The sequence below is a fragment of the Alligator mississippiensis genome, chromosome 4 (assembly GCF_030867095.1).
Source record: "Alligator mississippiensis isolate rAllMis1 chromosome 4, rAllMis1, whole genome shotgun sequence".
Taxonomy (NCBI): domain Eukaryota; kingdom Metazoa; phylum Chordata; order Crocodylia; family Alligatoridae; genus Alligator; species Alligator mississippiensis.
The window spans coordinates 100,971,225-101,110,827 of NC_081827.1; the positions used below are offsets into that span (position 1 = coordinate 100,971,225).

Below are 139,603 nucleotides of genomic sequence, written 5' to 3' on the forward strand. Positions count from 1 at the left end.
ACGTTTGACCTCAGTTGAATTGCACAAGGCAGAACATATTTAAATGTTTAAAATCCTTGTGAAGATGCTGTCTTAGTTTCTGTTTCTAGTCCCTCTTTCACCTTGCCTTGGCCTGAGCCCCTGGTTATGATGCAGGCTAAAGCATTTCCCTAAACCTCTCCATTCTATAACCAGCAGAAGTAGAGGAGAGATGATCACAGTCCATACTGCAGGCAGCTGTTGGGCTCCTGCCAGATCTTAGAAGTTGGATAACACTAGGTCTGGACAACTTTAAGTGGTGCTAGTGACTCAGTGTGGGGTTTCCTTCCTTCTGAGTCTGTAATGCCTTGCCATGGTACTGGTGAGTTGTGTTGCTGAAGATATTTTTGGTTGCAATTTAAAACAGGGTTTTTGGCCACTTACGATTGCTAAAAATCCCCTAGCCTTTTTTGAAGGAGCAGAGGTTTTATTTCTGGTGTTCTGCTTACATTTCAGGTTGAGCATTTGTGTCCTACTTCCTCAAATTCCCCTTGAACTTTCAGCTCTTTCCTGTATAAACCCTTGTAGGTAAAAACCATTCTCCAGCATATGCAGGAAAAACAGGAGAGCAATGTCATGTGTTCCTACAATAGTTAATTTTCAGGCCTTGCTGTTGATGGAAAACAGGAAAAAACAGGCTTCAACAGCATGACTTGCATTGTGTGTTTTAGAGTCGGTACAAATCAACCATTTCATTATTTCCTTCCAAGGAAAAGGTCTTCAGGTTTGTGTGGCACCAGTATCAAAGCACACTGAGGAGCTGCTAGCACATTTTAAGTTGGATTTTGTGGAAGTTAAAGTTGCTTCTCTTGACATGACTGTTGGATACCCCTGTATTTAATATACCCAGAGAATTCCCTCCATAGGCATCACTCAGAAAGGGCAGTTCCAGCAGATGGGTGAGGGTAATGTTTTCCAAGCATTTATTTCCTTTTTAAGTTCCAAGATACCTTGATCAGGGCTTTGAATGGAATAGAGAAATACTATAGCAAAAAGTGTAAAGGCAGGCAAAGCTGTTTTATATAGCAGGACCTTCTTAATCCCCTTTTCTTGTCTTTGCCGAGGGAGGTAGCTGCTGCTAATAACATCAGAGGCACACCTAACCCCTTTTTGGTGTCATCATTACATAGGCAGGACTGCAAGGGAGTCTGGTTGAGGGCTTTATACAGCAGCTTGCATGGGCTCTGAAAGTAGTGGATTATTTTGAGAGGGTAAGGCAGCAGGCTGCTTTCTCTAGCTAAGTCATTGAAATGGTCTGTCTCCATTCTGGTAGGTGTGCTGTGTTTTTAACTTCCTCTTTCAAACTGTATAGTGCTTTTGCTCTATTAAGCATTTTCTTTACTTTGCTGTCCCCCATTTCTCTCTGCTCCTGGAGGTAGCTGCCCTTCCATGTTGTACACCTGTGCTGTAGAAATTGGTTGACTTGCTGATAGTTTTGAATCTGCTTTGCTATCTCCTGTTTCCTGGAAATAAATGTTCCAAATACGCTGCTTTGCCCATTGCACTTGGGGCTGAATATTCAAGCTACTGGGTGTTCACCTTCATGATCACTCTTCTCTTAAGGGCTAAGATTCAAAGGCTAATTCAGTTTGGACAGACTCCTTAATGGGTTGGATCTAGTCCTAAACTAGCTTCTGTTTCTCCCACTCCTCAAATACTTTCCCCAGCTGATTGTGCCCTCCTGGGAGCTCTGTGGAAGGCTACAGAGCTAAGATTAAAAGGGGATGTTTATCCCCTCTGCAGTCCTGCTGCCTACTAAAAACTCTGCACCTGATCAGAGAGGTGGCTAGCTATGTTAACCATCTCTGTACTTGATGTTGCTAAAGTATAGCCCAAGCCTTCCTGTATGGCAGATAAACAACCATTAACCCCTGTGTTACAGACAGGGAAAATAGCTGTCAGTAATCCTGATTTGGGCAGGACCGCGAGGTTTTTCAGTAACAAATTCTCAGTAGCTTTTTATCTTCAAGCTACCTTAGCTCTTAAGTGTAGTTCTGGGGTTGCACCACTAGGAGATGATCTGAGCGCTTTTTATTCCTCACCTGATTCCCTGTCTCTGCTGCTCTGACTGCAAGCTCACAGGTGACCTGGAGTAGTTGCCTCTTGCTGCTCGGTGCAGCATCAGCAGTTGGGCTCTTTTGGGGTGGGGATGCTGTGGGATCCTAGGGTAAAAAAAAAAAGACGGGTAGAATAGAGGTGCTAACAGGGAAGCTCCCAAATCTGTTCAATATCCAGAAAAAACATGGGTGGTGTCTTGCAGTCTGCAGAGAGATGAGACAGACTGATTTTCCCTCCCTGTCATGGAAACCAGGAGTACTGGGGGGAGTGCCTCTATAGCCCTCTCTGCTGTATCATTCCCCTTAAGATGCTACAGAGTGGGACCCACCTGCTGTTCTCATCTAGAGATGCCTGACCAGGGGGTGATGGGTCCTTGGGCTGCTGCTTTCCACCCAAAGGGAGGATGGTATTGGGCTGTGGTGCTGCTACAGCTTCCCACGGCATCTAAATTCCTAGCTGGTGACTTGAACCTCAAACTTGCTTCTGTCCCCGATTATTATGATTACTCATATTAAAAAAGCATGGCAGTACATCAGACTCTGTCTACAACCCTCTGAGCCTCTGCCTTCACAAAAAGGACTCCTGGAAATAAAAGTATCGGTAACTAGGGTCTCCAGGGCTCTCAGCTATTTCCATTAGATGGCAGAGGATGGAGCAGCAGCACCAGGTAGGAAAGTGGGGAAGTGACCCAGCCTTGTCCTTGTGAAAAGATCTGTGTCTGGCCAGCATCTCTTCCGCAGAAGTCTCTGCTGCTTTCCTCAAATCAGAATCGGTTCCATCTTCTCCCACCCCAGACAAAATTTTTCATAGGAACTGATTTTTTTTTTTTTAATCAACTTTCTTGTCCAAAAGGCAAGAAACACTCCAGAGACTTCAGAGAAAGTGACCCTGGCCTTACTCTTCCTGTTTGTTTCACATCAACATAGATCCTCTGTTCTTGCTAGGCAGAGAGGAGAGAACGCAACGGCTCTGTACACAGATGTCCCATAGATTTATGGTCCTCCTTAGGGACAGGAACTCTTCTTGGAGGCGTTTCTTCTCTATCCCCTGCTGCACAGCAAAGCAATGCTAATTTGCCTCTTAACCCTGGAGCCCAGGGCAGTGGCCACTGTAACTGGCCAGCCTCTGGCTCTTCCCTTCATCTGCTTTTACCCCAGGCTCAGGATGCTTTTCAGCACACAGGAGGGGCTCTGCAGGCCTGGATAGTGTGGCAGCTGAGATGGTAATGGAGAGCTCTGCTGCACATAAGCCCATGCTAGGACATGCCTCCCACTGTTCAGATAATGTTGTATTTTTAATCTGACATTTAAACAAACTGCCAAAGCCCATTCTGGTCACTAGGGACCTCTTTTTTTTTTTTTGTTTTTGCTGCAGGTTTCATCTTTCAAAGTGTAGCTGGTTTCAAGTGATGCTAAAAAAGAAATAAGCAATGGCAACAGCTTTTTGTTAGTTGATAGTTGTGCAAAAGAGGCTGCTTTTTTTTTCACCCTGGCATAACACAGATGTGACTGATTCTGGCTCAAAGTTTCCAAAGATCCTAACTACCAAGTACGGAACATTTCAGGCTAAAAGATGAATGCTTTGGAAACTTATGACCTCATGCAGACAGGGGGCTATCATGCAAGCTATGTTGCCCCCTTAACTATTGCAGGTGTGATTTGTGAGGTGCTTTGGGTCCCTTTGAGATGAATGGGGCTAAAGAAATCAAGCATTTACTACCTAGGCAACTGGTTCTGCAGAAATGTGGTAACTTGAGCCTATGGGGAGAGCACTACCGGTTTATGCAAAGCAATGACAAACATGGGTGAAATTCTCTGCCAGAGGCTAGAAGTGACTTGGGATTCATGCAGAAAAGCCCCTCCTGCTGCTAGCAGAAACTTCCCTGAAAGATGAGACTATTGCAGAAGACATTGGCCTGAGTAACCACATCCTCCTTTCCAAGGGCCAGACACTGCTCCCTGGGGGAGGCTACAGATTAACCCACATGCAGCTTAGAAATTCCAGGAAAATGTGTGTCCTCTTTGTCCTTCAAGTCTCTGATTTGTAGGAAGCAGCTCAGGTGACTGGTTTAGCAGCTGCAGAGATGGGAGGGGTGGTGGCTTTGTGTTTATGATTCTACAGTCTTGCCAGTGGCAGGAAACAATCAAAGATGTCTGCTTAGTTCTTAGTAGGAGTTTCAGCTACAGGTCTCAGGCTGCAGCTGGCTTTGCACCCTAGCTCTTATGCTCCACGCTGCTCAGACTACCGAAGCTTGCTTGCCAGTTTTGTGGTCTCCTCTGTCCCAGGGCCAGCAAGGGTTTGGGATGCTGCAGAGGCCAGGTCTGATCGCATGGCTGTGCGGAAGGCCTCTGGTCCATCCCCAGCTCAGCTCTTAGTAACTGGAGCAGGGAACACTGCACAGGGTGGATATGCAGTGGCGCTTCCCAGACTGGTTGCAGAATAGTGTTGACTGGTTCCTGGCCCAGAGGATGGAGACCCCCTGGAGACTCAGAAAGGGAGGTAAACTGATGGAGCTCCAGTACCATGAATGCTGAATCCCTTCCATGCTGATGAATGAAGTCTGCGTTGGGTTCCAGGTGCATCTCCCATTACTAGCCTGGCTTTTACTTTTCTCACTGGTGGCCCCAGTGGAAGGCTCTGCCTGCTGCTTCAGGTTTGTGTCTAGCAGTGACAGTAATATAGTCAGCCCCAAAGTGTCCTCTTCCTCCTCTTACAGCAAGTGTGTGCACACTAGAAAGTGGCTTAGCCAAAAACAAAATCACCCCTGTGCCCCTAGCAGTTTTCATTCCTGAACCTGTTTCTGTGCCCACCCTCCCTCTTCCTCTTCTCTGGCCTTTTTCTTTTTCTTCCTTTTTTCTTTTCCTTCCTTTGGGGAGGAGGCAGAGGGTTTATGCCAAGGACACATGCATAGGTCACATCCTCTCTAAGGAATTACCAGGCTTCCTGTGATAGAGGCAGTGCTGGAGTCTGCCTTCATTAATGTGCTCGGTTTCCTTCTGCTGGAATCCCAGTTCTCTTTGTACCTTCCAGCATGTGCAAGATTGCATGGGTAGGCATTGGTAAGCATGTTGACCAGATCTGGGGTTGTGTGGCTGGCTTGGGCTGGATACACAGCAGGGCACAGGATGTTGTAACCTTCCCCGGCTGGAATTCAGCCTCCAGGGGCTGACTGCTCCATGCTCACCTTAGTCTGTGAGCTCACTGGATTTTGCAAGCGAAAGCTGGGCCTAGCCACTGTTTGGAGAAAGATCTGCAAGGACAGCAAAGGTGCTGTAGGGGAATGTGGGTGATTCAGTCAGGGTGTCTCCCCCCTCCTGAGTCAGCCCTGATTTCAAGTATGCCAGTCTGGTGTTAACAGTGTGTGCCGAGATGCAAGGGTGCTGTTTTGAGCAAACCACGTAACCGAGGCTGTGCCCCTTCAGGGTTGCTCCGTCTCCCTTGGCCAGAGCACTTATCCAGCTTGGTGCCCCAGCTAACGTGGAGTGTGGTCACTTGTATCCAGCCTGCTTAAATGTAATAATAAGCAGAAAGGATGCTGGGGGCTTCCTGTTTTGTGGCGTGGCTGTCCACAGTTAAATAGCTGCATCATTCCACCCCAGTGGTGGCTGCACCATGCTGATAAATGAAGTAATTCCCCTATGTGTGTTTCCACAGCTGCCAATATATGTTGACATGGAGGCCAATGCAGAAATGTCAAACATAGTCTCTGAAGGGACAGGAAGGAGTGGGTGACAAACCTGCCTCTTGACAGTGCTGGCCTCAGATGGCATGTGTGAGAGAGGCTGCTTTTCCACCCTCGCTCCCCACCCAGCAGGGCTCCATTGCACAGTGAGTTTCCTTAGCTATTGCCAAAACCATGTTTTGGGGTGGGGTTTTTTCCCCCTTTCTTTGGTACCGATCCTGAGGCCAGGGGCGATTTCATATGTTACGTGTGTGTATGGAGGGAGGAGTGAGGAATGAGTGTGGAGCCTGAAAGAGCTTTTCTTTCCCTAAAAAACTTCAACCCATTCTCCACAACAGGTGAGAGTGCTAAATGTTTTGCCCTTGCCAGTGCATGCAAGGCTTACCTAACATCCTCTTCCTCCCACCCCCATTCCTTTGAAGGAGGATAAGGCAGAGGAGTTGGGCTAAATATCTAGCAACCTGAGGAAGAATATTTTTCATTCAAAAGTTTCCATCCAAACTGCATAGTCGGGCCAATAAAATATATCACTCTAAGAAATCCTTGCCTTTCACTAAATATATCCATTCACTTAGGTTGTTCAGCTTGAGACCCATAGGCCGAAACATTGAAAACTGACCACTGATTGTTGCCCACGTGAAAGCACTGTGGCTCTGATTCCCAGAGGTGCTGCACATCTGCAACTCCCACCAAAGCAGTGGGTGGGTGCTCCACTCTCCTGAAAACAAATCTAAAGTGCTGAGGAAACCTGATGATGCATGCCTCCTGTAAATAAGCCAACCTAATGAGGTAGATTTAAAAACTGATTCAGCCTTTATTTGAGCCTTTGCCAGTTTAATTTATGAATTAGCTTGTACTAAATGGATAAGGCATTCATGAATCAGAATAACAGCAGCCACTTACATGGATTGTACTGTCTTGGGCAACTCATTTTCTAAATTGGCTTTTTTTTTTTAAACCACAATTCCTAGTCTGAATGCTAGCTGAGATCAGCTGCAGTTACCCCACAACAATGAAAATCAAGCCTGGGAAAAACATGTCTGAACCAGAAATGGTGTGTCCACACTTACAATAGCAGTAGTAGGGGAAAGCTCTGGGTATTTCTATCACTGTCACAAAAAGCTGCTCAGATTTGTGTTATAATTGCAAAATTGCCTTCTCCTTGCCTGGTGCTAGTTCAGACAGGTATGCCACTGCTGGAATAGTTGTATAACTATCCTCAATTCATAAAAAAACTAAGGCCAGAGCTTTCAAGAGGGCTCGCCTCCCCCCAAAAAGTGGCCAGCTGTTCAGAGATCAGCATGTTGAGAGCTGAGCTCCCTCCAATCTGGACCTTTTGTCCTTTTGGGCACCAAAATAAAGCTTCCTTAAGAGCACGATCCCAGTTGTGGATGCTGCTGAATTCTTAAAGATGACACTCTTGGGGCCAAAAGCTGGGTACCCAAATACAGTGGAGGCTTCTGAACAATTAAACCTAATTGTTGCAGGTTATCTCTTGCAGAGGCAGAACTCAAATTTGGGAGCCTTTAGCTTCCGGTCCCTGTCTGAATGTGTATTTAAACAACCCAAACTTGCAGTGGGAGGCTGGTCTCACCCAGGTGGTGGGAAACCAGAGGCCCTGTGATAGGGCTGTTCCTTTTTTTTAAGATACATTTTCATATTCCAGGTCGAATTAGCCAAATCAGTTCCAAATCTTTTCAGTTGAGCAAAACTCAATCATTCAAGCACCATATGTGTCACTACAACCAGCAAGTATCCTCCACCCCAGACTCTTCAGCCTGGGGCTTCAGATACTCCCAGATCTATTGGCGGACATCGTATGTGCTGGCCCAAGCCCAGCGGCATGGGGTTCGGATGTCCATGAGTCTCCCTTGCCCTTACCCAAAGGCCACAGGAGCAAGCTAGGGAGGAGTCCCCCTTTTCCATAAGGTAGGTGTATAGCTGAGATCCTCCTGCTGGAACCTGGCCAGTGAGAAGCTAATTACAAGACTCGTAGGGCATCCCATCCACAGTGCATTAGACAGGGGTGCATCCTCCACTGCACAATGCCATTTAAATCCATCTCAGTTCAGGTAACAGGTTAATGCAGTGACTACACTTGATCTTAGCCCACAGGCACTGACTGAAAGCACTGCGCATGAGTGAAGAAGTGTCCGGTTCCCTCTGCCCTCCTTTAAGATGGCGGTGCCCTCTCCTATTTAGGATTGGGAAGAGACACAGAAAGGCCCTCTTTGCTCACAGCCTACTAATTAGACAGGAATGTTATCTCCAGCACAGATGTGGACTCTGACCTTCTTTTAACCTCCATGTGGAAATCAAAACACGCAACACTGTTTGTTTTAAAATACTAATAAAAGGCATTTGGGAGATGAGGGGAAGCTGGCTGTTCAAGCAGGGGGGTTGTAGGGGGAGCACACTGTTTCAGCCTCTGTTCCTGTGTGACTAGCAGAATAGGAAAGCATCAGGTCCCCATCCCTGCATCAGGAAGGAGCACCATAAGAGTGCTCTGAGAATAGCCTTTAAGGCTTGGCACCAAAGTGCTGGATGTGTGGTCCCTGAATTCCTCCCCCTCAAACTGTCATCCCAGTCCCATCACCATCTGCAAGAGAGTCCTGCGATGGAGGTTTGTTGTACAAATACTTTGGGGACCTGCTATCCCACAGAAGTAGCCCATGTGGCTCACTGGGCCTGGGGCACTGAATGACACTGCTTTCCACCAGCAGCTGCAGATATGGCTGCTTTGAGATGTGGGAGTTTGAAGCTAGTCCCCAACCCCCGCATTGCGGATGGCTGAATGGGCCCTTGGTGTGAGCCATGCTGGCCTTGTTTGGAGGTTGATCTGGCACCTGACTTCTTGTTTCTCCATCCCTCTATTCAGCTGCCCCAAATGGAGTGAAATGGTTCTGGGATCTGACTAAATGGCACTGCTTGTTTGCGCTAGGAAGCACTGCCCATGGAGCGAGAGTGGGGATTTGCAACAGCAGAAAAACATCACTTGGTTTATTGCACTCATTTCTTCTACAAAAGCTTCCTGTTGGTTAGGAGGAACCCTTGTCCTGATGTGAATTGACCAGGAGCTGATCAGACCTCTCCTTTTGCTCCTCCCCACTTCCTTGCAGAAGGTTCCTTTCCTTGGCTTTCTCTTTGGGAACGGCTTCTAGCTTTTGCTTAGCTCTAAGATCCAGAAAACCATTAGATTTCAAGGCCCTCCACTCCCATGACCCCCTGCTAGCTTTCAGATTCCCCATTGCTCAAACTCCAAATCTTCTGAGATCCTGTAGGTCTCTACCCTGCAGTTTCCTTGCCTCTTCTCCCTCCTGGAGACAAAGTCTGTCTAGTTCTATACTATGTTCAGCACCGTGGCACTGCGCACTTCTCAGCCTTCCTAATTACCCACCTTGGAAACAGCTTTAAATTGTTGGCTTTCCAGGAAGTTTATTGGGACCAAGTTGAAGTAAGGGGCACCACTGTTGTGGTGCTATATCAAACAACCTTTAAGTTAACAACAGTAAAAATTAGGTCTTTGGAAAATGTTGTCATTGAAATCATGTTACCCAGTGAACCACCTGTGTTTCTTAATGCCCCAAGAGTCCTGGTTCACAAGCTATGACACATCACCCTCTAAGTGACACCATGCAGTGAAAGTCTGCTTATTTCCCCCTCCAGCTGTCATGCTGGTGAGCTTTGTCTCTCCAAGCTTCAAAGTTGCTGGAGCATAATTACAACAGACAGACAGCTGAGTAATTGAGAAGCTACCTGGCCAGATCTAAGCCTCAATGTAAACAGCTTTGCAGGCAACAAAAAGAAAGTGGATCTGTGTCTGTTCAGATGCAGAACAACCTGAGAAGATAGTGCACACAGACTTTAATGTACGCAACTACAGAGTCCATATGTACACACGTAGCATAAATAGGGGACGGATCCTTAGTTGATGTAGATCAGCCCAGCTCCATTGACTTCAATGAGATGGGGTGACCATGGGTGTCAGCTGAAAGTCTGGGTCAACATTTACAGTATACCCAGGTGGACTTGTACGATGTTGATATTAGGTTGGGTATTAGGAAAAACTTTCTCACTAGGAGGATGGTGAAGCACTGGAACAGCTTACCCAGATAGGTGGTAGAATCACCATCCTTGGAGGTTTTTAAGGCCTAGCTCAACAAAGCTCTGGCTGGGATGATCTAGTTGGGGCGGTCCTGCTTTGAGCAGGAGGTTGGACTAGATGACCTCCTGAGGTCCCTTCCAGCCCTCATTTTCGATGATTCTATGATATGGATATAAGTATAGTGTATGTGCCCATGCACAGACAAGACACATTTACAAAGACACTATCTGAAGGATTTCATTAATAGCATATCTTCCAGAAACACTATCAGATGCCTCTTAGCCTTGCAATGCAGCTCCATTCTTTTAGATTTAGATTTAGCTTGAAGCTAATCCAAATTATCTGCATTTCTATGGTGTACATCTGAGCGTCTGTTAAATGTACTGGGCTATATGATCAGAGTAAATCCTGGAAAGACATAGGGTTGAGGTAACTAGAAGAGAGATCTGTGACATCCCTTTCCCATTTGTAAAATGGGGATACCTACTTCATGGGGTGTTGAGGGTTGATGAGTTTTGTAAGGAGCTTTGAGATATTTGTACCAAATCAGTTGCCCTCCTAGGGATGTCCCCCTTTTCTGTGCCCTCTCAACCAGATTCTCTCTGCACTAAATCTCTTTTCCCCCAGCTGTCCTTTGCATGCCCCATTCAGTACACTCCTCCCAAAACAGTATGTTGTAGATGTTTGGTGTAATAGTATGTTATGCTGCAAGAGGCTAGTGTGCCACGGGATGTGATGTGGGGGCTGAGTTAAGGTCGCAGTGTGTAGTCTGTGCATAGAGCCGTCATAGTAGTGGTGTGGTGTGTGTCTGTGGGTGCAGGTATTACCGCTATTATTATTTCAAGCCTATTTTTCCTAAAGCCTTTCATCAGTTGATCTCCCCCTTTAAAAAAAAAGTTAGTATTATAATCTGCATGATACAGGTGGGGAAACGAAGGGACAGAGAGGGAAAATGACTTTCTTGAGGTTGTTTAATAGCTTGGTAACAGAGCTAGGAATGGAACCCAAGTCTCTAGAGTCCCAGCCCTGCATCCGCATTGTCTCCATGCAATGTGCGGTTTTGATGGGTTAACTTCTCATATCTTTACTTTTATGATGTTATGACAGGAAGGGTGTGTTTAGCAACCCTGTCTGTTTCTCAACTACATTTTCTGTGTGTTGGTTTTTATTTGTAACCAGTTTCTAGCACAGTTCTGCTGGCCAGTGTGGGCAGGGTCAAGGTGTGTTGGAACTAGGCTCCACCCTGGTGGCTGTAGGTACAGTGATGAATGGATCAAGTAGCCTGAGTGGGTGAGTGCACATGCACACGTATACAGGCTGTCAGCTGCTGGCCCTTCGCATAGTGGCTGGTGCGTAACAAAGTTTTATGGCTAATTGTTAACCCACTATCGCAACCAGATGAAAATGAGATTTGGTGTGGCTTTCCAACTGACTTCCCCAGATACCTGCCAGGTTACAAATGAACTCATTTTGCTGCATCATGGCTATAGCTTGCAGGGGCAGTGGAGTGAAGAGGAGCACGTGGATTTATTTTTTTGTCATTTGGAGGCTTGAGCAGCTGGATTTAGTCAGGATTCCCAGGGCTTTTCCCAAGAAAGAGGTCAGAGGGTTTCTCAGGCAGATAGTATGAGAGCATGTCAGAGCCCCTTGAGGCTCCTCCCCTGCTGAGCTCTCAGCAAAACTGTGTAGCCTTATATAGGCACAAGATATCACGGAGCACCATAAATAGCTGTGTTGTCATTACCTGCCTGCGTGCTGCCTTCCTGAGTATGTGTAGGGCACCTTTCCAAATCAGGTCCTCTTGTCTTAAGTTACCCCTTCTCCCTACCCAGGCTCAATGAACATTTCCCCCTAGAAGCACGCCCCCATGCACACAAGCAGCACCAAATCAGAACATGCTTCAGATGCAAGAGGCAGGCTAACTGAGAATTGGACCCACTCACTCTCAAGCTTCTGCTTTTGTTTTCTCTCAGCAGCTATACCTATTGCTGTTTCCCTCCACTTGCAAGGCTGCATTTTTTGTTCTTTAAGTGAGCAGTTTCCTTAGGCAGGAAAAGAAAGGAAAAAGGCACACGAAGGGCAAAATGGAACAGCAGAGCAGGGAAAAAGTCACTCAGTCCTAAAGAGGAATGTGGGCTCCCCAGTGCCATGTCACTGTTTCTAAGAAGTAACATATGCCCATCAGGGTAGGGAAGGAAACCTCCTCTGTGCAAGGAGAATGACAAGCTGGCTTATATTAGAAAGGCAGAATGGTCCAAGGAGCAGCACATTCGAGTAGGCTAAGATTTGGATAGGAGTTGGGATGCCTCATGTAGCAGCAGCACTTCAGTCTATTTTTTCAGGATTGTCTTTATGCATCAATTCACTGTTCATTCATCTCATAGCAAATCTTTCCAGGACTTTAGTCTTCCGTGAAACCTAAGGCCCTCCCTTCCTTCCTCCCTGGCTCCAAGCCTCACCTTCTTTGACTCTTCTTCTTTATCCCCCTCTCCAAGCTGGTTCCATTCCACAGGAGGTCTGGCTTCAGTGCTGTCTTGTGACCCTGGCTGACCTGACTCATCTGATGAAGTGAGCTTGGGCTTACAAAAGCTTATGCATCTCTGATTTAGTTTATAAGGTATATCTCTACCCGGCCTTCTGCCTGAGCAGACTCAGCCAGTCAGAGCCTTGAGACAGGGCAATGGGCTGCATGACTGCTCAGTGTCACACCTGACTTGTCCTCCCTGTCCATCCTACCTGCTCCTGGTGTGAGCTAGGCCAAGTTGTTTTGCAGCTCTATGCCTCCATTTCCCCTCCTAGTTTCACGATTCATAGATTTCATAGACATTAGGTCTGAAAGGGACCTTGGAAGATCATCGAGTCCAGCCCCCTGCCTGAAGGGCAGGAAGTCAGCTGGGGTCATAGGATCCCAGCAAGATAAGCATACAATTTACCCTTGAAGGTGTTCAATGTAGGTGCTTGAACCACCTCTGATGGCAGGCTGTTCCAGACCTTGGGGGCTTGGATGGCCGTGTCTGTTTAGACCAGTGCTTCTCAACCTTTGTAGACTTGAGGCATTCCTTATTAGACAAAGCCCCCCCTTGGGAAAATGCCAACTCCTAGGTGTCATTCTTTTTTTTTTTTTTACTATAGATAAAATAACAGAATAATTGTTCTGTTGCCAAGAACTTAGGAAGACCCCCAACAGGTCAGTATGTTTTTGATGCTACGGATTCCTGTTTGAAATCTCTGGGTCATCTTGTGAGTGCTGCAGCACCCTGGTTGAGAATCACTGCTTTAGACTGGAAGCATTGGGTGAGGGAGGAGCCATCCCACTCTGCTTGCACAATGGAGTCTCTTGCATGATGGATCCCCACTCTTGGCTGGAGGGTTTCTAGCTGCTACTGCAGTAGTAGTGGTAATGGGGCTATAAATGGAGCAAACCATCCTGCTCTCTCATAAGATTGTGCTCCTGCATGTGATAAGAATTACCTCTTGTGAGGGAGCAGGCCGGTTTTTGCTTTTCCTTGCCAACCATGTTTTATACATGCCATGAACCTAGAGCAGCAGTAGGGATAGAGGAGCTCAGGTGATGGGTGCTCTCAGACCAGGGTTTGAATTATGGGGGAGCGCAGGGGGGGGGCTCTCCATAAGAGACAAAAGCTCCCAGTAAGATTTGAAAATCATAACCTGGGGTTCTCCAATTTTATTAAGGCATTGTGATGGGCAGCCCAATTTTTTTGTGCAGACTGCCCCTCCCCCCCACCCTTTTCCCCTCCAGGAGTTAAAGTGTAATTCAAAACCTTCCTCAGACCTGGAGGAATGGAAAGGCTGCTGATGGGAGATGCCTCTACATAACACCTACACCATCTGTGAAGAGCAAAACGGATGTTTTTCTTCAGGAGACAGCACACACGTGGAAGAGAGCAGGTATTCTTGGGAGTGCTGATGTTGTGCATGAGGGGTTTATCCCTCCGTTCAAGATTCTCCTACAGCCCAGGGTCACCAGACCCTGGTCTTTCAAAAGCACCCACAAGAGGACCAATTGGGTTGCAGATTTTGTATGCATGTACTTACACATATGTGCATGCACACACATGTGTACATACCCACATGGAGTCATCATTCCCTGACTGGCAGCTGCTTGGTAATGAAAGGAACTTTTCCAAAGTGCCCGCTACTTATGGGAGGCCAAAAAACTCTGAGGTGGGCACGTAGCATGTACTTGTCCTGCTTTGGGCACCCCCAGTGGGAGGCTTTTGAGAGCACATCCCCAGAAGAGTGAGGAAGCAGGGTGTAGTATGCCACGTCCTCTTCCCAACTGAAACTGAATCACGAAGGCCCTCCCTTGTTACTCTGGGTCAAAGTGCATGAGTCTACCATTCCCCACACCCCAGAGAGCACGATTAGGCACCATGGAGGAGCCGATGGCAATCCAGGGCTTAGGCTGCTTCTACATCAGGGCTTTGGGTGCTTTCATCAGGTTTCTGGGGTGCAAGTTGTGGCCGTGTTGATCTAAGGACATAGGCAGACAAGGTTCTTTGGGTAAATCCAATATCTTTTATTAGGCCAGGTCAAATAGTTGGAAAAATTCTCCTTTGCAAGCTAGTTGGAAAATTTCTCCTTTGCAAGCTTTTGGGTACAAATACCCTTTGTCAGGCTGAGGTTTCCAGAACACTGGAGTTGCTGCAACAGTGCTGTGTTCAGGTGAGGGGAAGAAGGATTCCCTTTGAGGCCCCAGGCAGCCCCACCCTGGGCACTGCTGGGAGCCTGGGTTCCTCACCCAGAGGGAGGCGGGTGTATTGTGTGTGTGCCTGGCACTCCTCTAGTTGGAGGACTTGGTGCCAAGCAGTGAGGTCATTCCAGTAGGATTAAGTGTTAGTTCAGCGTGCAGGGGAAGGGCGCAGAGGCCTCTCCCTTCCCGGCTGGAGTTCCTCTGTGCTACCTTGCCTGACGGCATGCTGAGCAGCCAGTCAGGGCACTAGGGAGATTAAAGGACTGCTTTCAAAGCCCAGCAGGGGCCTTTGTGGCAATGCTGTGCCTTACAAGCCCAACTAATGGAGAGGGGCAAGAAGAGCTACAGCTCTATTACGCTTATCTCTCTCCTCCCAAGGGGCTGCAGCCAGAGTCTAGTCCAAGGAGCAAATCTGGATTCTAAAGAAGATTTTAAAATTACTCTCTTAGCCTCTAAGGTGCCACCCTGCCCTGCTTTCTGTCTAGAGAAATTGTGTGTGTGTGTGTATACATATACATATATACATAGACAGACAAGGTTCTTTGGATTCACTCAAAGAACCTTGTCTGCCTATGTCCTTAGACCAAAACGGCTACAACCTACACCCCTGTTGCATATACATATACACATATACACACAAGTTGTTTTTTTTGCTTTAGAAATTCAGGTCTTATCTACCTTGGAAGACTCGGGCAACTGGATAACTAATAAAATCATGAGGAGAGAGTGAAAGTAAACCTACTGAGAGGGAAAGGTTACTGTACAAAACTCTGGAGGTTTAGAGCATTTTTTTTAAACTCCTATACCTAATTAACATGCCACAAGGAAGTCTTTGTTAAAGGTTCCTCCCCCTGCCCTTCCAATTAAGGTATAAGAGAGCTCACCATGAACTTTCTCTGAGGCAGCCAGGAGGTCCTCCAGCAAAATCAGACCTGACTTGACATTCCTAGGAGAAAAAAAAGAAGCAGGCGTCTCCCACTCCCACACACCTCAACTCTGCCCCTCCAGGGGACGCAGATCTCTTTCAGACCTTACTTGTGAGTCCTTATTAGGCACAAAGGAGCACAAACCCTTGCGGGTCCCCTTTAACAATTGTACTCTTCCCTGATACATAAGAACCCACAGGAGGGGAAAAAAAGCTGGGGTTGGTTCTCTTGGTTGCGGTATTTAGAAGAATCTTTTGCAGGGATGCTGAATCATTGAGTAGGCATCATGCTGTCATCTTTCTGTGTCTCCCTCCCCTCCCACATCTAAGGGATGGTTTATGGAAATTTGGAAGAATGCAGTAAGATAAAAGGTCTTTATATAGACATGTTCATTTACAGAGTCAACCAGACACAGACCTTTTGTGTTTTTATATAAATAAACATGAGCCTATAGACAGGTATTTAGCGTTCATAGTTAAACTGCAGTTGAAGGACAGTGGAAGGGTAGAATAAAGAGTGGTTTTAGGATGTTTTCATTTATTTTATGTACAGACAGAAAATGGAGAAAGTAGACAAGATTTACTTGCTTAATTTTATTGATCCACTGGGTGGAGAGGAGACAGCAGGCTTTTCATGTAATATTTTGGGTCTACACAACACTTTTGATCTAACTTGAAAAAATGTATTCCCCCACCCCCAATCTTTTCTTCAAAACCAGAGTAAAAAGTAACATCCTTGATCCAGGAGGAAATCCTTTCACTTCAGTGTGATGTTCACTGCTACTTCACATTGGGAGATGCAGTCAGGGATCTTTTCTGGTTTCTTGTGGCATCTGTTCTGCAGTCTAGGTTTATATCTAACACTTTTGTATTTCCTTTTATCTGAGAAATACATGTGGAACAAATGCCAGCCTGAGGCTTGGCCAGCCCACGGACCTGGAGATGCATCACTGATAACATGTGCTTGTCAAAACACTTGGGAAGTGCTACGAGTTGTTTTGTTTTTATTTTAGGCCTATTTTAGGACACACAACCTATGGGAGCTCTGATAAATGGCATGAAAGGTCATGTGGGTTAAAACAAGCTTCTGTTAGCACCTCTGCTGAAAGGCAACCTCCTTCTGCAATGCACCTCAGTTCATCTCAGTAATATCACTCTGCCTCCTAAGGTGATAACTCTTCTGTGAATCCCCAAAGCCTGCTTTTGACTCTCTCTGTACCTCACACAGAGATAACACCTCTGCCTCCCACAGCAATAAGTGTCAGTTCAGTCATCTCTCCTCCCCACTGCTTTTGCACATCTGATCCAAACTGAGAGCAAGTCAGGGCAGTACACACATTAAAGAGAATGAGGAACGGTTCTTTCCTCTGCTCACACTGGCCATATGTTTTGGAAGAAAAGGAACAGGCTGGCACAGCAATACAGAACAGGCCAAGCTGATAGTGGGAGGCAGGAGAAGCTAGAAGTCTGGTGGGAGATGAGAGAAGGCTGGCTAGGAAGCAGGAGCAAACTCGCAAGTGTGGGAGGGAATCTTGGCAAAGAGGCAGGTGGGATACTTGAACAAAGCGTGCAGTGACTGCAGATGCACAAAGCTTGCAATGTCACACCAAGAAGGGACGGGGGTGTTCAGAAGACCTGCAGCATCTGCAGTTAAACCATCATATGCACAAAGGAGATAGCATCCTCCTGTCAGAGAAATGTGGCTTATCCTGCAGGCAGTGGTGAATATTGCTGGGGCAGCGAGCGGTCTCTTTCCACGCATTCTACTGGGAATAGCATGAATGGCATCCCTGCTTTGGTCCCAAACCCAGAAAGAATGTATGAGTTTGGGTTGCTGGCAGGCAGGGGCAGTTTTTTTCATTGTGAATAACTATACACTAGTCAGGTTGTGATATCCAGCAGTTTCCAGGATGAGGTTTTTAGATGACTCCTACAATGTTGGAAAAAGACCTTGCTCTCTGCTCCTTTGGGACATGGAACATTTAAGCTAGTCTCATTTTGTCCTCAGCCAATAGAGTGGAATGGGAATGAGAGAGTCACTTAATTTGAGTAAATATTTGGCCTTAATGACTGCAGTAGGTTAGGCACAAGACAAACAATATAAAGTGGGAGGGCAGTATCAACACCAGACCGTAGGGCAACCTCTGAAAAGAGATACCACTCTTAATCATCAAAGGCACTTTCTTTCTGCTGTTTGAACCACGGAGTCTACTTTCTTCCTTTTCCCACTGGTTGAACCTTATAGGAAGAAAGAAAATGTCAAAAGAGCCAATGTCCAATTGGATTCCTTACTTAGCCTTTCATTTAGCAGCCTACTGAAAATTACTTGGTGAGGCCGCAGCTGGAGTACTGCGTCCAGTTTTGGGCTCCACAATTCAAAAAGGATGTGGAAAAGCTTGAGAGAGTCCAGAGAAGAGCCACGCGCATGATCAGAGGTCAGGGAAGCAGACCCTACGATGACAGGCTGAGAGCCCTGGGGCTCTTTAGCCTGGAAAAGCGCAGGCTCAGGGGTGATCTGATGGCCACCTATAAGTTTATCAGGGGTGACCATCAGTATCTGAGGGAACGTTTGTTCACCAGAGCGCTCCAAGGGATGACGACTAGGTCAAACGGTCATAAACTATTATAAGACTGTTTCAGGCTGAACATAAGGAAGAATTTCTTTACTGTCCAAGCCCCCAAGGTCTGGAACAGCCTGCCACCGGAGGTGGTTCAAGCGCCTACATTGAACACCTTCAAGAGCAAACTGGATGCTTAACTTGCGGGGATCCTATGGCCCCAGCTGACTTCCTGCCCTTTGGGCAGGGGGCTGGACTCGATGATCTTCCGAGGTCCCTTCCAGCCCTAATGTCTATGAAATCTATGACTGAGCTTTTAAAACACCAAAACAATGTACAAAATAGTTAAACACCACTTCTGCTGTCTTCTTGGACTAGAGAGAACTCAGTGATCTCTTCCAATTGGTATAATTCCTCAGTCTGTTACTGCATTCATTGGACTGCATTTTATCATAACCAAGGCTCAACCTGCGTCTCCAACAAGGAAGGCAGTAGTTCCGCTAATGGAAACTTCTGGCCAGGGAAAGGAAAGCAAAGTTTAGGTGGACTTAACAATCATGCTAGTGTCACTTTTTTTCTTCTCCCCATCAATATCCTGTCTTGGGCCTAGCAAGGTTTTTTTGCCACTCCAGTATTACAAGTGTGGTGATTACTTGGGGGGGGGGGGGAGGGGGAGATTATGGGAAGGGGGTAAAGGTAAAGGGGTGAGAGGACTGGGGTATATTATTCTGCTCCTCTCAGCTGTATGCCTCGGCTGAGTATGAAGAATGCCCCCAAGCCCTTCTGAACTCAGGAATCTGAAGCATTTCTTATCCCCATCAAGAAGGGGGAGGAGGGAGAGAGGGTGTTTGAAATTCTAATAAAGAACCTAAAGCAACTGCTAAGCTACAAAACTGAGAGAGTTGTGTGGAGATGAGGATGGGAGCCACAAGGTTCAGATAAATATTTTTCACTGGGCCATTTGCTGTTAAGATTAAAAAATAAAAAAGAAGCGCAATAGATTTTGCTTGGAGAGTGCAGGTTGCTCTTTCCAGAAAAGAGCAGTTCTCTTGTCTATAGGCCAAAGGACATGTTCTAGGGATGTTTTGGGTGCACAAAACAAAGACAGATACCTTAGGGCCCAGATCTAGTCTTTCAGTCACAGTCACTATCATTGCTAGCATGTTTCCTTAAACAGCATGGGATGGCAAGTTTGCAGTTAGCCATGCCAGGTAGAAATTGAAAACCAGGTAGAAATTGATGAGCCGGAAGAAAAACGGGGCAAGAGGAGCTGGGAAAGTGTTGTGGGGTTGAGGGAGGGGGTCACAAACTGCTGTAAAACAAAGCATTGATTCCCATTGCTTTTGCAGTTAGAGATTACAATGATGGATATATTCAAAACCTATATGGCAGATGAGATTGTGACAGTGCCCTTAGACATTCTTGCTAGCATTTTGGACCAGTGATTTCCACAACTGTACGTTATGCAGCCATAATCTCATCACAGAGTTGAGGGTATCATAAATGCCAAGAACAGAGTTCACGTTGCCAGACAGACCAGTCCTCTGCTTGAAGTAAAAATGTAGCCTTCCTCAAGATGCTTTATTTTTTTTCCTTAAGAAAACAATTCCATGTTTTGTCAGGGTACTTGGTCCTCCAAAGTAGCAGTTTTTACAATGTAAGTACTTGTATCATTCTGCTAAGGAACATTATGGTGCTCCTGGCACTTCAGACAAGCTGGGTAAGAACAGAGCTTTTAGTCCGAGGGATCCCTTCAATTCCATCCCTTGGACTAAAAGAAGAGATGTTAGATGCCTTTTTTTTTCCTCCTGCAGATCATCACCAAGTTGTTGAGATAGGTAGCACCCAGTGCCCTTATGTCCTTTGTTAAAGCAGAAGCTGAAAGCACAGTGATGGTATAGGAGTTGAGAACAGAGCAGGTGGACAGCAGCATGTTTGATAGTGGTTTTGGTTTTTTCTATGTATATACTGTGTATATCATAGACTGGCTTGGGGTAGGTGTCTTTTTACAGTAAATATTCCTGATTCAAGCAATAACATACTAGGTATATTCCCATCAGCCCCAGGAGAGTGACACCAAGGCAAGCTATAACTTTCAAATAACATAGACTATTTCTGACCTCCCTCTCCAGATTCAAGTGACAAGAAGTCAAGCCTGCGGCACCTACAGCTCTAAACTCTCAACTATGAAAATAGCACTGACCTATTTTTAATTTCCCTGGCTTTTAATGTTGTAGTTCTCCTTGCCCAATTATGACAATGTTTGGATTGTAATCACTTTTTGAAATGTTGTGTCTTGGGCCAATCGGCCAGATCGGTCCCAAATTCTATCGACTGTGCACAGCTCAATCATTCAAGTCTGTGTGGTGCTACTACCAGCAAGTATCCTACCTCCAGAACTCCTCAGTCTGGGGCTTCAGATACTCCCAAATCCATGGCAGGCATCCTATGTGCTAAGCCCAGAGGCCTTGGAGTTCTGATGACCCCTATTCTTGCTTGCCCCTAGCCAAAAGGCTGAAGGAGAAAGCTAGAGGGAAAGTCTGAGAGCAATCACGGGTTGTAATCTTGTTTCTGCAGAGGGGTAGAAAGGTATGTGTACACAAGGGAAAGGGGAGTTATTTGCTTCTAACAGTGGTGGCTACTTCACAATTAGTCTTGGTACCAAACAGCTATTATTTGGAGGGAGAGAGTAAATGCAGACATACATCATGCATATTGTTTCATTTTCCCATGTGTCTCCTCATAATGCTGTCATCTTTTGGCATGATTTATGAACTTAAACTCTACCCCATCTTAACAGTTACCAGCACTTATATATTTATAAATTCTCTTTATGAATTAGAGCTAGGAGAGAGCTGCATTCTTAGAAGTTCAGTGCAACTCTTCCATGTTTCCAGCTCCAGTCCTTTGTTCAGCCCATTTCAGAAACAGAGTTAAGGTTTCTTACCACTACTGTGTTGTGACAGTCAGCAGATCTTTTGCACATGTGGTTTCTGAACAGTCACTGTGTGGTTAGTTTGGCAATATACCTTCCCCTGTGAGGTAAACATCTTGCAACCTTCCTCTTTTCATTCTATAATTTCTTTGCTAGAAATACAAATGTATTTTGCAAAATGTACAACAAAAATCCCATTTGCAAAGTACTAGGAAAGAAGTTTTATGATTTCAAATAATTGTAGTTGTTGGAGACAGGCTTGGAAATTAAATCCTCCTGCTTCTTCCCAGGGTTCTTAAAACATGGGCAACAGAAATTGAGTTAATTCAGCATATGGAGGCTTGGGGAGGAAGATATGTTTAACTTATCTGAGCCAGCAAATTACATGCCTGGCCCTGCACATTAAATCAATCAAGATATCTTGCCTACTACAATATATGTACAGAGCATGCTTGATTCATTATATATACTAGTGTTTTTTCAGCTAGGATGCCACAGCAACTTGGGGTGCCTAAAGATCTTTTCAAGGATATTGCAGGGTGCCATGCAATGTTAGCGATATTTGGTTTATAAATATGATTCACACAATAAATCCAGGGATTTCACATAGAAATTCATAGTTGTGGTTTTTCTGAGTTCTTTGCAACAGAAAACTGCTGTATTATTTTTCTGTAGTCAAAAAAAAAGAAGTGAAAACTAAGAGCTGGCATCTTCCAAGGGGTGCCTCAAGTCTAAAAAGATTGAAAATCTCTGATATATGAGTACTGACTGATCCAGAGCACAGTCATAGACTTCCACAGATCCAGTGGAACTGCTTGGTAACTGCATAGAACACTTTTCCAGAACACTGCATCTCTAGAGCCAGACCTGTCAGCAAGTAAATGTAAATCAAAATTAATCTTGCAAAGTGTAACTTTTTTTTCTCTGAGTTGGCACTTCATTTTGGATGAAGGTGGAAGAGTATTTCTATTTTCTCTACAAAGCAATACTCCAATAGAATAAGAAGTAAGCCTATAATGTCTCCTGACAGTTCATAGTATGGAAGATTAGATTATGTTCACTATATTAGGCAGGAAATCTTGTATATATGATATGACTGCATTTCAAAATGTACAGCATGCACTTTGCGAGACCTGGATATGGACATGGGTGGGAGGAGATTGCTTTTTGGCAATCATCCCGGTGCAGGTGTCTTAGAAGCCAAGTAATTGGACAGGAAATGTTATAAAATTCTGGATGCTCATCTGAAGGGAAGTTTTCCTGGAGAATTCCACAATCATGGATGGTGACTATCTGGAGAAAAGGGTGCTTTTGGGTGCCAGCTAATGGAAGAGGTAATGACTTGGAATGCAAATAAAGACAAGTGCAAATTAATTGTTTCAAATGGGGCATACATACTGTGTCCAGCATGTACAAGGTGACTGGAATTGGTTGGAGGGATTGAATAGAAATGTTATGATCTTTTGAAACAGGGCCTCAGGGAAACAATTTGATCATACCCACTTTCTTAGGTATGCCTCCTCCATCCTGGGAATTATTTTCTGGTCCAAACCAAGAAAAGCCTCTGTACAGTAGTACAACAATCAGAAATCTTACCGGCTTTCATCATAGGGTGCTATCAATCAGCCAAGCAAAGAAAACAACCATTTCAAATTTAAATAGCTTCTTTTAGCTCACACATAGAAACATTTAGTTTTAGAGACCAGTTAAGAAGAGAGGAGACATTTTTCCAGGAGGGAAGAGAGCACAATTACAGCAATGATGGTTTCTAGTTGAGTTCTGATACTTCCCCACTGAAGTCAATGAAGAGATTTTGTTTCATGTAATGGAAAGAGAATCAAGTTCTCAGATTCCTAAATAAACAATTACCTAAGAAAAATAATGACATAACCTGATTCCTAGGAAGTGCAGTTCAGCACATGAAAATATAAGATTGGTAGAAGACTTTGAGGGATGCTGTTAGTAGCATTATCCAGTCCCTAAAGCACTACCTTTTGTCATCCTTTAATTTCTTACTGTTTGATAATAGTAACAACACACCTCTGCTGACTACATGGCTACCATTGTGAATAACTTTGTCTGCCTTCTCCAGTTCTCTAAAATCTGCTACTTTCCAACTCTGCAAAAACTTTGTTTTAATCTTGATTAACTACTTCTCTCTCTCTAATCTCTATTTGCTCAGTCAAGATGGAGGCAGTCTATTTGAGAAGAAGCTGTCCTGCATCTGTAACCTTTCTCCTTCTTGAAACATCACTGCCATTGGTTATGCAGATGTGCCTGGTTCTTTCTTGTCATGATTCCACTCCAACCTCCTTGGCAATTCTTTATCTCTGGAAGTAACCATTTTTCCACATCAAGATATGTCCTGTATGGAGCACTTCCCCTCTTCTCTCCCTTCCTCCCCCCCAAAATTTTATTTCTCAGCACTCTTAGAATTACTATTTACATTCTTTTCATTCATCTCTATCTTTTACAATACCAGTAATATACCCCTGATACTAAGCGGTGCATATCTGTCACTGCCTTTCAGGACTTCTCTCGCACCACCCTTCATGTCTTGACCGTGTAAACTTGCAGCTTGGTTTACAAATTCCTCCAAAGCAATCTTTCTGGGATGGAAGTTGGGCAAGAGATGCTTGCTCAAATGTATCTTCTTCATCTCTCTTAATTCCTTTTTCAGTTGAAGACTTTCTTCTTTGTCTTTTCTGTTGGTACCTTTGACATTGCCTCCAGCTCTGGACTCTTTTCGTTGTCTGTTCCTACAAATCTGCCGACTTAACATTTGAGTTACTTACTAAGTGAAAGGGACCTCTTTATTTTTGCATCTGTTATGTCACGTCACACGTGCCAGACACTTACACATTATACTAACCCGAAAAATTAAATCTTAAGTACCTAGGCTTCTGTAGTACCCTCTTCAGGAATGCTTCACCATCCTTTCTTGGTTCTCATCTTAGTTACCATATCACGTTTCCTCTCCTCTCTCCCATATCCCAGCCCTCCAAGCACAGGCAAGTCAAGATGGTTGTTGCTTGTGTTTTGTGCATGGACGCAGGAGATGCTGACTGCTTCGTTTCACTTTCATCCATCTACATGCCTGGTGTCTTGTGTTTGCTGCCTTTGCCGTTTTCAAACATTGTTGCTTCGGAAAAGAAAGTTGCAAAGCCAAGAAAACATGCCCTTTCCTGCTTGTTCATTGTGCAGAAAGATGGCTCTTGTGAGACATATCAGGTGCTGCTTTCCCTCCCTTTTTTTGGATGCATGATTTGGCAAGCTCCACACAGGACTGGGAATGGACCCAGTGCTGCAAAATGCACGGGAGGCTGCAAATGTGGACAAATTGGAGAGAGGCCAATGGAGGGCAACAAAAATGGTGAGTGGCTTGGGGGACATGAGTTATGAGGAAAGACTGAGGGAACTGGATTTATTTAAGTCTAGAGAAGAGAAGACAGAGAGGACTTAATAACAGCCTTCAACTACCTGAAGCGGGGTTCAATGTTTTCAGTGGTGGCAGGTGACAGACCAAGGAGCAATGGTCTCAAGTTGCAGCAAAGGAAATTTAGGTTAGATATTGGGAAGAATTTTATCATTAGGAAGGAAGTAAAACCCCCATTAACCAGAGAGGTTGTAGATTCTCTCCATCCTTGGAGGTTTTCAAGACCCAGCTAGACAAAGCCTTGGCTGGGATGATCTAGTTGGGGCTGGTCCTGCTTGGAGCAGGGGGTTGGACTAGATGCCCCCAGAGGTCCCTGCTAACCCTCATTTTCTATGACTATGAAACCTCCCAGCTGAGATGGACAGAGCTGGTGAATTAGATGCTGCCTAACCAAGGCTTGTGGACAGAGGTGATATCTTTTATTAGACCAACAAGATTTTTGCAAAAAAAATTCTTTAATTGCAAGCTTTCGGGCACAAACACCCTTCATCAGGCATGGGAGGAAAGAGTGTAAAAGTTCTCCTGGGTAGAAATGAAAGTTCGTATTTCATAGGACTCGGGGTACTTGCAAGGCGCTGGGCGTGGGGCTGCCCAAGGCGAAGCGCCAGGGCAGGAGCCTGCACCCCGTCCTGGCCCCTGGGGCTGGGGGAGGAGCCCCCGCGCAGCGCAGGGAACTGTGGCAGACTAGGGCCCGCGCGGGGCATTGTGGGGCAGGGCGCACTTGCTGCCTCTTCCCCCCCGCCCGGAACTGCCCCTGCTAGGTTCTCCGCTCCCCATTGGCTGCTCTGCCTGTTAATCTGCGAGGGGAAAGGGGCGGGGCCAGGCCAAACCGGGGTTGGGCGGGTTACAAAAAGCGAGTGCCTCGCCCTGCCTGGCCTGATTGGCTGCGGAAGGGGACAGCGGGCGCTCTCATTGGCTGTCGCGGGAGCAATGGGCGGGGCGTGTTCCTCGGGCCGCGGCGGCTCCACCCGGCTTGAAACCTCGCAGTGCCGGTGTGTGCGAGGCAGGCAGGCGGACGCCGAGAACGAGTCCCTTCCTGGCCAGAAGCAGCCGCCGCCGCCGCGGCTTTCCCCTGCCGATCGCCGGACTCAGGTGACCCCCGGGCGGCGCGGCGCGGCGCGGGCGGGCCCCGGAAACACGCGAATCCTTTTATTGATTTTTATGGTTGGCGCCAGCAGTGCCGGGCTGCGGTTGAGGCGGGCGGGAGCCCATTGATTTCCCCCAGGGCCATGCTGGTGCTGCCTGGTGCCCTCTGCCCTCCTCTGTGTGCAGGGCCCAGAGCAGGCTTCCTTGGGGGTGCATCCCTAGGCGCTGTGATCCCTCCTTGTGATCTCCTTTTTTTTTCCACTTGAAGTGCATCCAGGGGCTGCTCCTCCTTGTGTCCTCCATAGCCAAGCAGGCTGCAGCTGGACTGGGCTCCCAGGACCAGGGGAGGAGGGAGAGGGCAGCTGCCCATGTGATGGAGCCCCCTTGCTTTGAAGGCGTCCAGCTATTGGTGCAAAGGAGCTGCTGGTCCCTTCCCCCTGCCCCATCCTTGCCTGTTGCCCCTCTTCTTGGAAGTAATTGGGGGGGGGGTTAAGGGAGAGAGGGGGTGAAAAAAAGGCCCGTTTGGCAGCTGTCAGGGTTCCAGCCTGAGTCACAGGCCAACAATTCTGCAGCAGACATTGCTATGGGCTTGGCTTCCGCCCTCAGATCTTGACTTCCTCATTCGGTTTGTTCTGTACAGTCGAGCCAGGAAAGAGGTAGAGCGAGCCGGGAGGAGGGAAGGGAGTGACGGGGCAAGATGAAGCTTGCAGTACAAAATCTGGCAGATCCCTGGGCTTTCATCCACCTCTGCTGCTCCAGCAGATGCAAGAGGAGTCTAGCTTCTCACAGCCTTGTTACCAGCCTGTCCTCCGGGAGGAGAAAAAAGTTGGGGAACTTCCCAGCCCCAGTGGGTGGTGGATTTGTACCCAGCATGTCGTTAATGGGGGGTTCTCCTCATCTGCCTGGACACGTCTTGAATGAGAGTGTAAGAGGGATGTTGTAGCCGTGATGGTCCAGTATTTAGGCAAGAGGTGAAGGTTTCATTGGGTGATTTTTATTTTATTTTATTTTATTTTATTTTTTAATTGGACCAACTTATGTAGCTGAGATAGAGATATTCAAGCTTTTGAATGCAAGACATTTTTCATCAGGTCATTTGTTAGATGGGAGTTAGATGAGTCACCTGTTAGCCAAGAGTTAGATAAGCTTTTGAATGCAAGACACTTTTCCTTGGGTCACCCGAGGAAGAAAGTCTTGCGTTTGAAAGCTTGTCTATAACTGTATCCCAGCGACATTAGTTAGTCCAGTAAAAGATACCACGCTTAAAGCAGTGCCACATTCTGTATAACGCACTGCAGTTTTGATATGTTGGTCCAGAGGCAGCTGTCCCGGTGGCTGCTGAGCTCTGCTTTTCTTGGTATGTCTTCCCTTGCCGAATGAACTTTGTGCTTTATCTGCACGGCTTTCCTTCTCCTCGAGCTTTTCTTCCCCTTGTCCTAACTTCCTGAGCTGTGCCTCATCAGAGGTAGTGGGGGGCAGAGCCTAGGCTCTTTCCAGAGCAGCCCTGTACCCGAACAGCTTGTTGAAGTCATTGCATGCAGTAACGCATGATTTGTGCTGGAAAGCTGAACCTCTTATCACTGAAAAGGGCCAAGCCCACAGGTCATGATGCCCCTGCCCTTCTGTGGCAAAACATACAGGCTCATTTGCTTAAAGGTGTGGGGCTTAGTGAGCTGTAATTGTTAACTTGAAACATGCCTCGTGAGCACTATTTGTCTCTTTAAATACATTTTCTCCTAAGTATAGGTAGTGACAAAGGGAACAGCAAGGTAAACAGTTGCTGGCTCTATAAAGATGCTTTCTGACTTAGTCACAAGCTACCTGGTGACTAAGTTCACTTATCTGGATCGTGCTAGTGAAAGCTGTAACCCTTGGTGCAGACCTGTATTGACTTACCCTCCCTGTCTGGAGCAGTAGCACTTGAATCTAGTATATGGATAACATGAGATAAATGCTTCTGCCAAGTGGGGTGCTTAAAGGCACCTTTGGGTGGAGGAGAAGGAGCTAATGAGTACAGGTGAATGGGGCTCTTTTAGTATTTAAGAGCTTTGAATTTCAGGATAACTGAGAGCCCTAGTAGGCATAGGGTACTGTCTGTTGTTCTGCCACATGAAACTGTCTATAAATTGTTTTGGAGGTGGCAGTACAATTTGCTTGTCATTCTATCAAGTTCCTCATCTCCTGAAGCTGTCTGTAATTGTATGTCTGTCCCTGATGCCTGCTTGAAGTCATCCATCAAGTAATGCTGTGCATAGTCGAAGGTTGGCACTACACACAGAAAACTTTCTTCTGTCGTAGGATGGACTTGGTTAAAACTTTCAGTACTTCTGTGAAGGCAGGTGTAGATTAGCAAATCTCTACTGAGTAGAGATGCCAAATTAACATCTATGAAATGTCTGTACCCTTCAGACTGGGCATGGCCAGTACAAAGTTCTGTTTTTTGTGTAGCATATTATCTTCCTTGATATCTTGCGAGGAGATGATGATATTGAAGTTTTCTAGAGAAGAGGAGTCATGCTTAAATTTGCCTGGCCACACAACACACACCTATTCATTATAAATAGGATGACTGATGATTTTTTTCTCTTGCTTCAGAGGATCTGACTGCTGCTTATTACAGCAGTGTTGTATAGCTTGTCAGTAGGAGTAATCTTTTGCTCACTTCCTGTCTCGAGTCAATCCTCTAAAAAAGCCTAGATCCTTTCCAGTTTAACACTTTTATTCCTTAGGACAAGAGGGAGGAACAGTCAGAAATTGCACTGATTGCCTATCCTCAAATGAGTGGAAGAGAATGCAGTGTTGTACCTAAACTTAAATTATAAAGCAGCATTATTTAACTAATGAAAAGGCCAAGAAATTATTTGTCCACAGTGTTGTTTTGGGGAGGGCTCCATATTTCAGACAGTAGAGTCATCTATGTGCCATCTTAAGAGTTAGTTTGGCTGGTGTTATTTATTTAAAAAAAAAAAAAAAAAAAGCCAGTGGCTGACTGTTTAGTGCTCAAACTCTGAGACAGGTGGCAGCTCTAGTATTTGTCTGGGGTTGAAAGTGTGTCTAATGTGCTCAGCGTAGTCGGAAGCTGCAGGTGTTCAAATCTGTTCAGAGCAGTCAGGCGTAGTGGATAATGCAAATACTTGGCATCTGACTGCTGGGGCCTACTATGAACGCTGCAACGAGCAGCCTAAATGCATGAAGCACTCACCTTATTGGTTTGGCTGGAAACACTTCACGCTAGCAGCTCACGGGCTAGTTCTCTTCTGAGCTGTACCCACAAAGCACATCTACGTTTTGTGGTTGGAAAAAAATTGAGATTTGAAGCTGCCATAGGGTCTACAGTAGACTGAAATGTAAGCTAGAGGAGGTGTCTGCTTCATGACTGGAAGTACCAAAAATAGCTAGAAGAGAAAGAAGTGAGGGTACTTTCTCTTGATCCTTCTGCATCTAATCTGTGCGCTTCTGACTCCAACAAATTATGTTGGACTTTTGGGTACTGGGAGCCTAGTTAATCCCTTCCCCCTCTTCATCTTGTTCAGGGTTATGTCACCGAGGAATCTCTGCCCTTAACAGGGTGAGATCAGACAATGGACCCGTTGGAGGTACAGGCACTCTTATGGTTAATCTAGGATTTATTAGAATGAAGAAGTAACATTTATGCAAGGCAGCTTCAGGTTATCAGAAAACAGACAAGCTCACGAACAGTTTAAGTTAATTTCAAGGGCTTCAACCTCCTCAAAAGTGGCTCGCTTATTGTGACTGACCGTAGGACTGCACATGTTATTCGTTGTATGTGCAGTTCTTAATCAGAAAAGATGCTACATGACATCTGAGGACTATCTCTGGCTTCTAGGAACAAGATATTTAGGCTCTGTTTACTTGATATTTGTTTCTGGTGTAAAAATGTATGTACAGACTGTTGCAGTGCATGCTAAGTTTTAGGGAAATTTTTCATGCCTCATGTGCCATCTTGGTAACTTCTTGTGGTTTAGGACAAAACTATAAGAGCGTGGGATTGCCTGCGGCAACGTTGTTTTTGCTAGCAATCAATTTAGCTGCGTGGTGATTTTTGAGGTGACTTTGCATCGCAAGTATTTTTCAGTCTTAGCACACCAGCCAGTGGGACTGATTCAGTTTTCTGGTGCAAAAGCACGTGGAAACAACTAACTTGGTTCAAATAGTGTGCCCTGAGACAGCAATGCAAATGCAGCCCCTGAAAGTTATTAAAGCCGGGTTTGTCCTAGCAAGTGGAGTACATTAACCCCAGGCTTGTGTTAATTTCTGTGTCCACGTTTAATTATGGTTTCTTCCTTTCATGCAAACTTTCTTTTAGTGTCTGTGGGAAATTGCGCTGAGTTCCCAAAACAGTAATCTTTTCAACATTGTTTCATGTAGCTTTCCTAGAATACTGGCGGCCTCTCCATGCCCGAGTTGATGCCCACCCAGATTCCTTCTGCGCACCCAAGGTCCCTGCTTTCAGTCCCTGCCTTGTTAATCTGTTACTATTGCCTGCAGCATGCTGCTTTCCTGAGCATCCTTACAAAGCCTGCTGTTTCTCTTTAACTTTTCATTAATGACATGAGGATTAATGTAATTATCAATTATATCAGGAGATGGTTATTTATGCTTCATACCCTGTCATCTTTATTGTCTAAGTACAAAAAGTTGGAAACCATATTTTGGATTAGTATGTTCAGGTTAGTTTGAATTTGCAGTGCGGACAGGCATGTACATGCATTAATGTTGGATGAGGAGAGGTAATATATAACATGGCCTTGCGTACTCTGCCCGTTACTCCATGAATTCCCATGAGATTTGTGTTCCTCCAGCTCTGCACATAGGATGAAAGATTCATCTTTCTTTTAAAAGCACTGTAAGGTGGAGTGTGTCGTTCCCCCCCCCCCCCTTTATAATGTACATAGCTGTTCTTCTAAAGGAGAGTTGAGAGCTGCTTAGAGTGCCTTTTAATAAACTGAAATTAATGAACAATGTGTCGTGAGAACTTAAGAGCATGGTGAGATCTTTATAATTCTGAATACTGCTGCTTATTGAGAGCTACCATTTTACTGAGCAGCTCGGTAGGAAATGTGTTCTGATGTATGTTGAGACACAGGAACTGCAGGTCTCATTTGAATGCGTGCAAAACAGATATTCGGTGTGCTGAGGAAAGAGCATTCTTTAGTTTAGACGCAATTTAGCGTTGCCAATTTCGGGCATTCTGACACACACGATGCCACTGTGGTCTATCGGGCAATTTCCTGTTCAATCTAAGATTAACGTACACTCTTGGCGTGTCTTGCTTCATTGGGACTTAATAGCCTTATTACTCCAGCCCATCTTTAAATTGTACTGTACCTATCTTTGGGTAAAGACCCAAGGCACATCAGAAGATAGGTGCAGGAGACTTAAGTGGTTTGATTTCTTGAGCGCAGGCCACGTATGCCTGAACAAGGGCTACTTTCTTTAGCCAGTCTGACTGGTTTTAGTGGTATGCTGGGTGCTGCTTTGTGAGAGTAGTTTGGAGTTGCTGAACTGACTTTCTACAGCAGCACTTGAAGCATGATTGCGGAGTTTTAGTTTTGCCCTATGAAATGTAATTTAAAGTTATTTGTTAAACTCTCACAAATATGCAGTTACACCAGTTTATAGACAATTACTTATTTCCCAGATGTTTAGGACGAGACAGATGAGGCTGTTAATCCTCATATCTGCATAACGCCTTTTGCATATGGGTCTTAATAGGCTTGTGTCTGGGTTGGATTAAAATTCAGTAACTTTTGAAAATTAAATTTTATTTAATAACTAGGCTTTTTCCAAATTTAAATTGGACACATGATTCTTCTTATTTTTTTTTTTTAAATCTATGCTGGCAACATATATTAAATCTTAAACTTGTTTGTTTAATATAAATGATTGCTACCAAACTTACTTTTTTTAGAGTCTAACCGCTGAATTGAAGGCAGTTGCTAGCCAAATGTCCGGAACTAGTTTTGTTAAACTGCTAAAAGTGCTTTGGACAACATATTTTTCAGATGCAGAAAATATTTTCTTTCTTTCAGTTCTGGTTAGGTCATTCAAGGTTGAGAAAACAGTTGGCAGTTAAAATCAGGAAAGCTTGTTTAGGTCTCCAAAATGTCAATGAAGATGAAGTCCGAGAGGATGAGATCCAGGAGTTCTTAAAGGCTTGAACAATTGGTTCAGTTCACTAACATTTATTCAAACTGTTTCAATAAATGTTTTGTGATTGTGTTGGGTATAGTTTAATGAATTCCAGGTCCATCTGAATACAGCTTAACACAAATCACAAGTAAATGCTTTAGTAATGAGAAAAGGCATTGTTCATCATTTTTCTAAAATAATAGAAAGAAAATCTGGATAAATGAATATTAAGATGTATAACATTAAAGTAAATGTGCCTAGATGCATTGGCACTTCTGCTAACCAGGAATTTGCAAAATTAATGTAAAAGTTTTATATTTAGTAGGAAATCATTATGAAAATCAACTTTTGCCTTTAAGAAAATAACTTAAGCGTAAATGGAAAGTTAAAATTTCATATTGATTTGCATTTGATTTTTTGTTTGTTTTTTTTATTTTTTTAATCAATGTTCTGTTTAGCAGGTTATATTACATTATGTACATTTAATAGAGGATTATAAAAGCTTGAACTGGTTTTGCAAACAGTGAAATATTTATATACCTCCATGACCTAGAGATTTTTTGTGCAGGTATACCTGAGCTTGCAGTTGGCATACATAGTTAGTGTACAACAAGCATCATAATGTTATTTAAACAGAGTAACAAATATTGCTCATCTTACTCCAGCACTATGAGGCCGTCAGTGGTTCATGCAGAATACTGCTTATGAGCAGCTAGAACACAGGTGAGTTAGACTAAATCAGCGGTGCTGAACTTATTTGGCCCCGTAATTCATGCGTGCTGTTGGTCCGCGTGCTGGGTCTAGTGTAGGATGCGTCTGCGGTTGTGATCTGGCACATTGACTCAGCCTCTCACCTGTGTCTAGTACGATCTAGCACACCAGACTATGTCATCTGGCATGTAGGGCTTCCCTGGGGGTCCAGGAATTTGGAATTGGGAGAGCAGCATTTAATGCTGCTGTTGCTTACCTACTGTGAAGTTTCCAGACCTGTGAAGAGACCCATGGCCCAGATGACATGGCTCTGCAAGCTGCAGCTGGCCCACAGGCCAGAGGTTGAGCGTGCCTGGACTAGTGTCAAGTCTTTGCTTCAAGGAGCTCATCAGCTGAAGGAGGCAGAGCAGTGCAAAAATGCTTTTCTCCATGTAAATTGTTCTCTAGCATTGAGGAATGCTAGAGAATATCCTCCTTCAAGTGGAAGGTATTAGACTAGGGGTGCACCGATTTAAAAATTATATTGGCTGATCCCAGTAGCCAATTATTAACCAGTCATATCAGCCAATACATGTCCGATAGCTGTTTTACAGGAGTGCATCCTGGTAGCTTGGGAAGCAGCCTCCTGCCATTAAGTCTTTGGGGTGGGGGGAAGGGGCATGGGGGGGCAGATAGAGGCCCCCATGGTGAGGGAGAGAGTGGGGCAGGGACTGGGGCAGCTGCTGCCCAGCCAGGGCAGTGAATGAGACCCCAGTGTGCAGGGCAGAGCTGTAGGCAGCTCATATGGCGGTGTTGGTGGGGAGGGGGGGTGGCTCCCTGCTGCTGCGTGCACCCCTGGGAGAGGAGTGGGGGGCATGTGCCTCCCCAGTTTTGTGTGTGGGGTGAGGGCAGGCTGCCTGCTCTGGGCTTGGGGCCAGGGACTGTGCTGGCCTCTTCCCGGTGATGCGGCTGCACTTGGGAGGGTGGGTGGGGGGCAGGTGACAGAGGCGGGGGTGGGGGTTGTGGGGTTATGGCAACCCCCACCTCCCCGTAGCCACTTCTCCCAGTGCCGCCACTGCTGCAGGCCACTCACCCTGTGCACAAATCGGGGGTGGGGGTACATGTCCCCCTTGTTTCCCCTGGGGGTGCATGCAGCTGCGGGGAGATGCCCCCTGGACAAGCTGCCTGCGGCTCTGCCCTGCACCCTGCCTCGGGGTCACATTCACCGCCCTGGCTGACTAGTGCCTGCCCCACTCCCTCCCTCACCATGGAGGCCTTGATCTGCCCCCCACAGACTTACCAGCTGGACGCTGCTCTTCAAGCTGCTGGGTGGCATTCCTGGCCACGTGCGTGCCGCAGCTGTGCATATGCACACAGCATTTATCAATGACATTATCGGCCAAAAAAGCCAATTGCTAATAATGTTAATTTTCCTGTTATTGGTGTCGATCTGATATGTACCAGTGCACTTTTATATATTAGACAATTTCTGCAATTCTAAAAGATCGAGCAATGCTTATTATATGCATAGTTTTATCCTTTTTTAGAGAGAAAGTATTTGACACTGAGAGGGTATGTAGCAAGAGATGAGGTGGGGAGAGAGGAAATTTCACTAGAAATATGAAGTAGGCAGGGAAGGGTGCAGTGAGCAATGAAAGTCTTAATGTAGAAAACTGAAATAAAAATGATCAAGTGTACCCATACCTGTGGGGAGATGGATAAGTAAGTATGCAGGGAGGCATGTAAGGCCTTGGTGTTGGATTATTGTGAGGTGGTATTACAGTAAATATATTTAAAAGTCTTGACCTCCATCATGAACTTGGTATTGATAGATGATGAGGTGGTTTTCACCATAGCCTTATTGGACGCTACTGTGGCTGTTTCCTTTGGTGTTTACTTCTGCTTTCAAAAGGTAGTCTCCCACTGACTGTCTGCATACAAACTGGTTGTTGGAAATCAAAACTGAAGCCCCTAACCAGGCCTTATCTTCACTGTGATTTTTGTCACACTCCGCAGATGCTATCAATGATCCATCTGAGCTACTCGGGAAAAGGATCTTTTAAATGTGCTCGCTTTCTTTCCTCTATGGACAGAAAATACAAATATATAAGTTATTGATTTTAGAGGCAAGTTCTCTAATGTGACTGTCCCATCCAATTGCTTGATGTGAAAACAAGAATGACTGTTTATGGCTGTAATCTCGCTTTTTCTGGTAAGATGTTGTACGTTAGTCGGAAGCAAGAACTAAAACTCAACTCCCACTCCGTCCTGTAACATAAGGAAACAATATACCTTATAGATAACTGCAAGCCCTAAGAGAATTTCTTTTATTCTTTTAAAGCACCCCGAAAATCCCGATTTGGATTAGGGCTAAGACTGTTTTATTAACCTTAAGGCAGTGTGTTAGGGAAGAGATGGGAAGTGACCTTGAGATAAGGAGTATGGACTAAAACACTGAAAAAACCCTTCCTCCCTCTCATGGAGTGTCCCTGAGGAATTCTGCATATCTGATCAAAACTCTTGAAGCTCACTGTCTCCTGGGGTAAGTCTTCCAGCAAAACAGTTTGAGCGGCAGGGATGGGCTGCAGCTTTCTAAACTGCTGCTGTCTCCTTAAGTGGGATTACTCCAGTGAGTGGTCACGAAGAATGTGCTCTCCCCCTGGAATGTTTTCCTTGTGGGCACGCTGTCTCCGGGAGAGGAATTCTCTCCTCTGCTGAGAAGGCATGTACTGTACATGCATTAATAAGAAACAACAGTTGCAGAAAGGATATTATGCAGGATTGTAAACTTGGAATACATATTCCAAGCGAACGGCGTTGGGAGGTGGCCAGGCGAGATTTGCTGTTCTAAAAATTGAACTTGAATTCAACACAAGGGTGCACCTCCCCTGGGAGCAGCAGTTGGTTTTTCCAAACACCAGTGCATGTGCCCGTAAAGCCTAGTTAGGCTTGATACCCAGAGACACAATGCAGTTCACAGGGTTTATCTTCACTGCAGGCAGGAGGTGTGATTTTGCTGCATTGGTTGGCCTGGCCTCATTAGCTGTAATCTAGCTAGCTCTGGTAGCTTTAGCAGTGAAGCCACTGGAGCATGTATGTGCATGTGTTTTACAGCCCATGTTGATGCCGGTGCCACTGCATTGTTTCCTGAGTGATCTAAACCAGTAGCGCTCCATGTTTTGGCCCCCGCAGGGCCAGGTGAGTGGCATGGGGCCAGGTGGGCCTGATCTAGTGCACAGGGCCATAGCCTGCAGAGTTCCTCAGACTTGTGGGAGTCCAGTGTTGAGGGCCTGATCTGGCTCTCAGACCAAGGGTTGAGCCGCCCCTGTAACGCTAGTTTAGGTATGTTTGCTGCCTCCACATCACCTGATTTGGGCATGGAGAGAGCTTTCGTTCCAATAGCATTTAGTTTCTGATGGCAGGAAAGGCAACTGTTGCAAGCACCCATTTTAATTTGTAATCGTAGTCTTACCATTGTACTTTGTGGTTCCTCGCGGCTCTTAGGATTTGCCATTGAAAGCTCCAGTATCGTAAAACAAGAGTGTCAGACTCTATGCTAGAGTATGGGAGTTCTGCTTCCTGGAGTTACCAGACTTTGGGATTAGACTAAGAGACTTGTCTGGGTGGTCATGTAGAAGCAAATATTTACCTTGTATTCACCCCAACCTGGAGACCTAGGAGGTTTTATCCTTATAAGGCACAAAGTCCCTTTCAGCTTGCTCTTTCTTTCTTTTTCTTTCTTTCTCTCCCATTTGTGTTTAGCTTAGTCATAGACCAGTTCACATGTGTGTATTAAGTGTTAACTGTGTACCATGTTGAATACACATATTCCTTGTTGCGTTCTTTCTGAGGGACCTCTGTAGTAGGAGGGCACTCCGATGCTGAACGTGCCTAATTCAGAGGTTCCCAAACTTTTTCATATTGCGTACTCCCTTCCAGATTTACCAGCTGTCCAGGTACCCCTACCAGCATGCATTTTATATGCTTAACCTATGAAATGCCAGTTGTTGTTATAATGCAAATTAAATCCACTATTAAACAATTTCTCCTGTGTGTACCCCCCCTCCCGAGATGTCTTGCCTACCCCCAGGGGTATGTGTCCCACAGTTTGGGTACCCCTGCCTTAATTTACAGTCGATAAATGTGGCAGCTTGCAAGTCTGGGCAATAATACAATCGAACTGAATTTGCAACAATAACTGCCAGCCGTCTGCATTCCAGTTGTGAAATTGCTCTGTCTTCTGTATGAGTCAGGATGTAGCTAGAAAGGAAAGGAACAATAGTAATGACTACTGTGAATCTTAAGTAAAAGCTCAGATGGGAAGAACAGGACAACTCCCTCAATGCGAAGATGAGCATAGTTCAATATCATTCAAAGTCTGAGGGGTATCAGGATGGAACGCCTGCCTCGACCCCCGCTGTGGTGGTCAGCATTATGTAATGGGGGCAGTGAATTAAGATTTTTGGCTTTGTCTCCAGTATCAGGCATAGGATTACAGGGCTGGAAGGGGCCTAGAGAGGCCGTCTTGTCCACCACTCCCCCCGCACTCCTCCCCACACTGAGGTAGGATCAACTACATCTCAACTACTCCAGTGCCTTGTTATCATTACAGTTAGAAAGCTTTCTCCTAGAAACCTAACCCAGTGGTAACTAGCCTGCTGCATGTGTGCTACTAGTGGTACGGGAGGCCAGTATGTCTGGCACATGAGCTCTAGGCGCTGAGTTAAAGGGGCGTTGGTGATGGGAGTTGGAGTGGCACTTGGGGGAGGGGTTGGGAGGTTGGGTTTGGTGCTGGCTTGAGAGTTTGGGCCCAAGGGAAGTGCAGGAATAAGTGCTGCCAAATTTGGTGTTGCCACATCACGTTGGTGATGGGATTCAGAGGCACTGGGCAGCAGTGGTGGCTGATTTATTAGAGTAGCACTGTATCATACATTGGACTTAAATGTGACATGCTGGCTAAAAAAGGCTGACCCGTGCTGTCCCTTGGTATACTTTAAGCCCATTACTAATTGGCCTTTCTCCATTGGGTGTGGGGAACAACTTTTCTTCCTTTTCATAGCATCCTTTTACATGTTTGGAGACTGTTATCATGTAGTCTTTTTTTTTTAACCCAGTTCTTTCCAGCTTTGCTCACAGATCATGATGTCTAGACTTCTGATCACTTTTTTGTTCATTTTCTCTGGGCTCTCCAGTTGGTCTACATCAGGGCTCAGCAAGGTTTTTGGGCACGGTGCCAAAAATACTGGCATCCTCAACTTGTAAGATGTTGATGTGCTGGAGCGAATGATGGAGGAGCCGCGAGGGGCTTGATCCTTGTTGTGGCAGTGCAGTCCCAGCCTCTTCCCCACTGTCCACCCTGAGGTGCATGTGCCTTGCTCTGGCACCTGTGCCAGGGGTTGCCTACCCCTGGTCTACATCTTTCTTCAGGCTTGGCATCTAAAACTGGATACTGCTGAGGCTTTGTCAGTGCAAATCATAGTGGAAGGATTACTTTGCACGTCTTACATTTGACATGTTGTATACTGTGCCTTCTAGTAGTTTGTCTCCCTGCCTGCCCCCCAGTCCCCAGTATGACATTGACTTGTATTTAGGTTGTGGTTCACTATAGTCCCTAGGTCCTCTCCTGCATAGCAGTTGCCTAGCCTGTCATTCCCTAGTTTGTATCTGTAGAATTGATTATTCCTACCAAAGTGTAGTACTTTGCACTTTCTCTTTATTGAATTGCATTTTATTTATTTATTATTCTTTCTCTGGTTTGCCTTGGTCATGTTGAATTCCAATCAGGGTGGATAAAAATCGATTTTTTTTTTTTATTTTTTTTTTAAAGCAAAAAGATGGGATTTTTTTTTAATATAAATTAATTTAAAAATATATTTTTATTTAAATTATAATTATTTCCCTGTTTTCAAAGTAAAACAGTTTAAAATTAAACTTTAATTTAGCGTTAATTTAATTAAACTATAATACAGCATAGGCTAAAGTATACATTTATTATGATCTGTTAAAATCATTTAAATAAAATATGTTGAGTCGATGAGTCTCTACTAAACATTCTGGAGTGAAAGACTGCTTTTTGTATATACGAATGGGGGTAAAACATCTGAGGTCAAGCTTTAAAATTTTGCCACAATTTTATGTATTAGTCCAGTGGTCTCCAACTTTTTAAAATAGGAGATCACCTTTGGCATTTAAAAGCAACCCAAGATCTACTGTGCACTGACGCCACTCTTCACCCCCAGCTCACGGTCCAGCAGGTAAGTCGGGGGGGGGGCAGATCAAGGCAGAGGGAGAAAAAATTATTCGGGGGGGGTTCACCTCCCCAGCAGGTAAGTCCCATCCAGCTGGGGCCTCACTCAACTTACCCCTGCTCCTGCCTCTGCCGCACTGCCCCTCACTGCAGGGGCCTCGATCGAGCCCACACCTCTTCCCTCCCCCATGGACTGGCCTACTGGGCTGAGGCATGCACATGCCTGCACGTGGGCACTCAGACCCCAACCCCAGCCTCAGATAGACTCCAAGAGGTTCCAAGATCTACTGCAAGAGGCTCCAGGATCTTACCGGTGGATTGAGATCCATTGGTTAGTGACCACTGTATTAGAGGCTTGATCCTGCAAGGGATGCAGGGACTCATAGATGACGTGTCCTCCCCACCCCCTCCTTCCATCAACACTTACAACTCTGTACTGCTGGCAGGTCCCGGCTCCTTCTGGACTGCAGCCTTGTACCCCATGCCCCACCATCAGCACAGAAATCTGTGAGGGCATATGCCCTCGTCCCCCTTCCTTCCCCCATGCGTCGCCTATCCAGGGACTATACTACTGGATGCAAAGAATTAGTTAAGTCATCATGGATGTTGGAACCTGGCCTCTTGACTCCAGCGGATACTCAGATACTATCACGTGTACTCCTTGATTAGGAATATCCACTGAACCCAGCTGGATGTTATCAGAATCCTGTTTTATTTTCTCTACCTAAGCTCTGTTTACTTTAGCTCTTAGACTATGGATATTTGTGATTCTGCACCTGTTAGGTAGGTTTATTGTCTAGCTCATGGAAAACCATCTGCTCAGTAACTACCACCCCTTTGCTTCTGAATGGTTCTGGCTATTTCAGTTAAATGGCCTTCCTCAGTCCATTTGCATACATACAGAAATGTAAACATTAACTTTTCAAGTGCTCAATCCATGTCTTTAAACTACAGTACTGCAGCATTCAAGGCCAGTGATTACAATAGCAGAAATCACGGATTGTTATACACCTAGTTTGTAGACCTAGGAAATGCATGTACCAAATCTACTGTAAAACTATTTAATTGTAAATCAACATATTTTAGTTGTTATATCAATCAACGAAATAGACCTTTCTTTTAAAAACCAAAAAAATATACAGTGGGAAAGTTGATTTAAAAAATACACGAGGCTTATGACTTGCTGATTTAAATCAGTGATTTAAATTGACTCAATTGAATTCTGATTCTAATCCTGTCTTCCTAAGTGCTTGGAACTTTTCCTAGTTTGGTGTAGTTTGTAAACTTTTAAGTGTAGTTACTATTAGTCATCCAAGTAATTCTCAAACATTCAAAGCAGGGAACAAAACATCCATGAAACAGGTCATGGTGCAGTCTGGTCTATGATGGCGTTACAATATAGGATAGACAAATTGGAGGAATGGACCAAAAGAAATCTCCTGAGGTTCAGCAAGGACAAATGAGTGCAAATTCCTGCACTTAGGACAGAACAATCCCATGCAGTGCTACAGGCTGGAGATCAAATGGCTAAGGAGCAGCTCTGCGGAAAAGGACCTGGTGGTTACAGTGGACAATAAGCTGAGTATGAGCCAACAGTGTGCCCTTGTGAAGAAAGCTAACAGCATACTGGGCTGCATTGGAAGGTGTGTTGCCAGCAGGTCAAGGAAAGTGATTAATACTCTTTATTCAGCACTGGTGAGGTCACATCTGGAGTACTGTTAGTTTTGGGGCCCCCACTACAGAAAGGATGTGGACAAATTTGGAGAAGCCAGTGGAGAGCAACAAAAATGGTTCAGGGGCTGGGGCACATGTCTTATGAGGAGAGGCTGAGGGAGCTGGGCAGAAGAGAAGACCGAGGGGGGGAATTCAATAGCAGCCTTCAGCTACCTGAATGGTGCTTCCAAAGAGGACAGAGCTGGACTCTCTTCAGTGGTGGCAGATGACAGAACAAGGAGCAGCTGTCTCAAGTTGCATCAAGAGAGGTTAAGGTTAAATATTAGTGAGATTATTTATCACTAGGGGGGTAGTGAAGCACTGGAACAGGTTACCTAGAGAAGTTGTGGACTCTCCATCCTTGAAGGTTTTTAAGACCTGGGTAGACAGATCCTTGGCTAGGATGATATAGTTTGGGCTGGTCCTGCTTTGAGCAAGGGGTTGGACTAGATGACCTCCTGAGGCCCCTTCCAACCCTCATTTTCTATTCTAATTTATAAAAATATTGAAAAATGCCAGAGCCAGGAGAATATCCTATGGAACCTCTCCTTAATACATCCATCTAGCTTCAGTGATAACTACTGCTCTTTAAATCTGGCTTTTCAGCTATGTGTACATCCACTTTTCCCCATTGTTTCATCTCTATCACTCAGTTGGCTATGAACATTATATGAGATGTTCAGCATCCTACCTCTGATTACTATAGTAGTTCTCACCCTTTTCAGATTCAAGGCAGCTCTTGGAACATGCCAGCTCTTATTTTTGACTTGTTTTTTGATTACAGAAAGAAAAATAGAACAAATCTGTTGCAAAGAACTTGGAAAAGCCACAACAGGTCAAAATGTTTTAAATATTGTGGGTTCCTATTTGAAATCTCGGAGTATATCTTGTGAATTATATTTGCACACCTAGTAGTGCTAACATTGTGTGCACCTTTGAAAGGATCTTAAGGTACCCTGAGGTGTCATGGCACCCTAGCTGAGAATTACTGCATTTTATCATAGGAAATTTTGATATTTCATGTTTTGCTGCAACAAACTGGTTCTCCAGTGGCAACCAGAACTTTATTGTCTCTCGTGGTCAGGGGTAACTCTTTGTGTATTGTTCCCTCTCTAGACATCTTGATGTATCCAATCCTGAGGCCTCTGTCTGAACTAATCAGTCATAAGGAGCTGAGGCGTTTCAATAACCTTGGGAAGGTGCATGCTGGGAATAAGCTGCCATTGCTGGTTGATAGTCGCAAGTTATTCTTAAAGAGTTTTGCTACCTCAAACCCGCCTACCGTACATTTTGTTATTGCAAATAAGAAAAGAAATAATTCAGTTAGCAAAATTAAGCCAAAAAAATTAGACTGCTCAGATCAGAGGCTGGAATAGGGCTTCTTGCCTGCATGCACTGTTGGTGTATGTTATTTCAGATCAGCCAGACTCTCTTCAAGGTCAGATTGTTTAAACATTCCAAATAAGCAAATAATTCAAGTTTTCCATTGAGGAGTAGATTTTTAGCAGTGATCAGAGTTGTACTTTGGTTGACCAGTTACACTCCAGTTCTGCAGTGCAGAACCTTGTCTTGTCAACAAAACTTGGATTTTGTTCTTCTCCTCGGACAGTCCTGAGCCAATGCACTTAGAAGGCTGTTACAGCAGGATAGTTTGCAGGCTCATTCAACAAAGAACAGGTGAGTCACTCCTCTTCAAATATTTGAACAGCTCTAATTGATGCCGTTCATGTTTTTAAAGGGAGGCTGTGGATTTACACAGCTTGCTGCTTACCTTAAAAAAAATTTGAGAGAGAGAGAAGAACTAACACTCATTCTCCTTATCTCCTTGATCCTTTTTCTGCAACACTAGCACAAAAGCCTCTAGACGCATCTTGTGTCAAGGGTCATTTCCCATGAAATTAAAGATGAGCCTTTTTTATCCAAGCAGCAAGACACTATTAAATTTAATAAAGGTAAGCTTCCAGAAAAATAACCTCTACGTTTTCCTTTCCTCATGCAGACTCCAAGCCTGAGCCCATACATCTAAGTTCCGTCACAGTGAGCTGTTTCAGAGGGTACATTGTGTTTCTGTCCAAGTATTTTATATCCCCTATTACCCCAGGACCTCACAAGCAGAGGATCCTGTCAAGATAAAAATCATTGATAAGGACATACTGTTCTGTGTCCTTACGGTAATTTCTTTCCCCCAGAAATTGTCCTAGAACCTGTGGGACTGGCCTGTGATCCTCGGTTAGTGACAGCCTGCAAAGTTCAAACCAGCAAATCTCTTGGCTTAATACTATGTATTTATATTTGTTTTACATGCTTCCCTTTCCAAGAAAGACTCAAGGAAGAGAACAGAATAACTTTTAAAATGGGAGAACAAACGAGAGAACAAACCAACTTAAAAGGCAGCTAGAGTATACAGATAAAATGGAGAGTCCCCAAAATAATATCCCAGCCTAGCTCTGTCGACTAAATGCCTGCCCAAATAGGAAGGTCTTACAGCACTTTGGAAAGATGTCCAGGTTATTAATGGTCTAATCAGCATTCATTTGAGCCTTACGGTAAATCGGATGGCAAAACTCCTGCTAGTGTTAGCCCTTCTTGAGTATTTTCACTTGGTTTCAGCATTTGTCTCTACCTAGACGGTTGCTGTTGATCATTGTAGTTCAAGGCCATCCCATTGAGCAGTGGCTCAATCCCAGAAATAACAGTTTTGTGGCTGCTGACAGAGTAAACATGGGGCTGAAGGGGAGGAGGGGGATATGGAAATAATACAAATTGTTCTGGAAAATTAAATTGCAAACAGGATTGCTTCTATTCTTTTAAGAGTCTCAAAACAGTCCCTAATACTGAAAGCTAAAGGAAACATTTTCAGCAAAGGGGTACATATTAGATTTTTTTTTTTTCAGGTTGCCAAAGGTGCTTTGAACAATCTTATGGGCACTTAGCAGCCACTCTGGAGGAAAGAGATGTGGGAAGGAGAACCTTTTAATGCTTGAGCCACAGTCCTGTATATGTGCAGCAAGACTAAAGCCAACTAAATGCTGTTGTGTTTTTTGTTTTTTTGTTTTTTTTTTTCTTTCGGGCAATTTGAGGCACATATGCAGATGCTCCCTCTTAGCTCTGTAGGGGATAGCTAATGTCTTAACTGAAAACCAATGTTTAGTTCACTCATCACAGAAGAATCTGGAGGGAAAGATGGACATCAGGGGTTCTCAAACTTTTTTTTTTTTTTGGGGGGGGTAAAGTTTGGACTACATATTAATAAATATCTTGTGGGCACCTCCCTTCTAATCTGTGACTCTGCAGACCACTTCCCTTCCCTTTGCAACAGCATGACATCCTTGTGGTAACTACAATTACTTATATGGGAAAGGCATGTGTTCAGCTTTTTTTTTTTCTCAATGGAATTTGCCACCTGGGTAAGAGAAAGGAAGCAACATTTGACCAGTCAGCTCTCCAGACTACTGTGGACTGCAGTCTGGGAACAACTGGGTTAAGAGATGCATAACATTCCATTTCCTTGTGCATCATTTGTGAAAACAATACTAGGAAGGAGACTTTTAAATACCGAAAAGAGGATGATCTTGACACATTTTACCTTTCCTATAAGATGATATTGCAGCAAGAAGAACAATGTCAATTATCACAGGACTCGCATAAAGATAAATGTCCCTGTCTCGCGTCATCTTTTACACTCAAAACGTAAACCATTGAGCAAACAAACTACTTCCAAATTTGTTCCAACTTCCAGTTGGGGCATTTCCCACAACCTGGGGTTACCTGCTCAGCACACTTCATTAATTTTTTTTCTCATGGTTTCTAAACATGATGTAAATTCTGTATGCACTTATCACATGAACTTCAATAGCAAATAGGATTTGAGGCAAGTGAAGTCAATGTTCAGCCATAAGTGTCTCAGGAGTTGTGCTTCTAAGTTTCAAATCTTATTTGCTTAGCTGTTTATGGGGGTTTGGCATTTAGCTTGCTGAATATTCAGCATGACCAGCTTTAAAATGTAACTAGGTACCACATCTCTCACTGAACTGGGTTCTTTCATGGGCATTGTTCTTGCAGTGATCTGTTTTTTCAACTCATTGGCTTCTTCAGTGCAAAAGGCTGCTGAATAACCCTGGCAGCAGGAGCGTCTGCATTATTTTGGTAAAAGCCAAACTCATCCAGCAAGAAATAGGGGGTACAGTGTTTACCAGAATGCCCGTTGGGGGAACTAGAAATAATGGCCACAAACTGGAAGAGAGAAAATTCAGATTGGACATCAGGAAAAAAATCTTTAGTGAGGGTTGCCAAAATATGGAACGTGCTTCCAAGGGAGGTGGTGCTGTCTCCTTCCTTAGAGGTATTTTAAAAGGAGATTTGATAGACACCTGGCTGGAGTCATCTGACCCCCAGCACTCATTCCTGCCCAGGGCAGGGGGTTGGACTTGATGCTCTAATAGGTCCCTTCTGATCCTAACATCTGTGAAGCCCCAGATGCAGGAAACTTCTTGGAGCACATCAGTAGCAGTCTGAAACAACAAAATACATTGTCCTTTATGCTGCTTACAGATGGTTGTGAAGGCTGTCCTAAAATACGAGGTGCAAACAACATTGATCCTTGCAATGATTTCAGCAGCAGCACAGGAACATGTTTGTTTCTGCTTTGGGTTCCTGATTTAGCTTCTGTATCGCACAAAAGATAGGGCTCTTTTAGTAGCCCCAATTCTTTAACTACCTCTGAAAACAAGAAAAAGCGGTCATCCTGGAATGACCTCAGTAGTATGGTTACTAGAGAGGGAGGTGGGATGGGGAAGACTGGAAGTATACCATAATACCTCCTGGTCCATAGCTCCAGCTAGCTATCATAACCATCTTGTGCATGACAAGCTTTTCTTGCCCTTGCTGCCTGATGAGTTCAGTGCTCCTGCGTATGATGTACAGAAGAAAATAGCTGAAGGAAGGGGTTGGAGCAGTCTCCTTGCTGTGCCTGCCTTCACATCCTATGAAAGGGTCTGTGCTGTAGGGAGGGTGTCTTGGAAACTCCCTGTGGTCTCATTTATTTCCTAGTCAAAAAGTGTTCATTTTTACCCCTGGCCCTGGCCACGAAGGGGGAATGAATCTCCAAGCTGTAGAAAGGGAGTCAGGAATATGTATTTCAGGCTGTATGTGGAGCTCCTTGGATTAAGCTGGTTACTTTCAGTTTCATCATTTCCTGAAGAATCCTAATTTAGTTCAAGTGCACAGCCCTTGGTGTGTCCTGCTTGATTATAGCCAAAAAAGGCAACTCTTTGGAGTAGCATTTACAGGAAACTCTGTAATGGAGGTTAGAGTACAGCTGTTGCCTTGCCAAACCTGATACAATCATGAACACAACACTCAAGTTCCCTTTTTTTTCTTTGCTTGAACCCCTTGGTTTGCTTAGGACCTGCAGCAAATATCTACAGCTGTCTGAGGTTCTTGGGACTTCTGGCTGAATCACCGGTCTTCTTCAACTTCTTTTGTAGTCTCCGAGACCACTTGCCTTGGAGTGTGGTCTGGTGCTATAAGTGTTTGACAGCAGGATGAAAGAGGCCCGCGTTTCAGTGTTGATCTCATCTATAGGCATGTGCTGGCCAGCTAGCATGAGATTGCCAAAGCTGTTACTCAACTTCTGCATCTGGCCAGCGGTAGGTAGTTTCTTTGGTTCCTTGCTGAAGAAATTGGGCCTAAAATATTACCAGATCGCGAAGACCCTGCTTGTGATTCTAGAGTCTCTATTTTTCTTAGATCAAGGTAGTTTTTATAATTCCTTGTAGAGGTGCACTAAAATATTGGTTGCCTATTGGATTGGCACTGATAAAAGGGAAATGTACATTATCAGCTATCAGGGTTTTTTGGGCTGTTTGTAGCTGATTTAATGTTCTCTGCTAATTATGCCTTCTGGCCAGGTCCCCTGGACACCTGGGTTCCCTCTTGCCCACAGGACTGGGTTCCCTGGACATCTGGATTCTCTCCTGTGAGTTGGGGTGACCCTGCATACACCCCCATCCTGTCACCGGCAGGCTGGGCTGGAGTGGAGCAGCTGCTGCGGTGTCCCAGGTGCTGACACAGACTGCGGGCTGGGGCCAGGGCGGGCACTGTAAAAGGTGCTGAATGCTGCAGACCTGACGGATGGGGAGGGGCTGGCAGAGCTGAACTGCCCAGCCCAGCATGACTCAACCCGCTGTTAATATTGGTTATTGGATTGGTATCAGTCGATATGGCTGGTTAATAACTAGCTATGGATATCCACCAAGAACATGTTTATTGGTGCACTCCTAACTCCTTGCATTTTTGGTCTGAATAAACGTGACCTCAGTTTAACTCGTTCCAGGTGGAGTATATTTTGAATGCCAGAACTTGGAAACCAGGTTGAATCCTTTGTTGCCTAATGTCTGTGATTTGACCCAGTTTTTCATTAATAGCAGTTCCACGGTAGTACCAGTGTTCTTGGTTGCGAGGATAGGCTGAAAGGTTGAGTCCCAGCTGTGTGTGTTGTCCTCTCCTCAGATTTGTTTGTCAGGCAAGAGTACTGCAAAACTTTCTGCTTTTTTGAATTCCCACTATTGATGTGAGCAGGCAAATGTAAACACTTGGAGTCCTCCCCAACAGTGACTTGTAAGAAGTGACTATTGTCTTGCTCCCTCTGCTGTTAATTCTAGTTTGTGGCCTCCCCAGAACCAAAGCAGCAAGTTGGGATGTCTGCTTCACTTCACTAGTTCTAGGAAATTCAATTGGACTGAGCTCTGTGTCTTTTACCAGCATCTCTTGGCCCAGAGTATAGTGGGTTTTTTGTAGCGGGAGCCTGTAGCTGTCAAACTGTGGAGCATTGCTGGAAACAGATCCTTCAGGAGGCTGAGCTTACTGGAATACAAATCTTTACGTGGTTTTGTTTTTGTTTTTTATGTGAAAATCCACAGGTGGAGAAGTGATTCTGGGAATTGCCATCTTGGTCACTAGGGTGGGAATCATCAGCATCTTCACGTATTTGGGGTTAAAGTGTCAGATTTCTGGCTAGCAAGCTTCTTTAGGTAGATGTGATATCTTTTATTAGACCAACTGAGTAGTTGGAAAGAAGTTCTTGGCAAGCTTTCGGGCACAAGCACCCTTCTTCAGGCATAAGGAGTCTCTGCTCTGCTGAGATCTCTGGCTAGGATCTTCAGCAAGGTCTGAGATGTACTTTAATTGCAAGTCCAAGTGATGCTGTTACTTGTGGACTTTTTTCAACCAACAATGAAAACTCCCCTCTGCACTTGCAGAGCAGAAGTGAGTTCAGGATTCAGTACAAAGTTTAATACAGCTAACTGTTTGCATGTATGTGGGGAAGTTTTAACCAGTGAGTGGGTTGAGCCTAAGTATCCAGCTTTTGTCAGAGCTGAAATTTTTCCAGACCTCACTAGCTGCTGCATGTGCTTGCAACACAAAGATGCAACGCTTTTTGTTGATCCTGGTTCACTTTTGGGGTTAGGGGTTTCACTGCAGAAGCTATTCAACACCCTTCGTTTCCCTGGGGAAATTGCTGCACTAGTACTTTTGACTATTTGGCTTTGCAGGCTTGTTCAAATACCAGATGTAAACAACTGTTTGGAAGCTGTCTACAAGGAAAACCAGAGTGACTACGTTTGCTGACAGGCTCCTGTTGCATGCATGGTCAATGCATGTATTCTTCTCCCTCCCTCTATTCATCAAGGAAGAAAAAAGTGTTATTGAACTTGTACAAAATTAAAATCTGAGTTAAGGGCCTCTTAAATGACTGATGTGTTGGTGACCAGAATCCCAGAGGATAATGCTTTTGTGAAATAGTTTTTGGCCAGTGAGCCTAGGTATATGCTGTTCATTTGGTTAACTGATAGGCAGCACTAGAATTCTTTCAGAAAACCCATTTTATGAACTAGAATGTCTTTGGCAGAAACGCATCTAATGCTTCATCAAAATTAGAACCATTAAATCCAAACTGCCTTCCTTGGTACACACTCTTAGAAATCCCCCAGTTATTTCCTGATAGTTTTCAGGAACCTCTCCATTGCTGGACCACAGCTCTGTAACTGTGTTCATAAAGATGTACCATGTTTTTGTAGCAATCTTATGTTTGATGCTGCTTAAATAGAGGGTTTCTGCAGTTGGAACCAATGTCTCTGAGGGCTTTCCTTCTGAAGATGATATGACTACAAACTGAGGTAAAGCCAGACCTCTGGGCTCAGTGTTACCCCATATCTGGCTAAGGAAATATCAAGTGCAGGTTTTAACCAGGCTATTAAAATGATCTTGGAATACTCTGGGAACAAAGTACCACTTGCATGTCAGCTTGGGTAGTACATGGCATTTGTAACGAGTCAGGATATTTGTAGTCTAACATACTTTCAGTGACCTCAGAAATCACACAAGGATTTTGGAGTGGAGGTGAAAGAGAGGAAAGAGCGAAAAGGGGTTTTAAAACACTTGGAGTTATGCACACAGTCTAGTGTTTGGTGATATCAGCTTAGAAATCCAATCTTACTTCAAATTACTGTACTAACTACCTGATACTTATACCTCTTAGTGCTGCGGTAGAAACACCTGGCACCTGTAGCCTTGACTCCAGTTGGTGACTTTGTTTTCTAACAAATAATGGTTTTTAAATGCTTAACACCTTCATTGTTTCAAGTGTACATTTCTTTCCGTCATCTTGTCTGAAAAGCTTGATGAGATTGTAGATGTAAAATTAAAGTGGAGGAAGGCCAGGAACTCAAGGAAGGTTCTTAGCAAGTGCTTGTTTTATCTCTAAGGCTTGAGTTTTAAAAACAATTTTTGTTGCTGTTTTTACAGGTCCCTCAATATAAACCACCATGGCTCAGAGAGATGTCGATAAGTATCTTTATGTGGACAAAAACCTCATTAATAACCCCCTGGCTCAGGCTGACTGGGCGGCCAAGAAGCTGGTATGGGTCCCATCAGAGAAGAACGGGTTCGAGGCAGCCAGCATTAAGGAGGAAGCAGGTGATGAGGCCGTAGTGGAGCTGGCTGAGAATGGGAAGAAAATAAAAGTAAACAAGGATGACATCCAGAAAATGAACCCACCAAAGTTCTCCAAAGTGGAAGATATGGCAGAGCTGACTTGCCTGAATGAGGCCTCTGTACTGCACAACTTGAAGGAGAGATACTACTCAGGGCTCATCTATGTAAGTTAAGACTTTTTTTTTTTTCTTCCTTTGAGCTCAGACAAATAGCGTAAATGCTGAAGCCAACTCCAACATATACATACATTAATGCCAAGCTGTCCTGTGGAAAACCATTGTTGCTTCTGTCTCTCAATGCTCAGGACTTTCTCCCTGAGCTAAGCCAATCCCTGTAGTTAGAGTGAAGCCTTCAAAGAATGCTGTGGGGAGATGTTTGGCTTTTTGGCATTTGGATGTCTTTGTTTGGAGAATATGTTTTGAATACCATTAACTTGCTTTTGGCTAAAAAAGAAGAAACACTGAAAAGCAGTAAACAGGAAGCCTGATCCAAACTGAGCTAAACAAGAACAAAACCCAATCATGTATACCTAACATCTGGCTTCCTTTTCCCACGTCTGGAACCTCAATGGGAGGGAACATAGTGCCAGGCTGTAGTTTTAATCTCTGTCTGAGATTCAGGCTTTCAGAATGTGTGTCCTAATCTCTAGTACTAAATGCCCTTTGTCTACATGTATTTGTAATTGTAATGAAATCCACATAACTGGCAGGTTCTCTTCCCATTCTCCCCCCCCCAAAAAAAAAAAAAAAAAAAAAAAAAAATGTAGAAGAACAGCACAATGCTGTCATTGGCCTGCTTCCCTGGAAATGGCAAAGGTATCTGTACATAATCTGGAGTCATAAGGTATAAAGATTGGTTTTGCATGGACATCTGTATGTGCACTAAAGCTGCTCTGTACCTTTTGGATAAGGCAGGATAGAAATCTCACTTAAACTGGAGAATAAAGATTTGGAATCTATACTGATTCTGCAGTTCCTGTTCAGACTTCTCTGCATTTAAAAAGCAGATGGTATGCAAGGTTTGATCTTTGACAGCCTCAGCTTTAACAGCTCTGCAGTAATGTAGCAGTTCAATGCAGAGACTGCTTTTGAAGAAACGGATTCCAATTTTGTTTGGCTCCAAACTAGTTCCTGTTTGCCATTGTAGAATTACAGCATGGCTGGTCAGGGCTGGCATCGGAGGAGGCATTACTGGCAAATCCTGGCATTCAGTATCTCTTAGAAGCACAAAGTGCATTCTTTAGTGTTCTGTGTGCACACCTCTCTTCACCTCCCCCTCATTGTAGTCCTGGAAGAAAATCAATCTAGATCTTCTATAGTTCCAAGAATTCAGAAAAAACACATTTGCCGTTTTCTTTTTCACAACTTCCTTCTCCATTTATTTCCCTTATCTGACGTCTCCAAATGTCAGGAGTCTGGCTCTGACAATATCCTTCCGATAGGATACTTTAGATACCTGCTGCCTAATTACCCAGAGAAAAATAGCTTCAATAGCCAGTTTCTGTGAAAGGGCATAAACCGGGTTGGCAGCCCCAGTAGAGATGAAGTGTCCTATCCTTCATAGCACATGGCAGGAGCTCACTCATGCTATGTCTCTAGAATCAGCTCTTTCCTGGCCGATTCTGTGGCCACTTATGACCCTCCAGGAAAATAAGGCAGACAAGCACCTGCTACAGAATGGATATTTTTTTTTTGTAAGGGGGGAGTACCTTTAAGTGCGGAGTTGGTGTTAAACCTCTCTGCCAACCCCATGACCTGTCCCTGGTGTGGGGAGATCTGAGGGAGGTGATAGGTTGGACCTCTTGCACTGGGTCTTTCTGGGTTACAGAATAATTCTGTTTTTGTTTTTTGTATGTAACCCCTGCTGCCCCCATCCCTTTGCACCCTCACAATTGGGGTTGGTGGTACTTTGTACTGCTGAACAATGAGTATATATGTTTTCCCCTCTTCCTCCTTATAAAGCCACCAGATAATGTTTAAAATAGATTTTACATCTTCTAGATAAATTATTTGGAATAGGAAGCCATTATCAGGATCTGCAGCTAATGATAGGAAGTGTGTTTAAACAAGGATGGGAAATATATCCCATCATATGCTTTATGATGGCTATTTCACAGGTCTTGTGAGATGTCCTTTCTGTTTCAAAGAGTTACCCCTATGATCCATGAGTATAATAAACAGGGGGTGGGTGGAATAACCCATTTAAGTGGGTAGAAGGAGGAAACCCAACCTAGCAACGTGCTGTTTTGAGAAAGATGGTCCTGCCAGTCTGGCCTAAAACAGGACTCTGCCCACTTACGAAATGAGCTGGCCAGACAGACCAGCGATTCTCCTCAGTCATGAGATTAGGGTGAAGGGCTAAAATCCTTTTGGTTGCACTGGACAGTAGCTGGGCACTCTTCCTAGAGAAGAAGAAAATAATGGCAAAGTACCTCTGGTATGAAGATGTCTGGAAAGGTCATAAACACAACTCAGCTTTGTTCTTGGCTCCTCTCTCTCTTTCCTGCTGGTGGGGCTCTCTTTCTGAGATGCATGGAGGGTGTTTCTCCCTATCCTTCCTGTGGAGGGGGTTGGGAAAGCTTGAGGCTAGGCTTGCAGCAGGGATCAGATGTTTGAGCAGGGAGTGGCAGACAATTCAGGAACTTAACTGCAAATCAGTGTCACAGTCTGAAGAGTGCTTGCAGCAGACTGATGGTTAAACTATCTGCCTTCCATCTCTGAACTGAGCTTTGCTTTGCTTTAACCTTTACCCCATACTTAAACATTTTCTCTAGCTCATCTAGCTTATCCTTCTTGTGCCTTCTGGGTTCAGAGCAGAACACCAATCCTGGCACCTTATGTCTGTTCCAGTTCAGCAGACACTTTAGCAGTGCTGACAGACCTTGGGGAAAATCTGTTCCTTCCCAATTTGCTCTTTCTAGTCAGATATGCTTGATCTACTCCTATTAGCCCTGCAGAGAGAATTTTACTACTGAGAATGGAACCAGATTCGCATCTGCCCTGTGCATCAGTTGAAAACATTGATTAAGTTTAATTTCAGAATTGCAATAGGAGGCAGTGCTGTAAGAAACAAGGTTCACTTGGTGGACCTGCATTGGGGAGAATCTGTTGGGTCTGTCACCTTAGCTTGCTAACCACTCAAGTCTAAACACGGACTCGGTTCCTGTATTAAAATGAATGCAAGAGACTGGGTGTGACCCTTGTTATCCACAAAAGGGCTGGCAGCCTCTTTGGGGCATAGATGAGACTGGAATAAGGGAGCAAGTGAGATCACTCTGTTGGGACTGCTGAGCAGCACAGCTCTGCCAGTGCACTTAATTTTTGAAGAGGCAAGGAGCAGGCACAGTGGAACTAGATCTTTTCTGTGAATGCAGATATGTAAAGGATAAAATTAACCTTACCCTTGCATGTGTCTCTTTGTCTCAGTTTGACTGTTCTGCCAGCAAGGCGATATTTAGGTATTGGGAGGGGTGGGGGAAGGAAGTAGCTTGTTCTTTGCTTCCGTGGTTTGATGGTCTTAATGTTCTTGTTTCAAACTGCTGCTGTCCCTGTACTGCTGACTGCTTCTCTCCAGCTGCAGATCTTTAGGCTATTCTTGCTTGGGAAAAAAGGGACAGGCCCATTTCATCAGGAAACACTGCACTATAGGAAGCTGTATGAATGCAGCTTCAAATAGCTTTTAATTTCAGAGCTGAATCTTCCAACATTACTTGCTTTTTTTCTTCTGCTTGCCCCCACCCACCTGAAAGAAAATTACATTTCTGCTTCTTTGACTTATTAGCATCTCTGCCACATGCCAAGGTAGTGTGTGGAAACATACTGTTCTCCTTATTGGGAGAGACTAAACAGGACATATCCTCTTCTGGCTTATTTCTGTTTGCACTATGCACATAACTGCCATAATGGCTTTGAGCAAAGATGGATATGAACAAAAGAAACAGCAGCAAAACTTCTGGCCTAAAGCATCTTTTTTTTTTTTTTAAGATCTCCAGCAAAAATACCTGTCCCTTAGTAGTTCCTATGTCAGCCCACACCTATGTCTGATTATAAGGAGAGTGGTGGCAGGGATAGTGAAACAACGCTCCGCTACAGCTGCTCTTGTATCTAAGTTGTACCAATGTGGTCAAAGCTCAGTCTGCTCTCTGCTGTGTCAGACGTGGTGCGAGAACCAAGGGCAGTGTCTGCTGGGTTTAGTGTGCTAGAGCCAAATCGGCTCATGAAAATTTAACATATACTTATGACAGTGGTTTGTTTTCAAGTCTGGCCATGTTATCATCAATAGTAGTGTCACTTAATATCTGTTCTGCTTTAATAGGCCAGTGCTAAGGAGCTAGCTTTATCTACCTCATGTAGGTTCTCATAGATCCGTAGATGCATAGATATTAGGGGCTGGAAGGTACTGTACAAGATCACTGAGTGGTCTTTCAGCTGCTTCATTTTTTTTTTTTTTTTTTTGTACATTATTTAAAGAGTAGCTTCCTGGTCTTAGCTGTCTTAATTCTGAAGTCACTTCTTACACAGAAGAAACCTTTTGGCCATATTGTCTTCTGAGGTCTGACTGGAACAAAGGTCTACATATCCATGTGCAGATAGCCGTAGTCAACACACAGTGTGCATACCTGAACTCTTTCCCTTTGACTGTCACGCACGTAGATCGGCTAGTTCTTTCAAAGGGAAAGCAATGCTTAAAGAACTCGAGGTAGGACTATAAACAATGGAACAATACTGTTTCCACCATTCTCATCACCAGGGGTCTTATCTTTGCCTTTTATTTGGCCAGAGATGTTAAACGTGTTAAGATGCAACCTGTGCTCAGGAGGGAAAACTCTTTAGTACTACAAAACATTTTTCCTTGAGCAGCTCAGGGAAGAGGTGACAGTGTAAAGTGCCAGATGCACTCCACTTGAGTAGTACAGCAGACTGCAGATTTTACTGGCAGATGTTTGAAACATCTGGAGTAAAACAGCCCTCTCTCTGCAAGAAACTCTTTATGTAGGCTGTCACCTTAACAGGGGTTATGGGTAGCTGTGAGCTCTGGGAGTAAAGCTTGGATTTTTAGAACTTCCAAAAATAGTTTTCCTTGTGACTCAAAAATCCCCTTTCCAAATTAAAGATGTCTCTTGAGACCTGGATACTGGCAACAGTGGAACATATTTCCTTTGCCTCTCTCATGTTTGCAGCAAAAGCTTCTTGACAGCTGTCAATGTTGCAGAAGTTTGCAGAGTTAAAAAGCCAAGGAAGCCAAATTCACAAGTTTTGAGGTTGGCACCACGGTTGTGGATTGATGATTCTTTTACACGAGGCAAAAAAATAGGGAAAGCATGTCATGATCCTTGAGGGTGGGGAAGGGGGGGGACAAAACCCCCCACATGGAATCTAAAGCTTTTGTATATGATTAGTTCAAATCCAAGTTGGATTGGTGACTTCTTAGCTTTGAATGCAGTTCCAGCCAGACATTTTTTTTGCATGTGAAATGAAGTACATTAGCAACTCAGTTTCCTTATAGAAGCTGACTTCAGCTGACTCTCTGACTCAGGGTCTTGTCCTGAGTGAAGGGATAAGAAGAGAGAAGCAACTAAATGATGGCTTTGTACAGTGGGTACCAGCCTTTTTGATAGGCATGCCACAAATTTGCCCTGTATCCTCCCTGAGTGCCACTCCGATCCTCTTCACGTGTCTAGTCTGCTGCTCTGTTTTCTGCTTCCTATCCCACCTGCTGCTATGCTGCCTGTTCCCTCCCCAGTTTGCCATATGCCACATAGGCTGCCTGTGGCATTTGTGGCACACATGCTTGGCTTAATAGATGTCTCTTCTGTAGATTCAGGAGAGACCCACCTTCTCTTCCCCATCTGAAGAGTACAGCATGTCAACTTAAAGCAAAATTAAACAGAGGAGGAAAATAGCTGACTGCAAATAAGTATTGGTGACTCTTCTACAGGTAACACCACAGGGAATGAACAACTTTGGAATATCTTAAAGCCATAGGGGCATGTCTACCAGACATGGGTTTCTGGTGGTACAACACACTCTTTTCACTTAGTGGAAATGGTTCCACTTAAGAACTGATTCATTTGGGCAGCTGGACCTTGTGCATGGACGAAGTGGCTTGCAGTTGGTTAAGAAGAAATGCAGACCTCATAGTGCTTTTCATGTAACACATTGCTGCTTTCCCCTGCATTAGCTCATTGTATTTCTGGAAATGGAAATATCCACTTGTTCCCTCATATAACTTCTCACTGGAGTCTCAATTATACTCTGGACAAATTTATAGTAAGTAGGCTTTACATGAGCTATCACACAGTAAAACAGATGCTGCCAGGCTTCTGGGAGGTGAGCATCTGTTTTCTGCAGTGAAATGTAGACTTTGTTTAAACTTCAGATCTCTGTGAATGCAGGGGAGTTGGATTTCTCTGGCTAACTGCAGGGTCTATGGAATAAGTTAGTAATAAATTAGTCACGTAGATAGCACTGAATACTTAGGGTGTCTTGGACAGAGGTCTTGCACCATCCTGGCAAACTTGCTTTTGGCCATTATTGCCAAACTTCAAGTATTTGGCTTGTGCTTGTTGTTGTTGATTTTTGGGGTTTTTCTTTTTCTTGGTCTCTTGCTGTCCCAAAACAGCCCCTAGAAGCCTGACTGGCTTCAGACATGAAACCTCATATCTCTAGAACGCTAACTGTTGTTCTGATTTGTCTCTCTTGCAGACTTACTCAGGCCTGTTTTGTGTGGTTATAAATCCCTACAAGAACCTGCCCATATACTCAGAAGAGATTGTGGATATGTACAAAGGCAAAAAGCGGCATGAGATGCCCCCTCATATCTATGCTATCACAGACACTGCCTACAGGAGTATGATGCAAGGTGAGTGCTGGCTGCTGGGGCAAGGGTTTTTTTTAATTAGGTTGTGAAGTCTGTGATGTTCAAGATGCTCCACAGAAAAAGGCAAAATTCTTTCAGTTTTGTGAGAAGGAATCGCTATCCTAATGCAACTTCCTGATCATCACTCATTTGGAAGGGGAAGTATGTAGGGTCAGGAGAGACGGGAGGCGGGGCCGGGAGAGAGAAACTATTAATAGTAAGTCATTGAAACCCAGTCAGAGAAAAATGAGCCTTGTTTTTTGTGACCAGCCATAATAGACTTTAAGCCTCTGAGAGCTTGACACCGGTTATTATAACCTGAGGTTTTATTGAGAACTGTTGAGCAGTTTTTCCCTCGCTGAGGGTTAAAAATGATTGATTTGCTAGTTAATGCAGCCTATTATGTATATCATATTTTCATAGATTAAAAAGTCAAACTTTTTTTGGCTAGTTTCCTGGATATATTTATCAGGCATAAAAACTGAATATGATTTTTCTGGCACTAAAGCAAAAGGAAGTACAGCTCCTCAGTTAATGCATACCTTGGTGTTATTTTGGACCCCTTGTATGGAGCCCTGCAGTCATCTGTTTAAAGAATGGAAGCCTTTGGTTGGGACACCTGTAAAACGCCTGTGTGTATAGGTGCCTGTACTTTCTCTTCCTGTTTCAGTATGTAGGATATGTGTGCAGAAGTAAGCACTCTTGGTAGCAGTCCTAAAGGAGACTGAGTATGACCATCTGAAATAGTAACAGATTGGAGCACAATTAGGTGGAGGATTGAAGCTGAAACACTTCCATCTTCATGGAAATAACTCAACAATTAGCATTAAAAAAACCACAATCTTGATAACTTCACCCTCTTTCCACACCTCTTGTATATGACCTCTTTTGAAGAATGACCAGAGGAAATTCAGTTTCCAATAAATCTTTTTCAGACTGGATGATTTTGGCCAGTGACCTTCCAGTCTCCCTTAACTCCTGAACCATTCAAACGTCTTAGTTTATTAGGCTATAATAGGGATTATAAGGGAACAGAAAAATCACTGCTTCCCAGGGGCCTAGATCAGTGAACCTGAGCAGTTCCTGTAGGCAGGAAGAAGAATGCTGGTGAAGGCTGCTTAGGATATAGCTCTGCAGGACACTTAATGTGGTGGATAAAGGAAGGTGAAGTGGAAAATTGCTTTTTGGAGATTTGGCCAGGTCCCAGAGGGATGCGGGCAGGATGGCAAAGACTTGCAGGAGTAGAGAGGTAACTTGTTTAAAGGCATACTTTCTTACTGAGAAATACCTGACAGGTTTCCTACATGTTGCTCTGTGAAGATGCTTTGCTTCATTCTGAGCAACTCCCTGAGAACTTGCCCTCTCTGGAACCTCATTTCCTCTTTAAACAAAGGGATCTCGGTGTCTGCTCAAGTGAGCAGGGCAGATGTACCTTCTGCACAATACACAGCAGTACAGTTGCTCATAAACTTCTTATCTCCAATTCACTTCCTCTATTGCTTCCTTCTTTCCCGTCTACCCCTTGTCAGCCAGAGCAGGAATGTGTATTTTTCTTTAAACAAACCACTGTCACCAACTTCTTCCTAGCAGAGCTGCTGGTTTGTGGGAAGAAACATCTCTTCTGTGCAGCAGCTTAGGCAATTCCTCTGGTGCTATTTTCACGGGATTCTGGAAAACAAGAGGCTTCCTTTGTTTAGGACTACCACTCAAGCCACTTGAAGTATCTCCAGCAAGCATCCCGTATGGCGTCATTGCCAGATATACTAGCTGGTGCTGAGGACTCTAGCAGGATGTTGGTAGTTTTAAATGGCTTAAGAGTGATCGGTGAACTTCCCTTGTATGTTGAGGTAGTTCAGAACTACTTAACTGATCACTGATCCATCTCCTTTGGCTTTTTACACAGTACTTTTCTATAACACTGTACATGATTTTAAAAAACCCAGAAATCCCAGTTCCATTTTTTTTCCTCTTCACAAAACTGAAGGGTGGAAGTCCAGTCTCTGTTTTCCCAGCACTTAATTTCTTTTGAACTCTTTGTGTATTTTATTCCCTGCAGTATGGGAAGAGGTAGCAGGTGGAAGAATAAAGAGGATTGACTACAATCCTATCCCCCTTCAAACTGTTCTTAACTTTTACCCTGCTCTCATAAAACATCACCTACACCTGACATACTCTGAGCACGGCTTCTGAGCCACAAGTGACTCTTCAGGTTACCACCTGCTGCTCTGCAGAAACTGCTTCCAAAATGGTGTGGGTTCTTTTTCATCAATGGTTGCACTGCGTACGTTTTTTCTGCAGTTGTAAGTAATGCAGCACATGTGCAATCTATTTCTCTTAATTGCCCTACAAGTACTGTGTAGTGCAGGGCTGGGCAAAATGCAGCCTGTGGGCCAGATGTGGCCCGCCAGGCCATTCCGTCTGGCCCATGGGGGCCCCTAAAAAATTTAGAAAATTAATATTAATCTGCCCCTGGCTGCCTGTCATGTGGCCCTCGATGGCTTGCCAAAACACAGTAAGTGGCCTTCCACCCATAATAATTGCACGCCCCTGCATTCGGGGGTAGGGGGAGGATGGTGGTTGTTTCCTTTTGCACTGAAGTGTGTTTACCCTCCCACACATGTTGTGGTTGTCTGGTTAAGACTGCTCATTTGTTTCATGGGCTGATGAGAACTGAACTATGCAGTGAATAGCAGCTTTGCCTATCTGGTTGATTTGCCACAGGTTCTCTTGCTCGGGCTGGAATGGCTAGTTGTCCAGTTTCATTTGAGCACTTGCTGGACTATGAGATCATTCCCAGTTGGCAGTTCAGTTAGGCTGCTGTGATCATACTGTTTGAGAAGGTTTTGCAGGGGGATCTCGGTGTGGGCTTTGTCTTTTGCAAAGTGGCAGAGTTGCTCTAAAGCAGGTATCTAATTCACCATACCAAATGGCAGGAACCCTAAAGCGTTGGGGTAGCTTTATGGCTGCACTTCTGGGAGCAGGAGGATAGAAAGCTGTTGTAATGTGTCAGGCCACAGCCATCTTCCAGGGCAAGGGAAAGCAACATTCCTCTTCTGCTTTCTCCATTTTGCTTAGCCTATGGGGGGAGGCTTGGTGCAGCAGTTGGTGGTATGGGAAGAATCTGCACTGAGAACAGATGAAAGGGGCCCTACGCATTGCAAAAATTGAAGGCGTTTAGGATTAATCCTCATCCCCCAGACTTTTTGGAGCCTAACATGCAGGGAATCCTCTGTGGTATGAGTGTCTTTAAAGGAGGATGGCAAGCTGGTGACTCTAACCTCTGTCAGCATGGGGTGCAGTTATCTTGTGAGCTGACGGAGCGGAAAAGCCTTGCACGTTAATTGGTTTGGATTCCAGATTTTGTTTGGTTTCACTGAGTTTATGGTATCTTAATAAGCAGCCTGTCCAGGGTTAGGGTGGGGTTGGGAAGGGGGACTGGAGTTGGAGTAAAAGCAACTAATCCAGAAACTATTTAACCCTTTGTCATGCTTCTGTGCTGATGCTGGCTTTAAGAGCTTGGTCCTCTGTCTGACACCTGTAAATGCCTCTTTACTCAAGGTGTACCAGTGCTTATATGGTCATTGCATGTAGGTCAACTTAATCCAAAGCTGTCCAGTGAGCTTAGAAGCATGATAAAAATATTTCTCCATAGTTCGAGTGATACAGATCCTCCCCTTTCCCCCACTCCCAAGTTTACCCTGCTGTACGGAGCTTGGAGACACTTCAGAATTTTAATCTTGCAAGCATAATAACCTTGAAAATACTGAGATGTAGAATAACGTTGTACTTGAACTTTCTAGTTCTCCAGGTGTCCAGGACCTAGCTCACTATTTTCAGTAGAAATGGCTTTATAGCAGTAGAGAGTTGATGCATAATGGCTTCAAATGAAGGGATCTCTTTTTAAACAGATGAATAATTGCTTCTAATGTATCTGTAGCACTAGAAGCATGGTGGGAGTAGAAATTCCTTACTTCCTCTAAACTTTTAGACCAGTGAGTATGCAGTGTCCCAGGAAATCCATTTTTGAAACCTGTATATTAGAATTGTTGCAAGAGAGCTTTTTGGGTTAGCCAGGCAATTCTGATCATCTATTCAAAGTGCATGTCAAAACTTTTATCTGTAAAATATTGTGTAAGGTCAGATGCCACACAAATACTTCTTTAAAATTATTGTGAAATCCCCACACAAGATTGTGACAGGATGGGGTAATCAGGGGTGCAGGTATCTGAGAAATAGCTTCTTCCTAGGAAGTATAGTCTATTTTTTTTTTTTTTCTCTCTCTCTCTCTCTCTCTCTCTCCAGTCCACCTTGCATCCAATCTACCCCCGGTCTGAGCACGCTGAATGACTTAACAAGGAAACAATTCATTTCCCATTTCATTTTCTGTTGGTGGTGGATTGGATGAAAAATCTTAAGTTTGGGGCATATTAAATGTTCCTTGACCTCTTTGGATGAATCCCCAGTGGTGCCAGACAGCCAGTGTGCTGTTGGTGTTCACTTGGGAGCCTGCCAGAGTAAGAATTAAACATCTAATTTCAAGTAACTTCACACAAGAGTTAGGTTTTTAATAATCTTGCTTCATTAATGGAAGAATTGAGTCCAGGGATCCTGAAATGAACCACTGCTTATGTAGAGTCTAATGTTGATCTTGTACAGTAGTTTGTACAACCTCCGTGGGTTCTGTAGGATGTCTTGCTTCTAGAATTGTTTGCCTTCAGCAGCTGTTTTGTCTAAAGGACAATGGTGGCTATCCTGAAAAGTATTCAGTGGGTAGGAAAAGTGTGCGTCAAGCTGGTGTGTGGAGGGGGGGAGATGGAAGTAATAAAGTGCTATCGCTCTTGGCCTCCCAATGCAGCATGTGCAGGGCAAGATGAAGAAAACATTCTGGCTGCCCCTCCATGGATTTGAGTGAATCTAGTCTAATAGGAAAATGATAATGCAGTGCAACACCCTGCTTTTCCCTCAGAGGAGGAGATTCAAGTTCTTCCATGGTCTACAGCTAAATTTGTTGCGTTTCATAGGACAAACTCCACTTGAGCTGACTTTATATAGAACTCGAGCCTGAAATAGTTTGTCTCTCTCTCTTGCATGTTTACATACTTCATAAATTTCAGAGTAAATAGGGCATTTCTGGTTTTGCTTAGCTTGACCGGACTCACCAGCCGGCATTCCAACCTTTTTTTTGCATCAGACTTGTTGGAGCTGGTCTAATACGCTCAATTGTCTGCTTCACAAAGGGGGTTCTGCTTTACCTATCCTTGGATACTGAACTCCTGGTGACAATACTGCAAAACTTTAACTGACTTTTTTTTTTTTTCCAGCTGCATCTTCATTGATAGAGGAATGAGCTCTTTTGTTCTTGGGGAAGCATTGGGCATTTTTTAAATGGCATAGGGATCTCATTATTGCGGTAGTGTTGGAGTGATGTTGTAGCCATGATGGTCCAGGAAATATGTGAGAACAAGGATGTTTTCGGTTGGGTGATTTCTCCCAACCGTGCAGCTAGTCCAGTAAAATACTACTATCAAAAAAAAAAAGTCTTCTTGCATGTCTCATAAGGATCCAGTGCATTTCTAAGTAAAACTGAAGGAAAACTATGACTGACATCATTAGATAAATATCTAAAGTAAACCTGAGGATGGGGTCAGGGTCATTGTTAGGTTTGGGGCTTGATCAAGGAGACTCGTAATTGAATGGAAACAGTGGTGTAGCTTGTGAGGTCCATAGCGTGTTATAGACTCAGTATATCTTCTGTTTTGCATTCAGAACCCTCAGTATCTATGAAATATTACTAATAGATCAAGGAGCATAAAAAGTCCCTTACCTCAGGCCTGTGGCTATCACTGAAAGCCAAAGCAGAAGTGCTCGGGCAGGTTTGGGGTTTTTTTTAAACTGGCTAGTTCTGATTGTCAGCCTGTCTGCTGTTGTGGTGCTGGGTTTTCTTTCTTCCTTGTCAGAACTTTTATAAGCACTTATGTAGCCTAAAATTGCAGTCAGGATCACTTTCCTGTTTTGCTACTTCCAGATTCAGATATGGCATGCTGGAGAAAGGGGTGTGGGATTTGGTCCAGGAATGAATTGGGGAAATAAGGTGGAATGACTGTTTGGCTCAATAAGGTGTGCTTTGCTCAAAGCCCTAACCGTAGAAATCTGGGAGCTTCAGCTGACAAGAAGCCGAACCTCCAGGTTGTGTGACATGCCAACACTACTTCAGCTCCCCTTGTCTACCCCAGAGGTTCTGTTGTTGCAGCTGGGCCAAGGCCACCTTCATGTTAATCCTGCTTCTGGATTTTGGAGGAGGTTTGACTTCGTGACTGTCTGCATTAGTATGTTGCTTCAATTACTCTTCGGTGCAGCTCTTCCATTCTTGCTGGCAAGTTGACCGCAGTGCTGTCTAATCCTGCTCATAATTGGCCTGAGTGGTTTGCAGGTTAAATGCCAGTGGTGCTTCAGTGCTGGGGCTCTGCCAATGGAATAGCTCTGAGAAGAAACTTGGAGATGAATGTGGGTGTAGATGAGGTCACTGCATAGGGGGCTTTAGGAGCTGGCCCTGTACATGGGTCAGTGGCTTTAATGAGACTATTTTGAGGTTAGAGGAGCTGAGAGTGGTAGGAGATACTGCATGATGGAGACTTCTTTTTTTCACTTTAACACTAAATCTGTCCAGGTCTCTCACTTCAGCTCAACCCTCTCATTTGGTCAGCCAATCCAGTTGCTTAAATTGGACTGCAGGCAGTAGCAGTAGTGCCAGAGGAGATTTAGTAACGGAAACCTAGAGGGCTAAGCAGTTTCTCTGGCCTCGCTTCTGCCAGACATTGCGCTGTGGTTAGGAGGCGGGGCAGTACCATCGAGCTATGGTTTAGCTTTTTGCCTTAATGAGTCAGCTATAGGCAGGGGATTGCAAGCCAAGCCTTTGCCTTTCAGTTACACTTCCTCTTAGCTGGAGAGATGATGTCACCATTGTGTGAATGCTATATTACTTCTCCTTTTATGGAGATGAACAGGCTCTCAAAACTGGAGTCGCTCATGCAGAGGAAGTGGGTGATAAAGGCCTTTTAGGATGTTCTGTAACTGAGATGTGTAGCTTAAACTGCACATTCTGTTCCAACCTCTTTATTCACCACCCCAAAATCTCTAAAAACAAAAGCTCTGAGTTTGAGGTTGTAGCCACTTGCCCATTGTACCAGCACATGCAAAAGCAGGTCCAGCACTCCCTCCAATTCATCTGGCCTCTCACGGTAGAAGGTTTCATTGATGAGCACTGTGTACATGATGCCTTCTTAGTCCAAATTGCTAGCTTAATAATGCTTTTGGGAGGCAAGTGCTTTAAGGCTCTGAAACAAATCTAGAATGAGATCTGATATTTGGGGATCAAGATGACAGGACTGGGCATTGCCTTTTTTTTCCCCCCCACTTTATAGCTTGAAAATAAAGAGCAGTCATCCCATGTTAGGTAAATTTGAAGACTGTATTGTTTCTCAACTGTGGATGCTTGAATCCACTTTTGTTTGATTGCTCAAATACGGCAGTATAAGTTTGCTCTGCCAGCTGGTCTGAAACACAGAAACATGGCTATAATTAGACTAATGAGCTACTTAAAGACATGATGCAGAAGAGTAGTTCTCTTTCAGGTCAGAAAGCAGATGCAGGTTCCTTTCATTTACTCTTTCCTGACTGTCTTAATAATAATGAGCAACTGAGGCTGTGGTACCCAGCATTTCCTGCCTTGAAGAGTAGGTTGTACATGCAGTCAGTGTTGAAGCCAAGCCACACTCCGAGTTGAGAACTGCCCAGCATACCTGAAAATGGGTACCTCTTTTTCTGGCAGCTGACCTCTAAATCTTGCATCATAATGGACTGTGAAAAGTCAGAATTGTATGGAACACGTAGCAGATCCTGGAATTTAGAGCAACTCCTAAACTGGAGCAGCTTCTAAAGAGTTTTGCTTTTGTCGTACTTTAACAGCTCTTTTTTGGCCCTTTTGATGGCTCTGACTTCCTGTTGCTCAATGTATTATTTGAGTTGTCTGTCCATACACAATTAGAAGAATTCCAGCTATCCCAGGGGCTGCTGCTTTGCAAGGCTGGGAAAGAATTTCCCCCTGGATTCCAAAGGGAAATGTTTCCTTTTATGGTAGTTTCTGCATACGGCCTTGTGACTTGCCTGTGCTTGCAGGTACATTCCTGCTGACTTAAGGAGGAGGTGACTAACACAGCTGCCATGGAGAATGCAAGTGGGAGGGGGCAGCATAGCACTGAAAGGTTCTGGATGTCCCTGTCTAGGGCTTTTCCTGCCTGCTCACCAGCTGAAATGCTGAGCCTATTAATAAGGTGCGAAAGGAAGGCTTTGTATTTTGCCAGTTACCTGTAAAAGATCATATCGACTGGGTTCCACTGCCAAGTTGCTGCCTCCTTTCCTCTCTTCCTCCTACCAGCTTCTGAAATCCCCCTCTGACCAAATGTGACAGAACTGTCCCCCCTGGGCAAAGTGACATCAGCTCTCTTTGCTGACATCTGGCTTATGTGGCTATTTTGACAGCATGTTGTTGCACAGGATAGGGATGCTTCTGTTTAATGTTACCTCTTGTTGCAAGTAGGTGTCCTGCACATGCCCCTCTGGAACACAAATCTGAGCCTAACTTTTTCTGCTAGTGGATTGGCTGCTTGTTGCTTACTGGCAAAGTTTGAAAAGGCCATAATTACTCAGAAGCACAGTATTCTCCGGGACCACATCCGTCTCTAACAGAGAACCACCCAAGTGTCTGTTCTCCTGAAATGCATTTCCTGAGGCTGTGCACAGATTACTCATTAGCTATTGCCCTGATCCACCCTCAAAGTACCCAGTCTGGCGCGTGCCTAGATGATCCATTGACCGACTGGAGACCTTCGTGGGTGTGGCCTTCTGAACAGCCTCAAAGGTCCAGTCCCTGCCTGCCCCAAGCAGAAGGGGAGGGGTGATGTTCTTAAAGATATTGAATATATTTGTAAGTCTTCAATGGGTTTAAGAGTTTTACCTTTGACCAAAGCCAATACAGGTTTGTAATTAAGATTGCTAGATGTTTTCTTTTGCAAGACTTGTTCTGGTTGCTTAAAACTTTGCCAGACTTGGAAAACTTCAGGCCAAACTTTTTGATTAAGGTATTGGCTTTGCCTGAATATTTTTTTTTTGTAGTGCTTCAGGAAAATGATGTCTTCTGAAAATGAAATTGGGTGGAAAATATGCTGCTTTTTCCCCATGTTAAAAATGTATATGGATATACAGGTTTCCATCGCTTTATGCTGTACACACATTCCTGGAAAACGGCGTGTAACTCAATTTAAACTCTTAATCTGTAGCACATGGGTTCCCAACCTGTGGTACGTGACCTCGATGATCCAGCCTTGGTACATGAATCAACATGGAGATGATGCTTTTGTGTCTCCATGCTCTGTAACAAGGACTGCACTTGATAGGAGCTAGAGGATAGTATCAGATGTATTTTTCTGGTCCATGAAAATTCATCTAAATGGCTAACAAAATCCTTATGCTTGCTATCTCTCCTATACAACATACAGCCTGTTGGCTGGATCCAGCCTATGGGGCTGCTGGCAAGCCATCAGAAGTTGGGGGACATGGCCAGGAGAGTGGTCTGCCACAGAATCGGGGGCCCTTGGACCCCAGTGGATGTGGCAGTGAATGGTGGGAAGGTGAGCAAGGTTTGATTACAGTTCCAGCTGCTTTGCCTATCGCCACCACTGTGGCCCTATGTCCTCACCTGCTGGCCCTGACAACACTGTGTTGGAGCCACCATGTGCCTCAAGCCAGAGAGAGGTGCCGCTACTGTGTCCTGTGCTGTAGCAGCAGCTGCGTCTCCATGTCAAAGCTGAAGCTGCCAGAGCTGCTGCTGCCACTGTGTACCCTGGGCTGGGTCTGACCCACAAGGAGCTGCATGGTCTGATCCAGCCCAGGGCACAAGGTGTTTGACATCCCTATTTTATAGAGTAGTAAGCTAGAATAGGGAGACAACTTTTTACCTCTTTTATATGGCATTGGTGAGACCAGGACTTGGAATGCCAGGTACAGCTGTGGTGTTAACATTATTTTTAAAAGATACTGCAAAAACTGAAGAAAGTACAGAAAAGAGCCTGCAACATTGAAAGCTAGGGTAAAATCTTTATAGCCAGAGACTTGCACTTGATCTCTTGTTTTCAAAAAGAGGCTTGAACAAGTATTTATTTTCTTTCCTTGAAGATACTGGGAACTAAACTGTTCTTTAATTTGGTGGCAAAAGGCATAACGAGAAATAACGGTTAGAAGCTGAAGCCAGACACATTAATATCAGACATCGGACACATTTTTAACAATGTAGGTGACTAACTGCTGGAACGGACTCTCAAGGGAAGTGGTGAATTGTCAATCTCTTGATATCTTCAAGAATGGATGCTTTTTTGGAAATTGCTGAATGCAGAACAAGGGTGATTGGGTAATATTTAATGGGTTCTTAATCCAAGAGGTCAGACTAGATGACAGAGGCTAAAGCCAGAAGAGAATGATTCTAATTTGTTCAAAGTATGAGCCTTTGTGAAACAGCTTTTGCATGTGCTCACTAAATATTTATTGGGAAGTTATATTTCCTATTAGAAGTGCATCGATATTGGTTGCATATCAGATCAGCACTAATAAAAGGAAAATCAGTATTATTGGTTATCAACTTTTTTTTTGGCTGGTGTAGCCGATTAATGTCTTTGATAAGTATAATATGCCTTCTGGCTGTGGCCTCTGGATGCTGCTTGCATGTGCGCAGCTGCACGCATGCACGTGGCCAGGAATGCAGCTGGGCAGTGTGGAGAGCAGTGACCTGCAGGTAAGTCTGTGGAGGGGAAGGGGTGTAGGCAAGGAAAGGGGCATAGGGGGGTGAATCAAGGCCCCCACGGTGAGGGAGGGAGTGGGGCTGGGACTGGGGGTGCTTCCCAGCCAGGGTGGTGAATGGGACCCAGGGCAAGGAGTAGGACAGAGTTGTGGGTGGCTCCTCCAAGGGGCATAGGGAGAGGGGGCAGCTCCCTGCTGCTGTGTACCCCACCCTGGGGGGAGGCATGAAGGGACCATGTGGCCCCCCAGGTTTGTGCACAGGGTGGATGTGGACTGCTCACTGTGGGTTTGGGGCTTTCTGCTCTACTGCCTTTCCCTTGGGAGCCCCATGCCAGCCATGCCCCATCCCTTGCCCACCCAGCAGCAGTGGGGGCGACAAGTTGTGCCTCCTACAGCTGGCCTGGGGCTTCCAAGGGCAAGGCATCAGGGTGGAGAGCCCTGAGCCCACAGCAAGCAGCCGACCTCCGACCTCCGCCCTCGCCCTGCTCAGCTCCTCTCCAGTTAAAAGCATCCCTGCACTTAAAAATGTTGGTGGCAGCCCTTGAACTAAAGCTCATTTGATGAGCTTTAGTTCAAGCACCCTGCCAAAACCAGTGAGGTGCTTCATGGCATCTGATGGTTAAGGATATCTACATTTCTGTCCCTCTGTCCCCCCTCCCCTCCCGTGTCTCACAAAGACTGTTAAAGTCCTTGAACGTTCACCACCCCAGCAGTTCTACATCTCTTGCAAAAACCATTGTCTAGGAATGTTTTACTACCTTACAAGTCTGTACTGACATGGTTACCATTTGCAGGGTCTTGTTTCTCTTGTTTCTCATGTCATTATGCAACTTCTTCACCCCCTTTATCCCAAACTAACATGGAGTGCATGCCCTAGATTGCGCTAACCTACACCTACTATATATCCATGTAGATGCCATGCATGGGATCCTATATTGTCTTCCAACTCTACAAATCCATATAAAAATCATAATTTTGAATGTTTTCTAATATAGTCTGTAATACATCACCAATCCAGCTCTAGCCTTGGGCTACTAGAGTATTTTTATTTTTTTCCGGTAGCAGCTGCTCCCAGCTGCTGGAGCTGCTGTGGCACTTGGCTGAGGAACACAGAGTGAAGGGACTGTCCTGTGTGCTCAATGTTCCCCCTGCTGGTGTCTAACAACATAAAAAAAAAAAAAAGGAAACTTCCCAAGAGTCAAACACAAGGCACAGGGGGCAAGGAAGTACATGGGACTGAGGTTGTTGGGGTAGGAGAAAGGAGCCAAAAGACATGGGGGTTACAGGGGCAGGAGGTAGGAATTGGGGAAGGTATAGTAAGAATTTTTGTGATGGGGATAAGACTGAAAGGGAGCATGGAGATTAGAAGGGGAAGAAGAACAAAAGGGGAGAGGATGATGTTGGGAGAACAGAGGCAGTGAGATCTATGACTGGATCTGTCCTAAAAACTGGAACTGAACCCAGGATTTGAGTTTCTGCTTGCTAAACAGCAAAGGAACATAGCTAAGGAAACTAATAGCAAGGAGTTTCCATTCCTCCTTATGGGAGGTCGGCATAGAGAGTAGCAGCCTTCTACATCTACCTGGTGCTTGGCTGCCTTCAGGATGGGGATTGTATAGTGAATTGAGCCATCTGTTACAGGTTTTACAGTGCTGACAATCATTTAAGCATTGGAGCCTCTTCCAAGTAAAAGGCCCTCAAGTACGAAGTCCTTGGTGAACTTCAGAAAGTCTAGATACCTCTCCCTTCTTGGAACAAAGCGTTCTACTTTAATGTGGAAGTTTTAGCTTTTTTAACTTTTCTTTGGGGAATTGGAATATCCTGATGCTGCTAAACAGCGTTCCCTCTAAGCTGTGCAGCGTGGACAGGCATGCCTGCGCGGCTGTGTACACCACACCGCTTAGAGGGAACGCTGCTGCTAAATGACCCCAAATGTAGAGCAGTATGGTTCCATGTGATGAGATGACTGGGCTTCTTAATTATGGGTCTGTTTAACATGGGGAAGTCATATTCCTTTAACAGTTATATAAAAGAAAAACAGCAGTCCAAGTGTTCACCTCTGGGCCCTATACATCCCTTGATGGCTTAATCTGTGGCCCTGTGGGCTACTGGTCTGGGCACTGCTCTCCTACCACTGCTGCCAGTCTCCAGGCTCCCCTCCCTCCTCCAGCTTCCACAGCCTTCCTCCCTGGGGTGGTGGAGGGGAGGCTGCACCATCCATGGGGCTGAGGGACCCTGCAGGAAGACCTGGAGACCTTGCTTGGCATGAGAGCACTGTTATGGCGTGGTGTGGGAGGCATGCGGCATGGCAAAAGGGTAGTCAAATACTCCAGTGTGCAGGGTGAAGAGCTGGTACAGCAGTGCATTGAAGGGCTGTCTGCAATAGTAATGGAGGGCAGCCTGCATAACAAGGTACAATGTGTGGCCTGTGGCTCCCAGGCACTTGGACAGCCTTGAAGTAAAAGTTGCCAGTCAGTCACTCAAAATAGGAAACCCCACTGTTAAGGTTGTGCATGTAACCTGGAGAATTTAGTCCCTTATATCCACGCATAGCAATGCCATTTTAACTGCATGATCACAGGTTGTCTTCCCCTACCAGCTGTGTAATGGATGGAGCTGCTGTGGGAGTAAGCAAGTGTTGTAGCTAAGGACAAGTAAAACCCTTTCCACATCGATTACAGAAGTTGGCAAATGAGGCAGGGGAAGAGAGGATGGTTCCATGGTGGAGGCAGTTCATTGCTGCCTGGAGAGTTGGCCGCCATTCCTGCACCACCACAGACCTCCTCTGTGATTCTGGGCAAGTCACTTAAGCACAGTAGCAGCCTCGAGCAATTTTTATCTCTTCTTCTGGGCATCCAGCTTGAGCCATCTAGGCACCGATTGGCAGAAGTGCTGGGAGTAGTGCTATAAAACCCAACTTCTCTGCAAACTCAATTGACAGTTCTTTTGCTTCTAATTTGTGCGCCTCCATCCTGTTTGTGTAAAGGGGGTGATAATAGCAGCTTGCATCATGGGGTGTTGTAAAGCGCAGTTCATGGTTTTAAAGATCTGCAGTCCCCTGGGAACACGATAGAAAAGCCCACGCAGAAACTAATCCTGTACTGAATGCAGGGTTTGGACAGCATGCAGCAAATACGTGGGATTGCATACTAAACAATGAGAATAAAAAAAGCAATCGCTACCCAGTTAGTGAGCACCGTCCATACTGTTCACAGAATAAGCCTGGGTTTGGGGCGGAGAGGGGAGAGCATCTGCATGATCCCATACAAAAGAGACTGTATTGTAACAATGTGCACATACAGCCAAATTAAGATTGTGGGGGCAGCTTTCATCCTGGTGCTTCCTAACTGTTAAGTGCCAGTGCATTGTAATGCAACTTTAATCATTCCTCAGGTACAGTACTGGGGGGGGGGGGGGGGGAAATCCAATCCTTGCTTCACTTTTATGATTCACTGTTGAGAAGCACCAGGATTAAGGCTCCCTTGCTTTAAAGTTAGGTCAGTCTGCTCACTTTTGTATCTCTGCTGGGGTTTGAGTTGCATAGGCTGTTCTGCATGTGCTAGCCAAGTCAGGAGATGCAGGGACAGATCAACAGAGGGATTCTAGCCTTGCCCCAGAAAAAGCATTGTAACAATAGATACTGGTTTATGCTGCATAAAGTACATGTGGAGGAAAAACATTTCAAATAGCTATGGTGTTTCCACATTTAGGAAGAAGCGGAAACTCTGGAGAGGTTGTTAGGTGGCTAGCCACAATTCCAAAAGTGCCTGCATTAGAGGGTTTATTATAAGCTTTTGGTCTTCATGCCTTGGCCAGTGCCACCATATTCCCTGAAGTTAACAGATAGCCTTTCATGTGAGCGAGTTTTGCCGCCTTTGACCTTTTTTTGTTTTTTGTTTTTTTTTGTTTTATTTCAGATCGAGAGGATCAGTCCATTCTCTGCACGTGAGTATTTCTATTCTTCAGCTTGTGCTGGTGGCAGGTCTTTTGTGTCTTTAAGGCCTTCTGAACAGACTTTTATTGTGAGTGTGCTGCAACAGGAAGTCAGATGAAGTTTTAGAGTCTAGGAAGCATTTGCTTCCATACTTTCTACCATGAAAGTCCTTCCCCTGACTGTAGATTTTACCTCTTTCTGCAGAATTGCTGCTTTTCTCTTACCCCGCTCCCCCTTCCCAAAAGTGGTCTTGAAGTGGGAGCCCTAGTGGAAACATTGCTTTCTGCATAAAAATGCTTGGACAGAGCCTTTGTGAGGAAGAACTAGTGTAGCAATTGGGGTGTATGTTCTCATTTCTGCTATCCAGGCTGATGATAATGTAGTACTCTACATTACGTACAAATGGTTGTACTCTACACTGCAGTTGCCTTTGGCCAGCCACATGTTAAGCTGAGCCTCATCCTTCTAAGTTCTGGTGTTGAAGGAGTTAAGTACAAATCTTTTGCTTAGAAAAAGCCTTCCTTTGAAGGCTTCGCTTAATTGTGTTTGACCTCCCTTCCTCCCCAGCTCCACAGCTGTCTCCCAAACTATTCCTCAACCACTTGGATGCAAAGGCTGCCAAGTGACTGGAAAGCAACATTTCCTTTATTCTTCCCAATCTCCTTCACAAAAAAGTCATGAGAAACTGGCTGAATGACAGGATGAGAGAAGAGTCCCAGCTGTAGGCTATCGCTCAGTGGACTGTTTGGGTTCACTGTTTAACTTTTGGTTTTGAGTGACTTGCCATTACAGTCTTAGAATAATGTTAAAGAGCTCCATGGCCAACAGAAGGATGCATGGTGTTTAAAAATATGAATGCATTTTTTCTCCTTTTTTTTGTTCTTGAATGAATCCCAGGCTCTCTCTCTTACAGAGGTGAATCAGGAGCTGGTAAAACAGAGAACACCAAGAAGGTTATTCAGTATCTGGCTCATGTTGCTTCCTCACACAAGTCTAAAAAAGACCAGGTAAGAGACTTTGCCAGCTTAAGGAATGGCCCACCAGCTATAGCACACTTGAAAATATCTGTTATAATTTGCTGAATCCCTGATGGTGGATGAAAGAGTAGGAGCCACCTTGTGCCAAAGGGAAGGGAGAACATACTGAGTTATGGAGCCTTGGAAGTTTTTTTTGGCAAACCATGGGTCATGGGCCATTGTCCTACCTAACGTAACTCCTTTGATTTCAGTGGAGTTGAAGCAGGGCTACAACTTTGTCCCCTAATGTCTTGGCGTAATATCTGTGTACCCGGAAGCACAGTGTAAACAATTATCACTCCTCCATCATCTGACACATCATTTTAAAATATGACTGGTGATCAGTCCATGCAGTTTATTGACTTTGTCCTTGGAGTAAAGGTTATGTCCTTTCATCTATGCCACAGCTTCCCTGTGCCTTGTGGCTGGCTCTGAGTCTGCCCTCTCCAACTTGGAAACTGTAGCTATAGCTACATAGGTGTGATTTAAACCCAAGCCTGAAACCATAACTAACAGAACTCTAAAAGGGTGGAAAGCATCAAATATGATAGGACATGGGGAGGGAGGGTCTTTTGAAATTGTCTCACTTATATTTTCTTTCCCCTCCCTCTCCCTTTGATGGATTATGGCCGAACTCAAGAGTTGTATCTTCGTAGGTGAGCTGCACGTTTACTGCACGTTCTGCACCAGGAATGCGTTTTCTGTCAATCTGTGTGATTTTTTTTTTTTTTTTCCAAGTAGCTTCTCACTACACACCAATGTCACTTTCTGCAACTAGACCAGTCCTGTAGACAACTCACGGTTGTGATGCACAGCAGCCTTTTGTCAGATGCTCTCAACTGGGGACTAAAGTTATATCAACACATTCACTCATCCTGTGTGCTTGGTATTAATTTGCACTCAAAGTTTCTCTTGCAGAACTTCCCAAACACATTGTATGGGAAGTGTTCCTGCAATTACCTCACCAGTGGAGTTGTAGGCTTTCTAAAAACTGCATAGATTCTGGTATGCATGGTGTCCCTAACCAGATGGACCTGGCTCTCTGTCTAGCCCTTCACCCCAGGAAGTTAGCTGTGGGTGCAGGTTGCTGGGAAAGGTCAGGAAGGAGCTGCCCTGCATAGACTGGATGTTCCAGTATTGTGAGCTCATTAGCCAGATTTGAACACATGGGAAATTTAGTGAATTTCTGAGCTTTGTAATGAAACAGACACCAAATGCATCTTGTGGGGGGATAAAAATTTGCTCTTGGTAACTTATTGTATAGGCATGCTGCGTGTGTGTTTGGGGTTGGAGGAAGTGGTAGATGAACCAGAAACTGTCTCTGCATGCAGACATGCTGTGTGTATGTGTGCGTGTGCGCACATTCTAATGAGTGGCTTCTGGAATCCAACCAAAACGTAACTTTCCACGTGCCAAACTTACTTGAGACGTAGGAAAGCTTTTTCCACAGGCTGTCAGTAGCTGTATTTAGAAACGGCTTTTTTTTTTTTTGCTTTTATATATACTTTTTTTTTTTTTTTTCTATGAGTATGTATGGAAAATAAAACTCTCAAGCCCATGATCCTACTGCTGCTTATTCTTGAGAAATACCAAGTATGTGGCAGACCAAAGATCTGCATAGGGGATAAGCTAACCTTTAGGTGTGCTGCTCATGATTTCTCTGAAGTCCAGCTCCATTTTTAAAATTACTGTTATAGAATTTTGCAAGTGACTGTGTGCTGTTAACTATGGGTGTTTACTGTCAGCTTCACCAGTAATGATTAGAGCTATTACAGGATCATTAATGTTAGACGAAGATGTGCCCTCTCTGCAGCTGTCCAGGACTTTGCAAAGCATAGGCCCGAACCTGGATTTTAACTATGGTCTTTTGTAGATTAGTTAAGTAACTCTTGAGACCTTGGGTCACCCATCAACACAGGCTTATTTCCCCCCTACCCCCTTCCCGGATAGATTAGACTTATACTAAACCTCCCCTGTAAGCAGTGGGCAATAAGTCTGGAAATGGAGCTTCTATCCAGGTCTCACACGGACTGTGCAGCATGGAAGTGGTGCTGTATGCAGTGGTCTAGAAGGTCTTGCCTTTCTAGTATCTCTTAGTAAAGGCCTGAAGTTCCTGCTTTTTCAGGAACAGCATTTCTAGACCCCTTCTAGACTTCTTCTGTCAACTTCAGAGGTCCTTTTGCATGAAGGCCAGGAACTTTTATTGTAAGGTGCTATGAAGTTATAGAAGCTTTTGGTACTGTAAGGTTATAGCAATTTCTAATGCGGTGACTAACATTAACCAGCTTCTAAATTAAATATCAACCCATTATGGCAATGAGTGATGTACTGATTTTTGTCCCCTATGCAATTTCATTAGGATCCCTTCCCCACCCCTCCCAGTTTTGGGAATGTGGGGCAAGTGAACTGGGGTTGATGCTTTCTGTCTTTGCTCTCTGCCTCTTCAGATGTCTAAAATCATGGGAGAGAAAAGAACAACATCTCCAAGACTGAAAATATTTTTAGCTTTTAATTAGAAATTGAAGTAGTATTGCCAAGTGTTGCGATTTTTATCATTAACGGGGTGGTGAACTATGCTTTTATTCTTTTTTAAACCCCCACCACTGGAATTGCATTGCTTGAGAATTTCTGCTTCCTTTTTATAGCTTTAAAAAAAAAAAAAAAAGTGTCTTATCTTCATATTTGCAGAGAGAAACTTTTATAAACCCAAACCTCAAAGGCTGAACAACAAAAAGGGAAATAAAGTAACCTCAGACTTGTCTTTTTTATAGTCTTGTGATTTAAAAAAAAAAAAAAAAAAAAAATCAACTCGTGGCTTCTGAAGGCCTGGCTATCTGTATGTAAAAGTTAGGGCTGACAAAACTCCTGCCATCTCTTAAATTTGGGGCTGCAGGAAGAAATTCGGTGTTTTAGAAGGCATCAAAGATCTTGGTAGCCTAGTCAAATATAGAATCATGGTGGGAATACTCAAGAGCCTGCACCTTCCCAGTGACCCAGTCCCTGCTACTGTTGTATGAGAGATACTGTACACACTTTAAATGTATGCCATTTAAAAATAAATAAATAAAAAAGATCAAGATCAAGGACCTGCAATTACAGGTGCTAAAAGCTGCTAGTGCCGTAATGATAGGATCCTGGGAATTCCTGCTGCATTCTCCAAATTCTAAGGATCTGTTTGGAGAGGTGGGAGCCTGACTCTTCTTTATGGAAGGATGTGTAGACCTCCATGTGCTGCTGCTTCTACCCTTCTAGCAGAGCCTGGTAAAACTCTCACATTTGGAACAGCAGTATGAATTCTGTTCCCTCCTCCAATGAGGCATAACCTTTTAGAAGCTGCAAAGATGCTAGCTTCAAAAGCAGATGAGGTTCTTTGGGTAAATTCAATATCTTTTATTAGACCAACTAAAATAGTTGGAAAAATTGTTCATTGCAAGCTTTTGGATACAAACACCCTTCTTCAGGCTGAGGAAGTCTGCAGTTGGTCTGTGCTCTTCCTGGGTGGAATAGAATAGAAGCCAGAGGCCAGTATGCGAGAGTGCCAGTTGGTGAAAATGCAGATTGAGGCAGTCAGTGGGCGAGAAACAGAGGGGGAGGGGGAATGTAGACCTGGTGATAAGATACAGCTAGTAAATAGTAGAGAGGTTACCTGTTGTATCAGATGTTAGGCAGGTTATAATGTGCCATAAATCCAATGTCTGTTTAGTCTGTCTTTTTTTGTTGTTGTATCTGGAAGATCACAGAACACCTGCAGGCTTTCTCAACATGAAAAAGGGTGTTTGTACCCAAAAGCTTGCAAAAAAGATTTTTTTTCCAACTAAAATAGTTGGTCTAATAAAAGATACCTGATTTACCCAAAGAACCTTGTCTGCCTATGTCCTTGAATCAACATGGCTACAACCTATACCCCTGAAACGCCAAAAGCACACTATTTTTCTGTATAAAATTTACATTATTGAAATATTCAAGTTACTTAATTCAGTATGAGAGAGGAGGAGTTGATGCTTTTTATGGTAGCATTAACCTCTTAATTGGGTGCATTGTTGGAGTAGCATGCTTGGACTTGCTACTGCAGAAGTTTTGCTTTTCTGTCCCACAGCAATATTCTATTAATCTGGATCCTGTGATCTGCTTCTGACTTGTCTGGTTCTGGCCTTTTTCCTGTTCCTCCTGCCAGAGCCTGAACTTAATACTGTGACCTGCCTAGAGTCACTTTATAGATTCTGCTGGTGTTGTCTTTCCCTTCTCTACACATTAGACTCTACTAACACCGATCTGTCACTATTTGTCCTTTCATTCCTAAGTTAAAAACATGACAGGGTTAATTTGTCTGCAAGGCACATGTTGCTATGAGACTGTCAGTTTCTGATTTCTTTTGTAGCTAAATTTGACCTTGCAAATTTCATTTTTAGCCAAAGTCTGACTGTCATTTTCCTCTAAACAGTTCCTTTTTGATCTCTCCCTCCTTAATCCTGCAGTGAAGTTGTACTGTTGAATGTGTGACACTGCTCATTTCCATAGCAACAGATTGCAGTCACATACAGAGGATTAGGACTTCATGGGATCAAACGGGGGAGAATGGGGGGTGGAAGGGTGTTCCAGTTCCTGCACATTGATGCAACATTGCTAACCAACTTTTTTAATAGCAAACTTAAGGCTTTCTTCTCAGTACAGCCAGTGTGTGGCCTTGTGATGATTAGCAGCTGTCCCAGCTTGTGTTCCTTTCCTATGTTGAAACCCTTTTGTACATGTTTGACAGTGAATACAGACTTCTTTGTGGCTATTTGTTTTGTGCATACAACTCTACAAGCAAATTGCAATGATTAGCCTTGTGAAAGGAGTCGGAGGGGAACATAATGTGACCCTGCTCAGTAAGAACTAGGAACTCCAGAGTTCCAGGCCTAGGCTAGGGCAGGTCACTTGATATCTCAGCCTCAGCTTCACCATCTTTAAGGAAGCTAACACTTACTGTGCCTATTCCTTACAGATGTACTGTGAGAATTGGCCAAAGTTGCTTGTGCACCTTGAGAACAAAAGGAGCTAGAGAAATGTTTCTTTCATACTACTGCCTCCATAGGTCTGAATCCTGGAGATCAGCATTCATGGGCAAAATGTTACAGTATTCCTGTGCATCATCCAGCAGTTGCAAAGGCTTACTAACAACTGCTGAAAGGAGAAATGTTAACCAAGTTGTCAGTTTTGGTATCAAGGAATTCTTTTTGCCTATGGCTAATCTTAAAATATATGAAACTCTTGTGTCCTTGCAGAGAGAAGAGGGCTGTTTGGTTTTTTTTTTTGGTTTTTTTTTTTAATGAGGAAAAAATAGCCTACAGTCTATTGAAAAACGTTTGTGTTTCAGCAGTTGACTACTTGGCATGGGTAATGACTCTGACTTGCCTATGGATTCCAGCACTTGAGTGGGGTGTGCTGGCAGAGCAGTTGGGGATCATTGGCAAATACCTTGGATGTATGGTTTGAGCCTTGGTCTGCACTTGTGGTGATGACCACCCCCAGTCAACTCGGTTATGAACGGGTTTTTGGCCTAGGGATTCAAACACGGCTGGATGATGGCTACAGAACCTGGCGTGACATAACCATGCTAGCCCTACATCAGCCTGGTAGGCCTTTTGTCCTTTTTTACTTAGCACTCTGGTGTCAGGAGGAGTTTTTGTTGAAATAGAGGGTTATGTAGCCTGTGTTGGGATACAATTAGTTCCTTTTTCCACATCCTCGTAAAGGAGGTTTTGCTGGTCTGTGTGGGGAACTGAGAGCCCTGGTGCAAATGAAGACTTTTATCCCCATGTCCCAACAATTTGATGTATGTTTTGATGCTCTGTTACTGGCAGCGTTCAGGTCTGTCTCCCAACAGAAAGTCTGTGTGTGAGGCCTTTTAATATTTACTCTTCGTGCCCAGATAACCGTCCGTTGCTGGGCTCTGGGCCTAAGGTAGGAAAGAACATCCTTTTTTGTTGCCCCTGGAAAGCCAGTGGTGTAGCCCGATAGCCAAAACCTGGAAGTTGTCTCAGAAGAGGGGTGGACTGCATTGCTGTGAACTAGAAAGGAGGGGATATTTCTTGAGGAAACAGGCTCTCCAAAATAAGAACTAGCACACCCCAGATATTTGAGACCATATTCCAAAATCCAATTTAGCTTCTCTATGCAGGTGCCAAGCTGATCTGAGAGGAAGCTTCAGCCTCCCTGACTGGTTAAGTCAGAGGGTTCAGGTTAAGGTGTCAGACTGCCCATTTCATCCAGTTCTGAATTTTCTCTCTAGGGAGAACTTGAAAGGCAATTGCTTCAGGCTAACCCCATCTTGGAGGCTTTTGGAAACGCCAAGACAGTGAAGAATGACAACTCCTCAAGATTTGTGAGTATGGTCATCCTGCCTGAATGCTGCTGCCTCCAGCTTTCTGGAGGAAGGAGCCATGAGCTTGAGGGGTGTTTTGCTCTGCTTTGGTGCCTGGCATGCAGCCCTGGGATGTCCTGGTCTCTGTTTGGCTTCTCTTGAGTGAAGTTGAGGAGCAGTTTGCACTAGTCAGGGGATTATCCATGAAGTGGTGCTGACAGGTTTGAGCTCCTGGTATGCAAGATGCTGAACTTGTGCCAGAGCTACTCGTCCCATTGTTTCACTCTCTGTTCAGCTTCCTAACTGAGATTAGTGATCCTTAGTATATTTATTCTGGAGTGCAGTGGAAGGCAACGCAGGGAGCAGGCAGGGGGAAGTTGCAAACAGTTGAAGGTAAATTCTAGCTGGGCACAGGCAGTTTAGAAGGTTTCTTATCCCATATGGCATGTGAAATTGAGGAGAGGGAAATCTACTTCAGCATTAAACTTTAATGCATTTCCTGGCTCCTAAGCCATTTGAATGCCTTGAAATAGCTCTTTATTGATGTGTTTTTGATCCTGGTGAGTACTTTTTAAGTAGCTGGTGTTTTTGTGTTGGCTGAGGTTGTGGTCTGCTTAAACTTGCTTGACTTGTTGAATTTTTTTTCTCTGCATTGGCAGAGGTCCTAACCTAGGCTTTCTAATGTAGTGGCAAAAAGTAGCACTAATATTTCAATTCATGTCTTCCTCAGGGAAAGTTCATTAGAATCAACTTTGATGTCAATGGCTACATTGTCGGAGCCAATATTGAAACTTGTATCCTTTCCATGGAGCCACTCAACAGAAATAAGATACAGGATGTGGAGGGGAGGGTGTGATAATGTACCTGTTTGTCTACATACAACCATTTAGTGTCTGCCGGCTCTAGGATGAGGTAAAAGGGATTGAACTTTCCTCAGAATATATCCATCTTGGGCTAGCGAGGTCCTCTTGAGAGCCTAGCGAGATCCTCTTGAGTGTCCATGGACAGCAAGAGAGCTTGCACTGAAAAGTACAGCATTTTAGAACCTGACTGGGATTGCAGCAAGAGTCCCTCATAGATGAAATGACATCCTGAGTAGCCTCAGGATTTCGTGAGACCTTTCATCTCTAATCAGAAAAGACAGAGCAGAGTGGCAAGTATTTCTTTGCGTTGACAGTTCAGTCGCTCATCATGCTGTGCCCTCCGCTTGGCTAACTTGGAGACTGGGATGGAAGCACAGTTTAAATTGAGTCAGCCAATGGGGTGTTGAGGAACTGTTGGAGGAGCCCAAACCTTTGAAGGGGCAGTGCAGGGCATTATTAATCAACCTGCCCCTCCTAGGAACTAGGTTGAAAGGTGCTGATGTTAAGTGTAACTTCCCTCCTGCCATGGGTGGTGAGAGTATTGTATGAAGTAACTTATCAGTATCTCCTCTGGTCCTTGACTCTATGAAGATCTACTGGAGAAATCGCGTGCAATTCGTCAAGCCAAAGAAGAGCGAACCTTCCACATCTTCTATTACCTACTGTCAGGGGCAGGGGAGCACCTGAAGAGTGAGTACTTTTTGTTGTAACTGTAGGGTTCCTTCCTCTGCAGCTTCCCTATGTTTCCAGACACTTGCAGTCTTTGGCCTGATATTGTTCACTCTTTCTAAATACGTGGATCTTCCTTTCACTCTGCTGATCAGGACCTTCCCCACTCCTGTTTTGTTTCCTCAAAACTTGCTTCTCTAGTTTCTCCCTGTGCTTATCTCATTGCTAGTGATACATCCACACCCTTCCATATCTAAACTACAATTCCATGTATGATCTTGCCTTTTATAGTGTAAGGTCCTCAGGGCAAGAATGGTCTCATTATAAACTTGGTACTTAGCAGAAATTAGAATAACATTTGGCACCCGTACAACACTAGATGTGTATGTTGTTTGCTAGCATAATGCCTCCATAATTTTAGAGTAACCATTGCTTATTTACAGGAATCTAACCCCACACAGTATGAGGCCTGTAGGTTGGAATTGGGGGAGGGTAGAGGTGACATGGAGAGAGCCCTTCTCAGGAATGTACTGTCTCTAGGGCTATATATCAACTTCCAACTGATTTGAAACAAATGCAGTATGAGATGCTGGGGGCCCTTCACTTGCAGGGCAGTCCTTGCCTCTAATGGAAGTAGAATACAAGAAACACCAGGGCTTCTTTTGGCAGAGTATGCCAAGACAAATGAAGTGGTCAAAAAGCAGTTTCTAGGTAGAAGAATGATCTAATGTAGAACTACAGAAATCCAATGCCAAGGAAAGTAATCTAAATCCTGGTTCAGTTCTTCTCCTGTCCCCATCAGAAACAGAGATGAAGGCCACATTTTTAAAGGTAAAGGGGTGCCTGATAAGCCTAGACAATTTTGAAGAATCCACTTAGGTAACTAAATTCCTCTGAGAATCTGGTGCTGATCTCTTGGCTAGAGAGAGGATAGAGTAACAAAGGTTGTCTTGTTCTCCCGTGTCTGACTCTTGAGAGGCCAGAACAACTAATCAATGCTAACATACAATGTTTGGAAGCATTTTTAATGAGGTTGGAACTGGCAAATGTTAACAAATGAAGAGTGTAGATGGCTATAACTGAACTTTAGAGGAGCTCAGGCAAAAAGAATGATTCAGTTTGGACTTGGCTTCAACTACCACAGAGAATGCTAGTTTGTTGTCTATAATGAAGGCTACAATAACTTCTTCTCTCTCCCATTCTCCTCTAAGCTGATCTGCTGTTAGAGCCTTACAACAAGTACCGTTTCCTTTCCAATGGGCATGTTACAATCCCGGGTCAGCAAGATAAAGATATGTTTCAGGAGACCATGGAGGCAATGAAGATCATGGGCATCCCAGATGATGAGCAAATGGGTATGGATCCGTTGAAGGGCCTGGGGAATGCATGGGAAGAGGGGATAAAACTGTTGTAGCTAAAACAAAACAGAAGTGTATCAAATTATAGTATGTTTAGTACATAAAGGTAGGTAAGCCAGTGATGTGTCTGAGCAGAACGCTTGGTGGAGGTGATGATGCCTCTACCTGGAGGCCTAACGAGAGCAGTCTAATTAACAGCCATAGTGACCTGTTGTCAGTGTTTGATGTATATTGTAGAGCATACCTCATCTGGTGAATAGAAGTTTCAATAGTTCATCTACAAAGATGGGGTGGAATGTTTTGTCCTCACTGGTCTAGGTGTGAAGTGCATTAAATGTCTCATTAGGCTTACAAGAATAATACATATGGCAGCCGTCTGGACAGTAAGTTTATTTAGTTTGGAGGGAGAGTCTAAACACTAACTATCTTCATTTAGATGAGACAATATAAAAATAAGCTGTCTGTCTGAGTGCCAGGTCTCCCTATTCAGCTGTCAGGCTGTTGGATTTCTTACCATGCCAATGGGAGCATGTGTGTTTCTTTTCTGCCAATCCTGAAGTAGCATCTGTGGAGCTTTTGTTCTTTGTGGACATACGAGTCTTGCTGCCAGAAAGAATCATGCTGTAAAATGGCTTGTACTACGCTAGGCAGAAGGGAGGAGAAGAGTCCTCTACATGAGCCCCTTTGAGGGAGTGAAATCGCCTGACGGTGGCTTACTCTCTTCAGTCCTAATAAGTTGCTTCTTGTTGAGTGTTGGTCAGTGCAGTATGAGGTCAACATTTTTCACTATTTGACATTGACAATTTTCCTTCCCTATTCTGGAAGATGCTTGGTATACACTTCCCCAAGAGGCATCTGCATTTGTGAAACATGGCGATAGAGGTATTTCATTGTGTCATCAGCCATAATTGTAGTACAGGTACTCTGGTGCCCATGCTTTCCTGCCACACTTTGTGTTCTGAGGCATGGACATTTCCACTATGCTTACAAGGAGGTAAAAGCGATCTAGATGAAAAGAATAGATCACCCCACCCATAACTGGTTCACGCTCCTGATTGTTGGAGTTGGTTTGCTCTTTGCCTCTTGCCTTTTCATGTATTACTGTTAAACAGTGAAAGATGATCCTCCAATCTGATGCTAAGAGGAACGAAATGTCAGCTTGTGCTATTTACTTGCCTGATACTTACCTAATGTAGTCTCACTTCCTTCTGAATGAGACCTGTCTCTCTTCCTTTTTACTCTGAAAGGTTTGCTGAAGGTTATCTCAGGTGTTCTTCAGCTTGGCAACATAGCCTTCAAGAAAGAGCGCAACACAGACCAAGCTTCTATGCCAGACAATACAGGTAACAACCCACAACAATGAGAGATACTTCTCTTTGCAAAGACTTGTCTATCGCAGTCAAGGACAGACCCGAAAGCTTATATTTTTTAGCAAAATATATATATTTATGCATCACTTTATCTTCTGTAGGATTGCAGCCAGCTTTGGGTAGAAATGCAGCAGTGTTTTTGTGCAGGTGCTGGGCAGGAAACACACACGGCAACCAGTTGAAACTGAGTTATGCTAGTGTCATGGGAGTTGAGCCTTAATAGTTGTGCTCACATTTTTACACAACTCAAAACAATCCTCTGACTCGCTCCATGATTTAAGGAAATATTCTTCTTGTTTACAGTTCTGCCCACTGTAGACTAGGTGGCATTTCTCTGGTGAGTGTATAGAATACCTACTTCTTAGCTGCAGTTTCTCCTTGTGTAGTTGTAAATAATACCCTATCTCACTTGGAAGGAGCCTGCCCAGGAGACATCTCTCCAGTGCCCCATTAGATGTACTGCAGAAGCATTTATAATAGACCAATAAATAGGAAGCTGCTAAAGTTCTTTAGAAAGTGGGATTGTGGTTGTGTTTTGAATCATATCATAGTTTAAGTAATCTGCTTCAAATAACTTCCCTCCAGAGAGGAGAGGGGAACTGTTCTAATTCCAGATTAAAATCCCATCCACTGATAGTTGCCTGAAGAGACCCTGCAGCAGGTGCAGATAGAATCATTAACTTGAAGTCCTTTCTAGTGTTTCAGCTACTTGGAGGCATCCTCAAATCAGGGGCAGGCTGTTGACTTGCCTGTGCTCTCATGCTACTAACATAGTGATTCACTAATATCCTGTGAAATTTACTCCTGTGGCTTAAGACACTCCACTGGGTTTTTTGATCTCTTCTCTTGATTGTCTCATTAACCTGCTGTTCCATTGAGAGCTGTTTGATGCCAGTACTTGACCCCCCTGGGGAATAGATTGTCGGGAATATCTTTCTTCTCCATTGGCTTACTGTGAAACAAAAGGAGAGTTAGTCTTAAACTTGTCTTTGCTTTCTCTTCCCCTCAAGCTGCTCAGAAGGTGTCCCACCTTTTGGGTATCAATGTGACAGACTTCACTAGAGGAATTCTCACTCCTCGCATCAAAGTGGGACGAGATTATGTCCAGAAAGCTCAGACCAAAGAACAGGTATGTGCTCTGCAAGAGTAAGTGACCACTGGGACTGTTAGCACCACAGCATTGAGATTAAGGGTACAGATGTCTTTGGTGTACACCTCGATTAGCCATCTTAACTGCCACAGGGGATCACAACTGGGCATAAGCAAAGTAATATTGAAACTGCTTTAGTGTTTGCCCTCCTTTCCTTGTATAGAAGCTGATAGTGCAGGGTAGGGATGGCTTCTGTCTCCCATGCAAAGTGACTGGGCTTCCTGTGCTAAGGAAGCGTGGATGTGACTCAGGGCTGGCAGTCTCTCTAGGGCGTGAATTCACCAAGTGCCTTATGCCAAATTGGCATCTGCCTGCTGTCTAATGCAGGCAGTAGTCTTCTTGAGCAGGTCAGGTTCAAGGATAGTGGAACTTGCTGCTTATCCTTAAGATTAGGCAAATGTCGCAGAATGTTCATCCTTTTAAGGTGTAAAATGGAGTGTGCAATGTGTGGCCTGGACCCAGCACCACAAGTGCTGCACAGGACACCCCCTGTGCAGCACTCGTGGTGCTGGGTTCACGTGTCAAATGATACTTCTGGTTCTAGTCCATCTCACAGACTGGTCAGTGACATTCATCCAGCCTATGGAACAGAATGAATTTGAGGCTCCTGGATTATTCTAAATGTTCTTATATTGCAACCTGAGAGGCTGCCATCCTTAAAATCTCTGCTCTTTGAGAGGACTAGACAGAATTTACTTTTCTGAAAGCACCTGGTGTACCATCTTACCAGAAGCTGGATGCTGGAACTCGATGCACTCTGCAATATGGCGAATCCTCCATTCCTTCCTACTGAGATGAAACACTTAGTCATTTTTTTTCAGCTGGAATAGTCTCTCAAATGAGACGAGTTTTACTGAGTTGGGAGTGATAAAAGATTACAACCCGAGTCTCCATTGTTAACAAATCCTCGTGCAATTTAGTTTGGGCTTGTAATGTGACTCTAGCTTTTGTTTCCTTCCTATTCAGGCTGACTTTGCCATTGAGGCTCTGGCCAAAGCCACTTATGAGCGCATGTTCCGTTGGCTGGTGATGCGCATCAACAAAGCGCTGGATAAGACAAAGAGGCAGGGGGCATCCTTCATAGGAATCCTTGACATTGCTGGCTTTGAGATTTTTGAAGTAAGCAAGCATTATGTTTTTGCAGCTATTGCAACAGATTTTCTGTTCCCTGGACTTAAAGGGAGTTCCACTGATGAGCAGTGTCTGATTTATAGCCTTATGAAATGCCACCTAGTAACTATTCTTCGGTGTTTCACGTTTTGCTGCAAGTATTTAATCTGCATACCTAGTGTATCTGAGGCACTGCTTCCTTCTAGAATATGTATCATGAATATTGTAACCATATGGATAGTTCTGTGTAATCTTGATTCACCTTTGATAGATTGTAGTCCAAATTATCTCTTAACCTTCAGTGTGTAAATTAATGATGTTTAGAGTCTTTTATGTGACATGAAGTTTAAGAGGGTTGCTGTTTTGTATTTGCTTAAAATATTCCAGGACATGTTAGAGAATGATCCCTTGACAATTATTGTTCTTCTGCTGCCTGCTGAAAGTTAGTTTTCTGCAAAGGACAGTGCACGGGTCAGAATAAGCCTGGATGTGCTCCAACTGACACACTTGTGCCTATCCTGCCAACATGTGCTTCTTTCCAGGACCTGTAGAAATCCATAAGGAAATAAGTCTGTGTTTGCCATTGCTCCTTTAGCACAGATTTGTTAGTGTGGGGGGAGTGCCTCCCTCCCCACATTTCAGGCCCCTATTAGTGCTCAGTTCTAGGAAGGTTGTTCATCAGCTCTGAGGCAAAAGGAGACTTTCCTGGTCCCTGTTCTGAGAAACTGCAGCAACTCCTCCTACTGTTACTGGTAAATGCCTTGCAAAGAGTTTGGAGAACTGTATGCATATAAACTCCCCTAGAGGAATGCAAAAGCGGTGCAGTTGTGACATGGAACTGCAGTTATTAGTAGTCTTTTGCTGGTAAAAATACTGTCAAACACCTGGAGTACACTGGCCATTTGGCTAATATCCCTCAGATATAGATGTGATCATAGATGTTGATTTTTTTTTTTTTTATCACTGTTCCAGTTCTCAAGCAGAGCTGGCCATTGAGGTTGAGTATCCCTTTAACTTCTTTTCTTTACTTGACCAGCTGAACTCATTTGAGCAGCTGTGTATCAACTACACAAATGAAAAGTTGCAGCAGCTCTTTAACCACACCATGTTCATTCTGGAGCAAGAGGAGTACCAGCGAGAGGGCATAGAATGGAACTTCATTGACTTTGGCCTGGATCTGCAGCCTTGTATTGACCTCATAGAGAAACCGGTAAGGAGCTCATTCACATCAGAGCAGTGAGAAGACTGCCACACTTGCTTCATAGTCTTAAGGTTTGTTATGCTTACGGCCCCCTGAGACAGCCTGGGAGCTGGCTTTTCCCAGCCCTTGTAACCCTCCACCTGAGCAGTTGAATTTGCCCATTTTCCCTCTTGTCTTCAAAAAATACACTGATTGGCTATACCAGTGTCAAATTTTCTAAATCAGTATCATATGAATGTCACCTGTTCAGCCATTTATCTTTTTAACCAAGTTGACTTGATTTGCATAGTGTCTGATACAGATCCAAACCCTGCTATGATTTGGCAGGCTGCTAAATCATCTGAAACTGTAATAGGAAACGGTATCCTTCCATCGTAATGTCTTGTCTACTAAACACACCAGTATATGAGTAAAATTCCCTCATTGCTCAAAGAGTATAGATTGATTTGTGAAAACTTCCTGCTGTGATGCCCTGTATTTTCATTCCTTGTGTCTCTGCTTAGGAAGAGTAGCACAGTGTGTAGTGCTAATACTCTTTCTTCCATTTAAAACAAAAACAAAACAAAACTTTCTACCTAAAGTAATTGTCTTTATGAGATCTTCTGTACATCTAGAAACCAGCTGTGGAACTAGAGGAGTTATTTTGCAATTTATAATAACACAGAAGCATCTAGTCTGTTTTAATACAACTCCTACTGTTTTTAAACTTGGTTGGGTATCTTTCATTTCAAAGTGCTGTCAGTATTGAGAACAATACTGCTGTGCCCTTACTGAGATGTTCTGGTATCTCTCCCTCATCTAGGCTGGTCCCCCTGGCATATTGGCACTGTTGGATGAAGAGTGTTGGTTCCCAAAAGCGACAGACAAAAGCTTTGTGGAAAAGGTGATGCAGGAGCAGGGCAGCCACCCTAAGTTCCAGAAGCCGAAACAGCTGAAAGACAAAGCTGACTTCTGCATCATTCATTATGCTGGCAAGGTAAAGAATGTGTGGCCGTTGCATTGTGTGAAACTAGGTGTTGCAGCATTCTCTATAGACCTATCAAGAGTTACTAGTTTTTGGACTGTCAGTGCTTCTCATATCAATGGAAAAAATGTTTTGGATTTCTGGGGACCCTCTCAAATGCCCTGCTGTCAAGGCGCAGGAGAACTTACCTGCAATACACCGGCTAAAAGCATTGGTAGTGACAAACTTCAATCTATGAGGCCAACAAATGTTGGTGGTGACTTGGCAAGTCCAGAGCAATACCATCGCACAAAAAAAAAAGACATAACTTTCCCATCTCTGATTGATTAAATGTGTTCCTCAAATGGCATTTCCAGTATGGTGTATACCTACTTTATAGACCCACTCACACTTTTCACAGAGTAAACCATTAGCTGTTACTCTGGATTTGGATTTTGCTAACGCTCAACTGGATTCTTGCTAAATGTTTTGTGGAGTGTCAGGGGAAGAATCAAATCTGAAAACAGTAGGTAACCTTGTTGCTTCTATTCTGATCTTAGGCCACTTATGTACAAATGGGTTAACATGGGGCAAATCAATTCACAAAAACTGAAACACATGGCAGCTTCTTTAACCCAATTTAGCCTCACCCCAAATGAGCAGATTTACCTCTAAATTTTACTAGAGCTAAATTTGTCATACTTTAGGGTAAACATTCTGTTTGCTAGCACATAGTTGCTCTTACAGTGTGCTCCAGGTGTATACCTTAAGCTTTGCCTCTCCATTTGTGGACCCAGGTAGCTAGCAAAACTTTTTAGCCTTCTCAGAATCCCTTGCAGCCCCACACTCAAGGAAGACCATTTTAATCACTTGAACAATTTTCTCCCCAGGTGGATTACAAAGCAGATGAGTGGCTGATGAAAAACATGGACCCTCTGAATGATAATATTGCTACTCTTCTCCACCAGTCCTCGGATAAGTTTGTGTCCGAGCTATGGAAAGATGGTATGTGTTAGAAATTCTCTCTCTTCCTACTGGCAGCTTCTATTAAAGAAATTGCATCTAAGAACTTCTAGTATCTGATGGTCAGAATTCTGTAAGATGTGCTGCTTTCCTCCTTAAAAATGAGCTACCGAGACCAGTGCAGTCTGGAACTTGCTGCACACTTGCTTTGCTTATTCCGCAGTACTGTACACAAAAGAAATATCCTCTCTGGCTGGAATGAGGGGCTCACATGCCCCTCTTTAGCCTGTGATTAGCCTGTCATGTGCATCACAGATATTTTCCAACTCAAGAATCCTAGGTTAAAATGTGAATCAGTCAGCAGCCTGTAGCTGCAACATACACACATGAAATCTCAGACGGTTGACTTGGTCATAGATGCTGCTACTAGCATGTTCTTGCTGCGGTGTCATTAGGTATTTGACTCTTTCCTCTCTTGAGTTTGTTGCCTTGAGTCTTACTGTTGCTATCACTCTCTTGTCTTGGGTTTTCTTTGACGTCTCTGTCTGTTGCAGAGATGCAGAACGTTCAGAGAGCCTATTTCTATCAACACTTTCCTATTCTTCATCTAGAACCAGGTGACTGAGAAACCCGGCTGTTGTGTCAAGTGTGTAACACAACCTAGAGCCATGCAAGAAATGCTTCCGTTAACTCTTCTCTGTCCCTTTGCCATTCCCGCTTGTCTGTCTTTTTGTTCATTTCCTTTGCTTTATGCTACTGGCCCCTCATGAAGTTTAAAAACAAAAGCAAAAATTGCACCTTGCCGGAAGGTATGTAGACTCATGGGCATAGTCGCATGCTGACTGTGCAGTCCAGGGTCTTGTGTAGGGCTAGCTAAAAGCAAGCACTTCTGTCATCTGTTTGGATGCAGATCCAGTGATACTGGATTTCAGTGCAGGATTTGGAGGGGGAGGGTTTTGAGATGGCATCTCTAAACACTATACTCCAATTAAATACTGCTCCAGTGGCTCGATTTGCCTTCAACTGCTGACCATTTGAGAGATGGATGAATACTCTGACAGTGTATTTTGTTACGTATGGAATACGGCCGTCAATCTGCCTAGTGGCCCTAGTTCTTTGGGAGGCTGGCAGAATCCATTCAGACTCCAAATGGCAAGCAGACTGCAGTTGATCAGTCCTTATGCTTTGTTCCTATCTGAAACTTCTGCTGCAATCCGTTGTCCTTTTTACTCTCTTGACATAGACTGGGATCAAAGTTGTTAAGAGGATTATTCCGTTCAGAGGCCAGGGTGCTTTTTTGTGGAACTCCACAGTGACACCTTTTTTCCTCCCTTACCAGCCAGCCTGGACCCTACTGTAGCTATTACTGTAGAGGTAGCAGATAGTTGTGTTCGTTAGTTGTTTGCCAGATAATCCTCCCCAACATGTTCCCTTTCCTTTATGGACAGTCAACTCAAACAGCTTTTTACCCAGCAGTGCTCAGGTTAAATATTCCCTCTTGGGATACCTGTTACCATTGTGGTGAGGAATCACCTCCAGTTTTCATCCCAAACAATAGGCAAGGTGAAGGAGCTACAGCTGATGTAATTGTTATGAGCCAAAGGAGATAAGGATGTAGCATTCTCTTGCTCTAGTTTTGGAGCCTGGTGAGAACTGAGTAGAGTTATTGGGAAAGGAAGTTCTATAGCTTCCCCTTGTCATTGCCCCCAAGCTCTGGCCTGGTTCTAGTGAAATTGTAATGAAAAAATGGAAGCGATTTACTTATGTAATTAGGTGATGGCTCCATCAGTTCTGAGGCCAATCCTTGCAGTACACTAGGAGGCCAACAAGATAGGGATCTTTAGGAGACTTTTTGAGGAAGAAAGTGCAAGTCTGTCTAGTCTCTGACTTGAAGTGCACTTGTACTCTAAAGAGTGACTCAAACAATGGCATTGTGGAGATCGGCACTTTATGATCCCAAACCATGGTGGTTCAGCTTGCAATTAAATATGGCTTTTTCTAGCTGCCAGCCCTACAGATTCAACCTGGGATGTGTGAGTGAAGCTGAATTCTTTCCTTATACATAACTGACTGAATTTTTGGCTCCATTTGGATCGGTGGGAGGGTGGGGGGGCATTGATTGCCTTTAAGATGGAAAGATCCCAAGTCACGTCTGTCAGACTAGCAATTAGAAATGCCATCTCTTACCTCTAAATTGGGTAAGTGTGGTATCTAATTTGCAAGGTCCGCCATGCCATTTCTGCTTTGCCATTCAGAGTACAGCTGTTCTTCAGCCTGCCAGTGGGGGATTTGTTGGGAGTGTGAGAGGATCTAACACTTGGACACCCTGTCATGAGCTGTTGCTTTCTTTCCTTATTGCCCCCATGCCTGCACAGATATTGTACAGGACCTGGACATCTGTGTAGAGACAAAGCAAAAAGGATCCTGCAGCATCTTTCACTTATCCTGTTCTGCCCAGTTGTTCTTTGTGCATTTTCCCCACCTTAGGCTGTCGCAGAAATGTAACATGCTTTCCTTGTGTTATCTTTAGTTGATCGTATAGTTGGGCTGGATCAGGTGGCCGGCATGTCAGAATCAGCGTTGCCAGGGGCCTTTAAAACCAGGAAGGGTATGTTCCGAACAGTGGGACAGCTCTACAAAGAACAGTTGGCCAAATTGATGGCTACCCTGCGGAACACCAACCCCAACTTTGTCCGTTGTATCATCCCCAACCATGAGAAGAAGGTAAAGGCCAATACAGTAGACTGCTACCAGAACATCTTGGGAATGAGGGGTGGACTCATACAGGCTTGTAGGAGCTATATCCTCTCTCATCTCTTACTAGCCTTGTAGGGAAATGTAAAAAGACTCTTCCTTCTCCAGTGATTGCACATGATGCACAACAGAAATAGCCTGATCACTGTTACTTTTGATAAGTCTCTCAAATCAATGATGTCTAATCATTTCCCTCTGTTCTGCTCAAACACCAAAGCCCTGGCAGACGTTACACAAGTTAATCATGCCTTTAGTAATCCAGTCACACATTAGTACAGTTAATAGTCCACTAAAATGAGGAATAAGTCAGGAAGTTATTGCACAAAATATGTGTACTAACTTTGTAGCTGGCTCCCTTGTGCTTTTAAGTTGCACATGGGGCCAGGCATCAGCTGATGGGGCTTCCACCCCTTGGCTCTCAAGCATTCCTGAGGCTAGGGTGCCAATGAGCTGAATGTTGCTCCCAGCCTCAGGGCTCTGATAACCCCTTAAGGCTGGAAGCCCTAATCATCTGCTGCTTCCAGCTTTGAGAGTGCATCAGAGCCCTTGACCCTCTTGCACAATCCTGACCTTGATCCTGAGGCTGGTAGCCTCATTCAGCTGTGGCTCCCAGCCTCCAGGACACATTGAAGCCCTTGACTCTGATGTGCTTCCAAGGCTGAAGGCAAGGATCAACTGACTTGGTGCAGGGTAAGCCTGGAATCATTATCTTGGGCTCCCTCTGCACTGGCAATATGGTGCTATTGAGATCTGATCCCCAGTCCCACAAATGTGCCTCTTGCCATGGTACTAAGATTAAACCCCAGATCTCTTTTAACTTTGAAGGTAGTTACTTACTAGCCTGCATAAGAAGGTTTAAGGGCATCCCTTATGTCTTCCCCTGACATGAATTCTGCACTGAATCAGTATACTGGGGGTCTTATGGAGATGGGGAGGGAGGGGAAATCTTGTAAAGCTTTCTGTGAAATTCCTAATTGATGCCTTCCCTCGCTAGGCTGGCAAACTGGATCCCCACTTAGTCCTGGATCAGCTGCGCTGCAATGGTGTGCTGGAAGGAATCCGTATCTGCCGCCAGGGCTTCCCAAACAGAGTCGTCTTCCAGGAGTTCAGGCAAAGGTAATGTTTTTGGAGCAAGGCTGAATGCCAGCCTCTTCGTTTTGCCAAGTTAAGTGCCTGCCCCGTAACTGCTTGCTTTTACTCCTAAATTGTCATCACTTTTAAAAGGCAGGGAACCTAGCTGTACATGGCTGTGACCTAGGATTTTCCCCCTGCCTCATTTTATAGGAAGGTTTTCCCAAAAGGTACATTCCATCCAGTGGATTTGGACTGCCTTGCTTCTCCCTTATAGCAGCTTTGAATATGGGAAATAGGCAGGTGGGATGGAACACAGACCTCATGCAGGACTGCTGCTTCACAGTCTGATACCACAAGGCACAACTGCTGCAACTTATAATTTATCATTTGCAAACCATGAATGCCCAATACATTCCTGCAGTGCTATGTTTGTCCTGTCTGATCCTGGCAGCAGGCTGGTGCAGTTTGCATGATACCTAGCAGACTGATCTAACACCTTTGCTTATCCCCCTCAGATATGAAATCCTGACTCCAAATTCAATTCCCAAAGGATTCATGGATGGAAAGCAGGCCTGCGTGCTGATGGTAAGCAACATCCTAACTTGCATTCTAGGGAAGTTGTAAGTGGCCCTTCCTTAGGCTCATTATAGAAGCTGTAGTACACGCTCTTAAGCTGGAATAGCAATGTCTAATTCAAGGTTGTCTGACATCAAAGCAGTTAGGGCCACATGTCCCACAGGCAACATAACATGGGGGGCAGGACTACAAGGGGCCATGCCTTTCCCCACCCCCCCACCCAAACCACATGTCCCACATATATGTGTGGGTGGGTACCCTCCTTGCTATCCATCCCCCCCACCCCAGCCCACCCCCTGCTGCACCACATGCCCAGGCAGCTGTTCTCCTACTTCACTGAACCACGTGTGGACAGACATCCTCCCTCTGCATGGCATTCTACCCCACCTTCAGCTCTCTGAGGGTTCCCCTGTGGCACCACGCTGTATGGCCTCCTGGACTGCCAGCACCCTAGCACTGTGGGCTGTGCTGGCCTACCCCCTGGTGCATGGCTATGAAGCCAAGGAAGGGAGGGGGAGCCCAGAGATCCCACAACACTAGCGGCCGGGTCCTCACGTTAACCCCTGCCAGGCCACCAGTTGAACAGCCCCAGTCTAATCTAATACAAGGGAAAGCTGCTGAAGATTATGGAAATCAAACCTCTCTGATTTTACGGGGCATTGGTTCTGGTCCAGTATCAAAGGAGGATTTTTCCTGCTATAAAGCTTAGACACAGGCATAGGGCACTTTGCAAGATGACAGCAATGCAGGTAGGACTGGATTGTTCAGTGATGTTAAACTTGCCCATAATGCTTAGTAATTTGCCTTGAAGCCCATTTTTCTCTTTAGGTAGCCTGTGGGATAGCCAGTTCTAATGCAGGCTCCAAGCAGTCTCTTCAGAAAAGCCCACTTTAGAGCAAAAGCACTGATGGGGTGCAGTTCAGACTAGTGAGGCAGAATTACCCTGAAGATACCCTTTCCACTGTCCCAAGCAGAATGTGACCAATTCATCATCGTTGGTGCTAGGCATCTGCACTGACCAGTTCTTTGGAGGGGAAAAAAGAAATTTCTTGGGACTCTTCCAGTAAGGTTAAGGAAGCTAGAAATGGTGATATGGGAGCAGTCAGTAGGTGTATCTACCCTTTTCAAGAAGGGAAAAGGTCAGCCCCAGTTGCATGCTCCCAAGAGCACACTTGTAGATTCAGGGGAAGGGATATGTTAGCTCTCTTAAGTTTCATGTGACATTTAGAGCAGTCCTCCTATTTCTAATATTGCATCCTCTTGTTCCCTCTCACACTTCAGATCAAGGCATTGGAGCTGGATCCAAACCTTTACCGGATTGGACAGAGTAAAGTATTTTTCAGAGCTGGAGTCCTTGCTCACCTGGAGGAAGAAAGAGATCTGAAGATCACAGATGTCATTATTGGGTTCCAAGCATGCTGTAGAGGCTACCTGGCCAGAAAGTAAGGAACCTCTTCCATGAGGCACAGCAAATACATGCATGCCCATTGAGGACTGGCTCAAGTTTCAGCTAGAAATGGTTCCCTTTAGACTAACTCTCTTGTTAAGACTTGAGTTTGGAATACAGCAGCTAGTCCTTGTTTTAGGGTTCTTCAGATCTCACATACATCTTTAAAAAGAACCTGACACCAGGACAGAATTTCAGTACAGGCAGTCCTCAACTTGCAGCATTTCTAAATTGACACCCCGTTTGAACTTTCTGACACCAGTTTCGACTTTACAACGCTTGACTCGATGCAATGCCATGCCAGTGAACAAGTTCGCTGCGTCACCCACCTCCCTGGAGAACATCTGTCCAAACTTCCTTGGATGCTTGCTTTAAGAAAGCAGACAAAACTCCAAAAAAAAAACCTGCAGCCAAGACTCCTGAGAAAGACTCCTGCCAAAAACCCTTCAAAATGTCCAAACAAGAGTCCTTCAAAAAGTCCAGTAAAGTCACCTCAAATAAATCCTTCTAAATCAATGATTGCTTTTTACAATAGAAATACATTAATGTAGTTATATTACTCATCTACAATTGATCGAGTACAAAATTCTGGGGTATTTTTGGTGAAAATAAGGTATTGGGCCTTGGTTCAGGAACCAATCCCCTGTTTATTGTTTCTTATGAGAAAATGGGTTCCGAGTTGCAACGTTTCAACTTAAGATGCGGTTTTCAGGAACCAGTTGTCGTAAGTCTGAGGACTGCCTGTATATTGACTGGCAAAATCCTGTCAGAGACTTCTTCAAGGACATATCTGTGCAAGTGTCTCCCATGTTGAGTTTGGAGGCAGTAAAACATACTACTTTCTGCTGGATAGCTGAAGAGGCAAGCTACTTGCCTGACCAGCCACAGATTGTGGCTCATACAATGTAGAATACAGCATATTTCTGTAAACACAGTGGTTTTATTTGTTCTTTTTAGCCATCTCAAACTGGGCAGAGCAGCAAAGAAATTTTTCCAGTGAGATTGAAATGAGATAGAGAGGTAGTTAGCTGCATTAGTTTGAAGTTAAGCATAGGGCAGGGCAGGGTGGCACTTAGTCTCTCTGAATATGTTAATACATTAAGTTTTCGTAGGTTATCATAGCATCTGATGCTATTGTACCATACTGTCAGATGCTATGATAGCTTACAAAAGATTCTGCATCCCTCAGTAAGTTAATGGGCAAGATGCCACCCTGCTCTGTCTTCTGAAATAAGATGGTGTAGTGAGGCTGAGAGAAGAGCTGTTTCTCATTAGTAGAAGTAGAGGATAAAGCTTTCTTGCTAGAAAAGAAACATGGTGAAGGAACACTAGTGTTGCCTGAGCAGCATCAAGATAAACAAGGCCTGAAACGGAGGAAGTCCATAGTTAGTTTAAAAGGACCATCTGGAAATGAAAGCTGGAGGTGCATGTCTGAGAACATGCTTGATGGCGACGTTTGTGTGGAACCTGAGGGTTTTGTCTGTTTTCTGACCCCTCTTTATTGCACAGGGCCTTTGCTAAACGTCAGCAACAGCTAACTGCAATGAAGGTACTTCAGAGGAACTGTGCTGCCTACCTGAAGCTACGCAACTGGCAGTGGTGGAGGCTGTTTACCAAGGTATGTTTTCTCCCCTGGCACTTTGGAAATGTATTGACAGCTGCAACCGCAGTGCTTCGTGTGCAACAAGAGCAAACAAAACCCCTCTCTACAGAGCTCAGCAGGGTCATTGTTTCATACAACACTAGCGTGTTGTAGCTGAATACCATAAGCGGCGTTGATCAGGCTGAGGCATGTGGGTGCCCTGCATTCCCCAGGTATTCTGTTACATAGGCATTTTGTATTGTGCAAAAGGCAAAAGTAAACCTCAGGTCATCTGAGCTCAGAAAAGCCCTGCCCTCCAGTGATGGCATCTTCTTCCTAGATGAGGGCTGCTTGTTACATAGCTAGTTGGTGTTCTTGCTGCCCAAGAGTCTTGTCATTTCTCCCCAAGCCTGTGGAGCAAAGGGATTTATTGCATTCATATCCTTTTTATTAATTTGCTATTAGTCATGACATTAAGCTGAACAGAAGCAAAGTAAACCTTTGCTTCCCCTGCTATAACATGAGGACACCCTCCTCCCCCCCCAAATTTCTCCATGGGGCCAGGTTGGGGCTAGGCTAGTCCCCCTTCCTCTCAGCAGGGCCAGGTCATGTCCCTCTGTCCTGCTTCCCCTACCTTTTTGTGTGTGCAGGGGGGAAAGGGGGTGAAGCCCCTTTCCTTCCCCCTCCACCCTTGCAGGGCCAAACTCACCCCTGCCATCTACTTTGACCTGTGGTCAGACCAGGCACTTCCCATCTGGCCCATGGGGGGGAAAAGGTTGAGCACTAGGGGCTCAGGAACAGACAAAGGGAGAGAAGCAAGGGTCCCATTTAGAGTCAAGGGAACATAAACAGGTGAGTCAGGAAACTGAGGCCTGTAAGCGACTGGGTTAGGGCACCCTGGGAGGAACCACAGGGCAGGGGAGGGTTGGGTGATGCAGTCAGAAACAGGAGGCAGGCATCCAGGCTAGGGTTACTAGCCAGGGAGTTGCAGAATGAGCATCTCTAGTTATACAGGACCAGAACATGGGTAGTCATCAAACTAAACCAGGGGCCAGCTGTCAGAGGATGGGATCTGGAGCACAAGGGGGCAAGGACCCAGCAAGACAGTTTGAGGTCCAGGCTGGCATCTAGAACAAGAAACCAACAGACAAAAACCAGGAACAAGAATGAAGTCAGTAAGCATGACTTGGGGAACAGGAAACCAGGAATACACACGGGAAAACTCTAGGAACTAAATGCATTTTTTACACATGTATGCACCACAGTGCTGGACACTTTGAAAAGTACTCGGTGCTGCACCGCTTGCAGTTGTTTAAGTGGCAAAATGCTTATCAGTGCTGAGAAAATGGCAGTGGCATGCTTTTGAACTAAAACACCTTGGATGTGCTGTAGTTCAAAAGTGCACCACCTCCATTTTCTGCGCCCTGATGTGCGTTTTGCCACTTATACAACTGCATGCAGCGCAGCACAGTTTGCCTCAGCCCACGTGCAGAGCAGACTCATTTAATTGAGTCTGCTCCAAAGTGGCAGATCTCTGGCACGCTATGGGGGAAAAAAGTATGTGTATAAATGCCCTAAAAGGCAGGACCCGAAGATTGTGAAACTTGGAATTGACAGGTAGGACCCAAGAAACTAAGGAGTCAGAAGCCCATGGCTGTTCTAAGTAGCCTACTGAGCACTGACAGGGCTGCTCTTATAAGCAGGCAGGCATGCTCATCCCAGGAACTGTAGTCAGCTCAGGGTAGTTAGGCCATGGGCAGCCAGGTCCACTTGGTAATGATGGCTGGCTGAGGGCAGCTGAGTCTGTTTGCTGCCTTGACTCCTGACAAGAAAGTGGTCATCTAGTCCAACCCTCTGTATGAAAGCAGGATAATCTATTCATAAGCCTTTGCAATATGCACTTGAGTACTAGAAACTCTCCATGCTGAATGTCTGCCTTCTTACTCCCTGTATGTTTCAACTGTTTCCTCCCCTCAGGTGAAACCCCTGCTGCAGGTCAGCAGGCAGGAAGAGGAGATGATGGCCAAGGAAGAAGAGCTGGTAAAGGTCAAGGAGAAACAGTTGGCTGCAGAAAACAGACTGAGTGAGATGGAAACCCTCCAAACACAGGTGAGTTGCAGAACCTCTTGTATAAAAGTTACGTGTTTTAACCAGTCAAACTGCTAGATAGCTATTCCATCCTTTTGCTGATCCAAGATGCGGAGACTACAGGATTCTTGCTTTCCAACGTATGTAGGCTAGTTGTTTTGTTCCCTTTGCAGATCAGCATGGTATAGCGAACAGCTGTTGCTTTGTTACAGACTTCATTTGAATTAAATTCTCCTTTGGCTGGGTATTGTGGAGAGTCACTGTAATAGAACATGGTCACTAATGGATTCTTTTTGGCTTGGAACATAAAAGGCTTTTCTGTGGCGCTGACATCTATTTGTGTTCCTTCTGTGGGGGTGGAGGAAATCTCCCTCGCTCAAACAGGGTGGTCCCAGGATATCTTTTAAGGGCCCCTGTAACTGTTTGTGGTTATGCTTTGCGAGTTTATGTAGGGGAACAAACCTCAAAGGATGACATTTCTACCTTGGCTTTTGATTAGCAGCAGGAGATTGCTGTGTCTAGGCCTTTTCAGTGCCTGTGTTAACAAGGAAGATCATAGCTAAAAGAATGTTGGGCAAATTAATAGGACAAAAGTAAACTTGCTCAAGGTCCAGGTAATTTGCAATTTTTCTGGGCTTGTCCTTTGTAGCTAATGGCAGAGAAGATGCAGCTGCAGGAGCAGTTGCAGGCAGAAACTGAACTCTGTGCTGAGGCTGAGGAGATAAGAGCCCGCCTAACTGCCAAGAAACAAGAGCTGGAGGACATCTGTCATGATCTGGAGGCCAGGGTGGAGGAAGAGGAAGAACGGTGTCAACATCTGCAGATTGAGAAGAAGAAAATGCAACAGAACATTCAGGTAATCTCCTGGAATTGACTCCTTTGTGTGTAGGTGAGAAGTTTGGCGAGGACTAGAACACTTATTTAATCTCACTGGGGCGGAAAGAGCACAAATGGTGGGGGCAATAAATAATTATATAGACATAGTGATATGTCAATTCTCAGACTGGTTCATGGACCACTGATGGTCTGGTAGATTAGTGGTAAGTGGTTCAAACTACACTGGGCCCTCTCCTTTTCAATTAAGAGTTGGATAAGTGTCCAGGACTCCTGGGGGGTTGTCCATGGTGTAATGAAAAAAGGGTTTGGGAGTCACTGGTATAGAAAATAAGGTCTGCTGTTAATTAGGGATTAATTTGGAACTCTCACTCTTATGTTCCCAAGAAGTCAGCAGATTTTGCCATCTCTGGTGATTTATCAAGAAGACGGTTCTTCTAATTCTAGTGTTTGGGGCCTAATTGACATACATACAGCCATGCAAGATAGTTGCTGCCTTCATACAGCCAATCTAAGCAAGGGTCCATCCAACCATTTTATGAGCAACTATTCAATTACTGTTTCCAAGGAGCCATCTCCCATGCAAAGTAGTACTGCTGCTTCTGCTAGAGAAGTTCACTAGATGTACGCCCATGCAAAGTAGTACTGCTGCTTCTGCTAGAGAAGTTCACTAGATGTACGCCAGGGAATTTACTTGACTTACACCAGTGTACCATGACAATTAGCTACCCAATACTGATTTCTCTTTAAACCCCGAATGCCTCCATAAGGGAGGGACAGATTTGTTGTTCTAAGGCTCCCTTCTGTTTGTACCACAGTGCTGGTGCAGGAGTGTAGTAAGTACTAACCTATCCCATGTTTATGCCTTGGCCTTGGGCAGGAACTGGAAGAGCAACTGGAGGAGGAAGAGAGTGCAAGGCAGAAGCTGCAGCTGGAGAAAGTGACCACTGAGGCCAAGGTGAAGAAATTAGAAGAAGACCTGATCGTTCTGGAAGATCACAATCTGAAACTAGGCAAGGTAAGGATCCCCAGACCATGCAGGGATTAACAACTGTCCTGGTGGATATGGAAGCCCGACTAATGAACTATTCCTGCTGTGGCACAACAAGGAAGGAGCTAAATTCATGACCCAGGCTTCCTGAGGCGAATCCACTCATGAAACTAGCTGCCATTCTTAGCCACTTCCAGATCAATATGCAGAGACTGATGCAGTATTTAACTAGTCTTGATCAAATATTCCACCTTTTGAGCAGACCTTTGCAGTCCAGTTTCATGCCTGGATGAGCTGTGTGTTGTTTAAATGGCTTGCGACGCTTCAGTTTTGAAAGGACTATTTGATATCAGTCAGCCCTTTTTCAAAATAGACAGTGTCTGGAATATATTCTCAATCTTGGGACAGGGGGGATACCTTTGTCTTTAACCTATTTCCCATGTTGATGTGGATTTCCTTCGGGGGGGGGGGGGGGGGGGGTGTCCTTTGGGTCTAGAAGTCTCCAGCCCCATTCAGTCTTCATTTGAGGCCAGTGAGCACCTGTTCCTTGAGCCCTTCAGTGGGGAGAAGGCTAGAAAGCCTAGAATACTCCTGCCCCAGTTCTCCGATCGTCTTCCAGGCCTCCAGAAAGAGTACTTGATTCTTTCAGCTTCTGCTGCTCCTGAACGTGAACAGGGATTATGTAGGTGGGGACTGGATCAGGTTTCCTTTCCTGAACTCTGAGAGTGCAGCTTGACACAATTACGACTACGCTTAACGTTGTCTATGAGCCAAGGGTATGGGGGCACAACTCTGCACCCTGCCGTTGGTACAGAAATCAGGGGGAGGGGCACATGCCCCCGCATACTCCTCCACACATCACAAAGGAGACAGCTGGACTTCACGTTGGGGAGACAACAGAATAAATTGTGGAAGCCCAGTGAAGGAGTGTGGGACATCTTTGGCATAAATTAGATGGCATCTGACTTCTAATCCTGATGACTGACATGATAGGCTTACACTGTCCCTGTGTTCTGTTCGCCCTGATACAGTTTTCAGTAGGGCTTTTGGTCACTGAATGATACTGGCATTGGGATACCCCAGGAAAGTCAGGTCAACAACTTTTCCTCATCCAAATCAGACCATGTCTGGGTTTACTTTGTGATGGACATGGTGATAGATGAAAGAATACCTAATTGTTTATGCTTATTTATAAAATGCTCATTATTATAAAAAGGAGCCTTTCAAAATTCCTGCACCAAACATGATGCTTTTAAATCCTGCAGGAGAAGAAACTCTTGGAAGATAGAATATCTGAATTCACAACCAACTTGACAGAGGAAGAGGAGAAGTCTAAAAGTCTGGCTAAACTTAAGAACAAGCATGAAGCCATGATCACAGACCTGGAAGGTAGGGAGATTAGCCTGAGAGGGAGTTGTTTACTTGTCATTAAGGTGGCTTGCTATCAATCATAATTTACTAAATTTGATTCATTCTTAGGACTGTGGCCTCATTCCAGTTACCAAGGAGTTAATAACACTGGTACTGTAATGTGTAGGCTATTGATTAGTCTGATGGAACCATTCAGTGACTGGCTAGCTGAAGGTTATTTGCCTCGTCAGCCAAGCTTTGGTCTAAATAAAAATCCTCTGTAAAGCAGCAGACTAATGGAGAAGAGAGACTGGTTCCATTTCTTTTGCTGTGGGAGTATCTGTACCCTTCCACTTCCAGCGGTACCTGTCCACTGGGGTTAGTACAGCTGATCTCCTTCTTAAGGTGGCTCAGACTGTAGGCTTAAAGGTGCTTTACTTCTGACTGGCCTTGATAACACAGCATGGGACAGTCCATTCTCTGCAGAGGGAGGGAAGCCATTGCAGAACATCAGTTGGGAGGAGCTGGTATTATATTGGATGACCAAGGCAATCTCATAACAGTGGGGAGAGAAAGGAAGGGATGGTTGTAATGTAAGAATTGGATCTGGGATGGGTTTTTTTTCTGTCCTCTTGAGTATGAGATTGGGGGCAATCATTGTACAGGTTATGAGAGACCATGCTGTGTCCAGCAGCATGGCGGTTTGACGGACAACCATCAGTTAGAGCAGACAGTCAATTGAACAGTTCTGCTTCCCCGAGGAGAAGCATCACACGATGCTCCAAGAATGTGTCCCTCTTCCCCATCTCTCTTTCAGAGCGCCTGCGCCGTGAAGAAAAGCAGCGGCAGGAGTTGGAGAAGACCCGGAGAAAGCTTGAAGGAGACTCTGGTGATTTGCATGACCAGATTGCTGAGCTGCAGGCTCAGATCGCAGAACTAAAAATGCAGCTGGCCAAGAAGGAAGAGGAGCTACAAGCAGCTCTGGCTAGGTGAGGCCTTGTCTCCAGGGGCACTTCTTCTCATCCTGTGTTACTTCTCATAAAGTTGGGGCCAAACTGATTCTGCAGCTGTTCTAAACTGGTGGATTTGACTACAAAATCCATGCACTTGACGCTAGGTTTTTCTGGCTGGTTCCTGCCAGAGACCCTACACTATTAGAACATAAATGTTCTTTGCACTGTGAATGTTTCGTTATAGTAGCAGTATGTCAAAGGAGTTTAACATGAGACAACTCTACCGAAAAGACGCAGAAAGCTGCACTGAAAGGGTTGAATTTGTAATGGGGAGGATGGCACAGTACGGAAGTTCCTTTTCTTCTACCTTTTTCCACAGTTGGCTTCTCTCCCCCAGTGTGAGTTGGCTAATCTTCCCTCAGTCAATGACAGGTAGAACAAGACTCTAATTGCAGAGCATCAAAGACTGGAAACTGGAGTTTGGCTTCTTGTAGGGCAGTGCAGAGCACTACCATTTCTCCTGCCCACCGCTCTGAAGACAGGCAATCATTTAGGTTTGTGTATAGTTAAAGCTGCCTCTAATCAAAGGTCTGTGTTGCATGCAGGGTAGAAGAGGAGTCATCCCAGAAGAACATGGCCCTGAAGAAGATCCGTGAACTGGAATCACAGATCACTGAACTACAAGAAGATCTGGAGTCTGAGCGAGCAGCCAGGAACAAAGCAGAGAAGCAGAAGCGGGATCTAGGGGAGGAGCTGGAGGCATTGAAAACCGAGTTAGAGGACACACTAGACTCAACAGCTGCACAGCAAGAACTCAGGTAACTATACCATCTTTACCCCAGCTCAGCAATATGTGAGGAGGTAACAGATCTGATGCTCACCACTCTTCACAGCAACTGCAGAGACTTTAAGAAATCAGTGTGCAGTCTCTCACACGATGGTTCCTTTTCTGGTCTGAAAGTCAGTGGTGTCCTAGTTGTACAATGATAAGTCCTTTGCAGACAGTGAAATCTAAAGCGTGAAACATAGTATTTCAGTTGTTGATTTATGCTGGTATTTACAGACTTCAGACTTGAGTAAAGCTGGCTTCTGATAAAAACCAATCCAATAGCATCTCTTCATAGTTTGAGTTTCTAAACTGGTCCTGAGTATCCTCTCCATCAAAGATCTGTTAAGCTTTTGGTGATAGTGCATATACATTTTGTTTGGTCCTGTCTGTTGGTATCTGACTAGAAATTACTCACTTTCACAGATCTAAACGGGAACAGGAGGTAACTCTTCTGAAGAAGACCCTGGACGATGAGGCAAAGACCCATGAGGCACAAATCCAGGAGATGAGGCAGAAACATGCACAGGTTGTGGAGGAGTTGGCAGAGCAGCTAGAACAAACCAAGCGGGTACGTAAAGAGAGGAGCCATGGGGCCATGTTACACAGTCCCTCTGGAACAGTAGCTAGTCTATACATCAAGGGCCAATTCTTAGCACCTCAGAGGAACATAGAAATAACCACTGTGTACTTGTATGCACTATATATTTCTGTGCACTCCCTACCTACCTCACCCCCATAGGTCAGCTTATACCCTGAAGCATGGTATTTAGTTACCCCTCATATTTCCACTTAATGCTTTGATTTCCTATATAAAAGCTCTCCTTAGCCAGGACAAACTTAATTTCCTTTCACTGATGGCACTGCCTTGCTCTTACTGGACTGCTCAGGGCTTAGTTCGGGAGTCTGAATATTACAGCACTGTTGCCAGGTCTATCTGATTTGTTTTTCATTTCGACTAAGAAAACATTTGCTGCTTTTCAGTGGTTGGGTGCTGAATTCTCACTGACGTAAACTTTCCTGGGAAGCAGTCATGTCCTAGCAATGAGACGCACACCATTAGCTTCATAGCACAATAAAAAAAAATTCACTCCAACTGAAACATCACCATCATATCTAAAACCCTGCTGGCTTTCTTTAATTCTTTTCAGGTAAAAGCGAACCTTGAAAAAGCAAAGCAGACTCTCGAGAGTGACCGTGCCGAGCTATCCAATGAAGTGAAAGTGCTTCTCCAGGGCAAAGGGGACTCTGAGCACAAGCGGAAAAAAGTAGAGACCCAGCTTCAAGAGCTGCAGGTGAAATTTGCAGAGGGCGAGAGAGTACGGACAGAGCTGGCTGAGAAGGTCAACAAACTGCAGGTGAGGGTCATGACTCTTTTTGTCTCCCCTACCCCCAACACGCACCCCAGCTCCTGGGTCAGCACAGAGCTAGGGTAGGCAGGATGGTTGTAAGACGACAAAAGCTGGAGGTTCCTGGCTAAAGGATCTTGTCTTTTTTGCTCCGGGTCAGACTAATGGCCATATTTGGGGCAGGAAGGAATTTTACCCCATGGTCAGATTTGTATAGGCTGGTGGGGGGTTGTCTTCCTCTGTAGTGGTGGTGGCTTGGCTGTCTACCTAGGATCTCTTGAACGTATACTAACAACCTTTTATAGAAGCAGGATGTTGACTGCTGTGGCTCCCCTGCTTTACCTATGGAAGTTTTAGGGTGTTACATTTTGCATTGTCAGGGTTGACAGGTTAGTTTTTGCTAAGTAGTTAGATAGTGGTTTTATATAAAATGGTTTGGATAGGAATGATTCTGCCTTCAACAGGGGGTTAGACTCGATGACCTCTGGAGGTCTCTTCAAGCCCTACTTCTCTATGATTCTGTGACACTTACATCTCTGTCTGGGTTAGTGGATGGCCCCATCTGTTTTCTTAGCCAAATTGGGCCTTTTTTTTTAATTCCTCGGTGGTATGTTTGAGTCCCTACGGGAGGCACATATGCTGTGCCCTTTCCAGCAGCTTTGTAAACCCCAGCCCCCATTAAAAGGTGGGACACAGAGCAGACTTAACCTACCTTGAGCAAGTGTCAGTTGGGTCAGGAATTGATCACTTTGCTATTTGAGGGTATGAGTCATCTGATATATTAGCATGTCTATTCCACTTGCAGCATACAGAGGGTTTTCCTTTCACAGTGGAGTTCTATTACTCACGGGCTCTCAACCCAGGGTTCACAACAGGATGGGCTATGACTCCTTTCCTGTGCCACGAACTAGGAGATGGTCCTGAAACTTAGAGTCAGAATGTGGAAAAGGCTGAAAATCACTGCCCCCTTCATGAGGAAGTAGTGAACAGCTCCCTCCCTCCCACTCAAGAGTGGACACTGTCCACTTCCTTTATATAGAGCTTGGTAATTGCAAGCTGAGCCTTGCGGGTAGGTAGTAGTCTCGGTATGACAAACGGTGGCACAGAGGAACCAGCATATGTAGTCTTGGGGCAAGTGGGGGTTAAGAAAGGACATCTCAGTTTTTAGTAGTAGCTCATGTTAACTTTGAGTGGCTATGTCAAATCTTGCGTTAACCTCAGCAGCATGAGTGGCCACTGTAGGTGAAAGAACTCTTTTGTCCTGCCGTATTGAAGAACTTCACCTCTAGTTCCTTGAGACACTTAAGACATGAATGTCCTACTTACAGCTGAGAAGGTGGCTTTTCTTGCACCTACAGTTCTCAGACTTACACATCTACCTCCTAGTTAGCTCATTTGCTCTTCCGTTTGATAATTGTCGTGCTTTAACTCTTTTTGTGCAGGTTGAACTGGACAACGTGACAGGCCTTCTGAACCAGTCGGACAGCAAGTCAATCAAATTAGCAAAAGATTTCTCTACTCTGGAGTCGCAGCTTCAGGATACACAAGTGAGATGTGGGATCTGCAGGGTGTGGTGTCAGTCATGCTTCTGCTTAACACATCTGGATTGTATATCCAGTATTCACGGCTAATGTAACTTTCAGTTGATGGTCAACTTGAGTAAAATTCATTTGTGTTGATAGCAAAATGCACATATGGTTGTAGGCTTTGTAGGCAGAGGCAGGACATCATGGAGGAAGGAGGTACTGGAAAGAGGGTTCTGACTCAGCCATGTCCAGACTATTGCATTCAGTTTTAGGTGTATCTTTCTTAAAACCCAGGACTAACTAATTAAGGCCTGTTTAGAAGAGCAAATCATTTAAAATTTGGAGGTGATCCTCTTATGGAAGGCTTGACTAAGTGGGAAATATGGGGTTCACACCTTCAATTTGCAGTCTCATCTAGGAAAGAGAAGGAATTATTCAGAGATGCACAAGGGGATAGCTATGATGAGGCTGAGGAAGGGGGATAGGCTAAATTGTTTGGTGGTTGACCACAACACCAGTTCAACTGTAGCATAGCCTTCAACTTCTGTTAACAATTTGTCATCTTAGGAAAACTTTTGGTGCACAGTAGAACAACTGTGCTTTGCAGGGAGATGATTCTCATCAACCCATCATCCAGTCCCAATAGTGGCAGCATATTTTAATCCATATTGATGCTGCTATGAGCAGTTCTTAGCTTGTTCTTGGTAATCCTGGGCATTTATACACACATTTTTTGTTCGGTGATGTGCCAGAGATCCACCACTTCTGAGCAGACTCTATTAATCGAGTCTGCTCCGCACACAAGCTGATGCATGCAGCGCAGCATGCAGTTGTATAAACAGCAAAATGTGCATCAGCGCACAGAAAATGGTGGCCGTGCGCTTTTGAAATAAAGCACTTCCAAGGTGTGTTAGTTCAAAAGTGTGCCACAGCCATTTTCTCAGTGCTAGCACACATTTCACCACTTATACAACTGCAAGTGTCGCAGCACTGGGTGCTTTTCAAAGCTCCTGCTGTGGCACTTGCACATGCAAAAATGCCCACCTGAGCCTAAATGTGAAAAGCTTGTTTATAAGCAAGTTCACACTCTTCAAATGTTTAGTGTTCATGTTTGCCATGAAATTAAGATGGCAGACTATAGATTTTTGTCAGCATAAACTCTGGGAATGGCTTTAAAGATCTGCACACTCTTTATAGAGAATACCAGAAAGGATTATGAGGGGACTGAGCTGGGAGGCACATGATGGTATTTGTGCATCCCTTCTGTGTAGTGAAGGAGTGGACTATAACAGACTGAGGGCCCTCTTGGGTGTTCTTTCTCATTCCATACTTGCTGTCTGATAGGCAGGCACTTGAATTCTGTATTCAACTTCTTATCTGTGAAGAAGTGGAGGCTGAAAATGAACCTTTCTAGTCTGCAGTGCTAGAAGTGAGATGAAGTTTGTAAAGTTCCTTGGTTTCCCTAAAGGAAAGGTGCTCAATCCCAGCATGGTGTTTTGCACTGTAGGAGCTGTTGCAGGAAGAGACTCGCCAGAAACTGAGCCTCAGCACCAAGCTGAAACAGATGGAGGATGAGAAGAACAGCATCAAAGAGCAGCTAGAAGAGGAAGAGGAGGCAAAGATCAATCTGGAGAAACAGATTTCAGCCCTTCACCAACAGGTATGGAACCGTAACACACAGAAGAGATCTTTCTGTAAAGGGAAAACGCAAGCACAGAGCTCATCCTTAAAACATCTAGTTCATGTAAGGAGTATTGGTATAAGAGGGACCTGTTAACAAAAGAAAGCTTTTACTGGTGGAAACATAGCTCCTGTTTGCAAGCTAAATGTTTTTAGATGTTTGTTGAATAGCTTCCCCTACGGAAACATTTTTTGCATGTAACCTTGGGGGACCCTACGTATACCACATGCTGAGGAAGTCTGATCTAAAATCATTCCTTTAGAATTAGACTGGTGTATCCCCTCTGGTTTTACTTAATCCCTCATCTCCTTTTCCATTCTCCAGATAGCAGACATGAAGAAGAAGGTGGATGATGGCCTGGGCTGCCTAGAGATGGTGGAAGAAGCCAAGAAGAAGCTGCAGAAGGACTTGGAAGCTATGAGCCAGCGTTATGAGGAGAAGGCAGCTGCTTTTGACAAGCTGGAAAAAACAAAGACTCGGCTGCAGCAAGAGCTGGATGACCTCACTGTGGACCTTGATCACCAACGGCAAATAGTCTCCAACCTGGAGAAGAAACAGAAGAAGTTTGATCAGGTAGATTGTCAGTTGTTGCCCCTATAATAAATCCACCTTTTCCCATCACATTCTTACCCAGGGTATGTAAGAATGTGCTCAGTGAATGCATGCTCCTTTCAGAACTATAATGGGGGTAGGATGGGAATATAAAAAAAGAGGTTGCCATTGAAAATTAATTTTGTTTCATGCATGAAACACTCTAGTGTCACCTCATGTCCAAGGGTCTGAAATTTTGAGTTGACCTAATTTGTGTAACTGTTGCTTGGAAGTATTCTTGTCTGTAGCCGTCTCTTGGATCTGGCTGTAACTATGAAGTTTTTGTGGCACCAGAAGCCTAGAGACTTATTCAGTTGGGTTCTAGTCCTAGCAGTGGCCACAGAGTTGGGGACTCTATGCCTGGCTCCAAAAGCCATGTTCTCTGCATATCTTATTCCACTCAGTTGAAAACACTGATTGGAAAAGCATTAGAGGAACAAGGTGAGTTCTTGCTTCTCAGTGATTCTCATAGCCATTGTTTGTCCCCCTTTTAGCTGTTGGCAGAGGAGAAAAACATCTCCGCCAAGTATGCAGAAGAGCGGGACCGTGCTGAAGCAGAAGCACGTGAAAAAGAGACCAAAGCCCTCTCTCTGGCTAGAGCCTTGGAAGAAGCCATGGAGCAGAAGGCAGAGCTGGAACGACTCAATAAGCAATTCCGCACAGAGATGGAGGACCTGATGAGTTCCAAGGACGATGTTGGCAAGAGTGTAAGTATGTTGTCTCATACCAGAATGACCAGCCACATCCCAACTTGTCAGTGAACTTCTGCAAAATCTCGCACTATGAAAATCACCTGTAGAGGAAGGTATATGTTTTTTGGAGTCGAATGAGGCTATCTTCTTATGAATTGGTGAAAAGCAAGAACTAGAGATGAGATTTGTAAGAGCTTGGAAAAATACAAGTTTGGAAGTGGTGAAGTGAAATTTACTGCTTAACGAGGAGAGAGGGAGCAGGTAAGTCTGGCATTTAAAAGAGAGGAAGCCAGCCAGAGAGTGGGAGATGGTGACCAAAGTCTAAAGACACTAAAGATTAGTGGTAAGGCCTGGCAGGGTTTGCATAGGAGATGAAAGGGATTTGAAGCTTTTTTTTTTTTTTTTTTTTTTTTTTTTATGTCTTCGCAAAGAAATAAGAGTGTCTTGGGCATCATTGGCCAGATGTGTTTCCCATTTAAAACTTCCCAGGGCACCTGCTTGGTGATGACCTTAGTGGGTGAATGTGGTGTAGGGTAAGGTTTGCATTAATGGCTCTCAAATATGTAAGCAGCTTCCTTTTAACATGGTTAAGGGCTTTTGTTATGAGGGGCGTTATTGTCACAGTGTAGAGAGATGAGGATGGTAGGTAGAAAGGACCATGTCCTTAAGTCCTTGTATCTTTTCCTCACTGAGCTGGTAGGTGTATCTGGCTGCCTCTCTGTCCTCAGGATGGGGCAAGTTGTTGACTTTTTAGCTGGGAGACCTAATATGTATTTTTATGCTTCAGGTTCATGAACTGGAGAAGGCTAAGCGAGCCTTGGAACAGCAGGTGGAGGAGATGAAGACTCAGCTGGAAGAGCTGGAGGATGAGCTGCAGGCCACAGAAGATGCCAAGCTGCGGCTAGAAGTGAATCAGCAGGCCATGAAAGCACAGTTCGAGCGTGACCTTCAGGGCCGTGATGAACAGAATGAAGAGAAGAGGAAACAGCTGATCAGACAGGTAAAACCAGTTTCAGAGACACTGGAAATTTTGTATGCATAAGAAGTGCTTTATCCTAGGACAGCTGGACTGTGGTGGTGTCATGTTGTTACTGTAGTGGTATAGCTTATGCCACAAGGCACTTTCGGGTGCAGCAGCTTCCCTGTTTTGTTGTTCCCATACTTGTGTACAATCAAAACTCTCCCTTCCCCTCTCCCACCAGAACATGGATTAGCTTCTTGCATTGTACCTGTATGATTTGGTCCCTTTGGGAGGTGGCCCACGCACATGTGGTGCTTTTACAAACTTTGTTCGATTTCTGCCAACGTATTGTTTCTTCTAATAGGTGCGGGAAATGGAGGTGGAGCTAGAAGATGAGAGGAAGCAGCGCTCCATAGCTGTGGCTGCCAGGAAAAAGCTAGAGATGGACCTAAAGGATCTGGAGGGCCAGATAGACTCTGCCAACAAGAACCGTGATGAAGCCATCAAACAGCTCCGCAAAGTTCAGGTAAGACTGTCTCTCTTGTTCCTGCTACCTTTTTATGCACCCTGGCACTACCTCAGAAAAGGAGGGTGGTGATCATGTTGCTCTGATGTGGGTTCTTGATTCTAATTGAGAAATGTAGCCTAACGTGCAGACTTCAATCTGAACAGTATTTTGACCAAGAAGATTCAGCAGTAGCTCAATTGTTCTTGTAACTAATGCCCTTGTCAGTTCATTAATTGCTGCCTTACTGAAGTTCTAAGGAAAGCCTCCTGTGGGTCTCTGCTTGGACTGTAATATAGTGGGAAGGATGAGGATTCACTCTGTGTGCCTCTTTTTTTTTTTTCCCTTTCCAGGCACAAATGAAGGATTGTATGCGGGAGCTGGATGACACACGTACCTCTAGAGAAGAGATTTTGGCACAGGCCAAAGAGAATGAGAAGAAGATGAAGAATATGGAGGCCGAGATGATCCACATGCAAGAGGTAGTAGAGCCTGCATTGAAGCAGAGGGCCTACTTGCTTCCTTTTTGCCAAAACCTAGGTTTTCAGTGTGACTGTAGACACCAGCTTGATCTGTCACTCTCTTAAGCATAGCAATTATTAGGAGTATGAGATTCAGTTTCCCCCCAAAACCTTGGCCTCTACTTGCCACAGGGCAAGGAGGAGTAACTGGCACCCAGGGAGCCATGCTGAAGTAGAGAACACTTGTCCTCTAACTTGTCAGGTAACAGAAACCAGACAGTTTCCACCTGGTACCAGTAACTGCTTCCCTTGGTTTGTGTTGATGGGTAGCTTTACACTGCATTACTGACAGTCTTCTCTTCATTCTAGGAACTTGCAGCTGCTGAACGTGCCAAGCGCCAAGCCCAGCAAGAGAGGGATGAGCTGGCTGATGAGATTGCCAATAGCAGTGGCAAAGGGTGAGTAAGGAATCCCTTCATTTGGGAAGAGAAGCTGTGCTGTATGTTAAGTGCGTGCCTGTAACCTCTGGGCACGTGAAGGACAACAGTGGCTTTGTAAGGGAATAATTGGTAAGATTTTTCCATTGAATGCATTGCATTGATGTCACCAATACTTACTGAGTTCTGATCATATGTCTCTCAGAGCTCTGGCCATGGAGGAGAAGCGACGCCTGGAGGCCCGCATAGCTCAGCTGGAGGAAGAGTTGGAGGAGGAGCAGGGCAACACTGAAATGGTCAATGACCGGCTCAAGAAAGCAAATCTCCAGGTACTTGCCCAGGGTCTGCCCACCAGTAGGAACCCTCTAATGTGTATAAACTCCCAGGCTGACATCAGGGTCTATTACCTGCTGTCTTTTCAGCAAGTACAGATTTCCCAAAGTCCTTTACACAGCAAGGAGTTGGATACAGTGTTCATGTATTGCTGTAGGAAAATTGGAGAAGCTAATCGGTGCTCAGTGAGAACTCACACTTTTTTTTTTGCAGTCATTAAACCCTCCTTTTTATGAGAGAAGAAAAGTAGGTGGCATTGGAAAGTCTGCAGAAAAGGTGCCATGTCCTAATTTCTGGTGAATTAAGGGGTAACTGAAAGTCCTGATTTGTAAAATCTAACTGGCCTTTTAGAACAGTTGCATTATATAGAAAGTTGCTTTTCATTCTTCTGCCAAACGTATTCTCCAAGTATTTAACCAAACTGAGCACATAAAACCAAAACCTAGTCTGAACATTTAATGGCATATTGACCACCTGCCCCTTGACAATTAGGAAAATATCTACCTGATTGAAAAAGTGGTGAACCAAACTGGTAGCTTCCCATGGCTACCACCAAAATAGATTCTTTACTTCAGTGGGCTTATGGCATAAGCTCCATATCATGTTCCTCAAAGGTCATCAGTATAATCCCTGCTACACCATATAGTCATCCTTAACTGTCAGCCAGCATCCTGGGGTACAGATGGCTTTAGCTACTGCTCTCCTTCCCTTGAAAGCTGAGCTCTCCATGCTACTATTGGGGAGCAGACAGGCAAGGTTGCTACTAGTTGTGTGAATCTGGCTCCTTGTCTGGGTGTTCTATAAGAACATTCTTCATGACCCAGTAATGGTCTGTTTCAGGGCCTTATAGATGTCCATGGCGCACGTGCCAGCTATACTCAACTACAAGCTAATAAGTAGGGCTGTTCAAAACTTCGGTCCGATTTAGTTTGGCAGAGATTTGGCCCAATTTGGCAGCCAAATCTCCAAATCTGAATCTAATCGGAAGACCCTTTAATCTCTCCAAACCTAACCAGAACACCCCGAAGTGGTTTGGAGATTCGGACATAGACACAAGCTTTAAATGTTTTTTCTACATACCTCAAGATAGCAGGTGGCTCATGAATGCTGGGGTGGATGGAGCGTCTCGCAGGAGTGCAGGGGGCTCCCCAGCGTGCTCAGCAGGAGACCTGGAAGTGGACCAGAAGCACTTCTGGGTCCGCCAGGGAGCATGCAGGGGACTCCCATATGGCGCCGCCACGTGCGCGTAGGTCCCTACTAATAAGTTCCACAGGAGGAGACCCAGTAAACTTAACACTCAATTATTCAGCCACAGGAATTCCTTTGAAAACCTAAACAAGCCAAAACTAAGCTTTGTATGAGGTCATCTGCCCTAGCTACACAGAGCCTTATGCCCTATGAGACGATGTTAGTAATGCCTGACTTGAACAACATGAGCTGCTCCGCTCATGCCATCAGTTCTTCTCTGAAGCCACTGGCATGTTGAAATGGACTCTGGTCTGGACATTTGTATGCTGAGTACCTCTGATCTCCCCAGGTCGACCAGATAAATGCTGACTTGAATGCTGAGCGCAGCAATGCCCAGAAGAATGAGAATGCTCGCCAACAGATGGAGCGCCAGAACAAGGAACTTAAGGTCAAGCTGCAGGAAATGGAAGGCATTATGAAGTCCAAGTACAAGTCCAACATCACGGCTTTGGAAGCAAAGATAGCCCAGCTGGAAGAGCAGCTGGACTCGGAGACCAAGTAGGTCCTAACAGAACCTCCCATCATGCCACAGTATACCAACCATGCTGATGTAGTAGTACAGAGCAAGGTTGGCTCCTGAGTCCTGTATGCCAGCCCCTTGGAGTGAGGTCTCCATCCTGGGTGCAAGGAGAGTGGATGCAAGATCTCCACTAATCTCCACCTTTCCACTCACTCCTGACCTATGAAGCTTTATTCTTCCTGTCCATCGTTGTTTCCATTCCTGTCCACCTACCCATGCCTCCTCACCCCAAACCCAGGTAAAGGCTCTCACTGAGATTAGCCAGTGTCTGTTGAGCATGTCTGAAAAAGCCTAGTTCCTGTCCTCATTACCCTGAGGACTTGAAATGGAGCTCTTGTCTCCTTTCATTCCCCTGAGGTGCAGTGACTAGTGATGGCTTGTTTCTGACCCAAGGGCTTGATCTCAGTGCTTGGGATAATTCCCAGAGGGACACAGTAAATCTCCTACCTTAGCTGACACTATCTCTGAACAGGGAGCGCCAGGCTGCCAGCAAGCAGGTGCGCCGTACCGAGAAGAAGCTGAAGGATATATTGCTGCAGGTGGATGATGAGAGACGCAATGCTGAGCAGTTCAAGGATCAGGTAGGTGCAGTTAATCTTCTTCTGGTCTTGAGCCTAGAGATCTCCCAAAGCCCAGTCTATAACATGGTGGCAAAAGTTTTCCTGTGAACGTTTTTTTTTTTTCCCCATTCACTCTGACTGTTAAAGAATGGTACAGTTGAAAGGGTGATGCTTTGAGAACAATTTCTCTTCTTCAGTAACTTCCACATCAAATTTGTGCAGCATGAATGAGAACAAATGTTCTGTAATAGAGTGAGCTCAGCCTGGCCTCCGATCATCCAAATTCTCTGCTACTGATTTATAACTGTGGAGGGTAGATTTTTGGATGGCTTCCTTTCTACTGTGAGAGAATGTAGGCATGTGACACGGGGTGCTGGCCTCCTGAAGGAGCTCAGGCCTGAACTTCTCATTCTCTCATGTGATATTTCTGCACTAGAACTGGTGAACACGGAGCAGCAAAAGGAAAGGCTTAATATTAAAATAGGTCTAAGCAACTATCCCCAGGGAGGCAGCCGACCACCCCATTAGGGACTTGGCTTCCTGCCGGTAGAACTGCTAGTGCTCCAACAGGGGAAGGAGGGAATGGGCTTTTTGAAAGTATTTCTCTTTGCTCCTCTTCTGCAGGTAGATAAGTCCCACGTACGCTTGAAGCAGCTGAAGCGCCAGCTTGAGGAAGCAGAGGAAGAGGCCCAGCGAGCCAATGCAGCCCGCAGGAAGCTGCAGCGTGAGCTGGAAGATGCCACTGAAACAGCTGACGCAATGAACAGAGAGGTCAGCTCCCTCAAAAGCAAACTCAGGTAAGGGCAGTCCTCTCCCAGGACTCTGCTCCCAATCCCAGCCCAGCTTGTTTTGTTTGAGCTGCAGGAAGAGCCCTCAGTGCACATCCAGTAAGAAGTGGGGCTAAAGGCTTTCCTTAGAGCTGTTTTTCTGTAGTGCTTGCGCCGTCTGATAGATTAAACACATTCTGTTCCCTTGACATGCTGCTCCTCCCTTCCTAGGCGCGGGGACCTGCCCTTCGTTGTGCCACGTCGGATGGGCAGGAAGGGTACAGGAGAATGCTCCGATGAGGAAGTGGACGGCAAGGCAGATGCCGGTGATGCCAAAGCTACTGAATAAGTCTTCTCCTTTGACCCAGGTTACACATGGAGTGACCCACCCACCCTCCCCTCTCCCAGTGGACTTCCTGCAAATCCCCTCCTCCTAAAATCTGCCAGGGAATGCAAAGCTCTTCCAGAAAGGGCTCTGTCTCTGGAGCCATTGGGCACCTGTATTCCTCATTTCCTCCTCTTTCCAGCTTCCAAATCCTCTTTGTATTTAATGCCAAAGAGTCAGGGCTCTGAAATCTGACCAGCAGTTTGGCAACTACAAATACCCATAGAACTGTCTGTGCCATGGCTGCTGATGAATCCTTACATGGCTGGAGGGAGGAGGGGGTTAGGGAAAGATAATTTTGCTGTAAATCTGTTTTCTTTGGATCCCAATCCTTGTAGATGCAGGGAAAGTTCCTTCCCCTCTGCTCTTCCTCTTGGCTTTTGGCAATCATGTTCAGTGACCTCAGACCTCTGCCTCTAACCTGCTCGCTGAGATGGCTGGGGAGCATTTTCAGGAAATAAGTGAGCTTTGGCCATGGCAGTTCACCCTTTCTTCTTTTTAGAGCCCTACATGCTCACAGAGAGGGAAAAGGGGGAAGCTCCTCTCGGGAACAACCACCTGGGGGACTTGCCAAAGTGATATCTTTTTTTTTTTTTTTTTTCCTTGTTCTTACTGTCTGGACAGATCTCTGAAGTGCAATGATGTCCTTTTTTTAGTGTCTCTGCCTCAGTCTGAGTGGTTTTGTCTCTGGTAGTGTGGACCAATAGTTAGTGACAGGCAGAAGAAGCAGAAGGCTCTCTTGTTTGTTTGAGAATTTCTTGGGGACCAAATATATTTAATGTTATCAGACGGAATCTAGGAGAATTTAATGGCGGGGGAGGGAGGGAAATCCTTTTTTTTTTTTTTTTTGACATGTCCAAGCCTCTTGTACTTGCTCTGTAACCAGGGGTTGGGGTTAGTTATTCTGCACCATTGACTAAGAGTATATTAAAAACCCGTTAATCTGCACAGATACATGTAAAAGGCCTTTATATCTCACATAATAAGTAATTAAGAAAAAAATAAAGGTCTTTATCACTGCCTTTCTATTGGGACCGTGGTTATATAGAGATAGTCTTTACTTTTCTACACTGTACACTGGTTGCTGGATTTACCTGTATTCTTAACCATATTGTATATGCTGCATTTAGACTTACCTATGAGCAAAGTAAAAAATATGAAGCTCCATACTGTATGCCTGAAAGCGCTCTAAATGCAGGAGCCTCGCGTCCCAATCGCTGTCACACAAAATTTAAAATCTTTTTTTTATATAATAAAAGTGCCTTAGCATGTGCCTCAGCTGTGTGTCACCACTACAGTCAGTACTGGTTTACTGGTGCTCCACTGATGTTACCAATAAAGATTATCCATGTGCTGCAGTCTGGGTGTGTGCTTGTGTTGTTCCCTCTTCCCTGAATCCAGTAGGAAAATACACAAAGGGGTAAGAACATAAGATATGCTATGCCAGCAGGTCCATCTAGCCTAGTAGTCCTGCCTCTTGGCAGCAGAGAGTGGATGCTAAGGGGAAGAACATTTTTAAGGCATATCCAGAATTGCCCATCAGCCTCTGCCTCCACAGCTTTCAGCATTCAGAGGCCTGGGACGTCCTTATTTTTGAGGTTGCACCTCTATCATTGTCAATAACCAGTAATGGACCTTTTCTGGAAAGATGTTGAATAGACCCAAATAGTTTGTCCATTATGGCAGGCAAAATATGGTAACTAACATATTCCATGTATCTCTTGATGCAGCTGGACTCCAAACACGCATGAAGCCTGTAGAAGTTACCCTGAAAGTTTTTTATCTTCCTCTTACATTGTAGATGGTACTCCTTTTAAAATTCCAATCTTAACTGCTCCTGTGTTGTTCCACTAAATGCCAAAGGGTTAAGTTTAGATAGAAGAACCTGCAGTGGGACACTGCCGAAGAGACTGCCTTACATCCTCAACTGAACCAAACGGACGGGCTGCTGTTGCTGAATCAAGAAGTATCTCTTGTTCACCACCAGGTGGCATTTTGAGATATCTGCTGCTACAAGGAGGTAAGGATCTAATAGGGAAGCAACCCTACAATGGGTAAAACAAGTAACACTGAGAAAGCAGCTGTACATTTTTGTCTGGGCACAAGAGTAGGGCCCAAGAGGGGATTGGAATTGGACTCCTGTCTACACGAGCTGACAAAAAGGGAGAGGTAATCCACAGTAGATAACCTTTCCCATTCAGTCCTGCATTCACTCCCCTGCCCCAAGAGTTTATGTGCAGCTGAAAGATCCCCATAAGTTGCTGCAGTAGTGGGCACAATCCCATGCAAGTGATTGGTACCAACTGAAAACTAATTTCTACATTCACTTATAGATTACAGGCCTCCCCATTATAAAGCAAAATGCTATCTACTGCTTGTCTGGTGGGTGGAGAATTTTCTTTATATTTAAAAATAAGTTGAATGCAGATAGTGAACTTGCATTGGAGCCCTGTATGAAATGATGCAAGTCATGCAGGAAATAGTGAACGCATTGCTGAAGTGTTGAAATGGTTTGCTCAAAAAAAAACTATATCCAGCCTCTCTCTTTAGATAGATAGATTAGATAGATATAGAGAGAGGCTGGATCACCCACTGCTGTGGTTCAGTGGTACAATACTTGTCTGCCACACATGAGACCCAGGTTCAATTCCCAGGTGTATATGTCACTATAGCTATTAAGGCACCAAACACCTGGCCTTGATCTGGCCTTTGGATTCTGACTCAATGGTCTAAAGGGGGATGGAAGGTCTAGACACCCTTCACTCCTGCCTAGGCATATGCATCAAAGGTTCTGGTGACCTTGCATGCATATGCCATGATCCAGAAGGATTGACAGTTGCCTACTACTATATGCTAGATCGGACTTTCTCAAATGTAATGAATATTTACTTAATCTGAGCAGGCATCTCCTCTGAGATTGCAGAAAGGACATGTTTGTCTAACTACTTGCAAGGCAAGCTTTGCAGCATGTGTGTGACTGACTTGATTTTACCAGCGTCTCGCATGCAATGTTAACAGCAAGATTTTAATCACTTTGTATAATGCAATCTGGGAATGTACTTGTTCAAATACAGGGCGCTGGCCTTCATGCAAATTATCACTGCAAAAGCAAATGTACATAGCTGTGCAAAGCATGTGCCCTTAAAGTGACTTTGAAATATGCACTCAGAGCTTGAATTCATCGTGAAATTAGAGCACTAGCCTGGGAAAATAGCGGAGTCTCTGGTCTCAGGATGGTCAGACTCAGTGCGTCTTAGCCTGGTGCCTGGGCAGAAGCCACCTTAACACCATGGAATGGCATAAAGCGGGCTGTTTCCTCAGTTTTGCAGCCAGGATAGCATTCCTCTCCTGAACGTGAACACTGATCTGCTGCCAGTTTGGAGGAGTTGCTGGATATGTCCCAGACTTTGCATGTACTGTTGTGTATGACTTGGCATGTTTCATAGAGGTTGCTCTTTGTGTTCTTGTGCATCCTGGAAGGATGCCTTCCCATACCTCTGTTCAAACAACTCCTCCAGCCTTTCCCCTAGTTGTGAGCTGGTGTTCAAAGGAGCAGGTTTTAACTCTTGATCAACAAGGTTGTGTTTTTTTCCCCCCTTGTATGTACTGAACCTTGTATCATGTAACCTTGATCTAATTAACTGTGGGTTGGTTACACTCCTTTGGCCTGTGCAGACTGCAGTTTGCTACCTGTGGAATTGCTAGAGGCATTTAATGGTGCCTTTACAGGGCTGTAGCTGTACCCAAGAGATATTTTGTTATGAAGAACTCTTATCTTTTTCTCTGGAAAATTCAACTCGCCAGTCCCTGAAAAGAGGCTGATTTACCTAAAAATACCAAGTGGGGTGGTGATACTTGTGTTAATGCCAAGTGTAGAGGGAGCTATGACTAGTGCCAGACCCTGTCAAAATACCTTCCTGTTAAGTGAACCTCTGTACTTATGAAAGTGGAGATTCCCTTTGGAGCAGGGAATCCATTACCCAAAAGGATACTCCTCACCCCCAGTCTCCACTGCAAAGGAATTGGAGCTGCTTAGACAGTTTGTTGTTGGCCACATGGAGATTATGGGATTCCAGTGAACTGAAGTTGTTACAACTAAATGCAAACATCAGAAGCCTGTTTCTCTTCCATCTCTAGACTTCACAGGAAAAACTATTTTCCTTCCTTGAGGGAAGGAGTGGAACTGACCCCTACAGCTGATGACTCGGTGGATGTTTACAAGTGTGTTCGCTGCTTTAGCACTGCAATAAGCAAAAATGGTGTGGACAGAAAATCAATGACCGAGCCAAGTCTGTGTGGAGCAACTGGGGAAAGCTGAAGACTTCTGAAAAACTGAAGAAAGTGCAGGACTCTCTGGGAAAGGGATTTAGGTGGGGAATTGAAACAACTCTCATCTCCTCCCTATAATGCCTTTCACTCTTGTGTATCATAGTAGATTAAGAGAGCTTTCCCTTAGTCCTAATCTAAGACAGTGGTTCTCAGCCAGTCCTAATCTAAACCAGTGGTTCTCATACCAGGATGTATTTGTAAACACCAATGGCCAGTGCCCCCCAGCTTCCCAATATATAGGGCAGAGGGTGGGTGTGGGGGGCAGAACGGGAGGGGAGGTGTAAGAGGGGGGGCAAACAGCTCCTCGCAGGCTGGAGCTCTACCAGCCTGCAAGGGAAAAACCAGTTTCCCACTTTTTTCTCCATTAACAGAGAATCCATGTTGAAAGACGGTTGATCCATTTTTAAAGTTTGTTCGTAACCTTTTCATATATTCTTGCGACCCACGGGTTGAGAAACACTGGTCTAAACCACAGATACAAGTGACGTGACGCTAGGCCTGTGATGTTCAAGTGACACATGCCTCCGAATGGCATGTATGCAAGGGGGGAGGGGAAAGGATGATCTTTGAAAGTCTCAGCACAAATCTTGTGTTGGGGATGGGGTGGGAGGAAATGAATGCCAAGACAAAGCAGTCTACTGTGATCTGCAGCAAGACTACAGGCTGCACACACACATACTTGCTGCCTAACTGGAGATGTGTAAGGGATCCCACCTGGGCAGGTTTGAAGTGTACCATTTGCTTCTGCCAGCTAATGCTGCAGTCTAGGAATGTCTGTGGGCTCAGGGAGGCTTGTAGTACTAACCGCTGAGTGTTCCCCCTCCACTGTCCCTTTTAGCCCCTAACAGCTATGAAACTGTAGCATAGCCTGGAACACCCTCCGTGTTGATCACTAGGAAGGGCCTAGGCTCCCCCCACCCTTTGGAAACCCTATCCTTCTGTATTTGCTTCCTAGCCACAGTACAGCTGGTTTCCAGATGTCCTCCTCCTTCCTCAGCTTGATGCTCTTTGTTCTTTACAGAATTGCCCAGAGGCACTGCAAATGAGGCCAGGTCCCGCCTTGTGGCAGCTGCCCTGCACATGCATGACAGACAATGGGGCATTGTTTTAAACATTCAGTGATGCTTGTCCTAGAGGTGACTCTTCTCCAGGCCAAAGGCAGTATCGGGTGTGCTGGGGGCTGCTCCTGCTGCTCACGTTGTTGTTCTGGAAGGGGTTGAGGACTCTGAGCCTCCTGTGTAGCTCTGCAGCCTTGCCAGACAAGAGAGTATGGACAGTTTTTAACTCGGGAGCAGCCTCTCTTTGTTTGCTCTGGCACCTGGCATACAGCTTTACAGCAGACGAATGCCAGCCCTGCTTCAGCCTCTTTAGCCAGGTCACCCTAGCTTCAGCATAGAATTGGATGGAGGCACTGGGAAGCACCGAAGGAACTGTGTGGTGCCAGGGAAAACGCTTTGCTTCAGAACAGAAAGGGGTCCGTGGCTGCAATTGGAAAGGGACCAACAGGGTTCCTGGCCGTGGCCCTGTGGATCTTGGTTTAGCAGCTGACTGCACCTCTTGGTTTAGCAGCTGACTGCGGTGGATGGAGCTACAGTTGATCATGTAGAAGACCATCCAGTCTCAAGGTAAACCACCAAAGTGATGGGCAATCCACTATGTCTCTGGAATAGTTGTACTAATGAGTAGAACTGGATGGAAAAATTTGAATTGAATGCAATTTGTAAAACTTCTTGGTTTAGCAACTGACTCTGTAGCACTTTAGTAGCTATAAGTTCTTTACCTTAGTGGTACCCCTGCTCCATGCCCATCACCACAAAGGCACTGGATGAATTCATGGAGACTTCTAAGCAAAGTGTGTGATTGCTTTTCTCAACTCTTCCAGGCACCCCATGTCTTCTGTTCCAGAGGACCCCACCACCACCACCATTTGTGGGATCTGGCTATGGCATTCTCCACCCAGCTGCTCTTCCTGCCCTGAGGGGACCGGGGACTTGTGACTTAAGGCCTCTGGGACTTTTCTACTGCTTCCCAAGGAAAAAGTCCAGCAGTGTTTTTTCATGACAGGCCTGTCACTGTATTTAATCTGTAGGAGAGCAACAGTGTGCAGTTTGACCATCCAGACTTTGAGGACCAATCCCATTTCCCATGTAGTGTTAACAAGGAGCACAGGACAGAGCAAACAGAAACTATCTTGTATTTTCTGTCAGTCTCCAGAGTCTCTTGGTGACCTCTTAGCCTTTCCTTTTGCTCAGTCTTGATGGATTAAGTGGAGACCCAGTGTACAAGAGACAATCTCTACAGTATCTCATCCTGCCTCCAAAGAGACAGTCATCAAGACTTCAGAGGATTCCTGAAAAGCAGCTGTATCACTGCCCTATTAATAGCATAACTAAGACAGCGGTCCCAGGCTCTGTGGAGAGGTACAAAAAAAGCTGATGTCAAAGTGATGGCTGACTGCACCACTGCAACTGGCATGGCAGGAGCTGGTGCAGCCCTGGGTGCTGTGTAAATGTCCCAGATGTAGAGCTGCTCTGCTAGGCATCTTGCCCCTATAGTGCCTGTACTATAGGGGGAGAAGGATGAGAGGGGGACTCTTTCCCCAGCTGGATTTGGGGTTTTAAGCCCCTTCACACTGCTCTGACTCTTCTACCCACTGGGTGCATCTACATGCGTGCATTTTCTGTGCAGTACAGGCGCACATCTACATGTGCATGCCTGTATTATGCAGTAAATATGGTGACTTATGCCAACTTGGGGGTAAAATGTACACCTGATTTGTTACTGCACAGTAATTCACATGTAGACACCTTACCGTGCAATAACACTGTGTGTGTGTGTGGACTGACTTGGGACTAACTTTAGCCCTAAATCAGTGCACACACTGCATTTAATGTGCTTTAATACCTACACATTTAGATGCCAGCCTATTCCCACTTATTGCGCAGTAATTTACTGCACAGTAAATTAAAGCCAGTGTAAATGCACATGTAGACACACCCACTATTTAAAAAATGTATGTCCCTGCTGAGCCAGATGTCCCCAAGGTTGAGCATAGGCCCAGTGTACCTGATGTAACAGAGACAAAGCAGGTCTGAACAGAAATGATCTCACCCCAAGTGACCATAGCAAGGCTGGACCAATTCTGTTTACTTTGAGAAGGAATGCTGATTTTGCCATAAAGAAAAGCAGGAGGGCTTTGAAGCATAAATATCTAGCTAGCCAAGAAAGAGCTTTGATAAGGTAGCAATCAAATTTTCCATGTTGAATTTTGACTCTTTCTACTGCTGATGTAATTGTACCTGATGCAGCTTGCCACAAATAGGCTCATCATTTTCATAAGCACAGTAGACCCAGAATGTCTAATTCTGAACATGTCCTTGTGGGAAAAGGATGGCTCAAGCCATTTTGCAGTCTTTTACATGCAAATAAAACTTGATGTTTCTCCTAGAGCAGATCCCCCTAGTGGGGCATTTCTGGAATTCTCTTTGAAGGCTGTTCTTTATTTCTGCAATAACCTATCATTAGTAATGAGCTCAGTTGGACCCCAACCAAGAAGTGGGGGCAACTGCCACAGTGCTGGCTCAGCATTAAAGAATGTGTGTCCCCACTAGACAAGATGTCCCCAGAGCTGAGTATAGACCCAGTGTACCTAATCTGTAAAAGAGAAAGCAGGTCTGTGACCTTCAGGCAATTAATTCATATGTGGTCCTTGGTGCATTTATGCTCAACCTTACTGCTGAATTTGAGTTTCCTCCTTGCTCCTCTGAAAGGTGCATTCTTTGAGGAATGCAGGGTTTTGATCCATAAGAAATGGGAAGGATGAGGCAGCTTGTATATTTATTAATGAGACAAAGGTGTGAATGCGTGTTCGGTGGGGGCTGTCAAGAGCAGTTGTTCCTGGTGCCAGGCACTGCACATTCATTTCAAATTTTACTTGCGTATGAGCTCAGTTTCACTGGCCCAAAATCCACTTCCTGGAAGTGGGGGTTGGAAAACTGAGACTAGTCCAATAGAAAGGCTGTCTTTCAATGTCAACAGGTGAGTCTTAATTTGAAAGTTGTGTGTTGCAGACCAAGCTGGTAAGCTGAATTCTGGCCACAGTTCCCCAGTGACCCAACGTAATCACCACCAAAAACACCAGGGTATTGAATCAGCATAGGATTCTGTAAGGGTCCAGACCCCTGGGGAATACCATGTGCCGTACCAGTCCCCCACCTCAAAGAATGATGGAAAGTTACTGTGAGGGGTTCAGAGACAGCAATACAAATAAGAAACTCTCTTAATGAAAAATGCTTTAGGAATATTTGCCTTACAAATGAGCTGAATGAGAGGGGACAGACTAGAAAGCTGAGAAACCGTGAGTAGTCTAGAAAAGGTCAACCGGGAGCTTCTGTCTTTCATGTTTGGTAATATAAGAACAAGGACTTTTGGGAACTGTACAGAAGTTCAGGAAAGCTAGATCAGCCTAAAAATGGTCATCCTGATCTAAAATAGACTACCTCAGGGTAGGGTTAACTTAGATTGGGTAGGCCAATTTTAGACCAATCTAATCTTCCTGAAACTTCTTATACAGTTCACACTTAGATAGACTTATCTAGGGATCTAAGTGTAAGGTCCGTGCCTAGGGGAACTAAGTTAGATCAGGTGGCCATTTTTAACATGATCTAATCCAGTGCTTCTCAAACTATCTGATGTGCCGGACCAGCAATTTTTTTTCCAGTGGGCCAGGGACCGGTGCCCAGTTCAGCCAGTGGCAGCAACTGCATGTAACAGCGCTACACAAATGTGCGACCGGCTGTTTCTTTCTCTTTCCTCACCTCACACAACGTGACGTCACCTGGAGCATTGGAACGTACGAACTGTGGTGCTATGACACATCAATGTTATGCTTCTGAAAATATATTTCTTTCTTTCCTGGCACCTCGCTGCAGACTGGTGACTGGTGGCTTGCGGACCGGCACCGGTCCATGGACCACCACTTTGAGAAGCACTGATCAAACCTCCCCTTAACCTAGGGTGCCCATAAGTCTCGGTTTGTCTGGGACACTCCAGGGTTCTGTAGCCCGGTGCCAGCAGTAGCATGTCATGAAATGCACCCATGAATACCTAGACTTTCTCAACCTAGCTTGCCCTAAGAAACAGCACTGAAACCCCAATGGCAATCTGTGTACAAGTCAAGAGAATATTCCAGGCAACAGTTTCAAACTGGGGTAAACCCAATCAGGAATAAACCCTGACTGACCTCCCAGGTTTTACTGTGATCATGGTTTCTTGTTTGTCCTTTTCCTATACTTTAAAGTCAGGCAGGCCCATCCTGATCCTCTGATCTGACTTCCAGCACACCATAGACTCTACCCAGTGGCTCCTGCCCCTAATGTAGCTGTGGATGGAGCTACAGTTGATCGTGTAGAAGGCCATCCAGTCTCAAGGTAAACTACCAAAGTGATGGGCAGTCCACTATGTCTCTGGAATAGTTGTACTAATGAGTAGAACTGGATGGAAAAATTTGAATTGAATGCAATTTGTAAAAATTCTGTAATTCTGCTGGGAAGTAGGATGCTTTCCTGTCAGCTCCCTTATCCAGCTCCTTAGCAGCATGTACTAAGAGTCCTGGGCTCAAAGGCAGTCTGCCAAACAAACTGCCCCAGAACCAGGGCTTGCTGCGGAGCTACGAGGAAAATGATAATTCTGTTTCATTTATATCTTTATAATCTTAGCTTTTCATTCTGAAATAGAAGGTGTCCAGATTTCAGTATCTTGGTATCCTCCATAGAATGGAATTACTGTTCCCTGCTCAACTCTACTAATGACAGATGACTAAACAGCTCCTTTTTTAACACAGCTTTTTACAAACGTAATAACTTTTATTCCGTAATGATCCTCCTCTGCACTCACCCCAGCTGCATTATGAGTTATGACCAAAGTTGACCTCTGTGGTAAATCAAGGAGTCCCTCAAACAATAAGATAAACTACTGAAAAACAACAATAAAAATATATTCAAGCTCTAACCTAGACTCTTAGTACAAGTTTCCCATAGTAAAAGTCAACTGGACTTTCTACTTGCCAGTAGTTGTTCATAGGTATTTATATAAAAGAGAAGTGTTTTGGCTTTGAAAACAAACTGGACAATTTTAACAAAGGGTTCCCAAAAACACTTCCTTTTTTTTTTTTTTTTTGCCAATGATGAGCTCAGTTTCCCAGCAGTCTGGTTGCTATGAGGAAGCACAGGGGAATTGGATTAATTTTCCCTATTTAAACAAAAATCTTTCATAACCACAGGTAAGGAGGGAAGAAACAGTACTTGGCAAACAGTTACTTTAAGTGCCTTTGCTGAAAGTGTTTACACTTTCATCCTGAAAAAATGGATTATCATGTTAATACAGAAGTACATCCAGCTTGCATTGTTTGAACAGAGATGGAAATGAGAAGAGATGTTTAGAAAAACCCTTCCAACCTGGTGCAATCTAGGTTGTTGCAAAGGCCAAAACCCATCTCTTCTTCAGAAATGATGCCAATGCAGGGATAAATCATTCAAATGTAAGTTGCCTCAGCAGTCTTTGGGGTAGGTGTTTTAAAGCTTTACTACTAGTAGTAGGTGAGACAATAGAATTATTCTGAGTCAGACATTAATTTACTGAATGCAATCCTAGCTTGAAAATAAAGTGAAGCTGGAGTGACTTCTCCAGAGCACAAAAACCTAAGCAGTGTATACGGAGATACTGAACTGCCCACACACCACTGTCCCCATCTCAGCCTTGCTGGTTTAATCCGAAGGAAAGACAGGTACCAATATGTTTGAGGCTAAAACATCTTCCAGGCTGCCCCTCTTAAGTTTGGCATTACAACTACTTGCCTACATAGTTGTACGTTAAATTGTTTTCCTACTAAGAAAGCCTCTGACAGCTCCTAGGGGATATCACTGGTCACCCTCAGTATTTGTAGCTCTCGAAAGTCCCTAATGCTTGTAAGTGCCCCTGTATAAATTACTACATAATTGTAATAATATTTGCCATCTTGGGATCTCTTGCTGGAATTGTACATCAGAGAGGGACACAAAAATCTTATGAACTGTAGGACTGCTGACCTGCTTCCCCAGCCTGGGACTGATTGAATGCCATGCCCAGAGTCTGCTCAGTCTCCACGGCACAGTTTAAGCTTCAAACAAAGACCTCACAAAGTAACACCACGGCAAAGATATTCTCCTAATCAAAGCAAGCTGCTGGGGCCTTTCCCCTCACATCTGGGCTTCAACCCAGGTTTAGCTACAATGGCCCACCTGCTTCCCCCTGCAACACCTTTGAGCCCTTTTTAGAAATCTCACTACCCCTTTCTAGCTGGTTTTGATAATCTGCCTATGTCTTATGGGGACTGAACACCTATTTGTAAAGGGATCTTGTCTCTAAGCAGGGCTGGGTTTTTCCCCACTGCCCAAGGCACTTGAATAGGTGGACAAGCCTGTAATTCACACCAAAACAAAGGCATTTAAGACTTTGTCTTGATTTGGAACAAGCCCTGATTTCAGCCATTAGAAGAGCTCTACCAGGGCAAATTAAAGCTTGCTTTAAATGCAGTCCTGATGTTGCTGTCTGAGGGGGTGAAATTGTGACTTGTGCCAAGGCCAGGCAAGGCCCAGAAGCACTTAAACCTCCATTTGTGACCAAATCGGGCAACATGGCAGAGCAGGAATATATAAGCAATTTCAACCAATAATATTGTGTCTTAGCTCAGGCCTTGCTGAATTCAACCTGGTTAACATTCAAGTCCTTTCTTCTTTGCATCCTACTTATACAATGCTTGGGCCTCGCTGTGATCTTGTTCTGCCAGAAGTGGATTTAATGCCTGCTAAATTCTGTTTCAGCTGAGGGGAATAAAAACCAGCTAATATTATTTTTACCCACATCTAAAAAATACGTAAAAGTATCTAAAAGGATCAGGTAGTATTTCAGAATCGGCGAAAGCCAGAATTGTAGTGCTGAATTCCATAAAATTAAATAGTGCCTCAGGAAATTACTACTCCCTTATTTTAACCTCTATTCAACATCTTACATTACATTTTTAGAAGATGAAAATAAAGATGTAGATGGCAAATATTTGGCTTTGAGTACCCTTCAGAACCTTTACTATAGATAAAAGTTGGTTGGGATGGATATTGTCCTATGAATTAAAAAATTAATTATGGGATTAAATAATAATTGATAAGTAGTGTGACGGCAGCGCGCTGCCATCACGGGCACAAGGAGAGGTGAGGAGAGGCTGCGGGGCAGACAGAACCCTGGAGGGGGTAACTTACCTCTGGGAGACCCGGCGGTAGCTGCAGTCACAGCTACAGCCGCGTGAGCCAGCATTAAGCTGGCTATTTAAGCAGCTGTTCCCAGTAAGGGAAACACTTGGGCCAATCGTGGCGGCCGATATGCCACTGCGGGAAAGTTTAAAATCCACAGCAGCACCCAAGGGGAGGGGGAGCCAGAGAGAGAGAGTGAGCAGACAGCACGTCTGGCGTGCTGAGGCTCCTGCTGGGAAAAGGCACCAGCTAGGCTGTGCCGCACTAGCACAAGAGGCAGGAGAAGCTTCTAAACCGTGAGACGAGGAAAGCAAGGGGAAACTTCCTACCTTGCAACAGATAGCGAGCAGGGAGAGGCCAGTACTCCCCTTGAGAAGAGGAAAGCAAGGGGAATGGCAGGGCACCCTGCGTTTGCCAGCACCGCCCCTAGGAGAAATAGAGCTGGGGACAGGTGCAGAATTCCCTGGAATCCACTGGGTAAGGGAAGGCAGCTCTGGGAGCAGCCCTACCCAAGGGGAATATTATTTCTAGAGAAGTTAGGAAGGAAGGACGCTAAGCAATATCAGAAGAGTCAGAGAGACAAGAGGATGGGCTGGCAGCGCTGTACAGCTAAGTCCGAGTCACTGCATTGGTGAAGCCGAAGGCGGGAAAGCCCGCAGAGGACCGAAGGTCACCATCCCACTAACACGTGATCGGTTGGCGAGTGGACGGTGGCGGAGCCCTGCGGAACACCGTAGGCAACAGCTGTGAGTACACCCATGTCGGGGAACCCCTCTGATAAGAACTCCACTGGAACCCTCTCATAATAATATACCAGCAAAGTCGTGGCAGGTGGGATGAGGGGAGGGGCTACCTAACTGACGGGTGACACTAGCCATAAGACCTCCGACATCACAGTAGGAACGTTAGGAGTGGACATTTTGTCTTGTAGGGTATCACACTTAATACATCACACTCAAGGAATACCCTTTCTTCTGCCCATTGTTCAACTATTATATATATATTTTTGGCCATGTGCACTAATAATGCACATATATTAATTATATATGGAAAGTGGTTGGAGTTAAGGTTGTGTGTTTGATTCTGATGTAAGGAATATGATTATTGATTATATACTGAATGTGTCAGGAGTTTGTGGCAGATGTGAGCCACTTGTGACTTTAGATCAGGTTGCCTTATGGCTATTAAGGCTTATGAACAATGGTTGCCTTAGCGGCTTAGCTGGTGATTTCCTTACTTTTCTAGTGATAGTTTTAGAACAACTTGCACTCAAGCCATACTGTATCTAAGCTAACTTTATTGTTTGAGCAAACTGGTCTATGAAACTAGAACAGCTTAGATCTATGGAGACTGAATATTAAGTACATCTCCTCCTCTATAACTGAATGCCCTTTTGCCTGCAGAATAGATTGAATACTCCTTGTGGGCAAAAGTGCTCATCTTAGCTGATTGGGCTAAGAACAACATCCTTCCCAGAGGACCAAACATCTGCAATCCTCTGACTACTACATACAACTCCAAATATGCATCACAACTTTGCAGAACTTCAGAGAAATTTAGAAATCATCTTCTTCACCTAACCTACTTCAAAGAGATCAACTCCAGGAGAAAAATCACCACATACTACAACAATTTAAATGAGAAAAATCCAGACACCTTCCCAAACATTATACACTGTATACAAAGAGACTACTAAAGATTTTCTACAACATCCATCCAACATAAAAAGAAGAAATGGAACCATTTACTCCAGGAACAACTTTCCCAACAACAAAACAACCATCAGAGAAAACACACCAACACTGTACACCATTCCAACTTCAAACTCAATGAAACTGAAAGATGCAACCAACCCTCAAATATCATCACTCTCTCCACACACACTCTTATCAAACCTAAAAAATCTGGCCTCTCTAACAGCCTGAATTTCTGTCCCGAAAAATACCCTAATAAAATACTTCAATGTAGAGAACTAGAAGAATTCTTCTGATGCCTCCGCCTCTGCCTCAAGGAATATTTCCACAACCAAAATGAATCCAATTCCAACAACACTTTATCCTTTGACAACAATGAGGAAAAGATCAACCCCCCAAAAAACCCCAAAAGCCATCAGATTGGACACCTCACAGTGGACGAAATTCTAACCATGACCGCTATATTGACTGGTTCGGGGAAAGAATGAACTATGAAATAATCAACAATACATGCCACCATAACAACCTTTCCCTCTCAGAGAGAAGAACCATAGAATCCCTAAGATCCAACCACCAAATAGTAATAAAACCAGCAGGTAAAGGAGGAGTTATAGTTATCCTTAACCATGAAGACTACATAAAAGAAGCCAATGGACAACTCTGACATCACCTACTACAAAAAACTAGAGGCAGATCCTACTCCCCTTTTCACTTTCAAACTCAAAACTACCATCAAATAATTTCCATTAGAACTACAAGAAAAACTACAGAGCTTGATCCCCTCACTACCCAACCCAGGGACTTCTTACATACTCCCTAAAATCCACAAACAAGGGAACCCTGGCAGACCTACCGTATCCAACCATGGAACCTAAACTGAGGAAATACCAGGTTTTAGCAAATCAATCCTAAAACCTCTTGTCTCCCAAAGAGCAAGTTTTGTCCAAGACACAACAGACTTTCTATGAAAACTTAAAAACACAGACCACCTTCCCAGCAACACCCTCCTAGCCACTATGGGCGTTACCAGCTTATATACCAACATCCCACACCAGGATGGCATTCAGGCCTACCTTACATATCTACAAGCACAAGATTACACCTCAGAGTACAGACCCAAAGATATTACTGAACTTTCAATATTAAAACTTCACTTTCAATAACCAACACTTCCTCCAGACCACTGACACTTCCAGAAGTGTCTGTCTTGTGATCAAACGTAGCGATTGGCCGCCTTGCAATTGGCCGCGGGGGGATTCCCCCAGTCGGCAGGATTGGCCATAGGGGGGCCCAGTCACTGACTGGTCACTGGGGTGGGGCATGTGCCCCCCCCCGGCCTGCCCCCTAACTAAGGCGGCACCAGTCACCCATGTTTCCAACTATTTGAGTTGGTCTAATAAAAAATATCGGATTTACCCAAAGAATCTTGTCCACCTTAGCTGATGTCACTTGCCTCAGCTTCATGATTCAAAGTACAGAAAGCCATGTACCATAGGATGTGTGTGTGGGCTGGAGGCAAACAGGGAGAGAATGAAAGACATCCCTCTCATTGAGAGAGAAGTAGGGGTCAGAGTGTGTATTTATGGACAGCCTGACTCACTGCCAGGGACTGAGAGTGAGTCATCAGTAGCAGGAGGAAGGGAGGGGTTGTGTGTTGTAATTATACCCAGTGGTGGCCTTAGGGTTGTTGGGGCCCTGGGCAAGAGAGTAATTCGGGGCCCTTTAGAGGCTTAATTTTGATGACCTATAAGCAAGTCAGACATTTTGGATTTCAATTTCACTTTGCCCTATGCATGAAACTGCAATGAAAGTATCTTAATACAATATTGATAATACAAATATTCAGTGTAATTAATTTTTATTTTTATAAAGTGTGGGGCCCCGGGTGGTTGCCCAGTTTGCCCTCCCCTAAGGCCGCTACTGTTATATCCTGGTGCTGGGTCAGGGGCCCTTGAAGAGGAAGAGCCTGGGCAAGGGGCCCCACATGGCGTCAGGTCCTGATGGTTTGAGAAGGTTTTGGCAGTTGAGGAGCAAGCTGGGGGCAGGTGGCTGTCAACAGGGCGAGCTCCTGAGTTTGGGCCCTCATTCTCCCCCCCCAGCAAATACCGTTTTCCTAAAGAAAGACGTCAACGTTGTTGTCATCGGCAGTCCCTCTAAGTCGAAGATGACGTCTGTCAGGCTTGATGGGTCCTCAGGTGACTGAGGAGCCCGATTCTGGATACACACGTTCTTTGGCAATGGGGGCATGTTGTTGCGTGGGGAAGTGGGATTCGCAGCCCCAGGTTGGTCATCTCCTCCTTTCTCTACCGTCACTGTTCCGCCTCAGTATCAAGTTGTTGGGCCTCGAAGTGGTGCGTGCCTTGGTGGACCATGTCTTTCTTGTCTTAAGAAAGACATGGGGCAGATCCCTCTACAGGTGTATGTTTGAGACCCACTCCAGACTTGTGCCAAAGGCTGTCCTCTGTTGACACAGCTGTGATAGGCACGTGCTTCTTTGAGCTGGGGAGTCACAGGGGGCTGGATGTACTGCTAGCCACGTCACTTCCTTCTGCACCATTGCCTTTATCCAGGCTAGCTCTGAGGGTGTCTAGGCTCAGGAGAACCTTTGACTGTGACTTTTTGATCCATTCCTTAGGGGTCCAGCAATGGCCCCCAGGTTAAAATGGATAATAGTAACAATAGGGAAAGGGAGGAAATACTGGCAAAGGGATGGAAAGGAGAGAGGAAGAGCTGGCCTGAAATAGCTCATGCTCTCCTGATCTTTCCTAAGCAAGCTGCAGAGATGCCTAGGCTGAGGAGAAGGACTCCACAGGCAGAAGACACCCACATGGCAGTTCAGTTTTGCATCATTCAGAGATCAGGGACAACTGGGAGGAGTGGAGAAAGGAGTTAACCAGCCAAGCCTCTACCAAGTTAAGCACAAAAACACATGGGAGTTTAAGCAGCCAGACTGCAATGAGCTCTTTGGAGTACAGAGAAACCTTGGGTCATGTCAGGGAGCTCAATGAAAAGGGCAAAGGCTCTTTTTTGACAGAGGTGACTGGAGAATGTGCGGGACTGATTTGGTGAGCCATTGCTTTGTTGATGAGAAAGAGGACCTGTGTGGTCCATGGGAAACACTTGTCCCCATTAAGGAGGAAGTGTCATTGCGACAGTAGAGCAACTTGCAAACAAGAAGCCGCCAAATATCGGGAGCAGAGAGGAGAAGCACTGGACTGGAAAAGTAGATCTCCAGGTCTTTTGTGTATTTCCCTTTGTATCTGTATTGGTTCCTGTTATACATAAAACTGACACAATTTTGGATAAAACACATGACAGGGATATTGTAAGTATCCCCAAAATTTTATGTTCCAAACCCAGGAAGTATAGTATTAAGACTAAACTATCTTAAGAGGAAAAAATAAATCAAAATTATGGTCTGCCAGAAGCCTTAGCTCTGCTGCTTATTGACACCATGAGGAGGAGGAATACGAAGAATACTGATTGTGCCTTTAACACCAGATTGCTGAAATCTGGAAACATAAAAGCTAAAATGCTGCATTCAGAATCACATTATTATTGCCGCACAACCTGTAGTGCAGAGTTAAGGTTGAGTGGATGCCTTAACTGTACATTCTCATGGTTTAAGAATATGCTGAGATTTCTTTGGAGTTAATCCCTCACTCTAAATGTCCTGGGTTTATAATTCTTGTTCACAGGGGGATTACTGCAACATTACCATAATGCATTTTAACCTAACCAACTGATATGCCCTCTCTACCTTAACTCTAGCTAATTGTAGTATGTGTTAGGGAATAAATAGCATTAATAATGTTTGAAGTAAGTTCTTGGCTGGATGGGGATTTACAAAGTAGCGGTAATCCTGAATCATAAGAAAGATATATGGTACACTTGGCCCATAACCTCGTAAAGCAAGCACCCAGTATATTATCAGTATCAATCATGCAGGAAGTCCACAAGAGTTTTTACACCAGCTCCACAGGCCTGTGATATTCCTTTTTGATTTCTTTAGGGATTATATTACTTTATTTTGGATTGAATTTGTGGCTGTGCTCTCCTTCCAAATGACTGCTTAGCATGAAAGAATGAGAGAGAGAAGGGGTTGGAAAACATGACTAAATATGGCTGAGTTTCTGATGGAATAGCCAGCCCCTCCCTGCCAGCAGCCACAGCTGGACAGCCCAAGGTTTGAAGAGAACTGGGAAAAACTGCAGACCAGCCCTCCTTTGTTTTCTGTGGGGAAATCTATAACCCATTGTCTGGGTTAGAAAACTTGGCATGCTTCTGTTACCTATAAAATTGCATTAGGCTTTTCTATTTCCTGTAGGGGATTATGAATCATCTGGACTTTCTATAATTCAGGGAGAGGGCTAGTTATGGACTCTTGCAGTGGGGGCTCTTAATTGCATTTGAAATAATCTGATTTTCTTGGAGATGAGAGCACTAATAGCCAGCAGGGAGGACCATGTATTCCAGGATAGATCCTAGCAGTGTTGCATGCTTGCTGTCTTTATATGAACACCAGACTGTGCGTACAGATTGTGATCCTGATTCAGCAAAGTACTTAAATCCATGCCTTACTTTAAACGTGAATAATCCCATTGTCTTCAATTTAGCGTTGCATGCTTGTTATTAGACAAGTGCTGAAATACATTGCTGTACGGTTGGTCAAAGTCTTTCCTGCGTACATGTGGCCAGGTCAGGTGTCTCTTTTCATGCAAACATCCAAGTTTCATGTACATTCATAAGCAATTGGGAGTATGTGCATATGTGTGGATGTACACACAAAGTGGGTTTGCTCACCTTTGAAAATCTTGGCTGGAATATTCTCTCAACTTTTACACAGATTTTTGCTGGGGTTTCACTGCTGTTCTTCAGGGCAAGCCTGAATGAAGGGAGAAAGTGTAGGCATTCATAGGAGAGCACATGTGTAAAGTTATGCAGATGAGTATTCCCATTGCTGTGACTGTTGGACTGTAAAACAGCCAGCAGGTGGAGTCATCTATACTGTATGCAGCAAGTTCCCAGAAGTTGAACTGGATTCAGGGAAATTTCAGATAAAAGGTGGGAATAGGGGAAGTGTAAGCAGCACAGAAGTGGGAGAATGTGGAATACACCACAGTTCAGAACCTCTGTAGCATCTGAGGACTGGTTGGTGGAGTTGAGGAGGGGCATGCGAAGATAGCTTAGACCAGTGGTTCAACCTTTCTTGTAGCAGACCGATTTTAAAATATTAATGGCCAGTCCCAACCCAGTTCCCCTCACTCCCGACCCACTGCCCCCCATCCCCAGGCCTGAGCCTCCAGTGTGTGGGGTAGGGGGTGAGGGTGGTGCCAGGGGAGCCCTGAAGAGCCCCTCACAGGCTGGAACTCTGTCAGCCTGAAAGGGAAAAGCCACCATTTCCCACATTTTTCTCCTTTAAAGGAGAATCCATTTTTAAAGTTTGTTGGTCTGTTTTTAAAGTTTGTTCGTGACCCTTTCATAAATTCTTGTGATCCACTTTTGGGCTGCAACCCACAGGTTGAGAAACACTGGCTTAGACAACTTGCCACGTCCTATTCTTGGTGTTACTCCAGGGTTCAGAGCTTCCAGGCATACTTTACAATCATTGGAATTTGCATTGGCTGCTTACAACCTCAGGGGCTAGGGACAGACATTCAAAAAGCCGGAGCCTGAATTGACTCAATCTTTGCAGGTTAGTCTAACCTGGCTAGGCTAAATCACTTTCTAACTGTAAAGACATCCCAGAAATGCAGGCACATGCCTACAGTGGCTCAGGCTAGAAACTAGTGGGTGGTAAAACAGCCCTCTCTTCCTTCCACAGCACTCAGCTGAGGGGGGGACAGGGTGTGGCCAGGCCCTGGCAGAATGCTCTGATTAGCCCAGTGGGGAATTGATAACAGTGTTTATCACCCCTAACTCAGTGTTTATCACCCCATTAAGAAAACAGAGGGACATTATTGGCTACCTGTTGATTCAGCATGGACAATAGCCAGCATGTGATCTGCTAGCTATTAAACAGACACCTCTCCACAAGGCGGCGGGGAGCAGGGAATTCCTGCTTGGCAGGGAGTGGTGAGGAGGGAGTGGGGGAGCAGCCCACAGTCTCTGGAGCTGCAGCCAAGGAGCAGAGGGGAAGGGCCAGCCCTGCTGTAGAGCAGAGAGCCCTGCCCAGTCCAGAAAGCATGTCAGGATGCTAGAGGTGTCTGATCCATCTTAAACCAGCAAGGGGTCTGGGACAGACATTGCATAAATCAGTTTGACCCAAATCAGTCAAGTCTGATTCTACATTCAACCAGGTTTATCTCGGGTGTTGGCCTTCTCCTCTGCCATGGTTCCCTACACAAGGTACAGAGAGGAAAGTTGAGGTAGGAGTTATTGTAGTTCCTTTATCCCAGAATCCCTCCATGCTGGAGAAATTCCCCTGTGCTCATGAAGTCTCCTTTAGAATAGATAGATCTGTACAATACTGTATATACATTGCTGCATTTCTAAGCCTCTTTCTGATAAACCCATTGGTAAAATGCACATCATTTAAAAAAAAAAAAAATTAATCAGGCAACTAATTGGAGGAGGTGAACCTGAGGAGGGACCAGACAGGGTATGTCGATCTTAAGACAGACAACAGCAGTGAGGTCAAATATGTTCTACCTTTACAAAATGGGCAATCTTCAGCTTAGTGGACCATTTTACTAGTGTAGTGTATCCTCTTTGCTTTGTCTGACTGTTGGATTGTGGAATGTCTCTGGGGCAGGGTATTTGCTTTCCTTTTATTTATGTGTGAGTTAGTACATTGTGGCCATTGCTGGAAACAAACAATATCTAATAACAATTGATATTGTTGTGTTTTTTTGGGAGTCCATGTAAACCAAATTTTTGACTTAAATGAACAAACCATCAAACCCACAAACCAGCCACTCATGTCCTATATACATTGCTGTGTCCATCTAAAGGTGTTACAGTTTAGAGCAGGGGCAGGCAATTATTTTGGGTGGAGGGCTGCTTACCGAGTTTTGGCAAGTCATCAAGGGCCACATGACTAGCAGCCAGGGGCAGATAAATATTAAAATTTCTACATTTTTTAGGGGCCCTGCAGGTCGGATAGAATGGTCTGGTGGGCCGTATCTGGCCCGCAGGCCACATTTTGCCCACCCCTTGTTTAGAGGCATTACTAAGATATAATCACCGAGACATGCTTACGGAGGATGTGCCTTGGAATTAACTGCCAAGCATTGTATCAGTACCAGACCATCAAAATAGACACCATGATCTTCCACTGCAGTTCTAACAAGTTGGTAAGGATGTTGCCTGGCCCCTTGAAAGGGGGTAGAATGATCTTTAACAGCTACCTACATCCATGGTCATGTCTGCATTGTATAGTGCAGCACTATTAGAGATACCCATGCTACCTCCAAATGAGCTGGTATGCCTACACAGCATAGTGCAGTGCTGTACAGTTACTAACTTGAGTCCCAGACTCAGTGTAAACATGTTGGCATTGCATTGTAGCTAAGCTAATAAGCCCGCCTTCTTGGGACTTCCTGCTTCTAGTTCCAGAGCTAGTGCATGCAGAGCTAATAGGCAGCATCTCCACATGATTCTGCTTTCTACTGTGTAGACCTACCCTACCTGGTTTATGTTCATTCTTGATGCCATCTGCTTTTACTGCAAATGAGCCAATCACTTCTGTGTCCTCACCCCTGAAGATAGATTATGATTAGTTTTCCAGGCCTGATCTCACTATTTTTTGTATTGACATGACTTTTAGAGAGGGGGTTGTGGCAGGCCAGTAGGGGCGCTTCTGCACGGAGACACCCACCTTACTGCACCTGACCATCTACCAAGTGTCTCCCCTGGGACACCTACGACCAGCTGACCTCCTTCCTGGAGCACACTTGCAAGCCTGGGGTAACCACCACCACTGGGCTCTGGTCATTGCTCAGGCCCTGTGCCCCCCGGGGTGCACAGGCCTTGTAGACTTTAACCCCTGCAAGATCTTGGCATGCTTCCTTTAACCTGAAGCACAGAAAGTAATGTCCCTTAGTCAGCCAAGCCAAGGGAATAAAAAGTCATGCACATTCCCTCTCAAACATGTACCACAAAACTGGTTATAGTGGATAGCTTTATTGGGTATAAGAGAGTAGGCTTGGGGTGGGGTACAAAGTCAGAGAAGTATTTAAAGAATACCCAGAGCAAACAGAACTGGCCTGATAGCCATTTAATATGCTTCTAAATTACTGTAACCTACCTTTCTAGTAATTTACTCACTTCAGCATCCCAGAAGAAAGTGAGAGTTGCAGAAACTCCCACTGCTGTGTAAATGTTCCAACATGGCTGTCCTTCTTCCTGGAGAGCCTCTCTCTTAAATAGCCCCCCTGATCTCACCTGCTGGCTCCAATCAAGGCTGGGTGTGTTTTATGCCGACCAACCAATTTGAAAAGCATCACACCTTGAGTGGGACTCAAGCCCCTGTCCCCAGGTCATGAGACCAGAGCTCAGCCCATACGGAGGTCAAATTCCCTCCCTCGTACCTGCGGTCAGTCACATACACAGTACCCCAGGGCAACCCGGTTCACAGATAGGTGAGAGGACAAAGAGAAAGGAAAAAAAAAAAACCCAAAAAGAGGAGGCTGGAATGGAGTTCTTTCACAGGGGTGATTTTCTTTTTCAGTATAGGTATACTAGTACAGCCTCTGGGGTGACTGTCATCAGTACAAAGGGGTTAAGATAATTACAGCTTATTCCCCTTTCCTTATAGAAATAATATAGTATTGGTATAGAAATAATACTGCTATACAGCACCCATGTACAGTTGTTGCTGCCCCCCTCCCTCTCCAAAAGGGTGAAATTACTTTAACAGCCTTGGTACAGTTATAATAATACAGCTTTTATCTTGCAGATGAGCTCCCAGGGATCTTCAGGGCAATCAGCAGCCAAAAACTAATTTCATTTGCATTTAGGAAAGGTGAAAGATAGCTACAGCTATTCACGGAAGTTTCATGAGCAAATCTTTTGTGGGGTCACAGCTGCTGATACTATTGTGTCACGGGAACACATGGAGGTTTAGCTACTTTTGCCAATGCTGCATGTCCTCAGGATGAGAGTTGTGTCAGCAGAAGACCTGGTGTACTGAGTATAGGTGCTCAGGGCTTCTGATTGCTGATTTTGCTATGATGCAGCAGAAGCTTCAGTTTTCCCTTCTCTTAAATAGAGCTAATACTGACCCCACCAGCATGCTGTGAAGACTAATTCATTAATCTTTGTAAAGTACTTTTACATTTTGTTATAGAAAGCACCACAGAAGTATGGTCTGTCATGGAAGTGCAGTAGGAAAGTAGATAATGTCTTAGAACAGTGGGGACCAACTTTTTTGGCAGGCATGCCACAAATTAGCCCTGCACCCTTTCTGAATGCCACTCCAATCCCTTTCCCCTACGTGATCTTCTGCTCAGCTTCCTGCTCTGTGCTTCTTGCCTGACCTGATGCTCTGCTTTCTGCTCCCCGCCTTGTCTGCCTCTATGCTTTCTGTCCCCTCCCCAATTTGCTTTGTGCCAAACAGAGGTTGCCCGTGCCACGAGTGGCACGCATGCCGCAGGTTGGCTACCCCCGTTCTAGAATATGCCAGTGGCGGCTGCTTGACAGTTTTTTTAGGTAGGACACAGTGACTTGCCTTAGCTTTTCATGGGTTCATTAATTGAAGGCAGTATGGAAAGTGTCCCTCAGTGCCAGATAGTAGCTGATAGACTGCTCAGTTAAGTCTAGCAGTTGCTTACTCTTTGGAGATCTCTACTGGAGTGTCCTTACATGGAGCTTTCACCTCACACATTAAAAAAAAATTAGCTGTCGTGAATGATGCATTAAACTAGGATAAAATAAAAATGTGTTTATTTTCTCTGAATGGGATAGTGCCGCAATCGTTCAATTCTTCACTGATCTCCAACCTGAACCCAGAACGGCCTTATTGAATGCTTTAATTGAAAGTTCTTTGGCATGTTATCTCATTTTGTTGAACAAAATCATGAGGACTGAAACATGTATGTATGTATGTATGTATGTATTTTTACCCTTGGCATCCTGGCAGACAGAAACTGCAGATAAGCTTTCTAAGAATATGTGCCATTTCATGTAGCTTTATAATTGTTTTAAAAAAGGTACTTGAACACTGGCACCTAATAGCAAAAACATACTATTTTTAATGTAACCTTGAAAACTATTTCTGTAACGGGAAAAATAAAGCATATAGGGTGGCTGAAGCCAAGCGTAACAACTGGAATTCAAAACTGAAGCCTGGGTAATTTAATGAAGATTAGTAACAGTTGTAACCATAAACTAAGATAAGGCTAATTGATTCTCAGGCTACAGGGCATAAGATGATAGCTAGGGAGTCAAGAAGGACTTCTCAATTCCACAAATTCACTACTGGTAGGATCATTGTGTGTGGTGGGGTTTGTTTGTTTTTTACTGCCTTCCCCTGAAGCATCAGTGAATAATAATTGTAAGGTAGGATGCCTGAGCATATAGAGCAATGCCCAGTCCCAGTACAGCAAACCTGTTGGATAGTTTACATGGTAAATAGCTTCATCCAAACCATCTAACCAAGAGCCAGATGATGGTGATGATAACTTCAGTCTAAAGCTATGTGTACACTAGAAGTACTTACAACAAAACCAGTAAGAACAAAAGTGCAGCAGGGCGCACTGAAGTGAACAGGGAAGTTCACTTATCTTGGAGGTATTGTCATCTGTTGTGGTGGCAGCACAAATATATGCCCTAGAACAGGGAAAATCCAAGTAGTATTTTGTTCCTGTTAAACTAGTTTAGAAGTTGAGACCAATTAGATTGAAGAACAAACATTGGACTTTTGGTA

The 139,603-nt window shown here is 44.7% G+C and overlaps 1 protein-coding gene across 1 annotated transcript; it reads left to right on the forward strand.

Moving 5' to 3' along the window:
* The first annotated feature begins 25,412 nt into the window (after positions 1–25,412).
* MYH9 (myosin heavy chain 9) lies at positions 25,413–115,789 on the forward strand. Its single transcript, XM_006274714.4, has 41 exons — positions 25,413–25,523; positions 49,126–49,478; positions 56,019–56,175; positions 70,938–70,965; positions 71,868–71,961; positions 78,242–78,334; positions 79,044–79,107; positions 79,768–79,866; positions 81,057–81,200; positions 82,451–82,546; positions 83,584–83,702; positions 84,690–84,842; positions 85,870–86,043; positions 86,837–87,010; positions 87,868–87,982; positions 90,471–90,664; positions 91,689–91,810; positions 92,284–92,353; positions 93,626–93,786; positions 95,301–95,409; positions 97,351–97,482; positions 98,111–98,317; positions 99,176–99,313; positions 100,552–100,675; positions 101,454–101,625; positions 102,195–102,407; positions 102,842–102,986; positions 103,567–103,773; positions 105,207–105,311; positions 106,798–106,950; positions 107,296–107,544; positions 108,057–108,269; positions 109,042–109,254; positions 109,580–109,741; positions 110,074–110,202; positions 110,551–110,639; positions 110,824–110,947; positions 112,489–112,697; positions 113,192–113,300; positions 113,904–114,076; positions 114,278–115,789. The coding sequence occupies exons 2-41, from the start codon at positions 49,146–49,148 to the stop codon at positions 114,393–114,395; spliced, it is 5,883 nt and encodes a 1,960-aa protein (XP_006274776.1). The 5' UTR covers positions 25,413–25,523; positions 49,126–49,145; the 3' UTR covers positions 114,396–115,789.
* Positions 115,790–139,603: the final 23,814 nt, after the last annotated feature.

Bases quoted from the DNA above. Each gene is read 5' to 3' on its own strand.
- MYH9 (XM_006274714.4), top strand. From the start codon at position 49,146: ATGGCTCAGAGAGATGTCGATAAGTATCTTTATGTGGACAAAAACCTC. The intron at 81,201-82,450 runs GTATGGATCCGT...TTACTCTGAAAG, and splicing joins CCCAGATGATGAGCAAATGG to GTTTGCTGAAGGTTATCTCA. The intron at 110,948-112,488 runs GTACTTGCCCAG...TGATCTCCCCAG, and splicing joins TCAAGAAAGCAAATCTCCAG to GTCGACCAGATAAATGCTGA.